The sequence below is a fragment of the Pinus tabuliformis genome, chromosome 3_2 (genome assembly GCF_031772625.1).
Source record: "Pinus tabuliformis cultivar Carrire ecotype Pingquan chromosome 3_2, CPIR1, whole genome shotgun sequence".
Taxonomy (NCBI): domain Eukaryota; kingdom Viridiplantae; phylum Streptophyta; class Pinopsida; order Pinales; family Pinaceae; genus Pinus; species Pinus tabuliformis.
This window is the reverse complement of record NC_142302.1, coordinates 318,769,861-318,914,039: the sequence shown is the minus strand read 5'-3', so window position 1 is coordinate 318,914,039 and position 144,179 is coordinate 318,769,861.

Here is a 144,179-nt window from a genome sequence, read left to right as displayed (position 1 = left end):
CCCTCACATATGACCTCAGTCCATCTGAAAGTGAGGGAGAAGAACAAAAAGGGGAAGATGAGGAGGAAACTAGAGAAGAGGAAGAGAAAACACAAACAGAGAAAGAGGAACCTGAAATAGGGAAGGAAGAAACCCAAACAGAGGAAGAAAAACATGAAACAGAGAAGGATAAGACCACAACAGAGAAGAAGAAAGAACCTAGGACAAGAGGAAAAAGGAGTAAAATAGAAAGGAACAAGTCTAAATCAATGAAGATAGAGACTACAATAGAGAGACCAGAAACTAAACAAGAAGAGGAGGAAATTAAAACAGGAATAGAGGACACAAAACCTGCAAAGGTAGAAAAGACAAAAGAAGAAGAAACAGAAGCACCAAAGGCAGAAGTGTCTCCTGAAGCACTGGAAAGGGAGGCAGTAGCTATTCTTGCTGCACTCAGCACCCCAGTTAAGCCCAAACCAAAGAGAAAAAGGCAACCATCCATGTATTTCAAAGCCCAAAAGAGCACCAAGATAAAAAGAGGGAAGCCACAGCCACCCTCAAAAGAGCCTATCACCATTGAAGATTCTCCTACTGCCAAAAAGGAGGAATCTCCATCCAAAACTCCCATCACCTATGAAAGAGGAAGCCCTAGATATTCCACTTGGAGGGAAAGGATAAAACTACATGACTCCAAAACTATCATAGAGGAGGCGCAGATCGCTCTACAGGAGACCTTGACAAAGCTACAGGAAACTGAGAAACTTGAGAAAAAGGTAGAAGAGCATATCAAAGGTAAGGATGAAACAGTAGGGATACCGGAACCTGACCCACAATGTAGTCTAGCCTCTTATTACAACATTCTGGAAGGAGGGAAAATCATCCCACAGAAGTTTGCAGTCCCTCTTTTCTTTGAGCTCAAAAAAGAAAGAGTAAGGAGCCACAGAAGGATGAAAATTGCAAATTCCAAAGGGGTGGAAGACATTGGCCACATGGAGAGCAAGATTAGAGAGATGGGAAGAAAGCTGACCATTGTAAAATATGCAGAAGTAATCAAAAGATCTCATTTGGAAGAAGAGAATGAAGTGTTAAGAAAATAGCTGCAGGAAAGGGAACCCCATGCAGAAAATGAAATATTAATATTAAGGAGACAGCTACAGGAAAGAGAAGCCCAATTAGCCTGCATGGCCAGCTAGGCTATGGAGGCACTACAGTGCATACAGCTAGCCAAACCATATGCAATATACCTCAAAAATCAGTGGCTCCAGTTCCAGATCAAAACCCTAGCCTTGAGAGGTGCCACACCTTTTCAGGATTATGGACAATTCATGGATCTATGTGACCATAGTTCAGTAGAGGACAAGATGAAGTTTGCAGAGTTTTATTTACATAACATGGCCCTTACTAATATGAACCTATGGGATCCCAATGTTGTGTTAGGAGACTTGCATTTGATGGCCATGGCATCTTAGATGAGCCCTGAGGAGAAAAGGGCAACAGAAATCAAGAAGTTGGTGGAAAAAGAGATAAATGAACCCTTAATGATCCGAGCTGAACCAGTAGACCCGATGGCTCTCATCAGTGCCCACCAACACCTTGTAGATAATCCTTAATGTGTCCCTAAGTATATCAATGAGCAGGCACAAGCTATTGCACATTTTGAGGACATGGAGAGATTGTTTGGAGATGACTACATTCATGCCTGCATGAGAAGGTGGAACACATTGCCACACAACCTACAGATCAGGGAGTATCACTCCCCAAACAGGATGAGAGAAGCCTTGAGGAGAGTGCCACTGTATAAGCACTCTATGCAAAGTTTAAAGGCCAATTGGATTGGCCTCAAATTCAGTCCTCCACTGCTGCTAGGACTACTGTAAGGTGTAAAAGAAGAAGAAGAACAAAACAGTGGGAAGAGGTGGATAGAAAGGCAGGATTCCATGATAAAAAGGAGGATATCACATTAGAAGCATGGGATGTCAAGGAATCCATTAGAGCCATCAAGGATGAGGAGATAGACTAGTTGCTCAAAGGATGCGCAACCCATTCAGTAGGGGGGATGATGAGCCACAGAAATGGGTAATTATATGGGCTCATTTGGCTTCGTAACTCAACTTAATCCACCATTCTCATTAGTTTATTGCATGTTTTTTATTCTATTTGTGCTAATAGAGTGAATTGGGTTAGTCATTATGCCATGAAGTCTAATGTGTGCTTTATGCAGATTTTTGGTCAATTTTGGACAAAGTCAAGGGATTAATGAGCATTTGGTAGCCAATATTCGAGAAAACAAGGGAGAGGATTTGTAGGAGGGTGTTCCCATCATTTATGAATCCCTACCTTGAATCCTCCATCAGAAACTCGGAGCACAAACAACCACATCAATGCATCCAAGGGGCAGCCAAGCAAGTCAAGAAGAACTGCTGTCTATCTCTAGTTCTTGGAAGCCGAGCCCCTTGATTTTAGGAGGGCTATTGGGGGACTCCATTTGTATAAATAGGGTGGCTTAGAAACTTAGTAGTTTAGCCAATTATTATTAGAATTTTCACACTTTTTTGTAGCTCTTGTTCAGCTCATTTTCAAGCTTATTTTCTGTGAACAGTTTATGTAATGAGAATTTTATTTTGATAATGGAGATGACATATTTTTTGAGCCAGCATTGATTTCTTCTAGAGGGCTGAAGCTATTGGGTTAGGACCCAACCCAAGCTACCCAAAACCTCTTTCTTTGTACTTATATGTGTTTTCTTAAGTTCATGAGTTAATTTCTATTACATGGATTCATTTTACCTTGTTTAGAATAGGTTGCTTTTGATGGTTTGCATAGCTTCTTTTTGTTTCAGTTGCTGAAGTAGGTTAATACAATGATAGGCTAAGATTAAAAAGGCCAGAAACAGAGCCTGATCTCCTTTCTCCCTTCCTGGGACCATGATTTGAGGTCAAGGCACCATTGCTGCCACCAAAAACACAGTTTTGCTTCTTCCATGCAATTTCTAGTGTGATGATTTGATTTGAAAAATTAAAAGGTTGCTTCAGATTTATTTTTCCAAGATTGTTTCCCATTTTTGTAATAAATCTCTTTGCAAATATTTTCTATTCATAGGGTACTCTTCAACACTTCATGTTTCTAGGTCAGAAATTAGGTTAACAAGAGATATGGTTCTATTTTCTTGGTGCAGCTAGTCCTTTTCTTCCTCAGTTTCGGTAGTTAGATGTGAAGATACCTTACAACAAACCTCAGCTCTCAATACATCAATAAAATATCCAAAATCATCTCATTTCTCACAGGTTTCACAAGTCATTCACAGTCCTTCACGAATCTGCCCTAATTTTTGCACTTTTTCCATAGGCTTTCCTCTTGCCTCTTGAACAAATCCAACCATCATTTTCTTTCCTGATCCTCCTTGTTAAGCCCCAGACACCTCAACACATCCCTCTAGCCTTCACCTACCCTTTCCCACCATTTTTCCACTCTTAAAACCTCTAAAAATAGCTCACGGCATTCTCCTGTAGATGCTCTTGTAGATCCCCTATAGCCTCCTGTATAATTTCCTGCGAGTGATTTTTCGAAGTCCGATCGTAGGGGAAGTCTTCAGAAGGTTACTAGAGGCTTCTTAGGACCCCTCTGCATCTCCTTCCACCTCTGAAAAAACCAAATCCGCCCTCCATAACCACCAAACCTCTGCCACAGTCACAAATGGACAAAATCACATGCATAACAATTTCACATAAAACACATAAAAATGCAAAAAGATGTTCTTTTCTCATTTTCTTCTAGGAATAGCTTGAATAGATGTAATTTACCTTTTTTAGTAGTCAATGGCACTCATTTCATTAGTTTTCATCTCTTTTTTTGCAAAAGTAGGGTTAGTTGGAAAAATTACGGTTTGCTAGGATTTGCTTCAAACTCCAATATTCTTTCTCTTTCTACAAGTAGAATACTCTTTGTAGAGTTAGCCTTCTTTCATCATAGTTAAAAGCTTCTTCTGGAAAATCATAGAAGTTGGCTTGAGCTCCTAGTGATCTTGCGCCAGATGACCAAGTGACAGCCTGCAGTAAGAGCTAGTACTTGTGCATACAACACCGTCGCTTCCAAGTTTGTTACGAACTACCAGGTTGATAAAAGTAAAGTAGGAAGCCCTAGGAGTTGCAGCATTATTGCTGCAATACTGGTTCTCACCACTAGGACTTCCCGGGAGGTCACCCATTCCAAAACGCCTTTGGCTCAAGCTCACTTAACTGTAGAGTTTTCCCCACAATCAATCCCACTTAGCTTGCTACCCCATTTGCAAAACCTTAACAAGTATTGTGCCTCATGAACAGAAAGTGATGATTGATTCTATGTGATTCATTTCACCAGTTTCAATCCCACTTCTTCACCCCTGTGAGCATCACCCAATGTAATGAGTGCGAAGTGGACTATTCAAAAATCATGAGAAATTAGCTAGTTATGACTACCTCTCATGGAAATGGTCATAGATGAATGACTTACTTAACGTAGTTGAATCCAAAAATGATATCTAATATGTCAAATTTCCTAATTACCTCCACCAAAATTGCTTAAATCTCTAAAGATCCCTGCAAATAGGCAATCATAAAATAGGTCATGCATCTAGGAATATCCAAAAACAATAAGGCCCTATATGAAAACCTACTGCAATTTTCTGTCTGAAATACAAGATTCTCTGGAACACAAGATGGCAAGCACATTTTATTTCTTTTAGGATGAATAATGACACAAATCTTTGATAGAACCCATACATTTTTGAATCCAAATATAGAACACATAAATGCAGAGTGGAATGCCTTTGTTGGGAGAAAAAAAACATGTTAGAATGTTTACTCATAATGAATCACAAAAACTCAAAGCCAAAATATGCATAGAAACAAAGAAAAATGTAGTAAACTATTACGTCCTTCTCAGTTATCACAAACCACTTGGACAGATGACCTATTGAGATACCCACGAGAAAAGAGAAGTAATGAATTAATAGATTAAGCTTAGTGTTCACAATCTAGTGACATGGAAAAATGAAATTGATTTCCCAATGTAAAAAATCAAAATAGATACAAAATTTGCTCATCATCTCTGATGAATATGAAATTAGCAAGCTTCCACGGGACAAAACCCAAAGGAGTAATAATTTATCTCGACTATAGAGTAAATATCAACTAAACATAACACTATAATCTCTCATCAAAACTACAATACTTTGGATGACTATTTGAATTTGAAATCTGCTATACTTCAGATTGTAACAGAGGCTTCTCTTAGAAAACTATATCGTCCACCCCCAATTGGGTGCATCAACAAAAACCATATCGTCCACGCCTAATTGGATGCTTGAAGAGATGTTTGAACACCAAACACCAAATTTTCTTAATATGATTAGACATCATTAGAGATTTTATGCACACCATAACTCTAATTTATTATGGGACTTTCTTAGCCACGTAAACCTTCCGTAAAAAATTATAATTATGTCTGATTGTGATCATTCTAAAAGGGGTTTTTGCTATTTCTGAAAGCCATGTAAAATTAACATTCCGTGAGTTTCGTGTCCATAGGTCGATTCAAGATATATCATGACGACTTATTTCCAGGACTTCCAACAAACTTATTTCATGGTTTTTAAATTTCTCACAGTATACACCATAACCAATTTAACTTTTCCATAAATTTAAATTTATGACAGTATACACCTCAAAATTGTTTATATAAATTTAACTTTTCCAACAACAGTTAACATCCAAACGTCCAATTTAAGAAGGTAAAAACTTTTGTGATGCACGATTCTGAGTTACATATAACGCCGAAGTTTAACCATGTCAGATTTTTTTTTTTTTTAATTTGTTAAATTCGTTTTCGACTTGCAAGGGTGCACTACAAACATCCAAGCCTTTTTAAGTCCCACTCCAAACCTCCTCCAAGCCCCCTATGTCACAGTAACTAGCTAAAATCAAAGTCAAAGCATATCAAAATCAATCTCTTTGTTTATTGTCTGTACAATGGAAAGAAAAAATGGTCTCAAAATCCAAATTTCCACAGCTTTGTCTAGAAAGTCAAAATCATCTGAAAGTAAAAAAGTCTATTTTTATCAAGAGAGACTTTGTACAAAACACATTGAAATTGTTTTAATTGTATAACTTCTCTAATGTGATCAAGAGTAATAATCAAAATCAAAATTATCCATATTTTCCCTGAAGAGATGGTCAAACACCAAACACCAAAATTTCTTAATGTGATTAGACATCTCCAGAATTATGCTCATCTATGGCGATGGTTGCTTTACCAAATTGTTTGGAGGTTTCATCAGATCAGGACGCCTTAAATTTAAGGTCTCGTCTAAGGAAGGAGTTTGTTGCAGAGGTTCCAATTTATTACAGGGCACCAAAGACATATTTTCATTCAAATAGAGGACCGAGTTTCAAAGCTTATGCAAGAATCTCTCATCAAATTTACAATACTTTGGATGACTATTTGAATTTGAAATCTACTATACTTCATATTGTAGCAGAGGCTTCTCATAACAAACTATATCGTCCACGTCCAATTGGATGCATCAACGAAAACCACATTCACTAATGTCCTCATAGATGAAATCAAACACAATACAATACAATAGAAGCAAATAACTAAATAAAATACATAGAAGCAAATTTGCTTTCAATGAACATTGAATATCCAAGATGCAGAAGCAGACCAAACAGATTATAAACACTACATTGAAATTTTAGAAAAACAGTAAGAGTACATGCCATACATTAGAAATAAGAATAACTTTGCCCTCAGTTGGGTGGAAGAATAATTGGAATTCTAGAAAGGGAAAATGACTGGATTTCCAAGGAATACTTTTGAATTTTATCACAGGAAAAATAAAACGAACATGATGACAAAGTGCATATAACGCCGAAGTTTAACCAGGTCACAATAATATTTTTTTAATTTGTTAAATTCGTTTGACTTACAAGGGCTCACTATAGACATTCAAGCCTTTTTAAGTCCCACTCCAAACCTCCTCCAAGCCCCCTGTGTTACAGTAACTAGCTAAAATCAAAGTCAAAGCATATCAAAATAAATCTCTCTGTTTCTTGTTTGTATAGTGGAAAGAAAAAATCGTCTCAAAATCCAAATTTCCACAGCTTTGTCTAGAAAGTCAAAATCATTCCAACCTCCTTAATGGCCTTAATAATATTCAACTGATCCATCTTCCATGGTCCCTTTACAGTCGGGGTAACGGGATAACTATGTCAACTTTCCCGATTACCTCCACCAAACTTGCCTAAATCTCTAAAGATCCATGCAAATAAGCGATCATGAACTAGGTCATGCATCTAGGAATATCCAAAAACAATAAGGCCCTATATGAAAACCTACTGCAATTTTCTATCTGAAATACAAGATTCTATGGAACACAAGATGGAAAGCACATTTCATTTCTTTTAGGATGAAGAATGACAAAAATCTATGATAGAACCTCTACATTGTTGAATCCAAATATAGAACACATAAATGCAAAGTGGAATCCCTCTGTTGGGAGAAAAAAAACAAGTTAGAATGTTTACTGATAATGAATCACAAAAAATAAAAGCCAAAATATGCATAGCAATAGGGAAAAATATAGTAAATTATTACATCCTTCTCAGTTATCACAAACCACTTGGACAGATGACCTATTAGGATACCCACGAGAAAAAATAAGTAATGAATCAATAGATTAATCTTAGTGTTCACAATCTAGTGACATGGAAAAATGAAATTGATTTCCTAATGGAAAAAATCAAAATAGATACAAAATGTGATCATCATCTCTGATGAATATGAAATTAGCAAGCATCCACGGGACAAAACCCAAAGGAGCAAGAATTTATCTCGAATGTAGAGTAAAGATCAACTAAACATAACACTAGAATCTCTCATCAAATTTACAATACTTTGGATGACTATTTGAATTTGAAATCTGCTATACTTCAGATTGTAGCAGAGGCTTCTCATAGCAAACTATATCATCCACGCCCAATTGGATGCATCAATGAAAACTATATCGTCCACGCCCAATTGGATGCTTGAAGAGATGCTCGAACACCAAACACCGAATTTTCTTAATGTGATTAGACATCTCCAGAATTATGCTCATCTATGGCGATGGTTGCTTTACCAAATTGTTTGGAGGTTTCATCAGATCAGGACGCCTTAAATTTAAGGTATCATCTAATGTGAATAGATAAAATGTTTCATTGTACACATATATAATGGAAGCAAATAGATGCATAAATCTCTTCAGATCTTCATTAAGTCTGGAAATGTCAGGGGAACAAGGGAAAATATTCCAAGTTAACCTACAATTTTTTTCAACACCTCTTCCTCTGTAATATAGGTATTCTGCAGATTTTTCCAAATTTGTTCTCCCATAGAGATACAATTTCATTAATGGAGTAGGCATTGGCATAAAGCCTCAAAAACAGGATATCATAAGTCTAAAAATGCAAAGGGAAGAAGGAAAAATATTGCAAATCCTTACCTGCAATTTTTTTCAACACCTCTTTCTCTGGTATATAGTTCTTCTCCAAAGTCTTGCTAATTTTCTTCTCCCACAGATCTATATGCTCATTAGTGGAGTAGGTGTTGCCAAGAAGCCTCAAATTCAGGATCTTGTTTAGAGTTATAGGGTCATCCACTACCTTGATGATATATGTCCCATATCATCCTTCTTTACAAAAATGAATGCATATCTAATTTAGGATAGTACATTAACAATTGATAAAAGAGTACATGATCAAATGCTAGTCATAGAACGCAAACATTTTTTTACCAGAGAGAAGACTTTAAACTCCTTTAGCATTTCCATCTCCAGATATGGCAACTTTATCCTTTGCACTCGCAAGGAGGTCTGAGTACCCCAAATTTGGAAAAAATAGCTGCAAAATATAGTTGCTAGAGACGTGTAAGGGATGACTTCTATCTCAGTGTCTTTGACAATTTGAGAATTTTCGCTTTGGTAGAAAACATGGTCTTTATAGGCTCCACTACATGGGTTTAATCAACATAATCCCTCAACTCAAATGGAAAAAACCTCTGTAAACTTCATCACTAATGATTATGAAAAAAATGGAATTCTCATCTGCTTCTAATATATATACAAAATTCTTAAACCTCATCAACAATGTTATATACCTCGATGATTCCAACCTCCTTAATGGCCTAAAAAATATTCAACTGATCCATCTTCCATGGTCGCTTTACAACTAGGATAACGGGATAACTACGTCAACTTTCTTGATTACCTCCACCAAACTTGCCTAAATCTCTAGATATCCCTGCAAATAAATGATCATAAACTAGGTCATGCATCTGGGCATATCCAAAAACAATAAGGCCTTATATGAAAACCTACTGCAATTTTCTATCTGAAATACAAGATTCTTTGGAACACAAGATGGTCTTAAGAAGCGTTACTAAAGTACCTTACTTTGTTTGACCTGAAATTTTCTTGAGAGTTAGATTTTGGTATCTGGATCATTCTCCCTTTTTCCAGTAAGTTGTTGATCCACATCATCCTTGAACACGCCCGAGAGAGATTGAACCCCAGCGAGAGGGAAATTATGTCGAAGGTGTTCAGGCAAGTTGGTGTTCCAGTAGGTCGGCTTGGGGGAGGAGAAGGCCAAGCCAACACTTCGAGTTGTCTGACATCGACATCATTGTTGGCCTACGGGCGCTTGAAGCCCCGGCGAAACTAAGAAACCTCCATGACCTGCAGAATGGTGATCGTCATTAGATGGTTAGGGTCTAACAGTCGGATAACCAAATGTCGGACCTCAGAGGAAAACCAGGGCTGTCATTTGAAATCCCCTTTAGATCTTATTATACATCACTATCAGATTCGCATCGTTTCGCATCATGGAAAGGCAGGTAGCCTACGAGGAGCAGGAGCATGAACAGTATGACTCCACAGGACCAGATGTCTACCTTGGCTCCATCATATCCCTTCTTGGTAATCACCTCTGGTGAAAAGTATGCTTCCTTCAGTTTCCTCTTTTCAACAACTGCATTGAAGAGCTTGCTGCCAAAGTTTGCAGATAGGTCTTTAACTATGCGATTAGAATACCTACAACGAATTTGTAACTATTTTTTGTGATCCAACGGTTCAGCCTTTCTCAATCGTCTAACATATAATATTAGGGCGCATAAGGATGACAGGTGGGCAAGAAGGGGAGTTGATTTCAAAGGGGAACGCCTTATGATGTAATTATTTAATAACTGATATTATTTTATTCCATAAAAATGAATCAATATAAGGAAGAAAGGGATCAAATAGAAAACATGTAAAGATAACTAAATCAATCAATATTGAATCAACTCAAAGAAATAAACTTAAAAAGAAAATCAATCAATACTAACTTAAATATAATAATAAATTAATGATAGTAATAATTACTAATAAATATATCCCAAACAATGAAAAGAAATAAATAAAAAATAATAAGGACAAGGGAAAAGGAAAAATACCTATAAGTGGGAAAGAAACAATAAGGAATGAAGAGATATTGCTGATTTTCCATTCGTCATCAAAATATAAGATATTAGAAGTTTTTTACACTTTTTTTTATGATTCATTTTTATGGAATAAAAAGACATTGACTATTAAATAATATATAAATACTAATGATATATAAATACCATTATCAATGTGGTATTTTGTTAATTCCTATTTTAGAATTATTTTTATTATTATTTTGGTTTCTAGTTTATTTTATTTTCTATATATATTATTTATTTTTTTATTTTTCATATTTTTTTTATTTTTATAATTTTTATTCATTCTTTAACTCTCCTTGGTATATAAAATATTTATTAAAATATATATTATTAATTTTTAAAGCTTATTTAAAGGTTCTATTTTAATATTGCATTATTTATTTTTTTGGCTATTAGGATTTACCGTTAAATCTCCACTATAATTATTCGTTCTCTTGATCACACTATCCATCTTTGCCCTAATGATAAACCACATATTTGGTTCTAAGCATATGGGCCTTAAAACAATGATGTGATTATCCAGAAAAGTTAGAAAATTCTTATTCCAGTAATTCCTTCATTATCTAATATGGAGTTGATATATATATATATAATTCAACATGTGTATATATATTTGTAGACATATATTATATCATATGGATATATATCTTCTACCTCCGAATATAAGGAGAGATATCTTAACATTTAAATGTTGAGAATGTGAATCATAAATAATATATTTTAATGCAAACTACCTATATATCATATAAAACAAGTCAAAAAAAAATCAAACATTTCTTTAAGTTTGGCACTCAAAAATAAATTGTATGTTGAGAGATTTGATCCCTCTTATAAGATCAAAATTAAATGAATCTATATTGATTTAAAATATATAACAAGAAAATAAAAATTAGAATAAAAAAATATTTTACAAATATATATATTTATATTAAAAATATGTATTTCACATATGTGTCTCATTAAAATTGTTAATATACATAATAATTTATCTATGATTTTTTACCCTTATGTTTTGTATATTATTTTTTGCCATAATATATTTTATTATAATTTTTTTTCAAATATATTAATTTTGATGTCTACGAGGTCTTGAATAGACGGTGATCGAGTGCTCTGTTAAGGCACTCCTTAATGTGTGCTCTGTTAAGGCACTCCTTGATGTGCAGTCACTGGTTCAATTCCCTGCCTAGATTGTGCTGATTTAAGACACTCTTTGATGTGTGCCTTGTTAAGGCACTCAATGTGTAGTCACTGGTTTGATTCCCCGCCCAAATCGCAGTGATATATTGGAAACGATAAAGATATAGTCTTACCAAGCTTACAAATTTATTTATTAATTTTAATATTAATATTGAAGATTATTACTATGATGATTATTTATTGAGATCAATTATTTTAATCTTGATATTGAAAATGATAAATTACATATGTTTTTGTTTTTAGATGTGCGTTGCATATTTATTTGACGTCTATGCACAAACCCTTGAATTTACTTCTAGTTTTTTTATTCAATATCTAGTTTTTCTTTAAACAATTTTGGTAATTACTTGAATCATGCTTTCACAAAGTAACCCTAATTTGATGATGATGAGGGGGATAAAACATGTGTTGCATCTTGTTCTTCGGGCACTTTTAATTTTTTGGTATTTGATGTAATGAGCACCACACTTATGTCTTACACATCTTTAAATGGGTTGATATATGGTTTGGGTTGAGATGCATTAGGTAATTGGTTCATCTTTGCTCATTTTCATTTAATTGCTAGGGCATATTTCTTCTTTAGTGGAGGTATCATAGTTGATTTCTATGTGTCTTATATGAGACCAAAAGTCAGTGTACCCTCGAGATATGGAAACACTATCATTTTTTATGATGTTCTTTTTCTCAATACATTTTGGATCATATATTATTTTTCATATATCTTAATGTTTTTATAGTTGAAAAAATTAGAAGAATTAACTTGAAAAGTCATTTTAATGGTGGGTCCCACTTTCGAGAATTGAGAAAGTCTCCCAGAGCCATTTTGAGACTTCAAGCATAATTTTTTGGGGTCAAAAATTTCCTCCTTTAGCTCAAACCCTAGGACACTAATCTACACTCAAAGAAATTCCAAGCAATGGAAGAAGTACATAAATCAAAGTTCATATGCAAAAACTATTCCTCCTACAAGTTGATCACCATGGTACGAAAAGATGCCACATCAACCCCAATTACTCATACAAATGGGGTTATCTATTTGTGTGTTTTAAAGAAGACTCTAGAAGGTCCAAAAGCATAACTCTAGTTTAGAGCTAAGGGAGTCAAACCTTACTGGGCCATTAGGAGGAGTATAGTTTTCATTCTATTCTATCTTATTTTGTTCCATAATTGAGTTGAGAAACTTGAGGTGGGAAGTTAGAGAGCACAATAGAGAGGGGGGTCTATAGTAGTGTTGCAAGCCACAACTAAAATAATTCCATGGAGATTACCTATTCCTTTGTACTTCCATATTTCCATACGAGGGAAAAAAGAGTAGAGAAAATTCACCTTCTAGCTTGGTTTTCTCCCATAAGAATTTCTTAAGATAAAACTCATGTCTATTGTGGATGGTGTATGTGTTTTTCTTTCTATTCTATATTTCTCACATTTTAATTATTTCATTCAATTAAGCAAAAAATCAGTTATTTAAGAATATAGGATATAAAGGAAAATTAACCTACATAGTATAGATTTTAGTTATTTTATCAAATATGTAGTGACGAATTATTCTAGTAGAATATCCATGGTAGTTTATAAATCATATTGGTATCAAAGCAGGTTTCTTTAGGCTATTTTGTGGGAAGTTGTAGGGATTCGGGAATCACTTTAAAATGAAAGTAATAGGACCCTAACCATGGCCAACTAGTTGGTTCACAATAACCCTCATGATCTAGCGAAAGAGATATTTGTGAGGTTTGAAGCACAATTCATTGACATCAATCACAATGTGAACCTCCTAATGGTGGCTATAGCAAGAAATATTGGATCATTCAGACAGGATGGAACTCAGTTATCAGAGGGAAAATTAGGAGACCAAAAATACCTAGAAAAGGAGTCATAGAAATTGCCTTAGAAGGAGCAATTGAGTTTGAGTTCCATTAAACCTTCACAATCCATATTCAAGGAAGTTAAAGTGGACATCAATCCATATCAAGGTGGGACCAATTCATTAATATTGAATCATTTCTTACAATAACTAGAAGTTTATTTCAACATTCACCATATAGATGAAGAGAAAAATATTTCATTTGCTAAACTAAAGTTAGAGGGACATGCTTTAACCTAGTGGGAAATCCATATGGAAAAACTTAGGGTAGAGGGCGATCCACTAGTAAGTAAGTGGGATAACACAAATTAAACCCTAATTAAGTCCCAATTTTACCTTATCACATGTGTAGAGGACCAGTGGATCTAGTGGCACTACTTCAAGCATAAATAGGGGCAGAGTGGATAGGAGTACACCACTAAGTTTAGAAAGATGGTGATCACGATGGATATATCTCCTAATAAACCATATGTACTTATCAAATATTGTGGGTCTACTTGGGTTCTACATATTCATCCATGAAAGGAAGTGATCCCTGTGAAATTCATGAAAAAATGTCATGTATTTCACATTTTGCGTGTAGTAGGGTCCATCAAAAGTATGAAACATGGGTACTACTTGGATGAAAAATTAAATTATGCATTCAATGAGTGCTCCCACTTGAAATTTGAGTAAAATCATATGAATACAAGTTGAAAATACGAGTTGAAAATGTAATGTTTTCTTTTTTCCCTCCAAAACTTGATGTGGTAATCTAATCTTGTTTTATTATTTCCACTATTGTTTTATAATATTCCTTAGGAGTCCCATTTTAGACCTAAAAATTTCTCTAACGATGGATTGTACGCATGGTGGGTCAAAAATGTATTACATAAAGATAACAATGGTGAGATTTGAACCCCCAACCTACTCAAGACAAGTGTTGCACCTTACCACTAGGTCAAGATATGCACTATGTTGAATTAGGGGAAGGGTTATTATTTAGTTCATCTATTGAAAATCAAATCCCATAAATATTCACCCACAATATTAAAACCATTGACTTCTTGTATACCTTCCAAAAGTCTTACCACTACACCAAATGCTACAAACATGTAAGTTATTCATTGATTTGTTTAATTAAAGATTAATTTTGATATAATATCCCAAAAATCAAGTAATATCCCACAAAATTGTGCAAATGAGTGGAGTTGAACTCACAACCTCCTCTATATAAACCATGTGCCTTACCACTACATCACAACCTAAACTTATGATGTATTTTGTGCAAAATTGATTTTAAAGTGTAGTTTTTAAGAAAATTTTGGAGAATAAAGGCCATATAACATTTTTGTTTGTGGGAAGCGAATGGAAAAAATATTCCAACATTCCTATAGTCTTCCTAGAAGATTCTTAAAGGAATTTTTATTACAAGTTGGAGATCAATGTTGACATAAGGTGTAATTTTAAGTGTTTTGCATCATTTCAATAGATCAATTGTTCATTGGAAAGGACCCACAGATGTGGCTCGAGAAGGGTGAAATTCATTAACAACTTGCTCTTATTGGTATTTCTTATTGTTGTTGTTGTTGGTTTTTTTTTTTTTTTTTTTTTTTTTTTTTTTTTCTGAATCAGAGTAATCTATTATATTACAAAAAAGTTAAAAATTACAGCATCAGTGTTACAACAGAGCCGTAGCCCTGTGATTCCTGTCGAGAGATTGACAGATTGCCCAGGATTAAACATGTCCAAAATTACATGGGTACAAAAATTGGAAGCGATGACAAACTAGCATAACGACACAGGACAATGCATAAGACCGACACTTAAAACATATGGATAGCCGACACTTAGACACATAAGGACTGAGTCCGAACACATACAAGATGACAGTGAGAGCAAACAGAGAAAACTTTCCCTTCTCAGCGACAAAGAGCGAACAGCAGGTCGAGTTATTCATCATCGGTGGTGTGCGGTTCGTCCTCCTCTTTGCCCCTGAAGTGCTTGGGGATGTCCGGGTCGGGAAGATGGATCTGCTGCGCTGGTTCGCTGGGGCCTGCCTGAGAGTCTGGGGAGGAGCTATCCTTAATGGGGCGTAGCAGATCGATAGTAGGTACTTGCATGTCGATTGTGGGAACAAACCCTGGAACCCGAGGAGGGTTTGCCTGCGGAGCTTCCTCTTGACCTCTTGGATTGCCACAGTGCTCCACAGAAACCGAAACGATGAATGTTGAATTTGCCAGAGAGCAGGGGATTCGATACCTGACCATGGGATGCGCAGAGTGGCCACAATCCATGATTTCTCTATGCTCCGTTGCCCTACCGCGGCCAGCTGCTCGTCCCCTGGAGCGACGGTGGTCTGAAGTAACCTCAATTGAGGAAGAGGGAGAAATAGCATGCCTCTGAGCCGAAGCACGACCCCTGGAGCTTCCGCGCCTGCTAATCATCCTTTGGCGCTCACGCTGCATCCCCAAATTGGCCAGAGAGCAGGAGTATCCCTGCGTAATCTTCCTCAGAACCAGAGAATAATCCAACGCAACCACCCAATGTCCAGACCTTATGCAAGACTGCTGGAGAATGACAGAGGTGCTTGGCCTTTGTAGCGCCATTTTTCCACTTCCCAGGAGAGCAGTTAAGACCGAAATGACTTGAATTAATTCCCGCAGAGTGCTTGCCGCCGCCAGTCTTAAATAACCACCGGCTCGATATTGCGTGGCTCGTCTGGGCTGACACATGCCCATGTGACGAGCCACTAACCTGCTACGCGCTGAAGCCACCCGCATCCGGGAGGGAGAGGTCTTTTTGCACCAAAGAGATGCATTCCCTTTTGAGTTGATCATCATCTACCATGTCCAAAGAGCCGGAGAAGTATGGTAATAGCTGAGAAACACCTTGGTTAGCCATTCTATCTGCTACCTGGTTTGCTGTTCTTCGTACATGCTGGAAGGTTATACTTTGGGGATTCTTAAGCTTTGCCTCCAGGGATTCCAATCTACTTAGCAATCTCCAGCTTGTTGCTATCTTGACTGCTGTAGCCCCTGCCTGAATTCTCTTGGCCGCTGCTATAAGGATGAGAGAATCTCCTTCAACCTCAAGAGGGAAGAAGTGCTTTTGTTCTGCTAGACAGATCCCTTGCCAGAGTCCTTCCAGCTCAGCTACATTGTTAGTGTCTTTGCCTATTGATCCATAGTAAATGTGCAGTAGTACTCCTGTATGGCTTCTGAAGATTCCTCCAAATCCAGCAGGTCCAGGATTTCCTTTAGCTGCCCCATCGAAGTTGAGCTTGAATGAATTGGTTGCTGGTGGGGACCAGGAAGATGGGGAGGTGGAGCTGCGTGGGGGACGGGTGATGACCTTGGCAAAGGCAGAAAGATCGAGATTCCATTCTTTCAAAATATCCCTCTCCTGTTGCGTTTCTGGCATGTCTGTATCATACCAGGTTCTTATGGCTAAGGTTTCCTGGATGTTTTTTTTGTAGATGAGCCACAGAGCGTCTATTGACCGGGATGTGTTGTTGAAGATTCTGTAGTTTCGCTCCTTCCAGAGAATCCAGTACAAAAAGCCTGGTATGAGACTCCATAAAGTGTTGAGAAGCTGGCTTTTGAACGGGTTCTTGTTCCAGTTCCTGATATTTTCCGTTACATCCTCCCCCCTGGGTTCTGTTCTCTTGTTGCATTTCTCAACTTTCTCCCAAAGTTGCTTAGCTAGCGGACATGTCTCCATTAAATGGCTGATGGTCTCAGAGTTGAGATTGCAATTTGGGCATCTTGATGGCCCAATGAATCCCCTTTTTATCAAATTGTCCCATGTGAGAATGCGCCTTTTACTTAGCAGCCATAAGAAGGTTGAGATCTTGGGCCATAGCCCTGGTAGCCAAACTCGTCCCCATATTTGATCTTTATCCACTTGGAGGTCTGAATAGCGCAGTTGATGTGCTTCTTTAGTGGTGAATGTGCCTTTGGGCGTGTGACCCCATCTGAGCTTGTCCTGCTGGTTGGAGTAACGAATTCTTCGGTATGTGAGTTCCTGATCAATATCTGAATATGTTTCTCCCTGCCAATCCCTCTGCCATCTGCTCGCTGGTTTCCATGATTGGTATTCATGCTGCCCTGATTGATGCCAGAATTGGTGAACCTGGGTAAGGTTCGCTTGCTGCATATGAGATTGCCAGAGGGGCTTTTGGAATAGATTTGCAAGTTTGGGGAGCTGCTGCCACGAATCCTCCCAAAACTTTGCTGTCGTGCCTGAGTGGATTTCCCAGAAGCTGTGTTCTTGAATGAAGTGGCTGTGAATCTTTGCAGTGTTCCAGATGGGTGATCCTTGGGCTGTGGAGTTGATTCTTATGAGATCGCTCCATTGACTTCCCGGGGCATATTTTGCTTGCCATAATCGAGCCCATGGTGAATGAGGTTTGGAGATCCAATTCCACCACATTCGTGCTCCCATTGTGTTGTTGCTTTGAAGCGGATCCCGTAGTCCTAGTCCTCCTTCTGATTTGATTTTACAGACTTCTTTCCAGTTAACAAGAGCCCATTTTCGATTCCGTCCAGTAGAGCCCCAGAGGAAGTTGCGCTGGAGGTTGCGAATGGCTTTAAGGACCCATTTTGGAGCTGCCATGATGGAAAAGAGGTACAGTGGCATTGCTTGTAGGACCGATTTGATCAGGACAAGTCTGCCTGCCATATTTAGAGCACGGAAGGTCCAAGATGAGAGCTTTGATTCAAGCTTATCAAGGAGAGACCTCCAAGAAGCATGTTTGATGGCTGAATCAGAAAGAGGAGCCCCAAGGTATTTGGACGGCAAATGGGAGATGGTGAATCCCAAAATTCTGGCAATATTTCTTTGTGTAGAGGGGGGGGGGGTGTTAAAGAAGAAGAGTTGAGATTTCGAAGCATTAATGGTAGTGCCAGAGGCATCGAAGAAGAGGGAGAGTAGAGAGTTGAATACAGAGGCTTCTCTCGAGGATGGATGACCGAATAACATGGTGTCATCAACGAACTGCTGATGGGACAGAGGATTGAGGCCATGGATGGAGATACCTTTAAGAGCTTGAGAGGCGACAACAGATTTGAGAAGTCTGCTTAGACCTTCTACCATTAGAACAAAGAGAAAAGGTGAAAGTGGATCCCCCTGCCTAATGCCGTGAGAGGGTCGAAAGGGAGATGAGGGAGAACCATTCAGCAATACAGAGAAGCTAGGAGAGGTAATGAGGTTCATAATCCATCTGGTCCAGGTTGCACTAAAGCCAAAGGCTAAAAGCATTTTGTGAATGAAATTCCAACTGAGCTTATCAAAAGCTTTAGAAAGGTCTAGTTTTAGAAACATACCTGGTTTTTTGAGAATCTTTAATGAGTGAATAACCTCATTTGATAGAATGATTCCATCCATGATCTGCTGACCTTCTACGTATCCCGTCTGTTCTGGAGAAATGAGTAATGGAAGGAGTGGTTTGAGCCTATTCGCGATGACCTTTGAGATTAGCTTGTAGATTACATTGCATAGCGCGATTGGTCTGTATTTTTCCGGCCTGTTGGGCTCTTCTCCCTTGGGTACCAAAGCTATGAAGGTGGTATTGAGGGCCGGGAGGATCCAATGCATGCTTCTGGATTCCTCAACGAGATCCCATACCTCAACTTTGATGAGCTCCCAAAATTCATGAAAGAAATTGGTTGTGAAGCCATCAGGCCCAGGAGCCTTTCCATCTTTGAGCTGAGCCATGGCTTCTTCAACTTCCTGCATGGACGTGGGCTGGAGCAGTTTGTTATTGTGATCCGCAGTTATGATGCTAGGAATGTGCTGCGTGATGGCTCTGATTGCTTCATCCCTGTTGTCTATGGGTTCCGTTAGAATTTCCTTAAAATACCCTGTGAATTCCTTTTCCATATCTTCATGTGCTTCGATTCTTTCACCTTGTTGATTGTTGATGAAGGTAATATTATTGTGCATTCGCCTTTGGATTGTAGTTTTGTGGAAGAATTTTGTATTCTTCTCCCCCTCTTTTAGCCAATTGATTCAGGATTTTTGCCGCCAGAGAATTTCCTCTTGTTTCCGACGCTCTTCAATTTGGTTCCAGAGTATCTGCTCCTGTTGTGCTTGTTCGTCTATTCTGCCTTCTAGAATGAAAGTTTGTTGAAGTACTTGCATTTGCTGTTCCAATTGTTGGCGCTTTGCCTGAATATTACCAAAATTTGTGCGATTCCAAACTTTGAGAACTTGTTTCAAGTTTTTCAACTTTTGTTGGAATTGATACATTTTGGCTCCCTCTGGCGGGATGTAGGATGCCCATGCATCGCTGACTACTTCCTTAAAATTGGTATTTGTGAACCAGAATGCTTCGAATCTAAAAGGTCTGTTGCAGCAGTTACCTGGCCTGGACCATTGTAGCAAAATTGGCCAATGATCAGATCCTCCTTGGGGGATAATGGAGGCATTGAAATCCCCTCCCAGGTGGATTGCATTATCCGAGATGAAGAATCTATCAAGCCTGGAGGCAATATGGTGAATACCTCGACGCTTGTTAGTCCAAGTGAAAATTCCATTGGAGGTTGGAATGTCCATAAGTTGATTGGTCTGAATGAATTGTCTGAGGCCATTGCTGTCACTGTCGAGCCTGATTCTGCCTCCTTGTTTCTCTTCCATGGATGTTATTATGTTGAAGTCGCCGCCGCCGATCCAGAGGGGAAATTGCCTATTTTCATTAAGGATAGAGATCGTTTCCAGCAGATCCAATTTTTGCTGTATTGTCTGTGGAAAATATACATTTGTGAGATGCCCATGGATTCTGGTGCCTATTAGATGGAAGGAGGCTTGAATAAGATGGAGGGTGGCATGAAAGTCATATAATGAGATAATCTGCGGGTTCCACAGTATGGCCAGACCGCCTGAGGCTCCAGAGGCGTCTACAGAAATAGAGCTGCTTCCTGCCCAGACCTTGCTTCGAATTCTTTCAATAGCTTCGGTGCTACTTTTTGTCTCTTGAAGAAAAACTATGGTTGGTTTTTCTTGTTGAATCAAGTTTTTGATCATTCTATGCTTTGAGGGGCTGTTGAGTCCTCTCACGTTCCAGGATATTAACTTCATGTAAACTGAGGTTTAGGTTTATAGAACTTTGTCAACTTAGGGAATCGCCCTGATTCCATAAGTATTTCACCTATTATTATGGTTCTTTGAAGGTCTGTCTTTCTTCCTCTTTTCTTGGTTTCTTTGAGCACCTTTTTTCCGTCCCAGGGGCTGCCTCCTTGTATGCCAAGGCTTTTATTGTGCTGCACCTTGGTTAGGACTCCTTCCAGTTTGTCTATTTTCCAGGGGGGAATTGAGTTGTATTCTCTCTGTTTGCATGCAGTTTCAAGTTTGAAGATGTCGAGACCATCTAAACTGACATCCACCTGATCTTCCTCCATGACAATAGGAGTACTCTGTTCTTCCTCATCTGCTTCCTCATGGAGACTGAGAGCTAGAGTTGCATCTGTCTCCATGTCGATGTCTTGCTGTTTATTGTCCGGCATAGATCCCTCTTGGGAGGTGGAGAAGGGACTAAGACCTGAAACCAATTTTCCTTTCTCCAGAGAAGGGTTAGGAGTGAGGTTTGATAGATCTGGGTCTGAGGTCTGCATGGGGGCTGAGGGGTTGTGGGAAGATGAGGGCGAAGTGGTCTTATTTGGGGGGACAAAACTGGGATGATCTTGCATATCTTGTGAAGCGAGAACAGAGAATCTGTTCTGGGAGTCAGTTTTGAAGGCATTGTCCGAGACTGGCTGACTTTTCTTGGCATGCCTACGGTGGTTGGGAACTTTGATGAAACCTTCCGAGTCTTTGTCAGAGACAGCAGAAGCGGCTTTGGACTGTAAATTTAATGGACAATCTCGGAAGAGGTGGCCATGCTCATGACACTTGCGACAGCGGAAGGGTATATGCTCATAATCTAAAGGTTGTGTCCATTCAAAGTCATCGTGAAAGAGACTTACCGAATCAGCTAAAGCTTTGGTCAGGTGCATCTGAACGCAGATCCTAGCATACGAGGTATATTTGCGGGTTTTTGTTTCAGCCGCAACTTTGATGAAGGTCCCCAGTTTGTTGCCAATATCAGCCAGCGTTTCTTCTTTCCAGTATTCCACTGGGAGGGAATACATCCTTATCCAGACCGGAGCCCAGCTGAAATCTTCTTTATCAGGGTTGAATCTTGGTTTCCATTCCGTGAGATAGAGACCTGAAGAGTTGAAGAAGTATGGTCCGCCTTCGAATATCCGTGCTTTGTCCTCCACACAGTGAAAGATTGCTGTGAAAAAGCCTTTTGGACCCAGTTGCAGGGTAACTTGTCCTTTGGGCTTCCATTTTGATGCTATCCAACCTTGTAAGGCTTTTTCCGTAGGCCAGAAACCCAGAAACTTTCCTATTAGTGCATGATCCTGCATGTATTGGATCTCACCGTTGATACGGTGGCTTGGCAGGTCGACCTTGATTCGCTCTGCAGCCTTCGGGATACAGGTGGCCGAGGTCGCCTTTGGCTGTGACGACGAAGCTTTGTTGTGCATCTCTTTGTCTGTATTTTCCTCTTCTGTCGGGGCTGTGGGTGTCTTTTCTTCATTCGTCCTATGTCCTTCTTGCCCAGCTTCAGGGACTGCGCCAGAGGGGTGCAGAGGCGGTGCATGCTGTTCATTGTCAGAGATTGAAGTGTCCTTTGGAGGGGAGGCGGAGCTCTCCCCTCCTACCACCATTGCCATTGCAGGCTACCAGCAGGAGTCCGACGGCGGCGATAGCGAAAGCGGTCAGGGGCAGCGAATGGCTAGGGTTCTAAAGCGTTTTGCAGTCTGCTGCATCAGAGCGATCGACTCATGCATTAAAAAATTCTTATTGTTGTTTATTATGCAAGTACATTTTTTAAATTTCTCAATTGAACTTTATTAATAAACTTAAGAGAAGCTATAATTAGCATACAAAATAAATTCAAGCCTTAATTTCATATCAAGTTTGGTATCATAGTAGCTTTGATCAAGGATTTCTAAATTATTGAATGCTTAACGGATCTAAGATCAAGCTCGGAGAATGATTTTTTGAATAATTTAATCCTGAGATTGATACAAGACAAATATTTCCATGGTAAGTAATGGAATGTGAAGGGGAAGAGAACTTCACCAACTATGAAAGGAAATTTCTACAGGCCTTTCTTGACATGAAACTCATGGTGGAAGAGTTGTACAAAGAAAAAGAAAAAATAGAGAAGGCCCAAGTCAATTTAAAGATGAAGGAACTAGTGGTGACCCTCCTCAAATTCCTCCTCCTCCTCCTCCTCCTTCTTCTCCACCTCCAACTCCATTTCATAAAGGGAAATCGAAGAAGGTCAATTCTAAATTACTTTTGTTAAAATTGGAAGTGAATTTTGATTTGCCAATGTATAATGTTGAAATTGATGTAGAAAACCTAGATAATTGGATCAAGTACTACATGTTTCAAATAATTGTGGATGAAGAATATAAGGTTCAAGTCATTACTCTCAGACTTGGAGGCATATCACTAATATGGTGGGAGAGTATGGTTCGAGAAGATATTTGTATGAAAGGTAAAATGAGATCTTCTTGGTATGAATTCACATCTACATTAATGAATAAATTCTATCCATTAGGATATATGAAACAATCATTAATGCATTGGAAAAGTCTAAGATAGGGTAGAGGAAAAAGCAAGCAATATTATATTCTAGAGTTATAAAAGAGGGAATTAAAATTTGGCATTCCTCTCTATAAGCAAGAAAATATTTTGAAGTATATTAGTGGGTTAGATAACTATTTATAGCATACTATTCTTATGTTTAACCTAACTAATCTTAATGAATTTTGTGTCCAAGCTACTCATATCAAGTCAAGGGGAAAGAATTTCCATGAGAACTTCTCAAAGAAATTGGTCCAACCATCTACGAGAAAGAACAAAGGAAAGGGTAAAGGGTAAGGTAAAAAGAACAACTACAATGAACAAATAAAGTGACAATATTATGTGTTCATGTTGCAAAAAGGAAGGACATGGTGTTGAAAAATTTAACTACGTTCGGTCTTCAAAATTATCATTGTAATTGTATCATTATGTATTTCATGTAAAAATCAAAAATAAGAAAATAATTTTGTATTATTATTATTATTTCATTAGTTAAGAATGGTATTCATGATTCTAGGGCTTACTGAGTCAATAAGAAAAAAATTCACGAGTCAAAGTACCATTTGGACTATTTTTAAGAAAAAGAAAAATTATTTTGGGTCAAAAGAGTCAATTTTATCACCACAAACCAAGTTGGCCCTCCAGATGGACAAGTCAGTTAGCTAATAAGTTGTGTCTCTTCATATGGTCGAACAACTTTATATTGGTAACTGTGCTCCACATTTGGTAACCAATTCAATTTTTGTGCAAGCAAGAAGAAGAATATCAGCGAAGTCAAAGGAGAGAGAAAGGTATATTTTCCTCCCTAATTTGTCTACACATACGAGGATTCTAAAGTCTTTCAGAGTTGATATAGGGTCAAAATTGTAGGGCCCAAAGTTTCAGGAAGAGGACGAAATTCTAGGAAGAGACTAGAATTCAAATATTTGACCAACATTGAATTTTGTTGACTATGATTTGTTTAAGATAGCTTAAAGGAGGGAAGAATTGGGTCTATGTGGCAGTCTTGGTCTTGGGTCTTTAATATCTCAGTTTGATATGATTCTATAAGAAGAGAAGTTGTTTGTCTTTTCCCCCTTTTATGGTTTTTTCCTGGCTTGGACCCTACATCTTTGTGTTCTTTGTATCTTGTGATATTCATGTTTTATATGTTTTGGTAATTGTTTGATGAAGAGAACAAAATAAAAATATTAAGAAGCCAATAAATATTCACAAGAAATTATCCAGTAAGAGAAATATACCCTGATTTTCATGCTTATTGATTTCTCAACATGTATCAGAGCTAAGGTGAAAGGAAGACAGTTTGAAGATCACATCTTGTTGGGAGGACTCTATTGCAGCAAAAAGAAAACTTGAAGTTCTTAACAGTCATGATTCTCTGAAGGAAAACGTTGGAGACTCTCCTTCTTTGAGAAGTAAGTACTCTCCTATAAAGCATAAGCCTGTGAAGTTTATCTCTTAGCAAAGTCTATGCAAAATTCCCATGGCATACTTTCTCTCTATAATACGAAGATTCTAAGGCAAATAAATGAAGGTCTAAGAGATATATAAAGAGATTTCTCTAACAGAAGATGGAAGTCTCTGTGGAAATTTTCTATAATAATAGAACCTTCCTATGACACCTATGAAGATTTTAGTGGCACTATAATTTTGTGACAATAAATACAATACATATTTTGTGGATCTGAACACTATGGAAACATATTATCGATGAAATTCAAACATACTATGGATTATTGATACAATAACCATTTCACAATTAATCTAAAGTACAAGACAAAATCCTTGTGAAGGACCAAATATCAATATGTAATATCTAAGCATCACTATATGGGAACAATATTGTTATCAATTATTAATGCAAGTATGTTTGTGGTAGATATCCTCTATAGAAAATTGTGAACATTATATTCTAGTCCTACACAATGATTCAAATTTGAAAGAAGCAGTTGAAATATATCTTTGGCTTGTAATAAGGCTTTAAGGAGAATCAACCCTCAGCGTATGAGAATTATCTAAATATACTTCATTGGCTAACAAAATTCACTATCCATGTTCCCTGTGTATGAAGAAGAGATTCGAAGTCTAATACTTGAAATACGATCTCTGGTCCAAACTCTTTTGAAATACTTAGATATTATTTTCTTTATGTGACGAGTCTCTCCACCATTGGAAAAAACACATATACACTAATCTATGCTAAAAGGATTGAAGCTTGTGACATGAAATCTGAGGCATATAAAAGAAAAATTTCTTGAAAGACTACCACGAAATATGAGATTCTTTATGGATTAACCGTAACACTACCATCTAAGTTAGTAATCTGTGATTTGATCTAGTCTGAGTTTGATTCAACTAAAACTCTAATTTTGGATCCAAGATTTCTTTCTGCTAGTCCAAGACCAAGTGAGAAGGTCCTAGTTTGGACTGGTATTTCATTTGAATCAACATCTTCTCTAAAACACTAAAGTTGCAAGCAAACCTTGTTCTCAGAAGACCTTGCATTTGTAAAAGGATCTACACGAAAGATCTATAGAAAAAAAGTGATATGATATATTTATGAAGCTTATCTTTGTGACTCCAGTATATGTAGCAACAAGGACTGTATCTAGATATATGAAGTCTTATGAAGCATTAGTACATGAAGAAACCATGCTACCAAGACTGCTATACATAATAAAAGAATGAATGACATCTTGAAGTCAACCTATCTAAATCCTGAAGGATGAAGAAAGAAGTGAAGCACATGTAGCAGAAGATGAAGGACCTGAAAAGAAACCTAAAGCCAAAGACCCCAATGATATCTACTATCTCATAATATCAGGTACTGCAAATACTAGAAGACCCCAATGATATCTACCTAAAAAGAAATGTAAAGTGTGTACTAGCTTTGCAAGAAAATTTGTTGTAGCAGTTAGAATAACAGTTATTGTTTCATTTGAAGTATAGAAAAAATTTTGATTCGCGAAGTAGTTATGAAGATCTATAAGAAGCATCAGAAGATATACATAGAAGGAACACTCAGTTCATTTGGAAGCATTCATCATCAGTAGCAAGCAAGATCTACTAGAAGAAGTACATAGTAGAATTAAGGTTATTAAGCATCATTGTATAGGTATCTCCAACATGTTATTTTTTTTCAAGCATAAACCTAGCAGAAACTAGCATTTGAAGAATCAAAGGAAAATAGAAAAAGTCTATTGTACAAAATAGCATACAGTCTATCAATATGCATTGAAAAAATATTCAAGGAGCAACATGGAAGAAGTTACTCTTATCACTAAGAAGGAATCTCATATTTTATGACATCATCTTCAAAGAAGAATCAATTTTGATGACATCCTAGAGATACTACTGATGATTAGTGAAAGATGATACAATGAAGGAAAAACCATGTCACAAAGAAAAATTATGTGAAGTATTGTGTGATCAACGTTGAAATAATTTGGCTCTAGAAATTGCTTGACAAACTACTTGATGACATGATAGAGCTATGTGAAGATTGACAAATATCTAGGAAGGTTGAAGCTCGATACAATGCGATGCAAGATAGAAAGCCATGCAACTACAACTAGATCTTCATGGAAGAACAAATAGCTGATGAACGAGACAAGCTGAGCCTTGTGGTTATGTCTCCTAGTTGAGAAGGAGTAAGGATCTCCTCCCTGGTTGAGAGGGAGTAAGGGTCTCCTCCCTAGTTGAGAGGGAGTGATGGTGGAAATTGTATTCTCCATGTGTCATGCACTATGGCCAATATTAATAGTCATAAGCCTAGTGAAGGAAATGGTAGAGATAGTGGAGGATTGGATAAGCATGTGGAATGTATACTCCTTGAGGATTGTGAATCCAATATAGGAGTATTCTCGAGGACCGGTACTCTTTAAGGATAGGGAAGTGTATCCAAGATAAGAGTAGTCTTGAGGAGGACTGATATTCTTTGAGGATTGGGAATAAAAGATAAGAATAGTCATGTAAGGACATACCTAGTGAAAATTTGGATGGGGTATGTGCCTTGACAAGTGGTGGTGGTGTCCAAATATATGTCTCCCATCATTTTCCTCTAATATAGCGGAGAGTTAGAGCTTGCCAGTCAAGGCCTTGCTATTTTATAAATTGAAAATGTTGGTTATGATGATGATGTTTATCAATATGAAATCTTCTCATGATAATATCTCAATTTGAGAATATCCTTGTATCTTGTTGTGTAATTATGAATACCTTCCTAGTTAAGAGGGAGTATTGAAAAATGTAACTAGGTTCAAACCTCATAATTACCATTGTAATTTTATCATTATGTATTTCATGTAAAAATCAAAAAGAAGAAAAAGAAATTTTGGTTATTATTATTATTATTATTTCATTAGTTAATCATGTTCTTCCTACTTCTTGGGTTTATTGAGTCAATAAGAAAATTTTCCATGAGTCAAACTCTTATTTGGACCATTTGTAAGAAAAAGAAAATTTCTATTTTGAGTCAAAAGAGTCAATTTTGTCACCACAAAACCAAGTAAGCCCTCGATATGGACAAGTCATCTATCCCATAAGTTGTGTCTCTTTATTGGTCAAACAACTATATATTGGTAATTGTGCTCCACATTTTGGCAACCAATTCGATTTTTGTGCAAGCAAGAAGAAGAAAAGAAGTGAAGTCAAAGGGGAGAGAGAGAAAAGTCAAAGGATACAGAAATATTTGTTTTCTTCCCTATTTTTTCCACATGTGTGATATTTTCTATGGTATTCCAGAGCTGATATAGGGCCAAAATTTCAGGAAGTGACCAGAATTCAGAGATTTGACCAGTGTTGACTTTTGTTGACTATGATTGTTTGAAGATGGCTCGAAGGAGGGATGACCTGGGTCTATGTGGTATCCTTGGTATTTTTCTTAGGTCTTGAATATATCACTTTGATTTGATTCTATAATAAGAGGACTTTTTGGGTTTCCCCGCTCTAGGGTTTTTCCCTGGTTTAGAGCCTACATATTTGTGTTCTTTGTCTCTTGTGACCTTCATGTTTTATATGTTTTGGTAATTGTTTTATGAAGAGAACATAATAAAACAAATAATAAGACAACAAACATTCACAAGCAATTATCAAGTAAGAGAATTCTACCCTAATCTTCATGCTTATTGATTTCTCAACACATGGTGATGCCAAGTGTTGGAAGATTCATCCAAACTGACACCAAAGAGGTTTGGGAATAAGAAGGATGATAAGAAGACCAATGAATACAGTCCAATATGATCTTGGGTCAGGTTCAAGTGATGAAACGAGGATCATAGGTATATTTTGTTTCTAGTTCTAGCTCTAGCACTTATTCTTCTAAATTTAAAATTGTACATGAAGAAAGGAAATGAAGTGAGCTATTTCATATAAGAGTAATCTCAAAAAATAAAAATATTGATACACTTTTTGGTATTGGTTCACAAGCTAATCTTATTTTTTAATAAATTGTTAAGACATTGGGACTGGAAACTAAGGCTCATCCAAGACCATATCCTTTAGGATGAATATGTGAAAATTCTAAGTTACAAATGTATAAGAAATGCAAATTCATATTTGTAATTACATCTAATTTCACTAATTAGGTAGAGCTAGATGTTGCACCACTTGATATTTGTGTGATTGTTTTGGGAATTCCATATCTTCTATAAGGAGGAGAAAAAGTGTCATCTTATAAAACATGGGACTGAGTATATCATGAGAGCCCATCGAATGAAGACCAATTTGTCTCTTTTTACCATAGGAAAAATGAAAATACTTGTAAATGCTACCAAAGTTTTATACTCATGAATGTAAAAGCTAAAGATGATGATTAATCCAATTCTTTCAAAAGACGTGATCCTAAACATAAAGATGAATTAGTTAAGGTTGTTTCTAACTATGATAAAGTGTTTCAAGAACCTAAAGGGTTACCTCCCAAGAGAGAGATACAATATCAGATTCAATTGTAGCAACACACCCCTCTTCCTAACATTGTTATGTATAGGTTATCAATGATTGAGAATAAAGAAATCAAGATGCATGTCCAACTAGAGTTTCTATAGAAAGGATCCATTTGACTGAGTACTTATCCATGCAAATCACCCATTATGTTGGTAACAAAGAACGATGGTGCATGGACAATGTGAGTGGATTTTAGGAGTTAAACAAAATCATGGTAAAGAATCATTACACTCTTCCTCATATTGATTATTTACTAAATAAATTGAAAAATGAAATATATTTCACTAGGTTCGACTTAAGAAGTTGTTATCATCAGGTAGGTATTTTTGAAGATGATATAAACCCACAAATACTCCTTTTTCTTTGGCTCTTAACCCCTTTTCTTATACAGCATTGAACTACATTGCTCATATGGAACCAATCGAAACTTTGGATGTTGGGCTTCCACCATCAACCTCTTAAAGTTGGGATAGTTGAAGATACTATACTATGTAAACCCCGGGTCCTTACACATTTCTTCGTTGTAACCCAAATAAAACATAGGGTGGCGCTATTCTATCCTTTAAAATGTAAGCTACGCTACCCTCCCACTCACAAACTTTTGGGCCTTGAAAACATTGGAGTCAAAGTGCAGGGGGATTTTCATACCAATAATTTCTTTCCTTCTTGAAGATAGTATTATACAAGATATTTATGAGAAATAATACGTGAGTTACCAACTCTACCCTTGGTCACCTCCTACCTCAATATTCATGTACTATTTAAATTCCCTTGGTCACCTCCTGCGTCATTGTTGAGCCCCATTACACACTCTATCATTAGATACACAATCCTAACATCCCCCTAGGCCAATTATGACAGTTTCTCATCAACTTCATATGGAAGATGACACTAGATTCCATCGGAAGATAAATTAGTCATATTTTCCATATACACAAACATGAGACTAAGGATCACTTTGTATTTAGATGCAGTACTTGATATTATGAGATACATGGATAATTATTTTGTTTGTTCAAAGAGTTGCATAATTTCCTCTCCACTTTCTTCCGGTGTCAGGACCAGATATTCTTAGACTTATATATGGGAGATCCCCTCAAACTTAGATATTGAATATTTTAACCACCCCCCAAGTTATAAATTATTTGTAGGAAGCATCACCTCTTCCTTTATAATTCTCCCAATTATATGGGCATGAAAATCATAGTGCTATAGTAATACAATTCCAACTCCCATATCCATCAAACCCTTAGGGACTATGTGACCCTTTTCAACTAGACCCTTGTGTAGTTTCCAACTTAGATCCAAATCCAACTCACACCAGACTGACATACAATCCACATTCTTTAGATATAAATAGTTTTCCATCTCCTCTAGAGATAGAAAGTCCTTGGACGAATTCCTACTCACCTAAACAATCATCTATGTATAGTTTCTCAAATTTGGTCTCAAATGGTAAGAGAGTTGCTTCAAAGGAGGATATCTGGGCACATCTCCTTCTTCAGGGGACATACAATTGGTGCCCTAAGGATCCTTTATTTTGTACCCTATTCCAAAGAATTGTTTTCCTCTCTATTTTGGATCCATTAAAGTTTAGATATTACATATTAGATTTTCTTTCATTTTCTATTTTCCTTTGAAATACATGAAAGTGAGGTAATACCCCCAAAAAGGTATAGGATATCAATCAATCATATCTCCTATTGACCAATCAAAAAAGGCATGCATGTTTCTCCTACTAGTGGATTATCTGCAGTATGTGGTAAGTAGATCAAGGAACAATATTGGTTCAGGGTTCAGCTCTCGAGAAGCCCAAAATTCCAAAGAGTCAATTACTAATGTAGCATATAAATTCTTTGAAACTCCAAGTGAAAAGGACTTTTGATCCTTTATAAAATTTTGCAGATATGAGAAGGCAGGATCCATGAAGATATTGTATTTGAATATATTGAAAATTAATATTAAGTAGCCTAAGGAGGCCACTACAGAAATTATGACTTGGCATATATTGTGATTTTGCTTCAAACTAATCTTAAGTGGATCCATTTGTGTGTGCATTATGTGAGATTTATTGCTACTAGTCGATGGACTAGTTTGTGAACTAGATAGTTTTTTCTCACATTGTCACTATTTATTTATCATAGCTTTCTTCAATGAATATTGATTAGAACAAAGAATGGATACTCTTTATTTTCTCTAATAAGTTAAAAATTCAATCCAAGAAGTCAATTAATTGTCTTCTTAACTCATTAATTATTTTTTTTATTTTCTCATATCTTCCTATCCTCATCTCTCTTTCATTATATAGTTATTTTATGGTATTTTCATTTGTGCAGGTAGATAGATATTAGTTTATTTCTCAAAAAACAAAAATGATAATACTTCAATATCTCATAGCATACAAAATCAATCATGGTCATTGGGTCATAATCCATATGGGTATCTCATCCCAAATGGTGTGAGGTCTAATTGGGACCTCATATGAGGGATAACCCCTTGTAACTATTGTATGTTCATTTATCCTTGTCAACAACTAATTTGGTGCTAGAAAGAGGGCCTAAATTGCATGGCTCATACAAATCCTCATTGATACCATGCATGCATTCCTAGTGAAGAAAGCTCCACTCAATAGTTGCATACCCCTCTCACCCAAACAAAGTGCACTGAAAGGGAAACAAGTTGCGAAGACATTATTTCTAACCCTAATAACATTGAATATTCTAAAAAAACATTGTATTTCTTCTCTTCAATGGAAGTACATGGCCTTGAGCATATTACTGGTGCTTATGCTAAGCATATTGGAAATTTTTGTGTAGCCCCCTTCCTCCTTAGGAAAAGAGCTACCAAAAGACAAATTACTACATATGTTTATTTTAGTTGACTTTGTCAAAGACCTCATTGAACATGCTTAAGAAGAGATCTCTAAAATATTCAATCAAATATCTCTAACTACATCTAGTTCACCTATGACTACCCATTTAGCTTTAGACTCATATGACAAAGTTATTCAAGTCGACATTGCCTATTTTTCTTCGAAATCTAATGACGAATATTATTAATACAATACAAAAAATATAATGGTTGATAATCCTTAACCTATATATATATGTTACAAGGGGTCTTAAATATTGGAGGAAACCTTCATGATCTTCTTGGATGCCTCAATATTCTTTTACCAAAATTTGACCCCCATAAAGTTGTCACCCTAGAAGACCATTAAAAAAAAATATTTAGCATTGTGCTTTATGAATGTGCAGCATGAGGACATGGTCCTTAGGATTTTTCCTTACACCTTTGAGAACAAATCATCGACCTTATAGTATAAACTTCTTATTGCTTCCATAATAGTTCAAACATGATTGAGGAGGATTTTATTAGTAAATTCAATGACAAAAAATCCCTAGCTACTATTTTCAAAGAAATCATTACTGTCAAGATGGAGAAGAAGAAAAAAGGTTAAGGAGCCTAATCAATATTTCACCACTCTCCTAAATAATTTGTTTGTATACTCTCAACTTGTTAACCCACCAGCTATAGCATACTATACTTCAACCTTGAATTAGTTTGTAGCCATGTTTTTTAAACGAACGGGTAAGAACACTCTAATGAATAACTTTGAAGAAGCCATAAAGGTGGAGAAATAAATGTTATCCATGGAAATAGACACACCCAAGGAAGAGTCCATGTCTAATGGAAAAAACATGTTGTTGATAAAACCATTGAAAAAGGAATTTATTTATTTAGAAAGTGTAATAAAACCCATGAAGAAGCTCTCAAATGAAGTAGTAGATTTGAAAAAAGAGCTCAAGGGAAAGTTTTTTAGGGAATAGAAATTTTTGTCCCTTTCAGAAGGAAACAAAAAATCAACCCAACCCCATTGATAACTCAAGTGTGAACTTGAATGATTTTGGCATGGGTAACTTTTTCTTCTATTACCAGACCAATCATTCAAAGAAAAAACTATAATCAATGGGTAAACTATATGATGTTCGTTATTAATTAGCTCCTAAAGAAACAAGAAACATATAATGAGCTAGCTCAAGAAGATGATGACGAACCCAATAAAAATCAAGAATAAGGCACCAAAGGGTTGGTTATCTTATGTTGGGATTGAGTAGTCAACACAAATACACATACCATCAGGGAATTTTCTTTAGGGTATTCCCATGTTACTCAGGAAATTTAAGAACTTATAACCTTCACAATAAGGGACCTACATTGGATACCCCCTACTATACAAAGAAAAATATCTACTAAGAAAAGTGTTTCCACCCAAAACACCTACGAACATGATAATTATGTACCTACAATATATCCTAGCCCTGCACAAAATATTAAGCTTTCAAAATTTGCATAGAACACCAAATCCTCAATTTCTATGGATAACACCAAGGTCCAACTTCTACATAGGGTAGCCCACTAGAGTATAATGTTTTTGAGGATATGAATAATACTAGGGTGAATTTCTCCCTTTATGACCATTTTATTATTCCCCAACAAAGTGATTTAACCATGAAAATTTTTAAACCTTCTCCTACCTAGCAGAAACCCATTGCTAATCCTCAAAGGCTTCGAGAAATATACTTTATGATGTAGAATAGATCAAATATTGTTAAGTATATAATTAGAGCTACTAGTATCAAAGCTCTTTTTAAATATTAAAACCCACCTTTCCTCCTGACCTTTGAAATTTTTGACCATAATGTCAAAATTTGCAAGTTGATTCTGAAGCCTCTTCCAATGTCATGCCCTACTATATGTGACATAAAATCAATGTTGTTCCATTAGTGAATAAAACAAATTTCATTCAGTTGGACAAGTAATAGGTCAAGGCCAAAGGTGAACATAAATATATCTTGATCAGGTTGTCCTTTGATCTTAGAGTTCAAATGGACATTATAGTTGTTGACACACCCAAAGCATGCAGTTTGCTGCTAAATAGGGATTGGTCATAGAAGTTCACATGGTACTTAGCATTAAATTCATCTCACCTTTGGATACACTATAAATATAAAATAGCTAGATAAGGGTATAAAATGAACCCCATTGAAACATATGGTGACAGAACTAGAAGGACCCAATGATCCCATCATCTTTACTCATGCTGCATTGGAAAAATGATTTTTAGAAACTAATCTTGGTTCTTATGCATCCCAACCATCACCCCTCCCATGTGATGCACATTATGAACTAATTCAATGCTAGCATAGTGGTGATTATGATCATTGTACACTAGATGTAAATAGAAATAGTTCCACTAACTTAGGAGTAGATACCAACCTTTGGACATTGTATTTTTATGGTTTTAAGATGCAAGACAAAGTTGGTTCGGGATTCATTTTGATTGAGCCACATAAACAGAAAACTCACATATACTTGCTATTAGAATTTTATTACATTAATAACAATGCAAAATACAAAGAACCTATCGTCAGGCTGAAAGATATCTTGATCTAAAGGTAGAGTGTTTAAAACTTTCTAGTAATTTGGAGATAATTATTTCTTAGTTACATAATACCATTCATTATTTATCTTCACATATTAGATGTTATCAATAGTAGGTATGTAAATTTATTTCATTTTCTAAATCATTTAACATCATCTCCCCTCCTCGATCTATCAACATTACCACTAACACTTTCGCTAATGTTGTTGTCATGTTTAACCCTTTGTGTCACAGTTTTTCTATTGAACTAATATTAAAACCCATTATCCATGATAATGTCACTAATTAGAGGGTTACTAATGATGATATGCAAGTAATGGAATTCCTAACCAATGTATACATACTCAAAGATGTTTTTATTGAGGAACATGAACATGGTAGGAAAGGATAGTAGGCTAAAAAGAGTCAAGATGCAGATAGGAGTAACCCCATCCCAAAAGGGGTGGTCTCACTTGAATTTTATTTTGATCTGTAATATAATTTTCATGCACTTACCAATTATAAGACTCATATTCCCACCTTTATGCATGAACCCGTGAATCTTGGGACTAGCCAAGACCCAATATTTGTCAATCTAGGCACCTACTACTCACTAGAAGAAAAGTACACATTTTTCCAAAATTTCACAAAGAGTAAAGACATTTTTGCATGGACCTATAATAACATGAAAATGTATTCCACCCACATTGTTCAACATGTCACTCGAATTAAGGAGGGTGTCATGCCATTTCAACATGATCTACATAAGGTACATCCCATACTAGAGCCATTAATCCAAAAAGATCCTAAAAAACTAAAGGATAGAATAATAATTTTTAAAGTTTGACATTCCACATGGGTCTCGAAATTTAGTTCTAGTGATAAAAAGTTAGGAGAAACTAGGCTTTGTGTGGATTTAAGAATATTTACTAAGCCTCAGGCAAAGTCAATTATCCAATGCCTCCTATGGAACGAATCCTTTGGCAAGTCTCAAGCTCAGAAATGCTTTCAATGATTGATGGATTCTCTAGTTATAGCTAGGTGCTAGTTGCACAAGAAAATAGATTGAATACCACATTTTTCACTAGGTGGGGAAACTTGGCATATAGATGGATGCATTTTGGGATGATCAATGCTAAAGCCACCTTTCAGCATGCCATGAACATAGATTTTAGAGGCCTTATAAGACATAATGTGGTAATATATCTAGATAATGTTATTATCTTCTCCAAATGAAGGCCATGCCATTCATACCACCTCAAGTAGACATTTGAAATCTATATAAGATATATGATTTTAGTCAATGCTAAAAAGATAATTTTTATGGTAGCCAAAAGTGTCCTTTTGGGCCACATTATCTCCAAGAAATTTATCTTTGTAAACCTAGGAAGGGTAAAATCAATCACGTTGATTCCTCCTCCTAATAGCAATAATTCCATGCAATCCTTCCTAGGTAAGATAAAATTGATGAGAATATTTATATCTAATTTCACCCTAATCATTAAACCTCTTCAGTGGATGATTAATAAGGACACTTAGTTTAAATGGAATACTAAGGAAAAGGAGGATCTTAGTGTTGGAATTATGCGACAAGTGTTGTCCTTGATGGCAACTCACACAAGATGACAGATTATAATGCAGCAGGTCAGTAGCAAAGAATTGATGATCAGACTACACAAATGAAGAAAGAAGAGTATATACGTAGGTTCACTATATACCAAGTCGTGTACATAGGCAGGTTATATGCAGATTCACTATGTACCAAGTCGCGTATATACGCAGGTTCACTATATACCAAGTAGGGTATACACACAGGTTATCTATATACAAAGATGCGTATACACGCGGGATTGCCGATCAAATGTCACGTATGCGTATGCACGCACTTTCATGCATGGAAAAGCGCGTACATGTGGGAAAGCTTATTTTTGGGTCCGTGGTATTTAGAACTATGGTTTTGGTCCTTGGTATTGCATCCGAAGTGTTGAACCTAGGTATTGGGTCCCTAGTATTGGTTCTCAATGGTTTTGGATCATGGTATTGAGTAAGGCCTAATACTATAAAAGGAGAAGCAAATCATTAGGCAGGAGTATGGAGAAATTCTTGAATATCTGATGAAGTATGAGATCCAGGATGCAGGTTATGGGTTCATGATGCATTGTTTGATCTAAGCTAAGGAGGAATCTCAACGGTTGATGGAGAACATGATCTAAGGATAGATCGATATCTAATGGCTTGGAATGAATCATCTCTATACGGTTTGATCTTGTTTAGTCTAGATCTATATACTGATGCATGTAATGTTCTGTAAATGTTATGATCTGGGTATGACTGATGTCTGGAACAGCTGCAAAGTTCTGAGTTAATATCTACAGATGTGTACGCGGGTTAGCTTTAGTAAAAGTGTGTATGTATGCCAGTTTGGTTCATCATAGTAGCGTATACATTATGAAGCATGATATTTGAAGTTGCAGTTGGGTCTGATTGTTATTGCAGAGTTCTGTGTTCTGGTGACTGTGTTGTTGACAGGGTTTCAGTGTTTCAGTATTGGGTGATTTAGAGATTAATGATGCAAGTGTAGTTGATGGGTGTATTGCAGTGATGGTTAATTTTGTGCTTTAATGATATTGATGGGTCCAGTATGAAAATTGGATGAAACGTGGCCTTCAGATTATGGTGTTGTGCTTTAGGAGTATCCAGTATGAAAATTTATGAAACGTGGTACCCAGAGGAAGAAAGAGAAGGTTGTAGCCTTCTGTAGGTCGGCACCTACATACTAGTACATCAGCTATTATAAGAGCAAAGGGGGTGGTAGCTCCCTTCTAGTAGCATCTGGAGAACGAGTAAAGGTTGGAACATTTCAGTAGGCCGGCACCTACGTACTAGTAAATGGATCGACTAGTACAAGAGCTAAGGGGATTGTATCTCCCTTCCAGGAGAGTCTGGAGAACGAGAGAAGGTTGTAACCTTCTATAGGTAGAAGCCTGTGTACTGGTATAAGACTGCACCAGTACATAAATATTGTAAAATGAAGTTTCTTATTAAAAGAAGATAGAGACGACTTGCAACAGGTGGTTTTCACCCACATTGGGTTTCCACCTTATGTCATGGTGTTCATGTGTGCTTCTTGTGTGTGATGATCTGTTATGTTTTACTTCACTTGCTTACTGTTCATGTGGTTAATGAAGTTCTGATGCACTAACTAAAGATCAACATTTAATGGATTAACTGAATCATAAGTATTATGGATATACGCTAGTTGAATTAGACACAGTTGCGTATACATGCGGGTTCACTTAACTATAGTAGCGTATATGAATCTTAATATGGAAAAGGATAAGTTTTATTGATTTGATAATGCTGATTCACCCCCCCCCCCCCCCCCCAGTATTATTTCTAACAATTGGTATCAGAGTAGGTCTTTTGGTAGAAGCTTGATCGCTTGAAGGAGATCCATAGAACAATGGGAAAGAAGCTTAAGAAGAAAGCACCTAAGAAGAAGAAGACATCTCAGAAGAGCTATGACAGTGGGAGAATCGATTGGGGAATATGTGGAAGAAGCACTTCAGATTCAGAATCACTTCAAGATGAAGAACTATCAAGTATGAATTTGTTATCCTCTAGTGATACATCTATTTATCCATTTGAAGACAATGAAAGCGATAGAGAAACAACTGAATTTGCTCTTATGGGTGAGCAAGAAAGATATCAAATAGAGGCAATATTTAAAAGGCTTACAAACAAAATTAGAGACCAACAAGATCTATTAAAAAAAAGGGAATGTGCCTTCAAAGAAGAAGCTACCAAACTAAAAGCTCAACTAGAGGAAGGTAACAAGGTAAGGAAGCTATTCAAGGAAAAGGAAGATCAATGTCAAAAGTTGCAGGATGAAGTGAATGAAAGGAGCACAATAATCAAGAAACTCAGAGATAGATCCACTTACTATGAAAGGCTTGAAGCTACGATCCTCTCGCTAAAGGAAGATCTTGAAGAATCAAAGAAGCAGAATAAAGAACTTCTCCAAGCTCATGAAAAACAAGAAAATGAAGTTCTTGATCTAAGACATCAGTTGGAAGAAGGAAGAAATGTTGAAGAAAACATGAAGAAGCAGTATCTTGAAAAGGAAGAGTAACATCAGGTTGAGGTAAATATTCTAAAAGATAAATTAGAAGAAAAAGATAAGCTCTTATGATTTAAAGATAGTACTAAGATCTTGGATGATATTCTTAGTAGTCAAAGGTCTCCTGCTATCAAAGTTGGTCTTGGTTTTCATGAATCTGTTGAAGAAGAATCTAGTTCACAAAGCAAGACAAGGGAATCTAATGCAAAATTTGAAATGCTCAACAAGGAGATGAGAGGTCAATCCCATCAATAGCTAAGGAAAGAAATTCTTCAAAGAAAATCTTTTACTCCTCCGATGAATAATGTTGAATGTTATGTATGTCACAATCTTGGACATGTTGCAGCCAGATGCAGAAGAAGAGTGGTTCAAGATCGTCATGCAGAAAGGTCATCCCATTCCAAGTACTTTAATGGATATTGTTTTTCTTGTAATATGTTTGGTCACAAAGATGTTGATTGTTATAGGAGGAATATGAAACATGTAATATGTTATGCATGTAACAAGCTTGGACATACAACAAATGAATGTAGGAACAAAGTATGGGCACCATACCAAAAGGAGAAAACATCATCATCACACTTGAAGATATGGAAGAAGAAGGAAGTACAGTTAGAAAGATGTGGCACAGCACAATGTACAGACATAATCAACTCAGAGGGAGCTGAAAGTGTAAAACTTCAGTATCCTAAATCTCATACACAATTTTCATAAAGGGAAGTTGCGTATATACGTGAGTTAGATAGTGCACAGTCGCGTATATGTCAGTTTGAGAAAAGCAGTGGGACAGGCTCAGGAAAAGGGTTTGATATGATTCAGTCCATTACTTGCTCTGTTTGATAATAATTATAATCTGCTAATGATGTGTGGAAATGTCTTGATACTTGTAAGATGTTTTAAAGTGTTTCATGATGATGATGCCTTGATACTTCTTGCTGATATATGCATGATCAGATCTGACAGTGAACAGATGGCACAGGTTCAGGTGGAGCATATACTTTTAATAATGCATTGTTGGCATTATGGTTAGTAGTCCTTGGTGATGATGATTGTATGGCTAAATTATGTATCTTGCTATGATATGGTTATGAGTTTTCCATCTCATATGATTCTTGGGGTTACATAGTTGGTGTTTAATTCAGATTTGTGGTTGATTCTTTGATGATGCATATATGGTGCTTATATGGTGATCTTCATAAGGATAAGGAGAAGTACAATAACTTGGTGATGAGCCACTCATATGCTACTGTTGTCATATGCATAAAGATCATACAATACAGTTATGATGCAGGATTACTATAGTTCCTGGCACTCACATGGATGAGGATTGTGGCTGTTGATGATATCAAGAAGTCTTGAGCTCTAGATACATAGTGTTGGATACATGGAGTTGCATTGTTGGAGATATGATGATGATGAGTTCTTACCTATATGATGATAGGTTGATACTCACATATGTTGATTGATGATTGTCAGATAAGGGATATTCCCATGTAATGTTACATGGATGGTATATAAGATCATGCAGATCTTGATGATGATGAGATGACTATGGTGTTTTTCACATATGATATAATGTGAATGATTTTATGATGATGTTCAAAAGGATGAGTTGATATCTATATGCAGACATACCTTGTTACAGGACATTTACAGGTTGCTGATCTGGAAGTGGTTGTACGTGAGTTTTATGAAGAACATCCGCGTATATACGCCTGTTTCTATGGATACAGTCACGTATATGTTGGTTTGATTTGATTTCAGGTGGAATAGGTGCAGAAGGAGAACATGGTTACTGATCTGAATGATGATTGACAGATGCTGCTGATGACTTTCATAGAATTGTTTTAAATATTTCATCTCTATGTCATGTATATCTTTTCTTATCAAGGTCATGTAACGGCCTATGTTGGTTTCCCCACTATGCCTGGGATGAATAATGTAATGTACTTATTTTTCATATGTAAACTTCTGGTGTATCCCCACTTGGTTGGGTAGATGAGTCAATTCTGGTATATCCCCACTTGGTTGGGAGATGGATGTATGTATGAGTATTTGGTATAGAGTCATGTTCTTTCTTGTAGAACATATTTTTACAGACCTTGCTTACAGTCAAGGGGAGCATGAATAGCACACTTCAGTAGAACAGAGCATTCAGCATGTACTCAGAAGGAGCATGGACAGATTGGTACACCTTGGCATATACAAAGGGGGAGCTCATTTAGAGATTTCAGTAGGTACTCAAGGGGAGTATGGACAGCAGAATGTTTATCAAGGAAAGAGAATATCTTGGTCCGCCCTTTGCCCTTGATGTCGAGGGGGGAGAGTGATTTGGTGTTGTTGCCATTAAGTCCAAAGGGTGAGATTGCTGGCATTATGATGCATGTGTTGTACTTGATGGCAACCCACCCATAGAAGAACAATATATAACTTGATGGTTCTACAGAAGAGATATTAGATGTGACAGGATAATAGTTCTCAGTATGACAAGTTAGCTTTGCCATCAAGTCCAAATGGGGAGATTGTTGGTATTATGTGAAAAGTTTTGTCCTTGATGGCAACTCACACAAGATGACAGATTATAGTGCATCAGGTCAGTAGCAAAGAATTGATGATCAGACTACACAAATGAAGAAAGAAGAGTATATACGCAGGTTCACTATATACCAAGTAGGGTATACACGCAAGTTATACACGCAGGTTATCTATATACAAAGATGCGTATACACACAGGATTGTCGATCAAATGTCGCATATGCGTATGCACGAACTTTCATGCACGGAAAATCACGTACATGTGGGAAAGCTTATTTTTGGGTCCATGGTATTTAGACCTATGGTTTTGGTCCTTGGTATTGCGTCCGAAGTGTTGAACCCAGGTATTGGGTCCATAGTATTGGTTCTCAATGGTTTTTTATCATGGTATTGAGTAAGGCCTAAGACTATAAAAGGAGAAGAAAATCATTAGGCAGGAGTATGGAGAAAGTCTTGAATATCTGATGAAGTATGAGATCCAGTATGCAGGTTATGGGTTCATGATGCATTGTTTGATCTAAGCTAAGGAGGAATCTCAACGGTTGATGGAGAACAAGATCTAAGGATAGATCGGGATCTAATGGCTTGGAATGAATCAGCTCTATACGTTTTGATCTTGTCTAGTCTAGATCTGTATACTGATGCATGTAATGTTCTGTAAATGTTATGATCTGGGTATGACTGATGTCTGGAACAGCTGCAAAGTTCTGAGTTAATATCTGCAGATGTGTACGCGGGTTAGCTTTAGTAAAAGCGCGTATGTACGCCGGTTTGGTTCATCGTAGTAGCGTATACATTATGAAGCATGATATTTGAAGTTGCAGTTGGGTCTGATTGTTATTGCAGAGTTCTGTGTTCTGGTGACTGTGTTGTTGACAGGGTTTCAGTGTTTCAGTATTGGGTGATTCAGAGATTAATGATGCAAGTGTAGTTGATGGGTGTATTGCAGTGATGGTTAATTTTGTGCTTCAATGATATTGATGGGTCCAGTATGAAAATTGGATGAAACGTGGCCTTCAGATTATGGTGTTGTGCTTCAGGAGTATCTAGTATGAAAATTTATGAAACTTGGTACCTGGAGGAAGAAAGAGAAGGTTGTAGCCTTCTGTAGGTCGGCACCTACATACTAGTACATCAACTAGTACAAGAGAAAAGGGGGTGGTAGCTCCCTTCCAGTAGCAGCTGGAGAACAAGTAAAGGTTGGAACATTTCAATAGGCCGGCACCTATGTACTAGTAAATGGATTGGCTAGTACAAGAGCTAAGGGGATTGTAGCTCCCTCCCAGGAGAGTCTGGAGAACGAGAGAAGGTTGTAACCTTCTGCAGGTATAAGCTTGTGTACTGGTATAAGACTGCACCGGTTCAGAAATATTGTAAAATGAAGTTTCTTATTAAAAGAAGATAGAGACGACTTGCAGCAGGTGGTTTTCACCCACATTGGGTTTCCACCTTATATCATGGTGTTCATGTGTGCGTCTTGTGTGTGATGATCTGTTCTGTTTTACTGCACTTTCTTACTGTTCATGTGGTTAATGAAGTTCTAATGCACTAACTAAAGATCAACATTTAATGGATTAACTGAATCATAAGTATTCTGGATATACGCTAGTTGCATTAGACACAGTTGCATATACATGCGGGTTCACTTAACTAAAGTAGCGTATATGAATCTTAATATGGAAATGAAAAAGTTTTATTGATTTGATAATAATGATTCACCCCCCCCCCCCCCCTCTCAGTATTATTTCCAACACTTAGTAGAATAAAGGATGCCATTGCACAATCCCCTACCATGTATAGTCTTGATTTCATCAAATAATTCTTACAATACACATTCACCTATGATTTCTCCTTGCATTAGTATTCACTCAAAAATATGATTAGGGAGATGAGAAGCCATTCTCTTTAATTAGAGCAAGTTTACAACGTGTCAAATTGAACTATCCTAACATAGTACAATAGGCGTATGCAGTGTATATGGTCATCAAACAATTCCAAACATATATCTTGAAGAGTCACATTGACGTAATAATTGCTCGCCTTACTATAATTTAATCTTTCATACAAAAAGAGGTCGAGGAATGGAGAGGTAACTAGATGACCTCTCTTTAGGAATATGATCTAGAATCTAAACCTATTTATGGCCCTTTGTATTTTAGCAATAATGTTGTAGCCTTAAGGGTCTCATCTTTAACATCTCAATCTGGGGTTCTTACAAACTTAAGAGGTATCATGCATTATATATCTATTTAATAGGTTTTCCTTTCCTTTAATACACTCTAATATATGGAATCTATGTCATTCTTTATTAGGCGAGAAAAAGTGGTAATGTTAATCAATTATCACTTTATCAGGTCTAGCTTGATAGGAGGTGAAGGTTTAAGCATCTAAGTGAAAAAATGAAAGTTACAGTAAATTAAAGAAAATAGAACTACAAAATTAAAAGTGTTAGAAACTAACATTGCAACAATTTAGACTACACTAACGGCATTCAAGAAGATATGCTATGCTGCAAATAAAACAATGCTACACTAATGTTACAAATGAAGTAAATCTATCTAATCAACAAAAATGAGAAAAGATAATATGGGATCCTACGAGAAATCCTATAGATGTAACAACTTGTTTTTCAATTCCTCCTCATTCACTTAATCATACTAAATTAACTAAGTGATATGTTATGTGAATAACCAATATCACATCCTAAAGAATCAAGAAAAATCATTGTTATCAGGTTTGTTCTATAGGAAACCTTTTATTTCTACAGGGTACCCCATAAATGAGATAAGTAAAGGAAAGGTGAAATCGGACATATGAGACTAAAAATATCTTATGAAAACTACATCAATACTCAACGAAAATAAATGTTATCTACAAGCATCTACAGGTACATGATATAATGTCAATATCACTACACAACAAAAAAAGATTGTAAAAGTTTAAATACAGATGTGGAAATAAGGTACAAAAATTACAACAAGGTTCTAGAGTTCCTATGAATGGGCCCTCCCAAAGGTGCTCAAGAAACTCAAGAAAATTAATTTAGGAGCCAAAAAGATTTGCCTTTTCATTAATAGAAAGTTATCATTACAGAAAATGGAAATGTAAAAGTGGAAAATTTACAAGGTAACAATATCCTTTTCTCCAAACCTCGGTCGTCTCTTCTGCTAGCTTGATTTCCCATTTTTATACAAAATGTGAGGGAGTATACTACTCATTAGGAGGATTTTGTTTCCCTCCAAAAATCCCTAGAACTATGGTGATTCCACCGAGCGAATGTTGCACAACTACCTTATTTTTAACTATTAATAGACTTGATTTTATAGTGATTCTGATCCAAGTGGATATTTGTGGCCACCTACCTATTCCACCTAGACCCCCTAGTCAGTTTCATATGTTTCCTTGTTCATTTCATCTTTTACTACTTTTAGAAATTTCTCAGGTCCTGAACTTTTGGAGCAGTGTTGACCCCCTAAATGACATTTTTTTGGGGTCTGTGGCAAATCCATTGCATAGAAACCTGCGATCCTTGGTGATACCTTTCCAACTAGGTATTGTATGCGCAAAATAGAGATAATATAACCAAGTTACGACCACAGGAAGTTGGCTACCCAACTAACCCCAACGAGGCCCACAAACTCTTGGTGTTACATCTCTTGGGGTTAGGGTTTTGGTTTTTTAGGGTTTTCTCATGTTTTCCAATAATAAATAGGCCCTTGAGCCTCATTGTAACACAGTTCAGGCGCATGTAGCCACCACATCTCTTCTCTGAGATAAGATACCATCACCTGAGCTATCTTATTTCCATTATGTTTGTAAGCATAGTTCAATATTTTTATATTAATGAAATCAAGTGTTTTTATATGTAAGTTTTTTTGTTCCTGTTTAATTTCAGATCAGTGGTATCATAGGATCTGCTCTTTCTCTATTTTTCTTTGCATGTCTGCAATGAGGTCAGATTATAAGGAGTTAGAGCTTTAGCTGGTTGAACCATTGCAAGATCAGCCTCGCAAAACCCGATGACCTCCCATGGCGGCAGAAAAGAAATATGAGGGGGTAGGAGATCCTTTCAAAATGTTGCTTGAGGAAGCCCTCGAGCGACAGAGGGATGTGATGATGGATAAATTTTCCCAGATCCTTCAACAACTACCCACAGGCGATGCATCTTCATCCAACAACCACTCTGGAGGCACCACTCCTTTTAAGGTACAAGTTAACATCGATACTCCCATATTCGAAGGCCTGATAGATGAAAATGTCGTAGATAAATGGTTAAATTTGTTGGAAGGATATTTTTCAGTTCATAACTTTTCCAATCGGGAAAATATTACTTTTTCACTTCTCAAATCCACCCCACACATCAAGGACTAGTGGGAAACCTATTGTGAACAAAAAGACGAGAGTGAACCCTAGTTGTTTTTAGCCGCACCCACTTGGAATTCTTTCTGAGACGCCATCAAGAAAAAATATTACCCTATCGGGAGCTATGAAGACAAATACATAAACTGGACCACATTACGGCAAGGAAGGGACTAAGATGTGCTAGAGTTCAAAAATATTTTCCATACCCTTCGCACGAAGCTAGGTATCAAGGATACTAAGCGACATTTGGTGCTCAAGTACTATGATTAGCTACACAAGTACATCCAAGAGGAGATGGAATTCTTGGACATTTCCTCACTCAACATGGCGTATTGGTATGCTGTCAAGATTGACTAGAAGTTTAAAAAGAAGAAGAGGGACTTTGGATCTGCAAATCCAAAGCAAGGAAAAGGTGCCCCCAAACCACATAACAAAGGACCAGGCCAAGGTGGGGCTACCCAGGACATCCCACTAAAGCTGCAAGAAAAGAACAACACCAAGAAGATGAAGAAGGACACGGGAAAATGGTGTGAGTTCCATAAGAGCTCCACTCACAATATAAGTGAGTTTCAGGCCAAGCAGTCACTAGTGGACGAGATGAAGGCTTCTCAATTAGACACAAGTTCTGACTTTGAATCAGAACCCAATAAGGGAACTGACAAATGGAAGCATATCATTAATGTGTATCCCAGTTCTACCGTGGCCACCACCCAGATCCAGAAGCTTGAGCATGAAGATCCAGAGGAGGGGGAATGCCTCTTCCACTCACAAATGTGGGTGAAGGGTTCTCTGTTGTAGTTCATTGTCGGCATCGGAAGCTAAAAGAACCTCATTTCAATAGAGGTCATGAAGCAGCCAGGCTTAAAGACTATAAAACATCCATGTCCATACACCATCAAGTGACTTCACCAAGGACGAGATCTTCACATTAGCCAATAGTTTTGCCTTCCCTACAGCATCAAGCCCTTCACTGATGAGGTATTGTGTGACATTGCTCCTCTTGATGTTTGTGATGTATTATTAGGACAACCATACTTGTGCAAGAAACATGTTATATATGAGTCTATACCTCGCTATATGATTATTACTTTGGCTCATAAGTTGTACAGGATACCATAGGTAGCCCCACCTACCACCATCTCTTGATCACTACAAAGAAATGTAGTAAGATCATTTCCTAGACTAGGAAATTTGTTTTCCTTATGATTTTCCCCAGGGAAAGAAGAAGGTTGTGGCCACAACTTCCAGGCAGGGCCCCTTTGCACAACAACAGATGGACAAGATCATGGAGGAGTATAGGGATATTTGCGCCTCACCCACAGGGGTGCCTCTGCACTATTAGGTCAAGCACTACATCATTCTGACCTCAAGTGCGCCATTACCCAATGGACCAATCTATCGACACTCTGTTGTGGATAACGATGATATCAAGAGGCAGATTCAAGAACTATTTCAAAAAGGGCACATTAGGTCAAGCTCATCACCTTATGGGAGCCCTATTGTATTGATACAGAAGAAGGATGGGACTTGGAGGCTCTATATTGACTATCGGGCATTGAACAATAGCATTGTCCAAAATAGGTACCCAATCCCACAGATTGATGACTTTGTGGACCATCTCAAAGGGGCCAAATATTTTAGCAAGATTGACTTGAAGTAAAGTTATCACCAGGTTCCTATCGAACCCCTTGATGTGTGGAAGACTGCCTTCAAAGCCAAGGAGGGCCTTTTCGAATGGTTGGTTATGCCGTTCGGATTGATGAATGCCCTTGCAACATTCATGAGAGTGATGGAAGACATCTTACGACCCTTCACGAATGGATTCATGGTGGTGTATTTATATGATATCTTGATCTTCAACCAGAGTTGGGAAGAGCACCTCCACCATATTCGGTAGGTCCTTCAAACCCTACAATAACACAAGCTGTGTGCTAACTTGGAGAAATGCACCTTTGGCCTGACCCAGGTTCAATATCTGGGCTACATCATTGATGAGAAGGGTGTACTTGTTGACCCATCCAAGATACAAGTCATTCAGGATTGCCCAGCCCCAACCACTCTAACAGAGCTCCACATCTTTTTGGGTCTTGCCAATTTCTATCATAGGTTCATGTGGGGGTTCTCTCATATCACTTGGCCTTTAAGTCAAGTAACCAAGGGTGGAGCAAAAGAACTTTTTTTGGTCGAAAACCAAACAAAAAGCATTCTTTGAGTTGAAGAATTTCCTCTATTCTACACCAGTGCTCACATTACTAGACCTGCAAGAACCATTTGAGATTGAGACAAATTCCTCCGACTATGCCATTGGTGCGGCTCTTACTCACATGGACATCTAGTGGCTTACCACAGTGAGACACTTTCAGATGCAATCCGAAAGTACCCCACTTATGACAAAGAAATGTATTCCAATGTGTAGGCTTGTTGTCAATGGAACCATTACATTTTGGGGAAGGAAACAATCATCCACACGGGCCACCAACCTCTACAGTTCATACAGATACAAGAGAAGTTGCAGAATGATTTTCATCAGAAATGGTCCACCTATCTACAATAGTTCCATCTGAACATTAATTATAAGAAGGGAAGCACCAATAACGTCGTTGATTTCCTTAGTCGACCATCGGTCATGGAAATGAAAGATTAGATTTCATTTTTACATTTCTCATTGGAATAACAAAGAGTTTTAGTTTGATGCATTTTGCTTGATTGATGCATTATTTAGTTGTCTCTCTTCCTTCATTAGTGTAGGTTTTAACCCTGTATAGAAATTACCTGCATACGAGTTCTAAAACACAGAAAATAAACAATAGCGAGAGCATAACACATAAAACAAATATACACAGAGATTTCCCCTAGATCCCAAAACTGGGACTACCAAATTGATTTTTCATTATATTCCTTTCAATGTTACAATACATATATATACATGTCGAAGCATCCAATACCATGGACCGAAAACCATCGCGCCCAAAACCATGTGCAAAAACCATGCACAAAACCATAGGTAGGTTTACCCCACCTAATATAGGGTCCAGAAAACATTTCCCTGGGTCGCTGCCCCAAACCTCGTAGAGGGGACCTAACCACCCCCTTCAAACCCCCTGTGACCCCCTGCTGCGCAATCAGCGCAACAAAGGGGGACCTCCACCCCCCCTCTAACCCCTCGGTTAACTATGTAGGCTAATTGTGGAAAGAATATAACACAACCCAACATTCTCCCACTTGTTGTTTTCTTTCCATAGTGGGGAACATGAGAGCTTAGCCATTTATCCAGCCCTGCAAATCCCATTGTTTCTCTACACCAAGAGAACTTCTTAGAGCTCACATATTTTTTCAATGCATCTTCATTATTCTTCAAAGTGTCCACCTTTACTAGCAACACCTTTTTGTCTTCTATCATATCCCTCACAAAGTGATAATGAACATCAGTGTGCTTTGTCTTTGAATGGTAAGTAGGGTTCTTTGCAAAGAAAATTTCACTTTGGCTATTACAGTCTATTCTTATAGCTCCACGTACAAACCCCATACTTGAACACAAACTCTGCAACCAAACTGCTTCCTTGCTTGCATGAGTGGCTGCCATGTATTCTGCCTCTGTAGTTGATAGTGCCACTACAGATTGTTTCTTACTCATCCAATTGACTGCACCTCAAATTGGTTAAACACATACCCACTTGTAGATCTTCTGTAATCTATATCTCTAGCCCAGTCTGCATCAACAAAGCCACGAATATCCAAAACTCTATCCAATCCTCGTCTTCCTTAGTAGCACAAACCATAGTCACTACTGCCAGGCAAATACCTGAAAACCCGCTTCACTGTTGTCCAGTGCTTCTTCCCTAGTTTTGACATAAACCTGCTCAATACTCCCACTGCATGTGCAATGTATGGTCTAGTACAGACCATCACATACATCAGGCTACTAACTGCACTTGCATATGGAACATGGGACATGTCCTCTTCCTCTTCTTGTGTCTTGGGACATTGTTTGGCAGATAACTTCACACCTACAGGAATAGCAACCTTCATCGATTACTATCCTGCATATTAAGCCTCTGCAATATTGTCTCGACATACTTTTTTGTTTAACCATAGCTTCCTCTTTGCATGATCTCTTTTAATTTCCATGCCCAAAATATATTTTACAACACCAATATCTTTCATGTCGAATTTGGAGGAAAATTGGGTCTTCAAATCCTACATAATTTCTTTGTCATTTCCAACCAGCAACATATCATCTACATACAAGACCAGATAAATAACACGGTCACCAATTAATTTAAAATACACATAGTGATTTTCTTTTCTTCTGGTGAATCCAAGGCCCCGTACAAATGTATCAAATTTCTAATATCACATCCTTGGTGACTATTTTAACCCATACAAAGACTTTTTTTAACTTGCATACTAGTTCTTCCGTACCCTTCACAACAAAGCCTTTAGGTTGCTTCATGTCGATCTCCTCTTCCAGATCCCCATGAATAAATGTTGTCTTCTCATCCATATGTTCTACCTCAAAATCAAAAGCAACAGTAATAGATAAAAGTAATCTAATAGAAGCTACCTTGGCAACAATAGAAAAAATATCACAAAAATCTATTCGCGGCACCTGGGAATAACCTTTTGCTACCAACCAAGCTTTATATTTCTCCACCTTTCCTTTTGCATTCATCTTCTTCTTGAACACCCATTTCCTGCCAATGGGTTTCCTTCTAGCCGGCAACTCCACCACATCCCAAGCCTCATTTTTGTGCAAAGATGCCATTTCATCAACCATGGCCTCTTTCTAGAGTTTGCCATCCTCTGAATCTACTGCTTCCTTCACAGTTATGTGATCATCATCAATAATAGATAAAGAAAAAATTGAACAGAAAGAAAATGGACTATACCTTTCTAGCTGCCTTCTTTCTCAAACTGATCTTCTCACAACCAGAGTTTGTGGCTCTTCATCTTCTAATTCCTCTTCTGCTATAGAGTCTGATTCTTCCTCCTTTAGCTCAAACTCTATCTTCTCAGGTTCCTTTGGTTGGACTTCATGTTTAATAACATCTTTCACCTCTCTGAACACCACATCTCAGTTATACACAAACTTCCTTGTTACTGGGCTCCAAAGCTTATAGCATTTTAAACCATCCTTATACCAAATAAAGATGCACTTTTCAGATTTACTATCTAACTTTGTTATTTTCTCCTTTGGAACATGTACATATGCATCACATCAAAATACCCTCAGATGTGAAAGAGAGGGTTTCTTATCAGTCCATACCTCTTGTGGATTCTTATCCTCCAACGTTGATGAAGGTGGTCTGTTGACCATGTAAGATGTTGTCTCCACCACCTCTGCCCTCAGAATTACTATCCTAACCCAACACCACTGAGCATGCTTCTTGCCCTTTCCGTCAACATCTTGTTCATTCTTTCTGCAACTCCATTTTTCTTAGGAGTTTATGGAGTAGTTTTCTTCCGTGCTATACCACACTCCTTACAGAATTCTTCAAATTCCTTCTTGCAAAACTCTCCACCATTATCTATCCTCGGCACCTTTATCTTCTTCTCTATCTAGTTTTCCACCAGAGCCTTAAATTCTTTAAACCAGTCAAATACTTCAGATTTATTCTTAAGGAAATATATCCATGTATTCCTTGAGAATTCATCTATAAATGATACATAGTACAAAGACTTACCCGGTGATGGAACCTTCACAGGTCCAAACACATCACTATGCACAAGCTCTAATATCTGTTTCACCCTTTTACCACCAGAGGGGAAAATCACCCGATTCTTCTTCCCATATACACAATTTTCACAGAAATCAAAATCCAGAGAGCTATTAGTCATACCTTCTACCATACCTATACCATGAAGTATTCTAATTCCCTTCTCTCCAATATGTCCAAGCCTTTGATGCCATAGCATGGTCTTTTCTCGAGAGAACACTAGATTTTCTTCTCCACTTTCAGAACCACAGAATTGTTACACCCATCAATAAGAGTGCAAGCTTACAACTTTTACAGAGTTCCAATCCAAAATCCCCACATCAATACCAATGCTCCTCGAACCATCTTGCAGGTATCTTTCTCGAACATTTTTTTTACACCTGCATCATCCAACTTGCTTTTAGAAATCAGATTTCTGGCTAATGCAAGAATATGCAAAACACCCAGAAGTGTTCTAATCCTTCCACCTCGCAAATTCAACTTAACTTTTCCCCGACCAATGATTTTATCCTTCCTGTCATCCCCCAAGAATACATCACCACCATCATATTTCTCATACTGGCATAACCACTGTCTATGGTGCGTGAAGTGAAAGGATGCACCTAAGTTAATCAACCATGCCTCATGATCTACATGTGTACTTGAAGAAACCAAGTACACATCCCCACCTTCATCTGCATGGTTTTCGCCTCTGCAGAAGGAGCATCATTAGACCCCTTTCCTTTGTTAGGATATTTATATTTACAGTCCCTTTTGTAGTGCCATTCCTTTCCGCATTTCTAGCACACCTTTACAAGTTTTCCTGGATATTTATATCTCCATCTAGATTTAGATCTCCCACTCGATGACTTATTTTTGTTTCTTTTCTAGGACCTTCCTTGTATAGACAAGGAATCACCATTCTGGCTCTCAATATTTTTCTATCCCATCTCCTCCATCAATAAGGATGAGACTATTTCATCAAATTTCAAGGCAGTTGCATTGCTACCTATTGCAAATACCAGACTACCCCACGAATTTGGCAGAGAACACAACAAATTGATGCACTTATCTTCATTTGGAATTTTAATATCAATAGATAATAAATAACTTACCATAGTATTAAATGTGTTCAGATGCTCTTTCACCGAGTCTCCATCTTTTATCCTCAGGTTATATAGCTTTTTCTGTAGGAACAGTTTATTCACCAGAGACTTGGATTGGCACAAAGTCCCTAACTTGTGCCACAAATCCTTAGCCATAGCTTCCCCTGATACCTTCATCAATACTAAATCTGAGACACACAATCATATTGTGCTCTTTGCCTTCCAATCCAACTTCTTCCATTCTTCATCGGATACTCCCGTTGGTTTAGTACCTAAATATACCGCAATCCACTGATCTTTATCTACCAACAGATCCTCCATCTTGAGTTTCCATAACTCAAAACTTTGACCATTAAATTTCTCGATCTTTATCTTTCCACTGCTCGTCATCTTCTTTCACCACTAGAATTGATCCCGTAGATCTCCCATTGAACAAGGTCTACCACAAGCCCGAGCAAAACCCCTCAGCAACAAAGGCATCCCCTTGAAGCCAAAACAGGTCTGATACCAAGTGTAGGTTTTAACCCCATACATAAATTACCTGCATACGAAATCTAATACATAGAAAATAAACAATAGCGAGAGCATAACACATAAAACAAATATACATAGAGATTTTCCCCTAGATCCCAAAACTGGGACTACCAAATTGATTTTTCATTATATTCCTTTCAATGTTACAATACGTATATATACATGCCGAAGCATCCATTACCATGGACCGAAAACCATCGTTCCCAAAACCATGTGCGAAAACCATGCACAAAACCATAGGTAGGTTCGCCCCACCTAATATAGGGTCCAAAACGAATTTCCCCGGGGCGTTGTCGCGGACCCTGTAGAGGGGGGCTAACTGCCCCCCTCAAACCCCCTGTGACCCCCCTGCTGCGCAATCGGCGCAATGAAGGGGGGGCTCCGCCCCCCCAGTTAACTACATAGGCTAGTCATGGAAAGAATATAACACAACCCAACAATTAGTTTAGCCTTCATCGAATGAAAAGATTTAATTTTTATCATTTAGTTGCATCATAGGAATTCATGTGACATCGTTGAGCCATCAAATTGAAACTTAATTCAACATAAAATTAAAATTTACCTCAATCAACATAAGGAGCATTTGTAACCTAACGTAAATATATAGAGGTCTAGGCTAGAGACATGTTCCGGTGTCTTTAAACATAGCAGTTGTCGTTAACTTCCTGCATTGTATCCCAGGGGTGAAATCCCATCCCAGTACAGAAGTATATCGAAGGTTCTCTAGTACTTTCGGGTATATAGGAGGCACTTTAGTATGGCAAGTATATAGGGACACACTCATCGAACAATTATGCATTAGATAGTGTTAACATGAACTTGTGCTCCCCATACCGTTGAGTATATATTGGGAGACCCCACTAGGTTTTTATTTTTTAGCTACATGTAACCGAGTCAGCTACCTTGTAAACGTGATACACCGAACACGGCATTCGGAGAGATCGGTTGTCATACATCAAGTCCTTGGTTTCGGCTAATGTGTATATAATGGTTCATGGATACATGGTAAACCCTCTTACCTAGCATTACCCATTTTGATTTATTTATTGTTTTGTGTCATAAAATTAACTACCAACGATAACATGTCGAACCCATATAGTTACTTCTTGGCCTCACATTGAGTAATTCCTTGTAAATTTTATATTTTAATCAGACCTCAACGAATCATCTCTTCTACTTCTACTCTTGAGAAAAAGTCACAGTGGTTGAACCATTGAGTTCACTTAACAATTCCCTTTGTTATTTGATACTTAAGGGTCTTCACAAGGAGTTCATCCTGAAATTTTGCAGTCAATTGAAGCTCAATGCTTTGAACTTGGAATTGTCCCAAACATACAACCCTTTACTTCTCGTCCTCCACCTTGAGACTCATCGTTATCTTTGGAGTCGGATCCAGAAACCCCTGAGAGTCCATAGAGGTTTGTTTTATACCCTCTGAATTCATTATTTGTTCCGTTTGTGATATCTCCTCAACACCCTTATAGTCCGTACAATCAACTGGGTGTTCTTTTGGATTTATCTCCTCGTCCGCCTCGAATTCCTCCTCACCATATATTTCCACCTATGGCTTTAGAAGGTGAGATTCCAACCTCTCCTCAAGGTCCTCTGTAAGTATCCACTACTCACACTCCTAGTGTTGATAATGAGCTTGAATATCAATTTCCTTCGGAAGGCATTCCTTATGTAGGAAGAGTTCCATGTCAACCACTTCATGAAAATAGTGGACCCATGCTTCCACATGGTTATACAACCTTGGCTCAATTAGTTTCAGGAACTCCTAGTGCTTCATCTTTATACCAAAATCCCATTTGGTCTTCAAATTCTATGCCTATGTCTGGTCTGTTTATTCCTAACGTGACCTCTCAGATACCTGTACAAACTATTGTCACTTCAATTTTGATTCAACTGGTGATTTCGTCACAACCGTTATCGTCGTTTCAACATTCCATTTTGGTGCAACTGATAGTTTCAGTTTATACGTCTGTAAGTTCCTTAGTTCCTCCATCAAGTGTACAAAATGTACCACCACCTCATTCACAACCTGGGGGGGAAATCCAAATTTTCCTCTTGTGTTAGGGGGAACCCATGTGAGTGGATCACAACTTCACATGGTTGGAGTGAATCAACCTAATCCTAGTGGTATGCCTAATCTCGTTGATCCATTTGGGGTAGGTAATATCCTTTATCAACAGCCTTACATGGCCCATATACCCTTCCAACATTCTTATGTTCCATATGGTTCACAAGCACTGCAAAATCCACCTTATATTCCACAAGCAGGTCCTCATGTGCAACCTGGTCAAAATCCTATTCTCGGTGCATATGGTCAAATCCCAATTGGAACTTATCAATACCAATAGGGAATCCCTCAAGGAACTTCTCAAAAATCATTACTGGAACAAGGGAAACTGTTATAGCAGGAAGGACAAACTTTGTAGCAGCAGGGGCAACCTTTGTAGCAGTGTCAACAACCTTTTCAACAACAAATGCAGTTTGTCCAACAACCCAACCAACCCTTGCAACAACGAGCTTAACTTGTATATCAACAAGGTAAAACCTTGCAAACAAAAGGTCAACCCCTACAACAACAGGGCCGACAACTTTATTAGTACGGTCAGCAGGTGCAACAACCTTACAATCTATATGCCACACATAATGTTTATCCTCCTTATGGCTATCAATGGCCTATGGTAGGTCAATATCAACCCTACCCTAGACAGAATCCACCTTTTGGTCAAGGTACCCCTAAGTGGGAGCACAATCGAGCCCCTTATGGTCAAAATCCTCCACTTTGGAGGCAAAATCCTTACCAACAAAGTTGGAATCCACAAAATGGACCTTATCAAAGGCCTTATATGCCTTTTAACCCGCAATTTCCATTTTTAGCGATGTTGGAACTGCTCAATATCTTGAGGCTTACTAATGATCCAATTCTTCATTTGCCTTATTAGCCTCCAGTTCCCACTAAAATTCCAAGCGATTGCCGAAATTTGATGGAAAAGCTGAGGACCCTTAGGCCCATGTGATGACATATCACTTATGGTGTTCTTCTAATTCCTATGTTTACAATTCTATTCATCTCTGCCTCAAAGTGGTACATTGAGTTTCCTCGAAGTACCTATGTAGACTTCAACTCTTTGGCCATGGCCTTCCTCACCCACTTCCAGTTACTGGTTTATTATGAAATTGGTACTCACTTGCTTACATCTCTAAAGTAGGATATCACGACTCATATCTCCGATCACATCCATGAATGGAGACATCAGTGTCGCCTCATCAAATTTGAAATCCCTGATGAGTTTTTGACCAAATGGTTTACTAAATCATTCGTAAACAAAAAAGTTGCAGATATAGCAATGGGTGGTTGTGTCACCGAGGACCACGCTATTGCCCATGTCTAGTATTTGGATTTGGTTTATTCCCAATCTAGCACATTGTATGAAATGTTTCCTGATGCTCCAAGGCCATCTTCAGATCCAGCATCTTCGAATTCTCATGATGTGCCACTTGTTGATGGTGTAATTGGATTAGTATCTCAAACTTCCACTAAATCTTCTTCAAAGAAAAAATGTGTTTAGAATACTAGTTCCAGTCATCCTTTGAAAAACCCATCAAATCTTGGTAAAACCTTCGAGGTCAACTCCGTCCAGTCTATTGTGGTAGATAAATCCTTGAAAGGTAAGAAGAAGGGTAAAGGGAAAGCAAAATCCGATACCACGAAATAGCATCTTCCTAAGTCATCTGTTGATGATGTCTCCAAACGGAAGCCGAAATATCCTTTCCTCATTTGTGAGGAAGACCATTATATCAAGGATTGTCCCTGATGTGAAGAAGTTAGTTGTTTATTGAAAGGGAACCCAGCTATATTGAAAGAGCCATTCCCATCTCAGCAGACTCAGTTGGTAGACCAACCACAATCCTCGGTCTCATCTATTCTCAGGTTTACATGATGATGGGTTCATTACCTATCTCTGTAGCCACTCGATCAAAAGATTATCAAACCCCTCAAAAGAAGACAGTGGAAAAAGAATCCACTGATATACCTTCTACTTCCACTCCACCCAGTTCTGGTCCTCTCCATATCAAGAGACCTAATAATGATTCCATTATCCAACCACCTCCCAAAGGTGTGATTTGGAAGTCATGTTATAACCTGAAAGCTAGAGCTACTCAACATTATAGTATTGTCGAATATTTAGCTCAAGCACCTTCGATGATGTCTACTTTGGAAGTTCTCCAAACTTGTCCAACGCAGCGGAAATCCTGATTGCCTGCTATAGGAGGTATCAATCCTTTTGATTTAAACTTGATTACTTTCGATCTTGAAAACCATGTTCCTCGTCTTCCTCATCAAATTGAATTTTTTATTCAAGTCATTATAAAAGGAAGCACGATCCATCGGACTGTCATTGATGAAGGTGCTTCCACCTGTATCATGTTTGTTTCATGTTGGAAAGTTATTCGTTCTCCACCTCTCAACCAGTCCTCGAACACCTTAGAGGCCTTTGATGGCATAGGCTCCCACCCTTATGGTATTCTCACAAGTTTTCCCATCACTTTGGAAGGGAATACTGTCGAGTTAGAAGTGGAAGTTGTAGATGCAAATCTGAATTACAACCTTCTATTTGGGTGAAGTTGGACCCATGCCATTTTTTGTGTAGTTTCCTCTTTATTCTAAGTGCTCCATTTTCCTTATGAAGGAAAAATTGTCACCGTCGATCAATTTTCCTTTTTCTCTTCCGGTGCCTCAAATGACAACGTCCCATATGTGGGAAATACTAATATTCCATATGAAAGAATGGGGGCAAGTATTTTCAAAGATTTTGCGTTAATGGGAACTTTTTCTCTCCCACCTATGCATGTCACCTCGATAAACATCATCTCTATCTCCATTGACCTGTGGATCATTCCCTCTCCTGATCAAGTTGATTCATTTGATGATGCTATGCTGCTAGGTCCCTTAGAAAAAGATTATCATGAAATTGTCTCCGCTTCAGCGGCTGCTTCTGAAAGTCATGTTGTTCTTAGTATGTATCTGAATAACTATTCGTGATCTCCTTGGATTCATTCTTGGGATTCTTTGAATCCCTTGAATGAGATATTCCCCACCGATGCGAGTATTGTTGAGGTTATGTCTCTTGATGAAATTCCTTGGAATGATGCTCATCATCGTTCCTCATTTCTTCCAAGTCTAAGTGAGATTCCTTCGTGTCTTGAAGCTTTTGTTTCTCATAAATTGACGCACCCACTACAAACACATGTTCTAGTGCATGACATTTTGTCCGAAGGTAATATGGCAAATATTACTACAACCATGCCAATCGACATTTCCATTAAACATGGAATTGTTGAGAACATTCACATTGGGGTTTCCTGTTCTCTTGATGAGATCAGGTTTTACACTGACCTTTTCAAATATTTCTACGATGTCTTCGCTTGGTCGTGTGAGGAAATGCCTAGTATTGATCAAGTTATTGTGGTGCATGAAATACCCATGTATCTTGATGTGAAGCCCATTCACCAACAGCTCCATCCCGTGCATCCCAGGGAGATTGATGCTATTAAGGGAGAAGTTGAAAAGCTTCTAAAAGCTAGTTTTATTTACTCTCTCCCATTGACAGATTGGGTCTCTAATATTGTACCTATTACTAAAAAGCAGGGAATAATTTGAGTTTGTGTTGATTACCGCGACATCAGCCGCGCATGTCCTAAAGATAACGATCCCACTCCCTTTATTGATCAAATCATTGATGAGTGCCCTGGGAGTGAGATCTTATCTTTTATGGATGGTTTTTCTCGTTGCCACTAGATTAACATATTACCATGATCAACACAAGATGGATTTCATCTATCCATGGGGGACTTTTGATTATAAAAATCTTCCTTTCGGTCTAAAAAATGTTGGTGCTACCTTTTAGAGAGCAATGTCATATCCCTTTAATGATGTTAAACACATTGTTCAACCTTATCTAGATGACTTAGTGGCTCATTCTGCTAAACATTGTGACCATCCAAACCACCTTCGAGCCATTTTTCTGCGTTGTTGACACTATAATATCCACTTCAATCTGCATAAATGTGTCTTTTGTGTAGAATCGGGTCAGCTATTGGGTTTTGTCATGTCCAAAGAAGGTATCCGAATAGATCCTCTAAAATTTGAGGCTATTGTAAATCTACCCCATCCTTCATCGTTGCACCAATTGCAGAGTTTGCAAGGAAAGGCTAATTTTATTCATTGCTTTGTTCCTAATTATGTTGAACTTGCCAAGGGATTCACGTGCTTGCTCAAAAAGGGGATCCCATTTATTTTTTATGAAATTTCCCAAAAATATTTTGATGCTCTAAAGAAAACACAAATCAGTGCTCCTTTATTGCATCCCCCTGACTATCATCAGAATTATATCCTATACTTGGTCGTGGCTGACAGTACCATTTCTATGGTGTTTGTCCAGGATGATGACAATGGCAATGAACATGTGGTTTATTATTTTAGTCAAAATCTTATTGACACTGAAACTTGATATGCTCATGTCGAGAAACTTGCCTTGGTAGCAGTCCATGTTGTTCAACTATTTTTCCATTACATTCTTCTACGGAAGACCATGGTGATTTCTGACTGTAACCCCATGATTTATATTTTGACTCATCAATTTCTTGGGGGAAAATACTCTAAATGGATTTTTATCCTGCAAGAGTTTGATTTGGAGTTCACTACCGCCAAATCAAAGAAATCACTCATTTTTTCTAAATTGATCTGCGCCCTTCCTTCTGCAAACACCTCCACTGATTTTACTGAGCAGATTCCTAATGAAAATTTGTTTCTCATCAATGCTATTGACCCATGGTACGGAGATATCATTTTTTTCTTCAGACCCAAAATTTCTAATCCGATTTGTCTCGCTCCAACCAAAATCGTCAAGGCATCTCTCAACCTTATTGGATTCTTAGTGATACGTTGTACTGAGTCGGTGTTGATTGTGTTCTTCGCAAATGTCTAAAACATGAAGAGGTTGAACGAGTCTTGAATGACTGCCACTCTGGGGCATGTGGTGGTCACATGTTAGGCTATGCCACTGCTAAGAAGATCCTTCGCGTTGGTTATTTCTGGCCTTCTATCTTCAAAGATTGTATTATGACCATTCAAAAGTGCCATGAATGTCATATTTATAACCGCAAACAGCATGCCCCACCAGCACCCTTACACCCACTCGTTACCATTGGCCCATTTGATAAATGGGGCATAGATTTCATGACATGTAACCCTCGCTTAGCCAAGGGGCATGGCTATATCATCGTCGATGTCAACTATTTTACTAAATGGGTCGAGGCAATGCCCACATATAATGCTAACGATATCACTGTTTCTCAGTTCCTCTTTAAGCATGTCATAGCTCATTTTTGCATCCCTTAAGCCATTGTCACTGATCACGGATCACATTTTTGTGAGTACATGATGGAAGAATTGACTACTTAGTTGGGCCTTCACCATGATCTCTCAACTCCTTACTACCGACATGACAATGGCCAAGTTGAAGAAATTAACAAAGTCTTGATTATTATGCTTCAATGAACAATTGGGAAGTATAAAAAGGAATGGAATATTATGTTATTCTCAGCTCTTTTGGCTTACCAAACTTCGGCTAAGACAACCACTAGTTTCACTCCATTCCAGATGGTTTATGGTTTAGAGGCAACACTCCTGATCGAGTGTGAAATTCCTTCGTTAAAATTAGCTATCAAACTACTCCTCGATACCTCACCTAAAGAGGAATAGTTACTTTATCTCGAGAGGCTTGATTAGACCCGTCATATTATTGTGATGGTGATCAAAGCATAGAAAAAATGAGTTAAAGCTCATTTTGATCAAACTGTTTCTCTACGCATTTTTGCTGAAGGTGACTTGGTCTTGTTGTATGATCAGGCCAATGATAAGTTGGGAGCTGTGAAGTTCGAACCTATGTCACATGGGCCATATATCATTAAATGTATCTTGCAAAAAGGCACCTATGAGCTAGTTGACTATGAAGGTAATACATTATCGCAGGCCCGCAATGGGCTTTATTTGAAAAAGTATTATGCGTGAATTCCATGTAATTAATTTTGTATATTAGTGTGTGAACTCATTGGTGTGTAGTTTTGATTTTTTGGTGTGATATTTTTGCTTTCCAGACATGCTCCTTCTGCTTACTTTGTGTTCCACTCGGTTTGCAGATGTCGTGAAACCATTATGTTGGTTTCTCTGATGGTGCTTGTTGTAGCACACAAAACTTATCTTCCTTAGCTTGGTAACTCTTCGCCCCTAATGGCGAGTTGATATATTTACAAGGCATTTTCCTAAGATGAACAACTAATAATATTTCTAAGTATAGTGCATTTAATGAACTGTTATCAAAAGTAGTTTCTCTTGGCATTAGAAATTTAGTTGTTAAATTAGATTCACAACTCCTTGTGTTACAATTGAATAGTCATTACTCAGTAAGAAATACACAAATTTTGGGTATTTATCTATGTGTTTGATTACTGGAAAGAAATTTTGATTATATCACATATTAGCACATTCCACGGAATTTGAATACATTAACAGATGCATTAGCAAATTATTTTCTTGATAGACATTTGTGTAACTTATAAAACTGATCGCATCATCATGATACATGAACACATAAGTAGAAGAAAAAAACATGCATATGTTTATATATATATATATATATATATATATATATATATAGATATATATATATATATATATATATATATATATATATATATATATATATATATATATATATATATAAGTTTGTTCATCAAAATCTCAAAAAATAAGTGTTCTGAGGCACATGGCTTTCAAAGCCTACAATAGTGCAAAAAACACGGCTAGAAAAGCTATTCTCCCACATGATGCTCGTGATAGCATGACACCACTCTAATCACTTGGCCTAGTAGCCGACATAGTCTTGAAGACACTCCTACTGTAGGCCTCTGGTATCGCATTGGCACGTCATCTATAGTCGCATATTCTGGAATCCCTCGGGTGATTACTTCTAGATTTTGTTTCATTTATATCATAGGATCTATCCTCGTATGGAGCATCTTCTATCTGATGTGCTACCCATCGTGAGATTAGCAACATGCTAGGTGGCCTTTCTGGTCCTACATCTGCACAATTATCACAAGTAATATCTCAAATACACTTTAACAAAAAAACTCATAAAACTTAAAAAAATTCCAAAAAGAAGTTTTACCTGTATGAGTCCATTGTTCGCTTGGTGGTAGAGGTAGATCTAGATCTCCTCTGAAGTACGTACCTGCATAAGCATATTCATCCATAACGATTATTTGTTGGCACAACCAACAAAAGAATAGTGGAGGGAAATGCATCCGATGACCCCCTCCTCCACGAGGCATTTTCTCACTCCATCTGAGCAGCTTCAAATCTTATGGAGCTAGATCCTCCACCTCTACCCAATGGTACCAAAGTAGGGGCACACGTTCCAAAATGAAAGTGACCAAAATCAAACCAAAGCTGAACTGGTTCAAGTTTCCCAACTTTCCTTTTGTGAGTTACCTCTTCATGTTGATTAGTAGTCCATCGCACCGCACCAGGTGAACACTGTTGAAGTAAGGTAGTCCATCGCATACTGGAATTGTGACTTCAAGATCTTGTGTAAATTTTGCGCCCTAGCTATACGGGCCATGGTGTGTAGGATTTTCCTCAAGGGAAGATTGACGATGGTTTCTAGCTTCACCTTCCTTCTCATAGTTGTTTCTACACCCAATAAATGCCTTATGATTAAGGCATTGGTGCTCTCACCTTCGCCACGGGATCCGAAGAGTTGAAATCTTTCCCCTCTTCTTGATAATCTAGTAATGAAGTAGATATCATCTACTTCCAACTCTAGTTCTTGGTCACCAATGATGAATATCTGTCGATCAACATCCCATAGACTAATCAGATAATGTAGCAGCTCATTTTGAGATCGCAGTTCCAGGGTTTGGAAGAATTTTAATAACCCACAGTCCCTCAAAGCATTGACACATTCAACATTTTGGGCAGCCTGATCATTCTCTACCTCATGGACCCTTTCCTTCCATTCGATGACCATGTTGTCAAAATCTCCTACAAAACAACCATTTACATCAATTAAATTCTTTTTCACGAATCAAAAAGTCAAAAAAATTGACCAAGAGAGAATATTTCTCTTCATTTTTTTCCACCCTTCAGCTAGCACATATGTTTTAATTGTTTTCGTGCTAGTAGCGTGAGAGACTTTTGGGCTAAAGGGTGATTAGTGTGGATCTGATGAGCAGACTCATGTTGATCACCCTTGATTTTAAAATTTGAAATCCTCCCTTTTAACAAGAAAAATTCCTAAGAAATGGCATTAAAGTAGAATGAAAAATAAGAGAAAAGGAAGAGCTCTTACCTGCAACTGACGGTTTGTGAAATGGTGCCCTGGATCTCCCACACTGCTTGCTTGAAGAATCAAGGAAAATAGGGTAAAATGCACTCTCCAATTTACTCCAAGTGAAATGGTAAAAAAAATTACTTTTGGTATATTTATAAGTTTTTAAATACATTTTTGTGAATGTTTTATTATTTTACTCGATATCAGTGATGTGTGGTTGTCTTTGTGCAGTTACAGGTTCTTTTCGGTGGTCATAGTGATCATTTTTTACTGATTCAATGAGTTTTTATTTTATCTCTTTTTCAGATTCATTAAAAATAAACGAAAAAGGAACCCCCCTAGAGTCATCTTTAAGCTCTTTTCTAACTCTCGAAATATGAAAAGATTGTCAAGTACTTGTCTTTTCGAACTAGCTAAATTAAATGAATTGACATCATCTCAGTATACGTTTACCCCTTTTGCAAGCCGAGATTAACTATTTACGAGAAAGGTACACCTTGGTAGATATGGTGAAGAGGTTCTCTCGAATATTGTTTTCTACCTTTTCGGGTTCGATAGAAAAATTATGAAAAGGGACATGATGGAGTTTTTTTTTGTCTCTTTTTCAAACTCTCTAAATATGAAAAAGATATTGAGTTATTCTTCCATCGAACACATAAAAAATTAAACAGTGAAAGACTTGTCACCATGACAAGACCGAGTTTCTCCTTCCTAGGACTTGTAAAACTTGCTAGGGTGGATTCATTCAAAGAATGAACTTATACGAAAAGCATATGCTATCCCATTCAAGCTTATGATTAAAAATAATTGGGGTACTCACTAGAAATAATGGGGAAAATGAAAGTGAAACATCTCTTGTATAGGCAGCATGTCGCTCTTGAACATGACACTCATCTGTTTCTCGTGTCAGGTTTCATATATCCTCACTCAGTCACTTATCATTCTAGTTTTTGGTGATCCATTTTTCCTCTCATCTAACTATTCCATTTCTTCATCATGACCTTTGGTCTTATGTTGAGTCAAATGTTGCCACATTCTGGAGTCGTGTCATCGATATGTTCAAGAGAAGTCCTATTTGTAGTTTATTACCTATGCATTGTCTGACCTTTTACTACAATATTGCATCATAGTTATTCATTCCACTTTATTCCTCGTTTTGTGTCGATGATAGGGGAATCATCATGACCCTCCTTCAACAGATCACTTCCTATCAACTTCAGCTCATTATCCAGGAAGATGACTTAGAAACTCACTTTCATTACCTTAGAGCTTGCATTCCTTAATGACAAATTTTTCACATCCAACAACAGGTTTTCAACATTGGCCTTCGATAGGGTGATTCCACGGGTGTTCAACTTCAACTTCATTTTCACATTCATGAGTTTTACTGTCGTACCTTGAGAGCCATTGTCATTAATGGTGGTTCCTCTTGTGCCTATTAATGGTCCACATCATTGGTCAGTAATCAAGTGGTTTTCAAACACGTTTGACTTCGACATATTCATTCTCATGTTAGAATTCATACTTTGATCGAGTTAGAGGTGGAGCGCAAGACCCTGAGTTTTCTATGATATAACTCAAGCTGCATGGAGTTATGTATTGTTCATGATTGTACACATTTTTCTTCTATACAGATGGTTGTGACCATACCATGGGATTTTATATTTATGATGAGGATGATCCTTCTATATTGGGTGGCTACATCCATACCTTGGATCTTAGACTTATAGATGATCCTTTTCATTTGGATGGTTGTGCCTATGCCGTGGATCTTTTCACATAGTATTTTCTATCTGGATGGTTGTGTCCATACCATGGATTCATGTTTTGATATTGTAGAGCTATGAAAAGGGTCTCTTTCACCTCTAATTACCTCGCATTAATATGTCAAATCTGGGAGCGTTTGGTTATTTCAAAGAGTGACTCAATCTGAGGCTATTTGTCAGAGTAATGCTAGTAGTACAGCATTCTACAAAAATACAAGAGTGAACTGATGATTGTCTATGACTAAGTTACTTCAAATGACTAAAGCACACACTCTTAAAGCTAGGCAACTTTATCAGTCAAGGGTTCGACAGCAATAGCCCATCCCTTTGGAAACTGATGGAAAGGAAATTAGAGCATGGACCACAGGTTTGGAAGCGAGGCAATAAATGCCGAGGCTCACTACAGCCACAGATCGTCTCTCACACCAAATGCGAGTAAATGAAATAGCAAATAAAAATGGAACGACAAATAGGAAATTGAACAGCAGATCTAGAATGGAACAACAATGCTTAAAATGGAACAACAATTTTGAAATGGAACAACAATCGTATAACTAAACCTCGCGGCAATAATCAAACCTTATCTTGTCAACTCAAATGCACTCATTGTAATCAAAACTCCAATATTTCATTCTCCAAGCAAATCACGCAACCAACTAATGGAACAACATTAATTACTAATTATGGAACAGCATGTGGAAATCATACACACACAACACTCTGGAAAAGTAATCTGATTTAACACCAATCATCAACAGGAATTACAACTGTGTTTCAAAATGGAACAGCATGAATCCTGAATCATAAAGAACACATCTTTCAGATAATTTCCTTAACACAAATACACAGCATAAAAGCTCCGTAACAAAATGATAACAATGTTCAATTAAGTCTAATAATATTGAATCAACTCTGAAAGTATTAATGATATAATGCAGAGTCAATACAAGAACCTTAATGAACGAATCTTAACAGAGCATATGATGTAACTTATAAAGCATATCAGATTACCAATTAATGACAATAAGCAAACCACGCAGAAATCAGATCGCAGTGATACAGAAGCAAGTGTCCTCCGGGGCCGGGCCCTTAGCCTCAAGGGTACACCGCTTTAAGTTAATCCAGACGTAGAGATAAGATAATCACCAAGTTTATATTAATGCATGAAACAGAAAGTACAATGAGCCAAGTTCAATGAGACTCGATGATCAAAGTTCAATCTTTAACAAAAAGTTACATAATAGCATCGTCCCCCAAAACTAACAGTGTCGTCCCTTTATATAAGGGTAACGGCGGAGATGTCTAAGCAATAATTCGCCAAACTGTTAATCCTTAATCACTTCTTTTCTCCTCCACCGAGCTGGTGCCTTCTCGTCCTTTTCCGGGCCGGTTTGCTTCAACTTGCATAGCCTCGTTTGCACTCGGTCCTTCGTCAAAGGGACAACAGTTACCCTGTTCTTGTCTTTTTCTTTGGAACAGTATCTCCTCGTTTTTACCCTTTCCTGCACAGGAGAATGACAACTATCAGCGGTTAAGTCTTGCATACTAATTCCACATATTTTATCATAATTCTCTATTGTTTTCCACATTCATGATGTAAAAGATTCACAAGTCCCACTGAAAAGCCATTGAAATGATCATTAAAAACATACCTTTTTAGTACTCCACATAGCCCCCTGCTTACCCTGTTTCATGCCCTCATGAAAACATTGTAGTTGACATGCAAAGCAGTGAGAGAATAGGCTGGAGAAGGAATCTCATGCGGAGGCCTACAGCCATGGTGAGTGACTAGGTAGTCAAAGAACTGGCCTGTTTGACCCTCAGGCATCTCATATAGGGCTTGATATCCAGGTGCACGGTGCCAGATAATTGGACTGCAGAATCTATATCCTAACCAGGATGGTCCTGCCCTCAAAATGCTTTCGCCATAGAGGTTCAAACGGTTGGCAGCTAATTGAAAATTCTCATATTTAAATGGCTCCCTGAGTTGGATGTTTGGATTAGAGATTCGGTACCGGAATTTGGCTGCATCAATGGCGAGGTCTTTGATAGAAAGAAAATATTCTAAACTTTGTCGAATGAGTGCCTCGTGCATGGGTCCTAACGTTTCGATGACACCCGGAGTTCTCATAAGGTTTCTATGTGCTTTCCATAACCGTACTGGGTCCCTAGGCTCAACCCTTACCCACAAATCTAGGCCATTTTCCTGCCTCTGGAAAGTGTTATAGGCTTTGAGCCATTTAATCTGATTAACCCCGAATGAGATGAATGCTTGCAATTGAATGTCCCCAACAAAAGGGCCAGGGTTCAACTCAGTCTCCTGATCTAGCATGAGGTTATGCAAATAAAATTCACATAGCAATCTCTGGACCTTCACCCCATAATGCTTACAACAGTCTATAAAGTCATTGATAGTGTTAATTTGTATCGGGGTGCCTGCTTTAATAGCTTTTATTTTTAATTGTAAGTACCGTTCCAATAAAAACAGAGCATAGTTTTTGGCAGGGGCCCTACATGCTAAAACGTCATTGTATAAAGAACACAAGGCATCCATCTGTTTGATAACATTATCTAACCTACGGGTTACCTTTGCAACTTTATCTTGTTCCTTTCGCCACCCTTCAAAGGCCTAGCTTTCGTATTGGTTGACGTTCCTTAGTTGCTATTGGAGTTCTTCATACTTCTCACGAGGGACTGTTTGCTCTCTAAGCCTCTCCATTTCTTGCTGAGCCTGTTTCAATCCCTTGTGCAAGGTCCTTGTCTTTGGATCTCTTTTCCATGCATCAGTGGAGGCCGGGAGTTTTACCTGAACTTTCTTATTGCGTTGTTTCGAGTTTAGAACCCTTATCACCCCTGAGGGTGGTGCCTCTGTTTGAATTTTCTTGTTGTCCCTTTCTTTTTTAACACAAATACCAGCTTGCAGCTGTTACTTTTCAAATGGAACAATAGTATGTCCCTCAGCATCATTTGGAATAGCAGTTGGACCTTCAGCTTCATTTGGAACATCAGCCAGACCTTCAGCTTCATTTGGAACAGTAGCTGGACCTTCAGCTTCATTTGGAACAACAGTTGGATCATCAGCATGGTTTTGATCAGCAGGGCGATTTTTGGTCCTCCGCCTTTTTGTCCTGCAGATTCTTACTGTCGTGGTCATCTTTTTCTTCCCTGCGGTCTTCCTTATCCTCTGCCTCGCTTTCAGGATCCTGATCTACTGGTGGAGTTGGGCTATTATGCTCAATAACCTCCGCTATTCCTTTCGTAATTCTCTAATTTCCAATGTTTTATTAGAAGGAACAACAGGCTTTCTACTGCGTTCTGGGCCGTGACTAGTCCTTGGATCTTTCTCCTGTGGTGCTTCTTCACTGTTTTGTGCTGGCTGTTCTGGGGTAGGAACCCTAACTGGTTCCATGGCTTCGTTTTCTATCCCTACTTCCTCTGGAATTTCCTCTGGTGCCGTGGGAACAGATTGTTCCCATTCAGTGTCTCCTATCTCCATTTCATCATGCACAGGCCGATTTCCTTCTTCTGCCTCTTCTGCATGTGGTTTTTTGGGTGTATCTTCTTCCTGGGTTTTGTCACGGAGGTATGATGGAGTGGAAGGTTGACCATACTCACTCATATTGGCCAAGATTGCGGCCAATTCCTCTTCTCCCACTGGGTCCTGTGGTGGGCTACCTACCTGTTGTCCCATTTCCTCCTCCTGGATAGATTGTCCAGCTTCTACCTAAGAATGCTCAATTGTTTCATCATTTTCCTCTTCGGATTGCTCAGCCTCCTCGGCCTCTCCTTCCTTTTCTCCTTCGACTTGTTCTTCTTCTACTTCTAGCTGTGAGGGTTGCTCGTCCTCAATTACCACTGGCTGGCTGGTGCTCTCCTAGAGTTTTTCCAGCCTTCCTCTTATCCGGGCTAACCAGACTAATTTTCTGTGTTTCTCTGGCTATTCCGGTGTATCAGTGTCATGCTTACGCTTTGCTGATTCCTAGCATGTTTCTGGTCATTCGGATGTGCTCGCAACATGTTTTTGTTTTCTTAATTCTCTGCGTTTTTCCGGACGTTCTGGTGTGCTTGTAGTATGTTTACGTTTTGGAGAAGGTGCTGTCGCCTCCCCTCAATTATTGCAATTAATTCTTCCCAGCTGCTTTGCTGCTGGGTGAGGCTATGAATAAATATTAGTCGGATTAATCCATGGTGGCTGACAACTGACTCTACATGCTATGCCTTTTTTAGGCTTCGTGCAACGTCATGAAGTAAATAATTCAAAAGTGCAGGAAGATTTACAGAGCATTTCTGCTTTAGAACAGCTAAGAGTTTAAGATGTCGTGGCCTTACCACGTCTTTTCTCCCCTCGCAGGTGATGTAGCTTTGCACTGTTCTTGCTAATTTTGCCCAGGGTTCTCCTAGCGTTGCCGACAGAACTCCCTTCCCTTTAATCGTTAAGCTCTGGCCTTCGTCCTGGAAAATTTCCATGATCTTCTGGAGTCTTTCCTTCTTTAATGTCCATACAGGTCCGGTGGCTGGTAGTCCCGAGACTTCTGCGATTATATCGTCAGTGACCGCTATCCGCTTCCCCCTCACTGTGGAGTGATCCTCCTGCAGGTTCTGCAGAAATTCCATCGCCACTGTTTCATTGGACTCCTGCAGGCGACTGAGATAAGTCAGCCATCTTTCTCTTTCCAAGATCTCCTAAGCAGCAGCGGAGACTGTCAACTCCTATGGTTCGCTTCGTATTGCCCTGCCTCCCATGGTTTCACTGTGGATTCTCAATGGAACAGCAACTGCTTGTGCTGTTTGAAACACAGAGAGGGTAGTAATCGTCGGATTTAGAAAAAACACAGAGTATGCAACAAAAATGACTTATGAACAGCAACTTGTGTAGAAAAAATAGAAATATCATGTCGTTAAACCATGCCATTTCCTGGTACAGTATCTTTCCCAAATAGTGAGCTGACACATAACTCGGGGAATAATGAGGTTAACCTCCCCCCCACAATGTGATAGGCTGCCCCAGCCATCAAAGAAAGGAGAGGTACCTGACCTGTAACCATGTCGTAAAGGAACAGCGTATGAAAATATGCCATGTTTAGAAAAACAACGGATTGCCAAAATCGAGGCATAAAGTTGGATCGCGTATTACGTAAGAGGCTGCTATGATATGATGCTAGGCCGGGGGATAGGACGTCTGTCGTACTTGCCAAATCTTAAGTGGTCATTGTCACCTGCTTTGCCATGGTTGGTGTAATAAATGTTCATGCGATATATAAGTCGAGAAATAATGTATGATTAATGCCTAGGATATAAGAAACAAAAGAGTATTAGTATCCTACCTATTGGTGTAATTAATGTGACTTCGATACCATTAACAGTGCTCTGTTGCCGACAGGTGTCCATAACCTTGGTAGAGTTGTTTATTTCACCCCTGGAACCATGATCCTTTATGTGCATATTAAGGAATGTGATGTCAAAGTGTAGGCCATTATGCTGGTGTTGTAGGGAAAAGTATCCGATTCGGATGACCCTATCCCACTCTAAGGGTGATAGTACCTCAGCAACAACTGTAAAGAAAACTACTTAAGGTTTACTTCTTTATGAAAGCAAGAGAGAATGAAGAAATGCACTAACCGTTGTCTTGTGCTTAATGTCGAATCCAAACTCTTCTCTTTGCTTGCTTGCTCCCAGCTCCTTGCTCTTTTGCTGGCCCAGCTACAATGAGATCCTGCAAAATAACAAAGAAGGAAACTACAAGAAGCATGCAATCATAACTGATTCAAGGATTAGCATAAATCAAATATACAATCATCACAATACATCATTGAAACAAGTGCATATAGAAGAACCTCAATAGCTTTTATTAATGGAAGAAGTAAAGTTCTGAGAGTGTTACAACCATTGAAGGCCCCAATCCAGCAACACCTCCCAGCAGAAAGAATTTCTCCTCTTCACCTCCTTCAAGCAATCACCCAATAGCTCTATAGTGAAACCAACAGCATATCATTACTTTGCACAAAATTCCAGCCTCCTGAGCTCATAGGAGAGAGCTCAATATATAGATGAATTGAGAAAGGATGAGTCAGCTTGCAACTGGTGTGTAGCTGCCTTGTGTCCTCTCTCTCTTCAGTTGATCTTCAGTTCTTGAGTCCACTTGGAGAACCTTGCTTCCACTTGGAGAAACAGAGCCTCTGACTCATCACAAGGCGAAATCCCTGATCCAAGTGTCATTTTTGGAAGATTCCAGAGCAATGACTCAGTGTGCCACTTGTCCCATCTCGCTCAGCGCAGGTGGCCTTTGTTCTACCTGCTTTGCAACGCAGGTACACCATGGAGGAGTTGAGTTTCAGCGCAGAAGCCTAGTGGAGCACCTGCTTTGATTTCAGGATTGCTTGTTTTTGAGTGTTTTCAGGTGGAGAACTGATCTGAGAGCTGTTGGTTTGCTGACCTTGTTCCTCTAGGGGTAGGAACATCATGTTTAGGGACTTTGGATCCCTTGGATTATTGACAATTCATGCCTGATGCTGCAAGGCACAAAATTGTCTATAACAGATGCCCCCTAAAGTATGAGGTCGTTTATCGGGTGAAATGCTTTATTAGGAGGATCCGAAGTTCATTCAATCTGCTGAGAAGTGTCCTGTAATAAGATACAATACAATAAATTATTTTTCATACTTTTTCATGATCTAGCTGAGGCGGGCATTCCCATGCTCAGCTTTATAAATTCATTTTGGTACATAGAACAGACGATCGTCTGATGGTAGACTGATAATTCTCTGCTGAAATTATCATCCTTTGAGAAGGATGATCATCTGCTGCAATGATGTACATATCAAATGTCTTTATATCCTGAATATATATCGCAGCCCGGATGGATGAAACTAGATCCGGGGTCTTCAATCTCTTCCGATCTTCACTCGATGTACAAGTCGATCCATGTGAGAATTTCTTGAAGTCGAACATGGAAAGACATCGCTTGATTACCGGTCAATGATGTAAACCGTTAACAAGCGCGAGAGGAATCACCGATAAGGATGATGACCCTCAAGGTACGGCAGTACAATTCACATGGTGGGAATAAAGGACTTGGCATCGACCACCATGCAAAATCTTCTGGTCGAAGGTCATTGATGTATACCTGTCGCCGGAAGTGAGAAACTTGCCATTGAGGCATGCAAGCTTCAAAGTACTGACGGGGGTGTTCCTAGATCAACTCCTTGGATAATGAGCTGATGTCGACAAGGAGAGATCCGTCAAAGGAGGGCCTTAATGAATCCCACATCATTGACACGGAACGGAGCTAGTGATTGTGATGAGGTGAAAACAAACTGTGATGTATGATTCAGGGTGGCGGTCATGAAATGGATGAAGGACAATGTATGGCAGTGGATGGGACACGGTTGACTCTTTGCAGAACAACATCTCTTGAACATATAACGACACTGATGTGATGGATTGGTAGCATTACCCCAAATGTGGATGGTGTGGCGAGGACCATGGTGATGAGACCGGTGAATGAAACAACCCAACCCGATGTGATACGGAGGATAAAGTGTCATGTTCAAGAGCGACTTGCTACCATTAAAGCTGTGAGGTTCTCCCAATTTTTCCCCAGTCATTGCTGACCAGTACCTCTTTATTTTTATCAAGCTTGAGGAGGATAACATATGCTTGTTCTATAACCTGCCCTTCGGGCAAGCCCATCGCTATGTTTTAACGAGCCTAGCGATAGGGAAACTCGTTCTCGTCTAAAGACAAGTTTGTCGCTATTTAATAATTTTAACGAGTCTAAAGACAAGGATAACTCGGTCCTTTTCATTTTTAGAGAGTCTGAAAAGGTACATAAAGTCAACTCCAGAATTCCTTTTTCGTCATCTAATCCCTGAAGTCCGAAAAAATATAAAACAATACAGAAGGGATGAATTTTCGATTGCTTTAACGAGCCGAACAAAACAAGCGCTCGATCTTTTTGTGCAATAATCCCTCAGGTCCAAAAAGATTAAAATCTAGAGGAGGGATGGCTTTCCGGTCGCTTTAACGAGCTGGAAGGCCAAAACTCGGCAAACTTTTCATATTTTACGAGTCAGTGAAAAGAGCTCAAAGAAGACTCGTCTTTTGAGGAACGAGTGATGAACAGGGCAGCAGCAGATTCCAGGTACAGGTTGGAATATTCCAATCACGGTAGTGTCACAAGGATGGCTTAGTGAAATCACTCTTCGCAGCTGTTCCTCAAAATGGGTAAATAAACATATGGAGATGAACGATTGGCCAAATGAACGGATGGAGGTGATGGCATATAAACATGACCAAGGGCTTTAATATGGCTGTCAAAGGTTACATTTACCAAGGTTATTTACCGGTTCATTTTTTCTGGGTGAGCTTGAACTCTAGGGGAAGATTGCTCACAACTTATGTTTATTTTTTAACGAGCATGAACTATGTGCTAAAACTGCTCGGATCTTGCGTTTATTTTTTAACGAGCATGAACATTGCTAAAACTGCTCGAATATACCAGTCATAATACAAGGAACGCCTCAGGTGAGGTATTCTTATTTAAGGAGCTATACCTCACTAGCTACTCCAATTTGGCAAGTTTTGACTTTTGCCCCACATCCTTTCTTTATGCAAGCTGGAAACGGCTAATCCTACGAGTTTAACGGGTTAGACCTACAGGTTTAAAGGGAGGACCTAAAAATTTAAAAAATAAATAGTCGTCCCGTGCTTGCATTCCAAAAGGTTCGCATGCCCCCAGGTATAAAGTATAATTTCTAGGTTCGTCCTCTTACTTATTATCCGAAAAATGGTTTTGTTCGCTGCCGCAAACTAAACTCTTTTTTCCGGCGATGTCTATTACTAGGTTGCTAAGGATGGTGACTACTTGTTGCAGCAACTTCATCTCTTTCTTTGGAGGCTGCCCCTACTTATCCTTTAAAACATATGTTTTAATGGGTGAGGCTTGAACTCTAAAGATGGTGGCTACTTGCCGCCACAAATGGATCTCCTTCCTCAGGAGAGCCTAATTTCTAGACAAAGGGAGCCGATTATTTCGCTCACATAACTTTGACAAAAGAATTTTATCCTAGAATAACCCTCTCTTCCTTCCTTCGGACGGGGTACGGACTAGTCATATTCTTCTGCGGAAATTAACTTTATACCCAAGGTTTCCTCTGCCCAAGGCAGGCCAGGGTGCATGCCCCCTGGGTCCTAGTTACATCTTTCCGAATCACTCGCATTCATCGGGAAGTAGAACCGGGGGTGGAGGCATTCCTTGAGTGAATAAACCGTTAAGGGATGGTATTTGACTATTTGCGATGCGTGATCCTGGAAATGAAAGTTGGTCTACGAGCTTGACCATTCTTCCTTCGTGCGGAAAACACATAACTCTGAAGAGTGAGGACACTATTGCCTCCATGCAATATATATAGTCTCGTCCAAGGAGTAAGTTATACACCAAGGGTCCTTGGACGACCATGACGTTCATATGAACTGTCTTCCCCTTCAATGTAACGGGAACATTGGGGAGAATCCCTAACGGGCGACTGGTTCCTTTATCAAAACCTGATAGATTTCTCATCTCAGGTAAAAGCGCCAGGGAACCCAGTGCTTTCCAAGCAATAGAGGAAAGGATACTCACAGAAGTCCCTTCATCAATGATAGTTCCAGCCATCACCATTCTGTAGATTTGGATGATGATTCTGAACGGGATACTGGCTGGTAACCGGGGTCTGCCTAGTTGATTCCAATCAAAGGACACAACCAGGTTGCTTGGTGGTGGGACCGAATACACGGCCGGATACGACCCTGACGATGTTCCTTCCTGCGATAAAGGAATGGGCGCGTTGCCCTGATGCTCATCAGAGTCTGTGTTGATGAAAAGAATCTGGATGGTGTCATCCTTATTCTCTTCAGTGAGGGTGTCATTCGAAGATGAATCTTCAACGATGGAGTCATTTGAGGATGAAACCTCTGAAGGAAGAACCGGGTCAACTGCCGTTTCGACCTTTAGAATTTCGTCTGGTCTGGATTCAGTAGGTTCATTCTCAATGACGGACACTTCAGCTGACCACTTGAGCGGGCCAGCTGGATTTTCAACTATCGAGGGATTAGGCACGAGTTTTTGGTATCCAGGAGGAAGTCGTAACGGTGATACCGGACGATCTTCCAAAACTCTCTTCGCCTCATCTAAGAATGGACATCGGTGGATGGCGTGATCGCCTTCACACAACATACAGGGTGATCTTGGTTTCCCTTTTCGTCCTTCACTCTCGCTAGTTGATGGACTGCAATCAACATGACTACCAGAGGTTGATGCTACCGGATTGTGCAACCTGGGGGACCAGTCCCTTAGTATCCGGGGAATACAAGGACAATCACGATGGAAGTGGGTCCCTTTGCAAATGACACATGGCGATTTAGGCCCGGTCGGTGCAGTGTGTGGATTTTTGTCAGATGTCTTTTGCTTGCCCCCAGTCGCCTTCGCCATAGGCCCCTTCTGTTTCTTTTCTCTCTTCTTCTTTTCCTTCTTCTCCATGGGAGGCTGACTTCTACCGGCTCTACCCTGCGAAGATGAAGGATCAGAGGAAGAATTGTAAGAGGTGGAAGGCTGGTGGGTAGCTCGAGACTGGTCTGACTGTTGATTCGACTGCTCAGGATTAGTGGCGATTTGAACTACATTAGTTGAAAAGAGCCATACAGGTAGGCCAATTGTCAATCCTGGAAGTGACAATGTGGCCATATGAGGCGCACCAACATCTCCCCAAGAGGAGAAGGGATTGGGACTTCCACCAAGGTGACTTCCTTGGTTGGTGGGCTCCATACTTTTCAACTGAAAGATCAACGTGGGAATAACAGGTGATTATGTTCCGATTAAAATAAATTTTATTAACGACGCTTTAGACACAACTTTGCTTTTTCATGTTTTAAGAGTCGAGAAAAAGCTAAAGATGACTCTAGTCTCCTTCGATGTATTAACGAGCCCGAAGAGACAAATGCTCGGATGGACTTTTTCAGTTATAGAGTTTGAAAAAGGCCAAAAGAAACTGCTCTGGAGTTCTAGGCAGAGGGTGTGCCAAACTTTTCGCGAAACCACAGAATACGTTTTACGGTACGGGTGGTCGATCTTCGTGAATGCTGTGTTCACTGCATCGCGATCAGTAGGGCAGCCGACACGGCTTCCTATGGATAAAGGCTTTGTTCCTATAGGGGTCTCCCAATATATACGCGACGGTACGTGGGAGCACAAGTCCGTATTAGTGCCACCGACTCTCAGGAGGAATCACCCACCTTCGTAGAGATCGACAGTCACTATGTTTAACGACGCCGGAACACGTCTCTACCTAGACCTCTATATGTTTGCGTTATGTTACAATGCGTTGTTAGGTTCATTCAGTATATTTTAAGTTGATCTTTTTAAAGTTTGTCTTTCAAGGTTCACCGCGAGATGTATATGACAAATTCCTAAATGCAGCCTAAGATGAGAAGCAAGCTTTTTCAAATCTTTTTGACTGATGAAAATCTTAACTATTGAGGGAGAAGAAAGGCAAATCTTTTCACACAGTTCATATAGCACAAACTAATGCACTTTCTCCTAAATCATCATGCAAACTTTTTCAAATGCAAAATGCACAATGCATGTATTTTCTTTTCCCTTTCTTAATGTTGATGTATTACAAAAAGAAAGTTGTTATATAACTTTGATTTCGATTCAAAGCGAAAACAAACAAGTTTGTCCAAAATCAAAAGACACCTTTAAGATTTACTTGTTTAATCACTGGAAATACATGAAATCAAACCATAATGACGAAAGTAAAAAATACTAATCAGCTATGGACAGCAAACAAGCTAACTCTTTAGACCAGCAAAATGCCTAACACAGGTTCAAATCTAAGAGGCCAAAGCAAGACTAGTTTACTTTCGTTATGGGAAATTGTAAATGATGTAAGAAATACAAAAGAACAAGTACAATTTCGTTATATAACAGAGGCGGAATGATGGCAAGTAAGGTTGGTTTCAGAATAGGTGCAAGACTGGTAACTGGCTGCAAAATCTATAGTGAAAACAGGCAAGAAAAAGGGAGGAAACCCCAAATGCACAAGGCAAAATTGGGCCAACGCAGGTGCTGCACAGCCAGTCTGGCTCTCAGCGCAGGTAGCCCCTTCGGGACCTGCGTTGCAAAGCAGGTAGCCTGTGTACTACCTGCTTTGGAAAATGAAAGTTGCGTTTTCTCAGTTTTCGGGTCACAGTTTTCTCAAAAATTCACGGTTTTTGCTCAAATCAGAAGCAATCAGTCAAGCACACACAAAGGGATGACAAGGAAGATGAAAAGCTATCACTAAGAGCTTACAAGGATCCTTGTAGATCAGCTCTTCAAATCATGAACATGCTCAGAAATGAGCTAGAGTAGCTGCCCTCTACTTCACTTTTGATATAGTCAAAAGCTTTTCGATTTGGTACTCTTTTGTTCAGGAAATGAATAGCAAAATACTACAAACAATCAAACAGATACGATCCCCAGCGGAGTCGCCAGTTTGTTGTAGGGAAAAGTATCCAATTCGGCTGATCCTATCCCACTCTAAGGGTGATAGTACCTCAGCAACAACTGTAAAGAAAACTACTTAAGGTTTACTTCTTTATGAAAGCAAGAGAGAATGAAGAAATGCACTAACCGTTGTCTTGCGCTTAATGTCGAATCCAAACTCTTCTCTTTGCTTGCTTGCTCCCAGCTCTTTGCTCTTTTGCTGGCCCAGCTACAATGAGATCCTGCAAAATAACAAAGAAGGAAACTACAAGAAGCATGCAATCATAACTGATTCAAGGATTAACATAAATCAAATATACAATCATCACAATACATCATTGAAACAAGTGCATATAGAAGAACCTCAATAGCTTTTATTAATGGAAGAAGTAAAGTTCTGAGAGTGTTACAACCATTGAAGGCCCCAATCCAGCAACACCTCCCAGCAGAAAGAATTTCTCCTCTTCACCTCCTTCAAGCAATCACCCAATAGCTCTATAGTGAAACCAACAGCATATCATTACTTTGCACAAAATTCCAGCCTCCTGAGCTCATAGGAGAGAGCTCAATATATAGATGAATTGAGAAAGGATGAGTCAGCTTGCAACTGGTGTGTAGCTGCCTTGTGTCCTCTCTCTCTTCAGTTGATCTTCAGTTCTTGAGTCCACTTGGAGAACCTTGCTTCCACTTGGAGAAACAGAGCCTCTAACTCATCATAAGGCGAAATCCCTGATCCAAGTGTCATTTTTGGAAGATTCCAGAGCAATGACTCAGTGTGCCACTTGTCCCATCTCGCTCAGCGCAGGTGGCCTTTGTTCTACCTGCTTTGCAACGCAAGTACACCATGGAGGAGTTGAGTTTCAGCGCAGAAGCCTAGTGGAGCACCTGCTTTGATTTCAGGATTGCTTGTTTTTGAGTGTTTTCAGGTGGAGAACTGATCTGAGAGTTGTTGGTTTGCTGACCTTGTTCCTCTAGGGGTAGGAACATCATGTTTAGGGACTTTGGATCCCTTGGATTATTGACAATTCATGCCTGATGCTGCAAGGCACAAAATTGTCTATAACAGCTGGCTTGGTAACCAGTTAGCCATAATGCCATTCATGAGGAGGGGGCGAAGAGTGGGCAGGCCGGCTCGTGATGAGACCTTCTGTTCCAAGGTTTGTTTATTTGATATACCTTTTGGACCATATCCCTAGTGTGGTGACCATAGTGGGAATGCCACTTCACTTCCATCCTCATGATCATGGTAGGCTGGCTCTTGATGAGACCCCCTATCCTGCATTTGACAATTTATAATTCATTTGCTTTTTTTATTTCTTTTTTTCATAAGCACTTTTCCTTATATATCCACAAAGGGTGGTTCAACACTCCTTAAGAGTAGGAATGGTGGAAGAAGTCTTATCATCTCAATAGGAGGATATAAACCCTTTGCTCTTATTCCTAAACAAAAATCAAAGGGAATTAAAAAGAATGGCATGATAAAGATAACTAATCAGGGCAAAATTAGTAAGATAATGACAACAAAAGATAAGTATGTCCTTCCTTCTGTCCTCTTACCAATACATAGCCTTATAAAGATAGCGATTTATAATTTCCTGATTTCAGTATGTTGTGATTTTGTATTCATTGCATAAGTGCATAGCTGTCTCTAAAAGACTTTGAAAGAACAGGGGCAAGAAGCATCCTCAAACTTGGACCAGCAAAAGGGATAAGCTGTTTCACAAAGAGAAAAAAGGTATGCTAGAACAATAAAGGAGCATAGGTCTCAAAAGTGCAAATGTCGTTCCTTTTGAAAAAGGAACAGCAGAACACAGCAAATGTTGTTCCTTTTGAAAAAGGAACAACAGAAAATAAAAAATGATATCTCTTGAAAAAAAGTACAGCAACACACTCAAAATGACGTTTCTTTTGAGAAAGGAACAACAAAAATCAAAATGTTGTTCCTTTTAGAAAAGGAACAGCAAGACAAGCGAACGTCGTTCCTTTGAAAAAGGAACAACAAAAATCAAGAGTGTTGTTCCTTTTGAAAAGGAACAACAGAAAAATCAAAAGTGTTGTTCCTTTTGAAAAGGAACAGCAGAAAAATCAAAAGTGTTGTTCCTTTTGAAAAGGAACAGCAGAAAAATCAAAAGTGTTGTTCCTTTTGAAAAGGAACAACAGAAAAATCGAAAGTGTTGTTCCTTTTGAAAAGGAATAGCAGAAAAATCGAAAGTGTTGTTCCTTTTGAAAATGAACAACAGAAAAATCGAAAGTGTTGTTCCTTTTGAAAAGGAACAGTAGAAAAATCGAAAGTGTTGTTCCTTTTGAAAAGGAACAACAAAAAAATCGAGAAATAAAAAATGTTGTTCCTTTTGAAAAGGAACAGCAGAAACACGCAAATGCCATTCGTTTCAGGAACGGCAAAAATTGAAATCTTTGAGCAAAATAACAAATTTAGTTCAAACATATGTACACAAACGAGTTTGAAGAAAAGAAATTATGTACAAATTCTGAAAAGAAATGAATTACTTAATGAATTACAGGTGAGGAAGACTTCTCTTCCTCTCCTAAAATCTCCATATCAGTGTCTCTGCATAGCTGTTGGCAGAAGGATTCCCGAGTGAGTGGTTTACGATAGAGACGAACTCGGTGGCCATTTACTTTGAAGGTATATCCAGAACCATCAATGGGGATTAAAGTGATGGTCCCATTGTCATGTACCTTCTGGATTTCGTATGGTCCCAACCAACGAGTCTGGAGTTTCCCAGGGAAGTCCTGAAACCGAGAGTCATATAACAGAGCCCAATCTCCCTCGTGGAAGACTTTGTTTTTGATGAGGGCATCATGCCATTTAGCTCGCTGTTTTTGAATCAATGCTATATTTTGTAGTGCAAAGAGCCTAATTTCATCCAATTCATTGATCTGTTGTAGTCGATTAATCTGTGCCTCGGTTAGATCTAAGCCAACTTCCTATGTTGTTCGTAATGTTTGGATTTCAAATTCTATAGGAAAAATGGGTTGTTTTCCAAACACTAATTGATAAGGTGAGTAACCAGTGATGCTTCTCCATGTTGTTCTATAGGCCCATAGTGCTTCAGGTAGTTAGGCAGCCCAATCACGCCTATGTGACGTAATGGTTTTCGTTAGGATTGATTCTATTACCTTATTGCTGCTTTCTACTTGTCCATTCGCCTGTGGGTGATATGGAGTAGTGATTTTGTGCTGGACATGATAATTATTAAGGTTGCAGCTAATCTATTACCAGCAAATTGTGGTCCTCTGTCTATAATTATTTCCCTTGGAAGGCCATAACGTACAAATAGATGGAACAGGAACTGTATGACAGAGTCCTCTGTGGCTCTTGGCAATGCTTCTGCTTCAACCCACTTGGTGACATATTCTATTGCCACCAAGATATATGTTCTCTGATTTGATGAGGGGTTGATGGGTCCAACGAAATCAAGAGCCCATCGCTTGAATGGTTCGATGACTAACTGTGGTTTGAGAGGCATCTCGTAAGCTTGACCAGGACGTCTTGCTCGCTGGCAGCTATCACAGGGTTGGACAAATTTCTTTGCATCTTTGAAAATCGTGGGCCAATAATATCCTGTCTGTAATAATTTGTGTGCAGTTCTATGCTCAGCAAAGTGTCCCCCACATGGTCCGTTGTGACAGGCTTTTAGGATGTCAAATATTTCATCTTCTCGAACACATCTCCTGATATGCATGTCTACCCCTGTGTGAAACAAATAGCCCCCAATCCAGGAGAATCGAGTACTCTTCTGAACAATCTGTTTTCGCTCATTAGGGGTTAAGTGTTTTGGTAGTTTACCTACTGCAAGGTAATTGGCAACATCAGCATACCAGGGTGTTCGAACGGCAACAACAAATAGATGTTCGTCCAGAAATTGATCTTCAACTGCTACTGCATCAATTGGCTTTGGCATTCTCGAGAGAAAATCGGCTACAGGATTCTCTTTGCCAGGCCGGTCCTTGATTGTGATATCGAATTCCTGCAATAAAATCAACCATCTAGTTATTCTGGCATTTGTGACAGGCTTATTTGCTAAATATTTTATGGCGGAATGATCCGTATACAAAATAACAGGATAGCCTGTAATATAATGTCTAAATTTATTGACAGCATGTATTACAGCTAGGAATTCTTTTTCAGTAACAGTGTAATTTAATTCAGCAGGGGATAAATTTTTGCTGATGTAATAGATAGCATATGGTTTTTTATCCTCTTCCTGCCCAAGGACTGTGCCAATGGCTGTATCTGAGGCATCAGCTGATATCTGAAATGGCAGATCCCAGTTTGGTCCTCGCAGGACTGGGGCTGTGGATACAAGCTTCTTTAAATCCTTGAAAGCACGTTCACATTTTTCTGTCCAAAGAAAATCAATGTTACCAGTTAGTGCATATAAAGGTGCAGCAATGTGTGAATAATGTTCTATAAATTTTCTATAATATCCAGAAAATCCAAGAAAGCTGTGTACCTCTGTTTGAGTAGTAGGAGTGGGAATAAGCAAAAGTATTTGGATTTTGGCCGGGTCTACCTGAATGCCGGCTGCTGAAACATAGTGTCCTAGAGTAAGTCCTTCAGTCATCATCATGTAACATTTTTCGTGGCTTAAGCAAAGCCTGGTAGCTATGCAACGTTGTAGGACTTTTTCTAGGGTATTCAGTGTTGGATCAAAATCATCTCCATAGGGTGTAAAGTCATCCATATATACTTCAAGTCCATTTATTAAATCTGCAAAAATGCTAAGGATAGCCCTTTGGAATGTGGCAGGAGCATTACATAGGCCAAAAGGTAGAACTCGGTAGGCAAATGTTCCCCAAGGACAAGTGAAAGTTGTTTTGTCCTGGTCTTCAGTGGCAATCTGAATCTGATTGTATCCACTGAAGCTATCCAGGAAGGAAAAGAATTTTTTTCCTGCCAAAGTATCTAGCATTTGGTCTATGAATGGGAGAGGAAAGTGGTATTTTTGTGTTGCTTTATGGAGTTCCCTGTAATCCACACAAATTCTCCATTTCCCATTCTTTTTTGGTACCACCACGAGCGGAGAGACCCATTTACTGTCAGAAATAGGATAAATAAAATTTACATCTAAAACTTTCTGAAGTTCTGCTTTCACCACATCCTTTAGATGAGGATTAAGTCTTCTTTGCGGTTGACAGACAGGTCTAGCATCTTTTTCTATATAAATGTGGTGTGTACACAATTGTGGGTCGATTCCTTTCATATCAGGGTAATCCCATGCAAATTCCTGTTGATATTTTCTTAACAGATGGATGAGCTTAGTTTCTTGTTCAGATGTGAGGTTGGTATTTATATTTAAAGTTTTTCTCGGTTCAATTTCCACAATTTTACTATTTGCGACAGAAGTAACAGGTATTGTTTGATCATGTGTGTCTTTCAGAGGATATTCTTCTAATTCATTATCAAATGCTACTTCTATCATGTGACATTGTGTGCAGGATCCGACTTCAGTTTGACTAATGAAATTGTTAATGGAATCATCTTCTGTTTGATCTTTAAAATCAAGTGCCTCTTGTATAGTCAATGGAGATCTAATGTTATCAGTAAGGTATGATACAGGATACTTGTTAGTTTTAATTATTGTGAGACTTGGCTGCGTTGTAGGGTATAGAACCAAATTCTTGATATCAGGTCCTTTGGTTATGGTCATATTTCCTTGCCGGCAACCAATGTAAGCATCGGCGGTGGCAAGCCAAGGCCTACCTAGGATTAGCGGGTGTCCATCAAGTCAGGTTTTTGGATTAATTATCAGGAAATCGGTCGGATATTCCCAGGAATCTACAGAGACCATGACATCGTGTAGAGTACCTTCTGGTCTAACCACAGATCTGTCGGCCAATTCTAACAAAGTAGAGGTAGGTTCTACAGATTTAATGCCGAGTTTTTGATAGGTGGTGGTTGTTAAAATGTTGATTGCAGCTCCTAGATCAACTAAGGCATTAGACAAGGTCTGACCATAAATTTGAACAGTTACAATTGGATTTCCTGGGTCTTCATATTTAATGGGTGTTTCTTTCCCAGATAATAGATCAGATAAAGTACCGACTACTTGGACTCTTGGATTAGTTGTTATATTCCTCGGTTTCTTTATGCACAATTCTTTAATAGTTTTTGTGTATATAGGAATATCTTGAATGGCTTGGAGGAACAGGATTTTTATATACAAATTTTGTAATTCCCCTAGAATGTCAAAGTCAGGATACTGTAAAGGTCGAGGTATGACTAATCGTTCTGGGAATGGGGGAGAGGATATGGTTGCTTGATTATGAGACTGCTGCTTATTTACATCCTCTTGTTGCAACTGATGTTCTCTTACTAACTGATCTTCAATATGAACTGTTTTATCTCCCTCATTTTCAATGATACATCTAGATCATAATTGAAGATCGTTACACTCTCGCAGGTCGGGTCCTATTTCTGGTGATTCTATGATTTGAAGATATTGGACCGGTCTATTATTTGGATTGGGGTTGGGTTGGGCTGGGAGTTGCAGTCTCAGATTAGACTGGGGATTTTTTTGTAGAGTTGGCAGAGTAGGTTGAGGGAGTGGAATAGTTCCTACTGGCTGTTGCATTAGTCTTTTCTAGTTTGTCTGCCAGGGTGAACCTTGTGAAGTAGGGGGAGTGCATTGTGGAGGATATGGGCTATTTTGCCAATATGGTGGAGTATAAGGGAAATTCGGCCAACCAGATTGGTTTGGCTGATTCAGCCACGGGTTTGAAGAAGGAAACGATGGTGGTGACCAGTTTGAAAATGGGGGTGGGGGCTGATTTTGCCACATATTATATTGTTGAGCATTATATTGTGGAGGCTAAAAAGAAGAGGTTGGGTCTGAAAACATACCAGATTGTCTTGGCTGCCACTGGCGGCGTTGGTTGATCAAGTACATTGATCCTGGTTCTTCCTCTGCTTCCTTGTATACTGATTTTAATCCAGGAAGTGAGGGGCAGCTTTCCGTAAGATGATCATTTGTACAGATGGCACATGTTTGGACTGTATCTAGTGGACACTCCTTGTGACTATGTTTTTTTCTGCATCGGGGGCAGAAGATTGCCAAATTTTGTTCTACCTCCATCTGCTTCTGTTTGGCCTGCATAATATCAAGTTGTGTAGTTAGTGTTCCTAGAATATCAGTTTTAAAATTTTCTAATAAATTTCCAATCTCCACACGCGTTACTCCTTCTGTTGATATTTTATTGTCTCTTGAAAACCGATCATATTCTGTCGGTTTTATTCTTGTGCTGCCTCTCGAACTCCTGATGCATAAATCAATAATGTCAGCAAAATTCTCTTTATAAATATCCCCCTTTTCCCATGATGTTTAATGTTTCAATCCACTATTCCTTCATGCCCCTTATCAATGCAATTTTTAACACATTATCAGGTAAAGGTAGTGATACATAAGGAAATATTTGTAAATTGTATTGAAAACATTCCACATATTCTTCTAATGTTTCATTCGGTTTGGTTGTCATTTGGAATATTTCGTCTTTCAATTCTCCAGACCTACAATAATCCTGATATTTTTTTAAGAATGATTCTTTCATTTGATCCCAATTGTTGATGACCCCACCACCTAGTCCCATAAACCATCTCAAAGTAGCCCCCTTTAATGTAGAGGGGAATAATTTCAATTTCTGGGGATCGGTGGTGTAATCATATCCCCTACACAACACATCAAATTCGAATAAAAATGCATCCGAATCTTCTGATGTGAGACCGTGAAATGTAGGGATATGTTGAAGAGGGATAGCTTTCATGGGCGCATTTGCTGCAGAATCCACTATAGGATATTGTAATGTAGAGGTTTGAGTATTTGGCTGGTTCTGAGCCATAGGGTCGAATATATGCCAATAACCTTCTAGGATATCTAGGAGGGTATTCCTAGGTTGAGAGGGAACGATTTTAGCAGGGATAGTTTTAATGGAACTTCCTTTATCTGGGATAAGAGGAATACCTGATGTCTGAGGAGATTGGATTCCTTCAACAATGATTTTCGTAGCGCTCCCCTTATCTGGGTTGTTTAATGGCTGATTTGTTCCAATGGGAGATTTTGGTTCCTCGGTTTCCCCTGTTTCTCCTTCTCCTTCACAAAAGTTGCTGAAATTCCCTTCTCGCAATAGTTCTGGAGTAGAATTTTCAATTTCCTGAAAGTCCTGCTCTTCAGTTTGACTATGCACCTCAGCAAAGGCTACAGATGGTGATCCTGTGGCCTGAAGGGAACTAGTAGGTTGTTTAGAAATGATTTTCCTGGGACCTACTGATGGCTGAGATTCTGTTTTCTTATAGATTTCGTCTATGAAAGTTGTTCGGCCAAGGGTCACCAGCCCCTTAGCTTTTTCGGGTTTGGATGGAAGCTTAATATTCTTTTCTGGTTTTTTCTGCTTAGTCATGCACTCAAATGAACTACTAAATTCTATTCAAACAAAGCAAGAGAAAATCTGTTAGGAAAGCGGATAGTGGAGCAGGGTTTTTACATGCTCCGCACGCAGGTTCTTACCTTTCATTTTTAAGATCTAACTCTTCCCTAGCAGGTTCATACACTACTCTGAAAAGGACAAATGGCTACACTCTTTCCCCGGCAACGGCGCCAAAATGTAGAGCTATAAAAAGGGTCTCTTTCACCTCTAATTACCTCACATTAATATGTCAATCCAGGAGCGTTTGGTTATTTCAAAGAGTGACTCAATCTGAGGCTATCTGTCAGAGTAATGTTAGTAGTACAGGGTTCTACAAAAATACAAGAGTAAACTGATGCTTGTCTATGACTAAGTTACTTCAAATGACTAAAGCACACACTCTTAAATCTAGGCAACTTTATCAGTCAAGGGTTCGACAACAATAGCCCATCCCTTTGGAAACTGATGGAAAGGAAATTAGAGCATGGACCACAGGTCTGGGAGCGAGGCAGTAAATGCCGAGGCTCACTACAGCCACAGATCGTCTCTCACACCAAATGCGAGTAAATGAAACAACAGATAAAAATGGAACGACAAATAGGAAATTGAACAACAGATCTAGAATGGAACAACAATGCTTAAAATGGAACAACAATTCTGAAATGGAACAACAATCGTATAACTAAACCTCGCGAGCAATAATCAAACCTTATCTTATCAACTCAAATGCACTCATTGTAATCAAAACTCCAATCTTTCATTCTCCAAGCAAATCACGCAACCAACTAATGGAACAACATTAATTACTAATTATGGAACAACATGTGGAAATCATACACACACAACTCTCTGGAAAAGTAATCTGATTTAACACCAATCATCAATAGGAATTACAACTGTGTTTCGAAATGGAACAGCATGAATCCTGAATCATAAAGAACACATCTTTCAGATAATTTCCTTAACACAAATACACAGCATAAAAGCTCCGTAACAAAATGATAACAATGTTCAATTAAGTCTAATAATATTGAATCAACTTTGAAAGTATTAATGATATAATGCAGAGTCAATATAAATAACCTTAATGAACGAATCTTAACAGAGCATATGATGTAACTTATAAAGCATATCAGATTACCAACTAATGACGATAAGCAAACCACGCAGAAATCAGATCATAGTGATACAGAAGCAAGTGTCCTCCAGGGCCGGGCCCTTAGCCTCAAGGGTACACCGCTTTAAGTTAATCCAGACACATAGATAAGATAATCACCAAGTTTATATTAATTCATGAAACAGAAAGTACAATGAGCCAAGTTCAACGAGACTCGATGATCAAAGTTTAATCTTTAACAAAAAGTTACATAAAAGCATCGTCCCCCAAAACTAACAGTGCCGTCCCTTTATATAAGGGTAATGACGGAGATGTCTAAGCAATAAGATAAATAAAGCAGTGATCCCTCAGGATCTTCAGATTCACCAAACTGTTAATCCTTAATCACTTCTTTTCTCCTTCGCCGAGCTGGTGCCTTCTCCTCCTTTTCGGGACCAGTTTGCTTCAACCTGCTTAGCCTCGTTTGCACTCGGTCCTTCGTCAAAGGGACAGCAGTTACCCTGTTCTTGTCTCTTTCTTTGGAGCAACAACTCCTCGTTTTTACCCTTTCCTGCACAGGAGAATGACAACTATCAGTGGTTAAGTCTTGCATACTAATTCCACATATTTTATCATAATTCTCTATTGTTTTCCACATTCATGATGTAAAAGATTCACAAGTCCCACTGAAAATCCATTGAAATGATCATTAAAAACATACCTTTTTAGTACTCCACAGATATCAGATATGTATATGAATATGCGTCCTTGATTTGCAGGTCTCCTAATAGTGTTTGTTCTCGTCCTTTCAAAATCTCATAAAGCATCTCAGTCATCATTCCCTGTTCTGCCTTCATGCTTTAGGGGGCATCTGTTACACAATATTTTTTCATGCCTCCTGCACTTCCCTATGTCATACCCCAAAGTGCCCGAAAATTGGAAATCATGCAGTGTACCCATCCTGGTATCCTCCTTGAAACACTGATGGAAACATGTCTTGAGCCTTCCCTGAATAAGTAATCTCTAAAACCCTAATTTCAGGATGAGTGCGACCCTGACACTGGAAACTAGTGCTGATGGTGAGTTGCACTATATTGGCCTCACGCTGCCAGTGAATTTTTACTTGGATACTCACATTGATCCCTAAAAGGAAAGTTTTCCCAAAGAGAACAAGAAGCTTTGTGATCTAGAGGCTTCCAGAATGATTTATTTCTCCCAATATTACCATTTGATATTATCCCTATGAGCTACCTCCTTGAGATGAGGGCCTTCTCCTATCTTTGGAGAGATCCTAACTCCCTCTCCCTGCCCATGTATTCATCTCTCCCATTCCCAAATGGTTGGTCTCTGATTATTTGCACCCTTATGCTGCGATAGTGCCTACATGCTACTCATTTGGCTTGGACAAGGAGTGATTGGAGAGCTTGAGGTTGGACTTGGACATTCACTCAAGGAGAGATTATTGATATCAGGGCTTGGTTGTATGCTTCCTCCTTTATTTCATTAATATATACAACTGCTTGTTCACTTTCCATAATTTTTTGTGTTAATGCATCATTTATCTTAATGCTCCTTGACCTATTAAGTGGAGTATTTTCAATTATGATTGTTGTACGTTTATGCTTTGTTGTGTCTTTGATCTCTTATGCAGGTATTCAAACACTGTGAGCAGTAGAGCTAAGCTTGAGGCACACGTGATTCGAGATATTCAACAAAGGAGTGCATTATAACATCAGAATGAGTTAGGCCATATCTCTCTTCTCTCGTTTCAATTGTAATTTAGGAAAGTGTCTTGCAGATTGTCACGTAGGTTGCTAGTCCCACTCATTGGGCTAGAGGGATCATCTCTATCCGCAAAGAGGATTTTCATAGACAAAAAAAAGTTCCAAATTTTCACCTTTAGGATGCACTGTTATGCCACATGGGACACACCTGTGTTCCTTCAAGTGAGCATGCCAATATCCATTTGGAGGTGCACTACAGTCGGGTCGTTGGACATTTTGGAGTAGAGAAAATAGTGGTAGTATTGCAGAAGTATTTTTATTGGCTGGAACTTCGTCACGATGTTGGGAAGTACATTAGATCCTACACTGCCTATTCCATTTCCAAACCAACCATTAAGAATCAAGGCATGTATACTCCTCTACCTACTCCTAGATGGCCTTGGGAATTTGTTTCCATGGATTACATGTTGGGACTTCCTTCTACTAAGCAAGGCAACGATTGTGTTTTTGTGGTCATCGACAGATTCTTTAAGATGGCCATCGGGGAGTCCTGCAAGAAGATTATTACAATAGCTGACACTGCTAAGCTCTTCTTTAAGAGAGTGTGGGTACACTTTGGGATCCCACAACCCATTTTCTTAGATCGGGACAGTAGATTCCTGAGTGCATTTTGGTCAAGTCTCTAATTGATGCTAGATACAAACCTTACTAAGTCCACAACTTTCCACCCCCAAACTGATGGCCAAACAGAGGTTGTCAATAGGATGATCAAACACATTTTGTGCATGTACAACTCGAAGAATCCATGTACGTGGGATGAAAGTCTCCCCTATGTCCAACATAGCTACAACATAGCTCTTTATTGTCACTCACTGCTAAATGTGTTTTCAGTTGCTTGAAGTGAAAAAGAGAAGTGAAGTTTGAAGCCATCTTCAAAGCCATGAAATCTTTCAAATCAAAATTGGACCCTCTCCATTGGAAAATTCTCAGAATAAGATTTCCAACGGTATGTGGAAGTCCAAAAATGCACTTTTGGATTAGAAGTTAGAGTAGATTGAAGTTTCCCTTTAAAAGCCAGAAAACAAAGAGAAAACGACCAAGGGTAAGGCCCCGACATATCGGAGGTCCCGGCTCATCACAAATCACAGATCGGGGGTTCCAACAATCCTACATATTTGGCAATCGCAAATGACAGAAGTCCAAGGTATGGGAGAATATCGCAAATCAAAAATCGAAGGATTAGGCAACATGGCATATCGGAGGTTCCAACGACATCGCATATCAGAGGTTCCAACGACATCGCATATCGACACATCGAGAATTAAGGCTCTAATATATCGCAGGTCCAGCAGCAGAGAAAAGTGAAATCAGTGATCAGCAATCGACAATGTTGCAAATCGGTGATTGGGGGTTTCAAACTACAGTGCAATCGGTAGTCAGTGACCAGGCCATATCGCATATTAACGATTGATGTTTTCAAAAGTGTCAACTCTAAAATGTTGCGATATCGTGAGTTGCGGTATGTTAGTGTTGAAGGACCGGGAAGGCAGAAAGCGATTTACAAAGGAAATCAATGCAAAAACAGGGGCAAGTAGCCCTTTTTCTCTCTCCTCCAAGGGGTGGTAGAATATTATTGGATCCGGTAAAGACATGATGGTGCTGACGTTAGTATGACGTGGCAGTACGGAGGACACGTGGCACCTAGATATGGCATTTTCAAGTGTCCAAAGAGGGCATATCTAGGTGACACATGTCACCACTCAGGAAGTGCCACATGGTAGTGATGGCGTCACATCAGTAATAACAAATTGGAGGTTGAGGGTTATCATCACTTTGTGATGCAGTGCACAAACGCGGAAGTGTGATAAAGGGGCTTTGATATAGGGTCTGGCCCATAGTCACATAAAAAGCTAAAAGAACCAGGGGCTAAGCACGAAGTGTGATCGATGATCAGCAATAAGCAGTTGTGGTGTGCATAAAAAAGGAATCATCAACTGTGAACCTCCAATTGGGGGGCTCCAATAAGGGGGCTGGCTCGCAGTCATATAAATAGTTGAGGAACCAAGGTCTAAGCATTGAAGGGATATCGTAATCGAAGATCGCAAACATGTTGCGACTCCAGTATAAAAACCCCGACTGGAAACCTCCAATCCAAAGGAGCTCCGATATTTGACTAAGCGCGTAGTCCCTAGAGGAACTAAAAGGAAAGGGGCTAAACCAAAGGGGAACTAAGGAGATCAAGGCTCATTGTTCTGTAATGCCTTTTAGAGTAAAAATCCTGATGCAATAATGTTATGATAGCATGGTACAGAGATTTTAATGTTAATAGGTAGTAGTTAAGGAATTGAATGAAGGCATGGAGGAGTGGCAAATTGATATGGTCTAATCTTGTACAGGCCCCTGCAAAAAGAAACCAAGGACTACACGAGCCACATAAATGAATTTGAATGCTTCACTGCACATCTTCGGACAGTAAATGGAGGCATCGGACTCAGGAAGACTTAATAGCTCGGCATGGGGCTCCACTTAGATACACACCAAAGGACTTCCAGGCCATTCTCCACTTCTACTCTGTAACAGACAAGCATGGTCAATCTCTATCAGCTCCAAAGAGTGGTGAAGTTAGATAGTTAAGATGAAAGCAGCAGGAACTAGCCGAGCTACAAGGAGAGGTACATCAGCATAGATACATGGCTTAATCAGGGGCCTTCATAGGAATTGTTGAGCGATATTTTCCCCCATCATAATTTAGTTTCAATGTTTCTACTTTCCTGTAATTTCTATTCTTCTGTAATTTCTATATTTCCAAGAATGGAATCAAGTCCAAATAAAATCATTGTGGACAGTAGGGCTATCGAACGCTGAGACGACTAGTGGATAAGACAACTAGTCCTTGGTTGAGATATTTTGTAACTATTGATTCAAACACCCCCCTCCCCCCCCTTATTTGTATAAATAAGGGGGGGAAACACTTGATAGAGGTTCTGAAATTTTGCACCCACAGTGGTCCTAATTTTGTGATTCCACTTTGGTTCTAATTGCCTATTCATGAGGGACTAGAGTGATACACTGTTGAATTTAATGGACTGGTTATTTTGACCCTTCAATTATTAATGAAATTATTCTGGTGATTCTAGGTAGATCAATGGGCAATATGTTTCCTCTTAGTAAATATCATTTCATACATGTTTTTCTTTCTTTGAAATAGTGTAATGAAGCGGTTGGTTTCTCGCTGATTCATGGATTTATCTAGGCTTGTAAATAAGCGAACAGTCTCTTTGTTTAAGACAGAGTTACTTTTGTTAGTCTATAACTTGCAGTACTTGTGTACAAGACAAATTTACTTATATTATTCGATTAACCTGTAGTACCTGTGTGAGCCCAGATTTACTCATGTTGTTTGGCAATAAAGCTACCCATTATCTATCTGGAATGAAACCTTCATTAACACTCCATTGTTTCTATCATTCCATCTCCTCCCTCTTCCATATTTATGTTAGAACATTGTTGCTTAGGATTCAGTTTGTTTACAACCCTATGCATCGAATTCCCTCCTTTATTTTCTCCTCTTCACTTTACTACAATGCCAATATTAAGTTGTGTGTTGTTGTGTGTCAACCACCAAAAAAAGGAATTTCTCTTTGAGGTTGGCCTGATTTACCCCCCGAACATTCAGATCCATGTCTTGGCTTGAGATTACCTTCATGAAGGTCGATTAGACCAAGCCCCCCTTTTATTATCTTTTTAAAACTTCATGACAGTTGGAGTGCAACCAAAAGCCCCCATTGATAATCTTCCATGCACTCCTCTATTTAAGATTTCCTAGGCATTGGTCTACAATCAACCCAGAGGCTGTCTCCAGGAAGCTTTCTATGTCTCCTAAAGAACTTGTGCTACGGGTGCTATTAAAAGTGAAAACATCTTTCTGGCGCCATTGTCAGGGAAAGAATTAGAATATTTTTCCCTGGGTATGACAAATATTTACATTCCATCTATTAGGTGAGCAAGGGAAGTGTGGGTTGAATATCTCTCACCTTGGCGACTCCACTGTCTGAATTGCGTTATAAACACCCTAGTGACTCGACTGTCTGAATATTAATTGTAAACACTCTGGAGACTACATTGTCAATACATGGAAGAGATGATAGAAGTGATGGACGACTCAATAAGGAACTCCCTATATATACTAATAAAACTAGAGTTAGAAAGTATAAACATTCGATGACAGTATTCCTATTTCTCTAATGAAGAACAAGAAGTCAGAACACATGAAGAAGAGGAGGATGATCTTTATGCAACACTAAATGATGATGAGATGGATGATTGTTGCAAGCAATTCTTTAATTTCATCATGGCTCAGTTGCACAAGATAAATGTTCTTCAGTAATCTAGAATGAGATCAAGGGGACATGACCAAAACAAAGGCATTTCCTCCGAAGAGCTTCCCAGGCTAGCTGACAAGGGGAAGGGGCCCTTAGATCCAAATTTATTTAAACCCGAAGTCCTCAAAGAATAGAAGTCACCCTCCCCCTCCTAGCCCCTCTGTGAAAAAGGAAAAGAGCCAAGTAGTGTTTATGACTACCCTAACCAAGAGGATACTGGTCAATGGACTTTTCAAGAAAATGAGGCAGCTGCAATTTTATCTCGTCAGTTCTACAACCCAATGGCTAAATAGATGACAACATTCCTTGGTCAACAATATATGTCATCCCTAGGGTTCATGGATGAGATCAAAATAAATTAGCCTCAAATATCTATTTAGGGGCAGTGGTGTATTCTTGTTTTAGTTGTTGAATCCCAACAACACAATGGCATAAGGTCCAGTACTGTGATTCTGGGTTGGTGTCATTGGAGGGTTGAAATCACTTAGGTGAATTGATGCCTAGTATACAAGTAGGATTTGTACATAAATAAGTTCACTAGCTAAGAATTTACTTTCCAGTTGATAGATTTTATTTTTCTGCATTTTAGTTTGATGAGGAATGGACTCTCCACGAATAAAGTTTCATGGAGATTTTATGGTTGTATAATTTCATTATATTTTTAACTCCATGCCCAATGGTGAAGCCTACTAGTCTATGGGTTCTTAGCACCTTGCCAACAAGGCACCGTCCCCAGTTGGAGCAAATGTTGTCACTCACTGCTAAATGTGTTTTCAGTTGCCCAAAGTGCAAAAGAGCAGTTAAGTTTGAAGCCATCTTCCAAGCGACAGAAGCTTTGAATGCTAAATCATACCCTTTCCATTGGAGAGTTCTTGGAATAATCTTAACAATGGTATGTGGAAGTCCAAAAATGGACTTCTATATCAGAAGTTAGAAAAGATTGAAGTTTCCCTTTAAAAGCCAAAAAACATAGCAAAAAAGATGAAGGGTAAGGTCTCGGCATATTAAAGGTCTCGTCTCATCGCAAATCGCATATTGGGGGTTCTAGTGATCCCACATATCGACGATCGCAAATGAAAGAAGTCCTCGGTATGGGAGCATATCACAGATCGCAAACTGGAGGATTAGGCAACATGGCATATCAGAAGTTCTAGTGACATCGCATTTCGCCACATCGCACATTAAGGCTCTGATATATCGCAGATCTAGAAGTAGAGAAAAGTGAAATCAATGATCAACAATTGTTGATGTTGCAAATTGGAGGTCGTCGGTTTCAAATTACAGTGCAATCGACAGTCGATGACCAGGCCATATCGCATATCGGAAATTGATGTTTTCAAAAGTGTCAGCTCTAAAATGTTGCGATATCACGCGTTGCGATATGTTAGTGTTGAAGCATCGGGAAGGTCGAAGGCAATTTACAAAGGAAATCAATGCAAAATCAAGGGCAAGCAAGCCTTTTTCTCTCTCCTCCAAGGGGCCATGTGGCAGAATATTATTGGATCTGGTAAAGACATGGTGGCACTGACATCATCATGACGTGGAAGTACGGAGGACAAGTGGCACATAGATCTAGCATTTTCATGGGTCCAAAGAGGGCATATCCAAGTGACACATGTCACCACTCAGGAAGTGCCACGTGGTAGTGATGACGTCACATCGGTAATCACAAATTGAAGGTTCAGGCTTATCGGCACTTTGTGACGCAGTGCACACACTGGAAAGTGCGATAAAGGGGCTCTGATACAGGGTCTGGCCCATAGTCACATAAAACACTAAAAGAACTAGGGGCTAAGCATGAAGGATGATTGACAATTGGTGATCTGCAGTTGTGGTGTGCATCAAAAAGGAATTGTCAACTTCGAACCTCCAATTGGGGGCTCTCATAAGGGGGCTGACCTGCAGTCACATAAAGAGCCAAGGAACCAAGGGCTAAGCACTGACAGGATATCGTAATTGGAGATTGCAAACATGTTGTGGCTCCAATCTAAAAACCTTGACTGGAAACCTCTGATGCAGAGGAGCTTCGATATTTTACTAAGCACACAGTCCTTATAGGAACTAAAAGGAAAGGGGATAAACCAAAGGGGGTCTAAGGAGATCAGGGCTCGCTGTTTTGTAACGCCTTTTAGAGTAAAATTCTCTATGCAATAATGTTTCGATAGCATGGTACAGATCTTTGAAGGTGGATGGGTCAGTAGTTGAGGCATTGAATGAAGGCATGTAGGAGTGGAAAAATGATATGGGCTAATCCTGTAGAGGCCTCTGCAACAAGAAACCAAGGACTACACGATTCGTAGAAATGAATTTGACTACTTCATTGCACATCTTCAGATAGTAAATGGAGGCATGGGACTTAGGAAGACTTAATGGCTCAGCATTGGGCTCCACTCAAATACACAACAAAGGACTACCAGGACATTATCTACTTCTACTCTGTAACAGACAACCACAGTCGATCACTATCAGCTCCAGAAAGTGGTGAAGTCAGGCAGTTGAGATGAAAGTGATGGGAACCAACCAAGCTGGAAGGAGAGGCACATCAACACAAAGATGTGGCTTGATCAGGGGCCTTCACAAGAACCGCAAAGCGATATTTTCCTCCATCTTCATTTAGTTTCTTTGTTTCTATTTTCCTTTAATTTCTATTATTCTGTAATTTCTTTATTTCCAAGAATGGAATTAAGTCCGAATGAAATCATTGTGGGAAGTAGGGCTATCACATGCTAAGATGACTAGTCGATAAGACAATTGGTCCCTGTCTAAGATATTATGAAACTGTTGATTCAAAGCCCACCCTCCTTTGTATAAATAAGGTGGAGAAACACTTAATAGAGGTTCTGGAATTCTATAGCTATAGTGGTCCTAATTCTGTGATTCCACTTTTGTTCTAATTGCCTATTCGTGAGGAACTAGAGCGATACAATGCTGAATGTAATGGACTGGTTATTTGGACCCTTCAAGTAGTAATGAAACTATTCTGGTGATTCCAAGCAGATCAATGCATAGTATGTTTCCTCTTTGTAAATCTCATTTCATATGTGTTTTTATTTCTCTGAATAAGAAAATAGTCCCTGTGTTTAAGACAAAGTTACTTCTATTAGTCAATAACCTGTACTACCTGTGTATAATACATATTTACTTATGTTATTCGTTTAACCTACAGTACTTGTGTGAGCATAGATTTACTCATGTTTTTTGGTTATAAAGGTACCCATGATCTATCTGGCATGAAACCTTCATTAGCACTCCACTGTTTCAAACATTCCACCTCCTCCCTCTTCCATATTTCTACTGGAACATTGTTGCTTAGGATTCAATTTGTTTACATCCATATGCATCGAATTCCCTCCTTTCTTTCTTCCTCTTCACTTTACTACAACGCCAATATTAAGTTGCAGGTCGTTGTGTGTCGGCCACCAAAACAAGGCATTTCTCTTTGAGGTTGGCCTAATTTACCCCACGAACATTTGGATCCATGTCTTGGATTGAGTTTACCTTCATTAAGGTTGATTAAAACAAGCCCCCCTTTTATTATCTTTTTTCAACTTCATGACAATTGAAGTGAAACCAAAATCCCCCATTGATAATCTTCTATGCACTCCTCTATTTAAGATGTCCTAGGCACTGGTCTACAATCAACCCAGAGGTTGTCTCTGGGAAGCTTTCTATGTCTCTTGAAGCACTTGTGCTACGGGTTCCTTTAAAAGTGACAACATTCTCCACAGCTCAACGGGCCATGACCCTTTTCAGGTAGGGTTGGGATTTCATCCATTATGCCCCATTAATGTGGCCATACCATTTGCAGCCACTCAGGTAGATTTGTCTCACGTCCAGTCTGAAGCTAAAATGGCTAACAGCTTCATTGAGTGCATTCAACACATATGCCAATAGGTCCATGATATATTGGACATATCTAATGCTAAGTACAAGCAACACTATGATTAGCATCAAGTTCCGCACAAGTTCCAAGTGGGCGACAAAGTTTGGCTACATTTACAGAAGGAGCACCTTGCTGGACCCCACTGCAAGCTTCTCTCGCTCCGATATGGGCCATACACTATCACCGAGGCTATCGGTGATAATGCCTTCAAGCTCAACATCACACCATTCCTTGGTCTACACCTAATGTTCAATGTAGATTTCCTTCAGCCATACTTTCCACCATTGTTGGACACATATGACATTACAGAACAACTCACACCAACAAGGCTCAACCGGGACTGCATGAAATGGGCCACAATTGATCAGATCATGGACACATAGATCAAGAACACTCACCAACAAAGGATATAGTTATATCAATTTGTCAAAGTAGGCCAACACCTTCACCATGGCAAGTGGTTCACCAGGGACTAGGTTCAACAAAAATTTCCTCACCTCATGGAGGCTCTACACGCAATGGGGACCATTGCCTCCTAAGGGGGGAGGAATGATCCAGGTGGATATTGGTGGCCACCCACCTATTCCACCTAGACCCCCCCATTAGTTTCATGTGTTTCCTTGTTCATTTCAACATTTACTATTTTTAGCAGTTTTTCAAGTCCTAAACTTCCATATAAGTTTTGACCCCCTAAACAGCGTTTTTTTGGGGTTAGTGGGAGGCATCTTGCTTAAAGGTCCTATGGTGAAACCTATATTCCTCTGTGAGACCTTTCCAATAAGGTATTGTATGCACCAAACGAAGATAATATGACCAATTTACAACCCCAGGAAGTTGGCTGCCAACTAACCCGAGCGGGGCCCACAAACTCTTAGTGTTACATATCCTGGGGTTAGGGTTTTGGTTGTTTATGGTTTTCTCATATTTTCCAATAATAAATAGGCCCTTCAACCTCATTGTAACATAGTTTAGAGGCATGTAGCCACCACATCTCTTCTCAGTGATAAGCTACCATCACCCTAGCTATCTTATTTCCATTCTGTTTGTAAGCATAGTTCAGTATTTTTCTATTAATGAAATGAAGTGTTTTTCTTATGGATCTCTGTGTTTATGATTATATATGTAAGTTTTTTTCCTTCCTATTTAAGTTTGAATTAGTGGTATCAAAGGGTATTCTTTTTCTTTGTTTTTCTTTGCATGTCCCCAACGAGGTCAGAGTATAAGGAGTTAGGGCTTGATCTGGTCGAAGCATTACAATATCAGCCTCACAAAATCCAATGACCTCCCATGGTGGAAGAAAAGAAAGATGAGGGGTCAGTAGATCCTTTCAAAATGTTGCTTGAGGAAGCCCTTGAGTGATAGAGGGACATGATGATGGATAACTTTACCCATATCCTTCGATGGCTACCCACAAGTGATGCATCTTCATCCAACAGCCACTCTGGAGGCACCACTCCTTTTAAGGTACAAGTTAACTTTGATATTCCCATATTCGAAGGCGTGATAGATGTAGATGCCATAGATAAATTGTTAAATCAATTGGAAGGATATTTTTCAGTTCATGACTTTTCCAATTGGGAAAAATTAATTTTTCACTTCTCAAAGCCGCCCCACACATCAAGGACTGGTGGGAAACCTACTGTGAAGAAAATAACGAGATTGAACCCTTGTTGTTTTTGGTGACACCCACTTGGAATTATGTACAAGACTTCATAAAGGAAGAATATTACCCTATCGGGAGCTATGAAGACAAATACATAAATTGGACCATGCTATGGTAGGGAAGGCACCAAGATGTGCCAGAGTTCACAAATATTTTCCATACCCTTCGCATGAAGTTGGGTATTAAGGATACTGAGTGGAATTTGGTGCTAAAGTACCACAAATGTCTATACAAGTACATCCAAGATGAGATGGAGTTCTTGGACATTTCCTCACTTAGCATGGAATATCGGTACGCTTTCAAGATTGAGCAGAAGTTTAAACAGAAGAAGCAAGACTTTGTATCTACAAATCCAAAGCAATAAAAAGGCATCGTCAAACCACAAAACAAAGGACCAAGCCAAGGCAGGGCTGCCCAGGATAGCCCTTTGAAGCTAGAAGAAAATAACAACACCACAAAGACAAAGAAGGACACGGGGAAATGGTGTGAGTTCCATAAGATCTTCACTCACAATAGAAGTGAGTGTGAGGCCAAGTAGTCACTAGTAGTCAAGTTGAAGGCCTCTAAATCAGATGCAGGTTTCAACTCTAAATCAAAACCCGATAAGGGAACTGACAAAGGGAAGCAGATCATTGATGTGGAGTCCAGTGCCATGGCCCATCATGACCATCACCAAGATCCAAAAGATTGAACCTAAAGATTCAGAGGAGGGGGAACGCCTCTTCCACTCACATATGTGGGTGAAGGGTTCTCCATTGCAGTTAATTGTCAAAAGCGGGAGCCAAAGGAACCTCATTTCAACAAATGTTGTGAAACAGCTAGGCCTAACGACTACAAAACATCCATGTTCGTACACCATCGGGTGGCTTCACCAAGGACGACATCTTCATGTCAGCCAGTAGTGTTTCCTTCCCTAGAGCATCAAGCCCTTCATAGATGAGGTATTGTGTGACGTTTCTCCTTTTGAAGTTTGTGATGTATTGTTAGGACAATCAAACTTGTGGAAGTGACATGTTGTACATGAGTCTAGACCTTGCTCTGTGATTATTAGTTTGGCTAATAAGTTATACAGGATACCAGAGGTAGCCCCACCTTCCACCATCTCTTTGATCACTGCAAAGCAATGCAGTAAGATCATTTCCCATAATAGTAAAACAAATTTCATTATGATTCGCTCCTAGGGAAGGAAGAAGGTTGTGGCCACAGCTTCTAGGCAGGGCTCCTCTGCACAGCAATAATAGATGGACAAGGTCATTGAGGAGTATAGAGATATTTTTGCCTCACCCACAAGGGTACCTCTGCACTGTCAGGTCAAGCACTCCATCGATCTGACCCCAAGCACGCCGCTATCAAATGGATAGATCTATCGATGCTCTGTTTTGGAGAACGATGAGATCAAGAGGCAGATTCAGTAACTATTGTAGAAATGGCACATCAGGCCAATCTCATCAACTTGTGGGAGCCTGATTGTATTGGTACAGAAGAAGGATGGGGCTTGGAGGCTCTGTATTAACTATTGGGCATTGAACAAGATCACTATCTTGAATAGGTACCCAATCCCAAGGATTGATGACCTTTAGACCAACTCAAAGGGGCTAAATATTTTAGCAGGATTGACTTGAAGTCAATTTATCACCAGGTGTCTATCGAACCCTTTGATGTGTGGAAGACTTCCTTCAAATCTGAGGGAATTTTTGAACGGTTTGTCATGCTATTCGAATTGACGAAGGCCCCTACAACCTTCATGAGACTAATGGAAGACATCTTGTGACCCTTCACAAATCCATTTATGGTAGTGTATTTAGATGAAATCTTGATCTTCAGCCAGACTTGGGAAGAGCACCTCCATCATATTCGACAGGTCCTTCAAACCTTGCGATAACACAAGCTGTGTGCTAACTTGGAGAAATGAACCTTTGGCTTGACTTGGGTTCAATATCTGGGCTACATCATTGATGAGCAGAGTGTACATGTGGACCCATCCAAGATAGAATTCATTTGGGATTGGCCAACCCCAACCACTCTAACAGACCTCCACAACTTTTTGGGTCTTGCTAATTCCTACCGTAGGTTCCAGTTGGGTTTATGTCCTATCACTTGGACTTTAAGTCAAGTCACCAAGGGCAGAGTGAAAGAAAAATTTTTTTGGTTAGAAACCCAACAAAAAATGTTCTTTGAGTTGAATAATTTCCTCTGTTCTACACCAGTGCTCACATTACCAGACCTGCAACAACCATTTGAGATTGAGATAGATGCCTCTGACTATGCTATTGGTGCGATTCTTACTCAACATGGGCAGCCAGTGGCTTACCATTGTGAGACACTTTCATACAAAATCTAAAAGTACCCCACTTGCGATAAATAAATGTATTCCATTGTGCAATCCTACTGTCAATGGAAGCATTGCATTCAAGGGAATGAAACATTCATCCAAATAGACCATCAAATTATACAGTTCATACAGACACAAGGGAAGTTGTAGAATGATCGCCATCATAAATGGTCCAGCTATCTGCAATAGTTCCCTTTGAACATTAAATATAAGAAGGGTAGCACTAATAACGTCGTTGATTGCCTCATCTGACCACTGGTCATGGCGCTGATAACTGTGCTCGGCTCCTACGGGCATGAGACATCAAGGTGGCTGCATCTTTACAAGAGAGATCTAGAATTTGGAAACATATACTAAACACTCCTAAAAGGGAAGCAAGTTCCAAATTTTCACCTTTAGGATGAACTGTTATGCAACCTACAGCACATCTATGTTCCTTCAAGTGAGCGTGTGAAGATAATTTCGGAGGCACACTACAGTCGGGACGTTGGACATTTCAGAGTGGAGAAAAGAGTGGTGGTATTGCAGAAGTATTTGTATTAGCTAAAACTTCATTAGGATGTTGGGAAGTACATTAGATCTTGCACTGCTTGCGCCATTGCACTTTCATGGTTGTTGATAGGTTCTCTAAGATGGCCATCATGTCAGCCTACAAGAAGAGTATAACAATAAAGGCCACTATTAAGCTCTTCTTTGAGAGAATGTGGGTACATTTTGGGATCCCACAACCCATTGTCTCAGATCGTAACAACAAAATCCTGAGTGCGTTTTGGTCAAGTCATTGGTCGATGATGGATATAAAACTTACTAAGTCCACAGTTTTCCATCCCCAAACTAATAGCCAAATAGAGGTTGTCAACAGGATGATCGAACACATTCTACGCATGTACAACTCAAAGAATCCACATACGTGGAATGAAAGTTTTCCCTATGTCCAACAAAGCTACAACATTTCTCTCCACATCTCAAGAGGCCACAACCCCTTTTAGGTAGGATTGGGATTTCAGCCATTATGCCCCATTGATGTGGACATACCATTTGCAGCCACTCAAGTAGATTCACCTCACATTCAGTTTGAAGATGAAAGCACTAAAAGCTTCATTGACCGTATTCAAAACATCCAAAAATAGGTCCATGATGTATTGGATAGATCCAATGCTAAGTACAAGCAGTGTCATGATCAACATCGAGTGTCGCAAAAGTTCCAGGTGGGCAACAAAGTTTGAATACATTTGTAGAAGGAGCGCCTTGCTGGACCCCACCACAAGCTCCACCCACTCTGATATGGGTCATACACCATCACCAAGGCCATTGGTGAAAATTCCTTAGAGTTCAGCATCCCACCGTTGCTTGGTCTGCACCTAGTGTTCAATGTAGATCACCTTTGACCATACTTTTCACCATTGTTGGACACATTTGACATTGCAGAACAACTCACACCAATAGAGCTCAACTCGGACTGCATGGAACATGCCACAAATAATCATATCATGGACACAAATATCAAGAAAACTCACTAATAGAGGATATAGTTATATCAATTTGTCAAAGCAGGCCAACTCCTTCACCAGGGCAAGTGGTTCACCAGGGATCAGGTTCAACATAACTTTGCTCACCTCATGGAGGCTATGCACACAATGGGGACTATTGCTTCTTAAGGGGAGAGGAATGATTCATGTGAATATTGGTGGCCACCCACCTATTCCACCTAGACCCCCCAGTTAGTTTCATCTGTTTCCTTGTTCATTTCAAAATTTAGTATCTTTAGTAGTTTTTCGGGTCCTCAACTACTCGAGGTGTTTTTCACCCCTAAATAGTGTTTTCTAGGGTCTATGGCTGGCCCATATTCATGTGCATGGGATTGTAGTGAAACTTGTAGTCCATGGTGAGACCTTTCCAACAAGGTATCATACGCGCCAAACAGAGATAATATGACCAAGTTAGGACCCCATGAAGTTGGATGCCCAACTAACCCCAATGAGGCCCACAAACTCTTTATGTTACATCTCCTGGGGTTAGCGTTTTGGTTTTCTATGGTTTTCTCTTGATTTCCAATAATAAATAGGCCCTTGAGCTTCATTGTAACACATTTCAGAGGAATGTAGCCACCACATCGCTTCTCAGAGATAAGCTACCATCGCCTGAGGTATCTTATTTCCATTATGTTTGTAAGCATAGTTTAGTATTTTTCTATTAATGAAATGAAGTGTTTTCCTGTTGCATCTATGTGTTTATGACTAAATCTATGCTTTATTGTGTTCTTATTTAATTTCATATTAGTGGTGATGAGCCTCATCATTGGGTAATGATATGGGCCTTAATTCATCTCCTAGCTTAGTTAAACCAACCCTTCTCACAACTTATTACATGCTTTGATTATATTTTGTTTAATGAGATGAGTTAAAGTGAGATATTATGCCTAGTGGACTAATATGCATTGAATGCAGGTTTGGAAGAGAAAATCAAGGAATTTTGGCAAGACTAAGGTTTGAAACTCAAATGGGACAAGGGAGAGAGATTGTAGGAGATAAATTCTCCTCATTTACTCCTCCCCCATTCGAATTATCCTCCATTAATCCCACCAGCTCGGAGTGCAAGCAGCCAAGTCATGAAGATTAGAAGGCAACCAAGCAAGTGATAGACAAAGAGTTAGTTCATCTCAATTTTGGGAGCTGAGCCTCCCTAAGTTTAAGGAAGTCATAAGAGACTTCAGTTGTATAAGTAGAGAGGCCTAGAGCCTCATTAGGATTCGAATTTTTATTGCAAAAACTCTAGCTATTTTCGAGCTCCAGACTTGTAAGAGACTTTGATGTAATTTTCTACTTTGGTAATAAGAATGAGCTTTCCAGTATTGAGTTAACTCAAAGGGTTGAAGCTCTTGGGTTAGGGCCCAACCCTAGCACCAAAGGCTCCTCTTCTCGTATCTTTATTCTTAGCTTAGCTTCATAGATTCATGGTGAAACTATTTTTAGAAGTATTTCATTACAAGTAGTGTAGATTTGGTTAATTGTTTATTAGTTTGCTTCCATTTGTGCCTTACTTCAGTAGCAGGTTAGAAGGGATAAAAGAGGCACCATAAAGCTATCAGTAGGTGTCTTGGCCTCACTTCTTCCTTCTGGGATCATGATTTGAGGAAAATACCCTTATGCAGCCCAAAAAGATAGATTTCCATTTCTTTCATGATGTTTAGAGTTTGTTGTACTTAAAATAGCATTTAATCAGTTTTGAAAATTTGGATTTCATTTCCATCTCTTCGATATTCATTCTTGTAGTAAACCTCATCCAGGATTCCATTTTATTCAGCAATTTCCGCATACACAAGGTAGACAGTTAGTTCATTAACTTCTTCTTTTCTAGCTCATGAGAATTCTTCTTGTTTACATGACCCTTTGGAAATTACACATGTTTGATGTAGAGTAGGTGCTTCAGAAGCAGACAGAGATCTCATAGCATGAAACCACCTTCCAAATTCATCCACCCATAGGCATTCCTTGTTTTCATCAAAACATTCACCAATTTCATCATTTTACATAGAAATTTCCTCAACCATTTTGAGTGAATCCAAACAACTCCTAAACTTGGTTTTGGGTTCTGAGTGATCCTACGCCTTTTCTCACTTCATTCCACCCATAAACCACTTTCCCTAAGCCTTCCATCACCTACAACACCCATTTTTTTTCTCACAGTTGCATCCTGTAGAAATACAGGGAATCCTGTAGGTTTCTAGTACAACCTATAGGTTTTCTTGTAGTGGCCTGTTTTGAGGCTGAATTGAGGAAAAACCTCTAGGAATCCTCCCAAGGTCACCCAAGGGTCCCCCAAACCTTGCAACCATCTCCTAAACCTTCCAAACATCCACTAGCATCCCTAAACCACCTACCACATCACCAAAAGAGATTAGTTTGTACACTTGCTTTTTCATGAAAAGCATAAGAAGACAAAACAGATTTATTACAGTTCTTTACATGCATAACAATTTTGTTTGATGTTTTTAACTTCCATGCTTAGGATAGTATAATTATGTTCATGGTAATTTAGCATCATTGCAAATCATAGCTCTTATCATTGAATTAGGAAATGGTGTGCCTTAGCATTGAATTTCAGTCTTTTTCATTATTGCAGTAGATCAGCTGTCTTTTAGAGTAGATTTCTATTTCGTTCATCAAGGAACCAAGCTTCTTCTGAATCCATATAATTCTAGCTTGAAAACCGTAGTGGTCTCTCACAAGCTGAATAGTGACAAAGGGAAAAACCATCACTTTTACTTGTGTATACAGCACTGTCACCTCCAAGTTTGTACGAACCCCAGGTTGATAAAGTAAAGTTGGTAGCCCAAGAGTTGTAGCATTCTTGTTGCACAGTTTTTGGGGAGGTTTCTGAGTAATATGTGATTACTGCTTTCTTTCTTCTATTTCTTGTTTCTACTATTCCGCCATTAGTTTCATTTCTACAAAAGTAATTTAGTTTTCTTCTTTTTCATTCTACATTCTTTTCTTTCCTTTCCATTCTACAAGTTAGATTTCAATCAAGTAGTTAATATTTTCATTCAGTCAGTAGTTTTCATTCATTCTACAATTTCAATTCTGCAAGTTAGATTTCAATTCAGCAATTAGTTTTTCATTTAGTCAGTAGTTTTCATTCAATCTGCAATTTCAGTTCTGCAAAGTACTTCCCAAATTTTGAAAAAAACATAAAACCAAACCAAAAAAATTTCCTTTTGTGCCTCGTAGGAATATGGATAACTTAGGGAAATTTTTTCCAAATACCCCCACTACATCAAACAGCCAAACTTCCCTCTTCTTCGGTGGCTGTGAACTAGAGGAACCCTTAGGTGAGCAACCAGACATATTTGAAGAACCTACAGGGGAAGAAGAAGAACCCATTCCTACCAAGCCAATGGCTGAAAACAAAAATGATAGAGGGAATGGAGAGAGAGTTGAGGGTGCCTTCCCCATCAGGGAAACCAACGGGGACACTATGATGAAAAATATAACCCCTCTACCCTTCCTAATTTCCATGGCCTAACCACAGAAGATCCCAACACTTTCCTATTTTATTTTGTTCTTATATGCTGAACCTATGACTATACAGATGATGAGGAGAAATTGAAACTATTTCCATCTACCCTCAAGGATGTAGCTTTGAGCTGGTTCATGGGTTTACCTAGGGATAACATCACAACTTGGGATCAAATGCAGCAAGACTTTAACAACAAGTATCAAGACTACTGTAGGTCTAAGGATACTAAAGAAGAAATTTTTAGGATGACCTTAGGTAATGATGAATCCCAAGAGGATTATGAAGAAAGATTCTAGCTTAGTTACAAAAGGGCCAGGTGCACACTTGACCCTGATTCACTGAAGTTGGTCCTGCTTAGAGGAGTAAGGAAATACCTTTTGGATACCCTACGCTTGTTAGCAGGAGGAGATATATACCAGTTACCCTATGAGGATATAAAGACTATCTTTAGAAACCATTCTAGGGAAGCTAGGAAAACGGGTAGGGAAGTCAACCTATGGTCAGTACATACTCTTCCAATTCATCCATCAAGAGTAAAATTGGAAACATGTTGGAAGATTTCAGAGTGAGATGTTGCAAACCCTTGCCTTACAGATGGACACTATGCACATTAGGAGAAAGCACGAGGAAGCAGAGAGAGCCTTGGCCATATTCTGTCCTAGATGCACCAGGAGGCACCCTAAGAATGAATTTCCATTGAATTCTATTGAAATTTGCTCAGTTTGTGAAGAAACCCACTCCACAGACAAGTGTCCTTCTTTGCCTAGACTCAAAGTTGTATATCAAGGAGCTAAAGGGGTCACTGAGCCAAATAAAAAACCAAACAATAGATAGGCACAACAAGTATACAGTGGAGAGACATCATATCCAACTTATGTTGTGGAGATCCAGGAAATTAACCTGAGATCTAGGAGAGTTCTCCCGGATAACCAGCCTCCATCTCCACCTAGGGAGGTTGAAGAAGAAAGAGAGGAAAGCATTCTTAAAGTAAATCCACCCTTTCCTGAGAGATTAACTCAACCACTCCAGCCTACCCTAGAAGAAACTGAACTTCTGGGAGAATTGAAAAACCTATGTGTCAATATTCCACTTCTCCAAGCCATCAAGGATGTACCTATTTACAACAAGTTTATTAAGGAGAACTGTTTCAAGCATCCAAGGAGGAGAAAAAGAGATTCCCCTACCATTAATGTCATTGGACAACTGTCCGACTTAAGGCTGGGGCAGGTAATCTGTCCAAAGTATTTGAACCCTGGAAGCCCTGTAGTAGATGTGCACATCAATGGCACCATTGTCCCACACACTTTGATCGATCTTGGGGCTGTCATTGATGTGATGACCAAGGACACCATGCTCAAGCTCAACCTCCAAGGTTCATTAAGAAAGACCACAAAAGTCTTGCAACTTGTAGACCGCTCCATAGTGACCCCTGAAGGGATTGTGGAGGATGTTATGGTCTCCATTGACTCTTAGGAGTACCTTGCCGATTTCCTACTTCTCTAGCCTAAGGCTAAGCTTACTGGTTACCCTCTCTTCCTTGGGAGGCCCTAGTTGGCCACTGTCGATGCTTACATCAGCTGCAGAGTTGGGAATATGACCATCAAGAATGGGCATATTTCCAAGCAGTTAGTCTTATACCCTGCTACGCCAGCTCTAGAGCATGATTTACCTTTATGGTTGGAAGAGGAGGAAGAAGATGAAGTTTATTCTGCCCAACTATATACCTTAGAAACAATCATGGGAGGAGGACAACAAAATGAAGATGAGTTGATTGAACACCTACTCCAAAGTCCAACTCGCAATACATTGTCCCTAGAATAAGCAGTAAAGGAAACCCAAAACAACCATCCAATTGATCTGTACTTGGGCGATTCCAACCCTCTTCATGTCAAAACCATAGAATTCAGTCCTAAGAGAACTTTGAAAATCAATCCATCTCTTTATGTTCTCCAAGAGGATAAGTTGTGCAACATGCTAAAGAAACATTTGGATGCCTTCGCTTTGAGTTACAAAGAAATGAAGGGAGTACACCCCTCAGTGTGTACTCACCACATTTACATCAAAGAAGGTTACAAGCCAGTCCAGCAACCCCAAATGAGGATGAATCCATCTCTCAAAGATATAGTAAAAGAAGAACTGTAAAAATTGCTAGATGCAGGATTCATTTATCCTATCTTCGACAGTGAGTGGGTCTCTCCTTTGGTGTTAGTTCCCAAGAAAAATAGTAAGTGGAGTATTTGTGTCGATTACAGGGAGTTTAAAAAAGACACAAAGAAGGACCATTTCCCTCTACCTTTCATGGACCAAGTGCTGGATGGCTTGGCAAGGAAATTTTTTTTCTCTTTCCTAGATGGATTCAGTGGGTACAATCAAATCCAAATTAGCCCAAAAGACTAGGATAAAACCACCTTCACTTGTCCTTGGGGTACTTTTACCTGTACAGTCCTTCCTTTTGGCCTATGCAATGCTCCTGCCACTTTCCAGAGTGCAATCCTAAGTATCCTTGTTGAGTTAGTCCATGATGCGTAGAAATCTATATGGGTGATTTAACACCTTATGGGGGTGACTTCGAGGAGGCTTTGTCCAACTTAGGTAAGGTACTGCACAAATGCATTGCACTGAACCTGTCTCTCAGTCCCAAAAAAAGTGAATTCTTGATGACTACAGGGACCGTGCTGGGTCATTCAATATCTGAGCAAGGAATGAAGGTGGACCCCAACAAAATAGTTATCATCCAAAGGGTCCCACCTCCTCAGAAGTAGAGAGATGTCAAAAGTTTCCTAGGATTAGCTGGATACTATCAAAGGTTCATAAAGGACTTTAGCATGTTGGCCTCTCCTTTATTTGGGTTGTTGGCCAAAGACTCTGAGTTTATATGTTCAAAAAGTTGTCAAGAGGCCTTGGACATCCTAAAGAACAAGTAAACCACTGCTACGATCCTCTGAGGCCCAAATTGGACCCTTCCTTTTCACATTCATGCTGATGCCTCACACAAAGCCATAGGAGCAGCCCTAGGTCAGATAGATGAAAAAATGCCTTATTCCATTTACTTTATCAGTAAGAATGTGTCAAAGGTCGAACTGAACTACATAGTGACCAAAAAGGAGCTCCTGGCTGTTGTGCATTCATTGAACAAATTTAGGCATTATATTATAGGCTATCAAAAAATTCTCCATATTGACCATGATGCAATCAAATATTTAATGAATAAACCTCATGTGAATGCTCGTATTATAAGATGGTTGCTTTTATTACAGTAGTTTGATCTAACTATTGTTGATAAGCTTGGTAAGGAAAATTTTGTTGCAGAGTTTTTGTCCAAATTAACTTTTCCTGCAGGTGAAGTGGGAATGGCTGATGATCAGTTACCGAATGATCACTTGTTCACCATTTCAGTTCTCTCTCCATGATTTGTTGACATAGAAAACTATTTAGTATCTGCACAGTTCCCACTAAACTTGTCCTCCAAAGAGAAAGGCAAGATTATAAGGAAGAGAGATCCCATCACTTGGATTGGGGACAATATCTTCAAACTTGGCCCAGATAAAATCTTGAGAAGGTGTGTCAGGGAGGAGGAAGTCTTTGACATCCTTCTGACCTGTCATGATGGGCCTTGTGGAGGTCACTTTGCAACAAAGAGGAAAACATTCAAATTGTTACAAGCATGCTATTATTGGCCCACTCTTCATTAGGATGTGAAAATATATACTAGTCAGTGTGATCGGTGCCAAAGGATGGGAAAGCCTACTCCAAGGGATGAAATGCCTCTGCAACCTCAAGTGACTTTCAAGCCATTTGAAAAGTGGGGCATGGACTTCATTGGACCTATTGACCCTCCTTCCAAGCAAAAAAAGTACGTCATTGTGTGCACTGACTATCTGAGTAAGTGAGCTGAAACCAAGGCAATTAAGACAACAATAGAGGAGAAGGTGGTTGAGTTCTTAAGGAAGAATGTATTTTACAAATTTGGGTACCCTAGAGAGCTAGTCATTGATCAAGGTAGCTAGTTTACCTCCAAAATGATTGAAGACTTGATCAGCCAACACAAGATCAAGCATAGGACCTCCACCCCCTATCACCCACAAGCTAATGGGAAAGTGGAGGTGACCAACAGAGCGTTGGAGGGCATCTTGACCAAAGTGGTTAACAACAGTAGGAAAGATTGGGCAGATAGACTAGTTGAGGCCACCTGGGCCTATAATACCACCTGGAAGACCACCACTAGATTCACACCCTATGATTTGGTCTATGCGAAAAAGGCCCCATTGTCCATTGAGTTTGAGTATAACACATTAAGGATGGCATCCCAACTAGATCTAGATCTTAGCAGTGCATAAAAAGAGCGATTGCTTTAGTTAAATGGTTTAGATGAGTTCAGAATGCAGGCCCTTCTACACACAGAGGTAACTCAACTTCAGAGGAAGATCTGGCATGATAAGAACATCAAGGATAAGAAATTTCAAGAAGGTGATTGGGCCTTGTTATATGATTCCAGATATAAATACTTTAAGGGAAAGTTAAGGACAAGATGGCTAGGACCTTATGTTATAGAAAGATGCCATGATAATGGTTCAGTGCAGATCAGAACCATAGATGAAGAGGTCATTCCTTTACTTGTTAATGGACATCGATTGAAAGATTACAAAATACCATTGTAAAAGCAAGAGTTCATTGATGGTATCAATAAAACAATGATGGTGGTGGAGCAAGTTTCAGCTCCTTCCTCATCAAATCACTGGAAAAAAAAAGGACTGAGGTGAAAACCTCCATGAGGCACCCGAGGTCCCACTATTGGGTTGAAAACCTCTTGGGGCAGCCCAATGGTGTCAAAAAAATAAATAAAGGAAATAAAAAGATCCCTAGGTGAAAACCTCTCTTGAGGTGCCTAGGGCAAACAGCTAAGATGAAAACCTCTCAGAGGCAGCCTAGTTTTTTACAAAAAAAAAAAGAGAGAGAGAAAATCATGAAAATTTTATGTTTGCAGGTTAGCAAGAGGACAATCAGAGAACAAAGGAGGACCAAAAAGGGACATATTTCACTCACATTTTTACTTTTCCAACCCTTGTCATTCATCACTCCATTTATTTCATTTTTTTCTATCATTTGCTTCAGTTTACAAGGGGACTGTGTTTTCTACAAGATCCCTTGTAAACCTACAGGATGATCCTGTAGGAATTATAGTGGCTCGGGAATCCTATAGGAAGTGACCCTAGGGCAATAAAATGACCTGCCATGTCAAAATAATGACATCCCTACATCACAACTTCATTACCATACATGTCTTCACTTTCATGACCCTTGCATTCACCATAGAAAAAAAATATATATTTTTCACAGTATTCGAGAGAAAAAACAGAGAGAAAAAAAATGAAACAGAGAGTAGAAAGGAGTAGCACTTGAGTATTTCTCATTTCTCCACACTCATAATCTTCCTCTCAATCCATGTCACCATCCTCAAAATCCTAGCAGAGTGTATGATTAAAAGTTCTGAGGGAGAAGCAGCTATAGGACATCCTGTAGGAAATCCTGTAATAGGCTATCCCATAGAATAAAAATCATGAGTAGCAGAAAGCTTCTAGCATGAAGATCCAAGGGCAGAAGGAGCTCCAAAGTAGAAGCACCACCATCATCTTCAACACCAGGTATCTACACATCAAAGGAATCATCAGAGATCAATTAAACAAGGGAGGAAAAATAGCATGCAGCCAACACACAGCAAGCACCTTCAATATTCAACAACTGCAACAAGGTATTAGCACCACGGGTAAGTATCTCGCTTCACTCTCTCATTTGCATAATGTAATAAAAATATGTAAAGGTTAAGAGTAAGTTGTTTTATAAGCGAAAGGTGGCTAGTTAACTTGGCCACCTTCGTTCAGTCAATGAAGACAAAACAGTTGGTCCTCCCACACGTGGCAGTAGTCAATTCAAAGAAAGAGAGGAGATGGACAAAAACAGTTAAGTCTACGGAGGCATGAACTGGGAGTTGATTATGACGAGAGGGGAATGATGAGGTGGTAGTGTGGAAAAACGGTCCAAAAATAGAAAATGTACCTCTGATGCCAGCACACCACCTCACATAACTCGGCCATAAGAGGAAATACTCATTGATCCCCATGCACTCATGCATTCATTTCCTTGAGGCTCACTCTAGCAAAGTCACTCTCATACCCAGGAAACCTACAGAAGAGGAAAATTCCATCTATCTCCTGCGTAGGACTTCCTACAAGATTACACAGGAAATCATATAGGATCGCACAGGAATCCTACAGGATACAGACAAACAATCTACAAGATTGGCCGAGAGGAGTTTCAGAGGGGAAAACATGGGGGTTGGCTACAACAAATACTATGAAGAGGTAGGCTCTATAATTAATTCCCCTAGTATTGAGTGAATTTGGAAGCTGTGTAAAGGAATTGTCTCCACATTTCTTTCAGTTATTTACTTATGCATTCAAAAAATTGTGTTAACCATCTCTGCTCCTCCAAATTCACCAACAAAATTACCGGGGGGTTTAATAGAAGGGAACCCACTAATACTATGAGAATCCACCAACACCCTCAGGTGTTATAAATCTTCACAAGGCATAATTGGATGGGGTATTTTGAAACATTAAGAGGGTATGATGATGAAGTGGCCCGAGATTTTTCTCTCTCCCTCATTCCACTGACTAGAATTCATGCCACTATTGTGGTGAGAGGCCTCTCCATAGAGCTCACCCCTAAACTCATAAGCAGAATTACCACACTTCCCCTAGGAGTGCCTTGGAGAAAGGAAGATAAGGGAGATAGCCAGATTGCCAAGAAGAAGTTCGTTTTAGAGGGAGAAGAGCACATTGAGGAAAAAAATGGAGTAAGGAGAGCAAGCCTACCATACCACTGGAATGAGGTGAGCTACCACCTTATCAAATACATATCATGCGAGGGTAGGTATAGTGTGGTTTATGGTTATCACTTTATGCTTCTTGAAGAAGTGAGGTTTGGAGCAGAAACACCTCCTCACCACAGGGTCAACATACCATACTTCCTTCTACAATCACTAATATACATAAGGATAAAGGTGCAGGAGGGAAACCACCAACAATTAGCCCACCATGAGTTAATTAGAATCATCTTATAAGATGCCCTCCACAACCTCAGAATTCCTATCCAATGGGAAATTTTTAGAGACATGCAAACAGGGGAGGATATCAAAGCCCTCACATATGATATTAGTCCTACTGTCAGTGAAAAGGATGAGGAAGAAACTGAAATAGATGGAGAAGAATCAAAGAGGGATGAAGATGAGATAGATAAGGGGGAAGAAGAGGAGAAAGAGAAAGAATATGATGAGGAAACAAAGGAGGATGTTAAGGAGAAGATTGATAAACAAGATGAGGATCTAGAAGGAGGAGAATAGGGTAAAAACATAGAGGAAAAGGGCAATGGAAAAGAGGAGGAAGAAGACAAGGAGGAGTCACCTAGGGTGTCTCTAGAAGCCACTGAGAGAGAAGTAGCAGTTTCCCTCATTGCTCTTAGCACCCCTATCAAGCAGAAAGGCAAAAGACAAAGGCAGACCCCCTTATATTTCAGGACAAGGAAAAGCACAAGGATAAGGCAGGGGAAACCCCAAAATCCAACCAAATTTCATATTGTAATTGAGGCCTCACCTAAATAGCAGGAGAAAATGCCTCCTCCTAAGTATCCTATCACCTATTTGATAAGGCCTATAACTAGATCCACCTCATCCAAAGGAAAATAAATCCTACATGATACATCGCAGGACCTACAGGAAGCAAAAGCAGTCCTACAAGAGACTCCACTAAATCTACAGGAGACTAAAAAATGGGATAAGGAGGGAATCCTACAACAAGAAACTAAAGAAGAGGAACCAAATCTAAGGGAACCTAGCCCCCAACCTAACCTTGACTCCTACTGCAGATTTATTGAAGGGGGTAGGGTCATTCCACAAAAATTTCCTATTCCATTATTCTTTGAGCTTGAGAAGGAGAGATCTAGAACTCATAGATGGATGCAGATTGCCAAGTCCAACGGGGTGGAGGACATTGGTCACATGGAGGAGAAGCTCAAGGAGATTGGTAGAGAACTAAGTGGCTTGAGGGACAGAGAGGCCTTAATGAGAAATTAGTTAGAGACATAAAATGCATGGTTGAAAGGACAACTATAAGAAAGAGAGAGAACCAATTGGCATGTATGGCCAATCTCTCTTTGAAAGCAATCCAGTGAAGGATGACAACTAAAACCTATGCCCTATACCTTAAGGAACAATGGTTGTAGTTTCAAATCAAGACCCTAGCACAAAGAGGCAATATGCCATTTCGAGATTATTGACAGTTCATTGATCTTTGCGATCAAAGTACATTGGAAGACATGGCCAAGATGTCTGAGTTTTATTTGCATAAAATGGCCTTAACAGACATGAATGTATGGGACCCTAATTCCAAGCTAGGAGATTTACAGTTGATGGCTTTGGCATCATGGATGAACCATGAGGAAGCAAGGGCTGCAGAAATGAAGAAGATATTGGCAAGAGAACAAGCATAGCCTCTTATGATTAGAGTTGAGCAGTCCAATCCAATAGCCCTCATCAGTACACACAATTTAATTGCAAATGATCCTCAGCTTTCACCCAGGTATCTTGCTGCCCAAGAGCATGCAATTTCACATTTTGAGGACATGTTTATGTTGTTATGGGATGAAAACATGCAAGCTTACCTGAGGAGATGGAACACATTTCCATACAATTTAAAGATAATAGAGTTCCACTCTTCTCAAAGAATGAGAGAAGCACTGAACATGACACCCATGTACAAGTAATCTATGCAAAGGCTCAAAGTCAATTGGATTGGCTTGAGACTCGGTCCACCAATGCTCTTAGGAATGCTAGAAGGAAGGAAGGAAGAAGAAGAAAGGAGGTAATGGGAGGAGGTAGAAAATAAAGCAGGTTTATATGAACAAGAAGAGGAAACCACAACAGAGGCATGGGATGTCAGGGAGGCCACTAGAGATATGAAATACATGGATATTGATTGAGTTGCTCAGAGGATGAGCAATGCTTTCAGTAGGGGGTGATGATGAGCCTCATCATTGGGTAATTATATGGGCCTTAATTCACCTCCTAGCTTAGTCAAACCAACCCTTCTCACAACTTATTACTTGTTTTGATTATACTTTGTTTAATGAAACGAGTTAAAGTGAGATATTATGCCTAGTGGACTAATATGCATTGAATGTAGGTTTGGAAGAGAAAATCAAGGAATTTTGGCAAGACTAAGGTTTGAAACGTGAATGGACAAGGGAGGGAGGTTGTAGGTGGTAAATCCTCCTCATTTAATCCTCCCCCATTCGAATACTCCTCCATTAATCCCACCAGCTTGGAGTGCAAGCAGCCAAGTCATGAAGATTAGAAGGAAGTCGGTCAAGTGATAGAAAAAGAGTTAGTGCATCTCGAGTTTGGGAGCCCAGTCTCCCTAAATTTAAGAAAGTCATTGGAGACTTCAGTTGTGTAAGTAGAGAGGCCTACAGCCTCATTAGGATTCGAATTTTTATTACAAAAACTCTAGTTATTTTCGAACTCTAGACTTGTGGAAGACTTTGATGTAATTTTCTATTTTCGTAATAAGAATGAGCTTTTTCTTGATTTATTACTGACTTACCTCAGAGGGCTGAAGCTCTTGGGTTAGGGCCCAACCCTAGTATCAAAGGCTCCTCTTCTGTATCTTTATGCTTAGCTTAGTTTCATAGATTCATGGTTAAACTATTTTTAGAAGTATTTCATTGCAAGTAGTGTAGAATTGATTAATTGTTTATCAGTTTGCTTCCATTTGTGCCTTACTTCAGTAATAGGTTAGAAGGGATAAAAGAGGCACCACAAAGCTGTCAGTAGGTGTCTTGGCCTCAATTCTTCCTTCTAGGATCATGATTTGAGGAAAAGACCCTTATGCAGCCCAAAAAGACAGATTTCCATTTCTTTCATGATGTTTAGAGTTTGTCGTACTTAAACTAGCATTTGATCAGCTTTGGAAATTTGGATTTCATTTCTATCTCTTCTCTCTTCATTCTTGCAGTAGATCTCATCCAGAATTCCATTTTATTCAGTAATTTCCGCATGCATAAGGTAGACAGTTAGTTCATTAACTTCTTCATTTCTAGCTCATGAGAATTCTTCTTGTTTACATGATTTTTTGGAAATTACACATATTTGATGTAGAGCAGGGGCTTCAGAAGTAGACAGAGATCTCATAGCAAGAAACAACCTTCCAAATTCATCCACCCATAGGCATTCCTTATTTTCATCAAAACCTTCACCAGTTTCATCATTTTACATAGAAATTTCCTCAAGGATTTTGAGCAACTCCAACCATCATTTTGCTCACGGCTGTATCCTATAGAAATATAGGGAATCCTATAGGTTTCTAGTACATCCTGTAGGTTTTCCTGTAGTTGCCTGTTTTGAGGCCAAATTGAGGGAAAACCTCTAGGAAGCCTCCCAAGGTCACCCTAGGGTCCCCCAAACCTTCCAACCATCCACTAGAATCCCTAAACCACCTGACACATCACTAAAAGAGATTAGTTTGCACACTTGTTTTTTCATGAAAAGCATAAAAAGACAAAACAGATTTATTACAGTCCTTTACATGCATAACAGTTGTGTTTTATGTTTTTAACTTCCATGCTTATGATATTAGCATTTTTTTCATGGTAATTTAGCATCATTGCAAATCATAGCTCTTAGCAGTTAATTAGAAATGGTATGCCTTAGCATTGAATTTCAGTGTTTTTCATTATTGCAGTAGATCAGATCTCTTTAGAGTAGATTTATATTTCTTTCGTTAAGGAACCAAGCTTCTTCTGAATCCATAGAAGTCTTGCTTGATAACCATAGTGGTCTCTCGCTAATTGAACAGTGACAAAAGGCAGAACCATCACTTTTAATTGTGTATACAGCACTGTCACCTCCAAGTTTGTACAAACCTCGAGTTGATAAAGTAAAGCTGGTAGCCCAAGAGTTGCAACATTCTTGCAGCAATATTGGTGCTCATCAAGTGGTATTTGCACTTTCCATGTTTTTCTTTGCATGTCCCCAGTGAGGTCAGGGTATAAGGATTTAGGACTTGATCTGGTTGAACCATTACGAGATCAACCTTGAAAAATCCGATGACATCCCATGGCGGAAGAAAAGAAAGAGAAGGGTGCAGGAGATCCTTTCAAAATGTTGCTCGAGGAATCCCTCGAGTGAAAGAGGGACGCGATGATGGATAAATTTTCCCAAATCCTTTGATGGTTACTCATAGGCAATGCATCTTCATCCACCAGCCACTATGGAGGTGCCACTCCTTTTAAGGTATAAGTGAACTTCGATATTCCCATATTCGAAGGCCTGATAGATGTAGATGTCGTAGATAAATGGTTAAATCTTTTGGAAATATATTTTTTAGTTCATGACTTTTCCAATAGGGAAAATATTATTTTTTCACTTCTCAAAGTCACCGCACACGTCAAGGAGTGGTGGGAAACGTACTGTGAACAAAAGGACGAGAGTGAACCCTTTCTATTTTCAACCGCACCCACTTGGAATTCTTTCTGAGATGTCATCAAGGAACAATATTACCATGTCAGGATCTATGAAGACAAATACATAAAGTGGACCATTCTACGGCATGGAAGGAACCAAGATGTGCCAGAGTTAACAAATATTTTCCATACCCTTCGCACAAAGCTGGGTATCAAGGTTACTAAGCAGCATTTGGTGCTCAAGTATCGCGGTTTTCTACATAATTACATCCAGGACAGGATGGAGTTCCTAGACATTTCCTTGCTTGGCACGACATATTAGTACGCTGTAAAAATTCAGAAGAATTTGAAATAGAAGAAGCGATACTTTGGATTTGCAAATCCAAAGCAAGGAAAAGGCACCCCCAAACCACAGAACAAAGGACCAAACCAAGGTGGCGCTACCCAGGATAGCTTGCTGAAGTTGCAAGAAAAGAACAACACCATGAAGACGAAGAAGGACATGAGAAAATGGTTTAAGTTCCATAAGATCTCCACTCACAATACAAGTGAGTGTCGGGTCAAGCAGTCATTGGTGGCCAAGCTTAAGGCTTCCGAATCAGATGTAGGTTTCAACTCTAAGTCAAAACCCGATAAGCGAACTGACAAAGGGAAGAAAATTGTTAATGCAGAATCTAGTGCCACTGTGGCCACCACCAAGATCCTAAAGATCTAGAGTAGGGGGAATTCCTCTTCAAACCCGCCTACCACCATCTCTTTGATCACTACAAAGAAATGCAGTAAGATCATTTCCTAGACCAGGAAATTTGTTTTCCTTATGATTCACCCCCAGCACAAGAAGAAGGTTGTGGCCATTACTTCCAAGCAAGGATCATCTGCACAAAAATAAAATACAGGATGGGTCCTGGAGGCTCTGTATTGACTATTAGGTGCTGAACAAGATTATTGTCCAAAATGGGTACCCAATCCTGTGGATTAATGACCTTCTGGACCAGCTCAAAGGGGCCAAATACTTCAGCAAGATTGACTTGAAGTCAGATTATCACTAGGTGGCTATTGAGCCATCCAATCTGTGGAAGACTACCTTCAAATCCAAGGAGGGCCTTTTCGAATGGTTGGTCATGCCATTCAGATTGACGAATGACTCCTATGGGCACGGAACATCGGGGTGGATGCATCTTTACAAGAGCAATCTAGAATTCAACAGCATATACCAGACACTCCTGGAAGGGAAGCAAGTTTCAAATTTTCACCTTTAGGATGCACGGTTATGCCACCTGGGACACATATGTGTTCCTTCAAGTGAGCATGCCAAGATGATTTGGGAGGCACACTATAGTCGGGTCACTGGAAATTTTGAAGTAGATAAAATAGTGACGGTATTGCAGAAGTGTTTTTATTGGCCAAAACTTTGTCAGGATGTTGGGAAGTACATTAGTTCCTGCACTGGCTATGTCATTGCCAAACCATCCATTAAGAAGCAAGGCATGTATACTCCTCTACCTACTCCTAAATGGCCTTGGGAATCTGTATTTGTGGATTACATGTCGAGCCTTCCTTCTACTAAGCATGACAACGATTGTGTTTTCGTGGTCGTCGATAGATTCTCTAAGATGACCATCATGGGGGCTTGCAATAAGAGTATCACAATAGAGGCCATTGCTAAGATCTTCTTTGAGCAAGTGTGGATACACTTTTGGATCCCACAATCCATTGTCTCAGATCAGGATAACAGATTCCTGAGTGCATATTGGTCAAGTATTTGGTCGATGTTGGATACAAAACTTACTAAGTCCATGATTTTAGATCCCCAAAATGATGGCCAGATAGAGGTTGTCAACAGGATGATCAAACACATTCTACACATGTACAACTTGAAGCATCCATGCACATGGGATGAAAGTCTCCCCTATGTCCAACACAGCTACAACAGAGCTCTCCACAGCTCAACAAGCCATAACCCCTTTCAAGGTTGGCTGGGATTTCATCCATTGTGCCCCATAGATGTGGCCATACCATTTACAGTAACTCAGGTATATTTGGCTCACATTCATTCCAAAGATGAAAAATCTAACAACTTCGTTGAGTGCATTCAACACATCCGCCAACATGTCTATGATATATTGGACATATCCAATGCTAAGTATAAGCAACACCATGATCAGCATCAAGCGTCGCACAATTTCGAGGTGGGTGACAAAGCTTGGCTACATTTGCAGAAGGAATGCCTTGATAGACCCCACCGCAAGCTTCACCCACTCCAATATGGGCCATACACCATCACTAAGGCCATTGATGACAATGGCTTCGAGCTCAGCATCCCACCGTTCCTTGGTCTGCACCCAGTGTTCAATGTAGATCGCCTTCAACCATACTTTCCACCATTGTTGGACACATTTGACATTGCAGAATAGCTCACACCAACAGAGCTCAACCCGAACTGCATGGAATAGGTCACAACTGATCAGATCATGGACACACAAATCAATAACACTCGCCAACAAAGGATATAGTTATATCGAGTTGTCAAAGTAGGCCAACTCCTTCACCAGGGCAAGTGGTTCACCAAGGACCAGGTTCAACAAAAATTTCCTCACCTCATGAAGGCTTTGCACGCAATGGGGACCATTACTTCCTAAGGGGGGAGGAATGATCCAGGTTGATATTGGTGGCCACCTACCTATTCCACCTAGATCCCCTGGTTAGTTTCATCTGTTTGCTTGTTCATTTCAGCATTTACTATTTTTACCAGTTTTTCGGGCCTTGAAATTCCAGAGTAGTTTTCATCCCCTGTTAAGGTCCTATAATTTATAGGATCTCAAGGTGATTAAGCATTTCACAGCTTTCAAGTTTCAAATTGTCCATAGATTTCAATTTTCAATTGACTTCATAAAAAAAGAGGAAAAAGAAATGAAAAGAGGGTATATAAAAATAAAGAGAAAAATAAGAAGAAAAAGAAAGCCCCAAAGACTATTCAAATCATACAATTTAAGCATGATTGAACAAATTTCAATTTATGTTGATAGGTTAGCAAATAAAGAGTTGCCAAACAATTAAATCATGGCAAATCAGTAGCTAGGTAGAAATGGAATTTGGTCCAACTGTTTAATCTGGACCAAAGAGGACAAATAAGTGATAGAGTAGGTTAGATCTTAAAAGAAAAGAGATGAAAAAGGAAAAAACAATTAAAGAACAAAAAATTCTAGGATAGAGAATTAGGGTAGGTAGAATCAGAGAATAAAGAAGGGGTATCAAAGGACCTTCTTAAAAATTGGAAGAAATTTCCTAAGGTTCAAATAAAATTCGATCTTTCTAAGGTCGGATAGCAAAATTTGTAAGGAAAAGGGGCTTATGACACATTAATAATTATTCCCCCCTTTAAACCTTATTTATTTGCCCTTTCATATTCCTATAGTTTGCCCCCATTCATAACCTGACCCCACCACACACTCACCTGTCACGTCATCGTTAACCAACCCACCATATTTCCCCTCATCTCTGCTCACTCTGCCTGATTGAATGGCCCACGTCTTCCTCCCCACCCCCCACCCCCCCACCATCCGAAAGTTAATCCGTGGGGGGATGTTGAAGCCAGCGATTTCCACTCCCATACGTGTCGTGCTCTTATCAGTTTGCACCCCCCCTCTCATACTGCCTACCACTCCGCAAGCCCCCCGAAAAGTTGTATTTGGTATCGTCCAAACCACTCACCCAATCAACCGTTGAACACTTGTCACCTCACCACACCAAATTGTCCTATCCATCCAATCATTCCCATTCCTGCCATTGAGCCATAAATGAGGTTGGGCCATTAGCCAACAGACCCGCACCAAATTAAGCCAATCCAACAACCTGATTTCAAATCATAAAACCACCAAATTTGCTCTGAGTTCAAACTTTAAATGTTATTGTTCACTTGCAAGTGCTTCCTCCCACTCCATTCATCTATTACAGAGAACAAAAATCAGAGCAAGAGAACAACAACACAGTCCAGGATTACTAATTTTCAAGCAGTAATCATCAATTCCTATTCTTGAATCCCATTTCTGTTCAAATCCCTTTCTTTCTCCCTCACTAAATATTCCACTTCTTTCATCATTTTCTGTTACAGAGTAGACAACAATGGAACCTAAGCAAAAAGAACCAAAAATATTAAACCCAATGGTGCACTCACCACTGGATTTAGATCATTTATCATTGGCTGACAAGGATTTCAACATCCATGAAACCCTCTCAGAATTTGATTTGTTTAATGTATATTGTTGGTGGGAGGACAAATTCATGGAGGAAATGGATGACATAGGCCTATGGGACACCAACCTACCTTTCTATATCCTCCCTAAAACATAGAGTTTTCGAGAACTGATAAACAAGTGCCATTCATGTTACAAACCACAACAAAGAGCAGTGATGGCCCAACAAGGACATATTTTATTCACAATTGATGCTCAATCAATCATGTGGATGATGCAGGCACCATTTATTGAAGGAGTTGTTCCTTTTTCACATGAATTTTTGATTGAAATGTACCAAAAACTTGATTTCTCCAAAAGAGCTAAAAAATTAGAGCTTTTCATGGCCGAGAACACACCTATGCCAACCCTCCTTATTCCTCCTCTGTTTTCCCTAATAGAACCAGACATATTGCCTCAATTCTTTCCTACCTACTTGGCTATTATTCTGATCAATGGCTGGATGAAGCTATTATAGCTTTATTATCTATCCTCTCCACAAAATCCAGGCCCTCAATCATTTTCCACTTCAGCCAGTTTCTAGCGGATGTAATTCATGAAAAAATTGTCAATTTTTCACAGAAGAAGTTTTTCATTATGCCTCAGTGTTGGTTTACATGTTTTTGTATCTTCAGGCAGACAGGTTTTAGTTTCCATTGAGCAAAATGAATGATGAAGGTGAGCCTCAATCAATGATATTTTGGACAACCTTGGTTATGAAAGATCAAAAGGATTTTAGTTACAAGACATTTGTGGAAATGCTTGTACACCCAGCAATGAGCCTCCTCAGTGGAACTGCAGAACCAAGGATAAGTGAAGACATTAAAAGAATTATACAACTATTTGATCAAGCAAGAACTGGTGATTGGTACTTGTACCAAAACTACACCGAAATAAGAGTGTATGGCTGTGAATTGGCTCCCTACAAGCTGCCATAGTTTCCCCCCATGAGGATCTTTGCATTAGAGTATATTAGATAGATGATCAGTGCATATGAGATGCATTTTTTAGCAGCCAAGAAGAAATCCGAATTCAGGATCAAGTCCCAAATTGGTCCCTTCATTTGCAATAGTAGAGATGCAAGAGAGGAGGTAGATAGAAGACTAAGAGAGATGAATTTCACCCATAGATTCACTTGGTCTTATGACCCTTGGTGTATTATTTCTAAGAAGAGGGTGGAAAATAAATCCATGACCTACATCCACACTCAAAGACCTAAAATCGAAAAATACATGAATCAAACAGAGTGGATGCCAGATACATTACAGGAGGCCGAGGAGCAGGTAATCTCCTCATCCAGTGCACAAACCCCAAGGCCACAGGAGAAACAAACTACTGAAGAAAGGTCTAAAAAGGGAAAAGAGCTAGAGCAAGGTATAACAGGGAAGAGATCCGGAGACGAGAAGTCACCAGGAACTGATATTTCCATAAAAGAGTTTAGATTGAAGTACAAAAATAAAGCAAAAAAACAACACATGGATATAGATAAAGGATCACCACCACAGATAGTGATCAAAATAATTGATATTCTAGATTCTTCACCAGCTGGAGAACAATCATTTCCTTCTACTCCAACTTCAAAAAGACAACAAACTCTCCAAGTGTCCTCATCTACAAAGGTGACTAAAGAGAAAGAAGAAATTGTATTTGATACCTTCAGGGAAATCAAAATTAGGAATGAAATTCTCAAAAAGAGCACTTATGCTCAGTTTTGGAAGCAGAGTGCAACTGCACAAGGCAGACTTCTCTCTGCTTTTGACTTAGAGAAAGGAAAGATGCATATGGAATTTTTGGAGGCACAAACATCAGAGCCTAAAACTCCAGCAGACTACAAGCAGACTTCATTTGAGTTTGATGTAAAAAATGTGCATCCAATTGATCAGCTGGAGATGCACAAGCAAACAAGTGAAATGATTTCATCTACTTTGACCAACACTTCCATGAATTTGTTCAAGATGCAGGTAGCTCTTTAAAATGCTCAGTATTAGTTGAAGATGGAGATAATTTCATCATTATCAAAGGATGCCAAGATTAAGTCTTTGGAAGACATAATAATAAAAACTGGGTATGACCCCTCAGATACCAAGGCAGCCGAAGAAGTGATAAAGAAGAAAGAGCTAGACATCGCAGCTTTGAAGAAGCAGCTCAAGCTACCTGCTACACATGAACCACTTACCAAGGAAATAGAGGAAACAGAGAGCAAAAAAGTTGACATGATGAAAATTATAGTATAACAGTCCATCCAAATCAAATAGATGGACACAGAGATGGAAAAAATGGTGCAAGAAAAAGAAAAAGTAGCACAGATGGCTATCACCATAATGGAGACCCTTCCTCTAACGTCCCTCCCCATAATTACTCCATCAGGTAGAGCAACAGGAGTAGGAAATAGTACAGAACAATTGGAAAGATCTATGGAGGGTATGAATCTGCAAAATGAAGAACTGAAAAGGCTAGAATCCCAAGTTAGTGTGCTACAAGATCAGATTAAAAGGGTTGAAGACAACCACTTGGTAGAGGTACAGAGAGTAAAGGCATTGATTGAGAAGCTTCAAAACTCAGAAAAAGAATCCTTCATTGGGAATATTCTAGGGGGTTAAGGAAATCATTTGGCATAATATCATAGATTGGATTAATGAAATTTGGCCTAGCATCCAAATTATTTTTGAGTAGAAAGAGTTTCTAGAAAAAATCCAAAGAAGCTATTTCAGCCACCAACATAGAGTTGGGAGATATGCCAGATACAACAAACAGAATTATCAAGTTCTTGAATGCAAGAAGCAAATATGAGTTGGAAAACTCGGGAGTGGTAGACAAGACACAGACCATACTACAAGTCAAGAAGGTTCTGAGAAAGAAGAGTTTAAATGTGCAGCTGAAGGAAAAGTGCTAAGTTTTAGAGTTGACAATTAACAGGTTTTTTAACAGAATGCAACCTTTGCACAAAAAGGGTCTTCCCTCTCTCTTTGTTCTAAATGACAAACTCATGGACAGAGGGGATTATGTCCAGAAGCTTCAAGGCATGGCCACAGATGCTACAAATCTGTCAAACATCAAAGGTAGCATAACAGGAAAAGATTTACTAGAAGTAATCAACAATTAGATTTACATCCAACATGAGTTGAAGTGTGTATTTTTGGTCAAGCCATCATTTTCCAAATACACTAATGTTGATGAGGTGTACCGAAGGTTAATAAAAATTAAGATCCCTGAAGGGGAAGCGTGGAGTTACTTTCGCTCCCATACGTGTCATGCTCTCGTGAGTTCACACCCCCCACTCTCATACTTCCTATCGCTCCACAAGCCCCCCGAAAAGTTGTATTTGGTATTGTCCAAACCACTCACCCAAGTGACCATTGAACATTGACCACCTCACCACACCAAATCGTCCCATCCATCCAATCATTCCCATTCCGCCATTGAGCCATAAATGAGGTTGGGTCATTAACCAATGGACCTGTGCCAAATTAAGCCAATCCAACTGCCTGATTTCAAATCATAAAACCACCAAATTTTCTTTGAGTTCAAACTTTAAACGTTATTTTTCACTTGTAGGCGCTTCCTCCCACTCCATTCATCTATTGTAGAGAATGTAAAGCAGAGCAAGATAACATCAACAAAGTCTAGGATTACTAATTTTCAAGCAGTAATCATCAATTCCTATTCTTGAATCCCATTTCTGTTCAAATCCCTTTCTTTCTCCCTCACTAAAAATCCCACTTCTTTCATCCTTTTCTGTTACAAAGTAGACAACAATGGAACCTAAGCAGAAAGAACCAAAAATATTCAACCCAATGGTGCACCCACCACTGGATTTAGATCATTTACCATTGGCTGACAGGGATTTCAAGATCCATGAAACCCTCTCAAAATTTTATCTATTTAATGTATATTACTGGTGGGAGGAAAAATTCATGGAGGAAATGGATGACATAGGCCTGTGGGACACCAACTTGCCTTTCTATATCTTCCCTAAAACACAGAGTTATCTAGAACTGATCAGGAAGTTCCATTCATGTTACAACCCACAACAAAGAGCAGTGATGGCCCCAATAGGACATATTTTATTCACAATTGATGCTCAGTCAATCACGCAAATGATGTAGGCCCCAGTTATTGAAGGAGTTGTTCCTTTTTCACATGAATTTTTTATTGAAATGTACCAAAAACTTGATTTCTCCAAAATAGCTAAAACATTAGAGCTTTTCATGGCCGAAAACACACCTTTTCCAGGTAAAATCCCTCCTTATTCCTCCTCTGTTTTCCCTAACAAAACCAGACATATTGCCTCAGTTCTTTCCTACCTACTTGGATATTATTCTGATCAATGGCTGGATGAAGCTATTATAGCTTTCTTATCTATCCTCTCCACTGAATGCAAGCCCTAAATCATTTTCAACTTTAGCTAGTTTCTAGAACATGTAATCCATGAACAGCTTGTCAACTTTTTCACAGAAGAAGTTTTTCATTATTCCTCAGTATTGGTTTACATGTTTTTGTATTTTCAAGCAAACAGGTTTCAGTTTCCATTGAGAAAAATGAATGATGAAGGTTAGCCTCAATCAATGATATTTTAGACAACCTTAGTTATGAAAGATCAAAATGATTTCAGTTACAAGACATTTTTGGAAATTCTTGTACACCTAAAAATGAGCCTCCTCAGTGGAACTGCAGAACCAAGGATAAGTGAAGACATAAAAAGAATTATACAGCTATCTGATCAAGCCAGAACTGGCGATTTGTACTTGTACCAAAACTACACTGAAATAAGAGTGTATGGCTGTGAATTGGCTCCCTACAAGTTTCCAAAGTTCCTCCCCATGAGGATCTTTGCATTAGAGTATTTTAGATAGATGATCAGTGCAAATAAGATGCATTTTATAGCAGCCAAGAAGAAATCCAAATTTAAGATCAAGTCCCAAATTGTTCCCTTAATTTTCAATAGTAGAGCTATAGGAGAGGAGGTAGATAGAAGACTAAGAGAGATGAATTTCACCCATAGATTCACTTGGTCTTGTGACCCTTGGGGTATTATTTCCAACAAGAGGGTGGAAAATAAATCTATGGCTTGCATCCACACACAAAGACCTGAAATCGAAAAATACATGAATCAAACAAAGTAGATGCGAGATACATTACAGGAGGCCGAGGAGCAGGTAATCTCCTCATCTAGTGCACAAACCCCAAGGCCACAGGAGAAACAAACTACTGAAGAAAGGTCTGAAAAGGGAAAAGAGCCAGAGAAAGGAATAACAAGGAAGAGATCCAGAGAAGAGCAGTCACCAAGAACTGATATTTCCATAAAAGAGTTTAGATTGAAGTACAGAAAGAAAGCCAGAAAACAACACATGGATATAGATAAAGGATCACCACCATAGACAGTGATCAAAATAATTGATATTCTAGATTCTTCACTAGTTGGAGAACAATCATTTCCTTCTACTCCAACTTTAGAAAGACAACAAACTCTCCAAGTGTCCTCATCTACAAAGGTGACTAAAGAGAAAGAAGAAACTGTATTTGATTCCTTCAGGGAAATCAAAATTAGGAATGAAATGCTCAACAAGAGCACTTATGCTCAATTTTGGAAGCAAAGTGCAACTGTGAAAGGCAGACTTCTCTCTGATTTTGACTTAGAGAAGGGCAAGATGCATATGGAATTTTTGGAGGCACAAACATCAGAGCCTAAAACTCTAGCAGACTACAAGTAGAATTCATTTGAGTTTGATGTCAAAATTGTACATCGAATTGATCAGCTATAGATACACAAGCAAACAAGTGAAATGATTTCATCTACTTTGACTAGCACTTCCATGAATTTGTTCAAAATGTAGGTAGCTCTTTCAAATGCTCAGTCTCAATTGAAGTTGGAGAGAATTTCATCATTATCAAAGGACACCAAGATTAAGTCTTTGGAAGACTTAATAATAAAAATTGGGTATGAACCCTCAAATACCAATGTAGTCGAAGAAGTGTTAAAGAAGAAAGAGCTAGACATTGTAGCTCTCAAGAAGAAGCTCAGGCTGCCTGCTACACATGATCCACTTACCAAGGAAATAGGGGAAATAGAGAGCATAAAAGCTGGCATGATGAAACTTATAGTAGAACATTCCATCGAAATCAAATATATGGAGACAAAGATGGAAAATATGGTGCAAGAAGAAGAAAAATCAACACAGATGGCTATCACCACAATGGAGACCTTTCCTCTAATGTCCCTCCCCATAACTACTCCAGCAGGTATAGCAATAGGAGCAGGAAGCAGTACAAAATAGTTGGTAAGATCTATGGAGAGTATCGATCTGCAAAATGAAGAAATTAAAAGGATGGAATCCCAAGTTAGTGTGCTACAAGATCAGATTAAAAGGGTTGAAGATAACTGCTTGGTAGAGATGCAGAGAGAAAAGGCAATGATTGAGAAGCTTCAGAAGTCAGAAAAAGAATCCTTCATTGGGAATACTCTATGGAGGGTTAAGGAAATCATTTATCACAATATCATAGTTCTGATGAATGAAATTTGGCCTAGCATCCAAATTATTTTTTAGCAGAAAGAGTTGCTAGAAAAAGAGAAAGAAGCCATTTTAGCCACCAACACAGAGTTGGGAGATATGCCAGAGACAACAAACAGAATTATCAAGTTCCTAAATGCAAGAAAAAAATATGAGCTGGAAAACTTAGGAGTGGCAGAGAGGACAGAGACCATACCACAAGTCAAGAAGGTTTCGACAAAGAAAAGTTTAAACGTGCAGCTGAGCAAAAAGTGCCAAGTTTTAGAGTTGATAGTTAACAAGTTTTTCAATAGAATGCAGCCTCTGCACCAAAAGCGTCTTCCCTCTATATTTGTTACAAATGACAAATGCATGGACAGAGGGGATTATGTCCAAAAGCTTCAAGGCATAGACATAGATGTTGCAAATATATCAAACATCAAAGGCAACATAACAAGAAAAGCTTTACTATAAGCAATCAACAATCAGATTTACATCCAACATGAGCTGAAGCATGTATTTTTGGTCAAGCCATCATTTGCCAAATAAACTGATGCTAATGAGGTGTACCGAAGATTAATCAAAATTAAGATCCTTGAAGGGGAAGCGTGAAGTGACTTCCACTTCCCTACGTGTTGTGCTCTCGTGATTTCTCACCCCTCCCCCCTCTCATACTGCCTATCGCTCCGCAGGCCCCCTAAAAAGTTGTATCTGGTATCGTCCAAACCACACACCCAAGCGACCATTGAACACTCGCTACCTCACTACACCAAACCGTTCCATCCATCCAATCATTCCCGTTCTCACCATTGAGCCATAAATGAGGTCGAGCCATTGGCCAACGAAACCGCGCCAAATTAATCCAATCCAATGGCCTGATTTCAAATCATAAAACCACCAAATTTTCTCTGAGTTCAAACTTTAAACATTATTGTTCACTTGCAGGCATTTCCTCCCACTCCATTCATCTATTGCAGAGAACACAAAGCAGAGCAAGAGAACAACAACACAGTCCAGGATTACTAAATTTCAAGCAGTAATCGTCAATTCCTATTCTTGAATCCCATTTTTGTTCAAATCCCTTTCTTTCTCCCTCACTAAAAATCCCACTTCTTTCATCCTTTTCTGTTACAGAGTAGACATCAATAGCAGCTAAGTAGAAAGAACCAAAAATCTTCAACCCAATGGTGCACCCACCACTAGATTTAGATCATTTACCATTGGCTGATACGGATTTCAAGATCCATGAAACCCTCTTAGAATTTGATCTGTTTAATGTATATTGCTGGTGGGAGGAAAAAACCATGGAGGAAATGGATGACATAGGACTGTGGGACACCAACCTACCTTTCTATATCTTCCCTAAAACACAGAGTTGTCCAAAACTGATCAAGAAGTACCATTCATGTTACAACCTACAACAAAGAGTAATGATGGCCCCAACAGGACATATTTTATTCACAATTGATGCTCAATCAATCATGCAGATGATGCAGGCCCTAGTTATTGAAGGATTTGTTCCTTTTTCACATGAAGTTTTGATTGAAATGTACCAAAAACTTCATTTCTCTAAAAGAGTTAACACATTAGATATTTTCATGGTCGAGAACACACCTCTGCTAGGCAAAAACCCTCCTTATTCCTCCTTTATTTTCCCTAACCGAACCATACATATTGCCTCAGTTATTTCCTACCTACTTTGTTATTATTCTGATCAATGGCTGGATGAACCTATTACAGTTTTCTTATCTATCCTCCCCATTGAATACAAGCCCTCAATCATTTTCAACTTTAGCCAGTTTCTAGTAGATGTAGTTCATGAACAACTTGTCAAATTTTTCACAGAAGAAGTTTTTCATTATTCCTCAGTGTTGGTTTACATGTTTTTGTATTTTCAAGAAGACAGGTTTTAGTTTCCATTGAGAAAAATGAATGATGAAGGTGAGCCTCAATCAGTAATATTTTGGACAACCTTCATTATGAAAGATCAAAAGGATTTCAGTTACAAGACATTTGTGGAAATGCTTGTACACCCAACAATGAGCCTCCTCAATGGAACTGTAGAACCAAGGATAAGTGAAGACATAAAAAGAGTTATATTGCTGCCTGATCAATCCAGAATTGGTGATTGGTACTTGTACCAAAACTACACTGAAATAAGAGTGTATGGCTGTGAATTGGCTCCCTACAAGCTGCCAAAGTTCCTCCCCATGAGGATATTTGCATTAGAGTATATTAGATAGATGATTAGTGCAAATGAGATGCATTTCGTAGCAGCTAAGAAGAAATCCAAATTCAGGATGAAGTCATAAATTGGTCCCTTCATTTGTAATAGTAGAGCTGCAGGAGAGGAGGCGGATAGAAGACTAAGAGAGATGAATTTCACCGGTAGCTTCACTTGGTCGTATGACCCTTGGGGTATTATTTCTAATAAGAGGGAGGAAAATAAATCCACGGCATACATCCACACTCAAAGACCTGAAATCAAAAAATACATGAATCAAATAGAGTGGATGCTAGATACATTACAAGAGGTCGAGGAGCAGGTAATCTCCTCATCCAGTGCACAAACCCCAAGGCCACAGGAGAAACAAACTAATGAAGAAAGGTCTAAAAAGGGAAAAGAGCCAGAGTAAGGAATAAGAGGGAAGAGATCTAGAGAAGAGCAATCACCAGGAACTAATATTTCCATAAAAAGGTTTAGATTGAAGTACAGAAAGAAAGCCAAAAAAAAACACATGTATATAGATAAAGGATCACCACCATAGACAGTGATCAAAATAATTGATATTCTAGATTAGTCACCAGCTGGAGAACAATCATTTCCTTCTACTCCAATTTCAGAAAAACAACAAAATCTCCAAGTGTCCTCATTTACAAAGGTGACTAAAGAGAAATAAGAAATTGTATTTAATACCTTCAGGGAAATAAAAATTAGGAATGAAATGCTCAAGAAGAGTACTTATTCTTAGTTTTGGAAGTAGAGTGCAACTGTGCAAGGCATACTTCTCTCTGATTTTGACTCAGAGAAGGGCAAGATGCACATGGCATTTTTGGAGGCACAAACATCAGAGCCTAAAACTCCAGCAGACTACAAGTAGACTTCATTTGACATTGATGTCAAAAATGTGCATCCAATTGATCAGCTGGAGATACACAAGCAAACAAGGAAAATGATTTCATCTACTTTGACCATCACTTCCATGAATTTGTTCAAAATGCAAGTAGATCTTTCAAATGCTCAGTCTCAGTTGAAGATGGAGAGAATTCCATCATTATCAAATGACACCAAGATTAAGTCTTTGAAAGATTTAATAATAAAAATTGTGTATGACCCCTTAGATACCAAGGCAGCCGAAGAAGTGATAAAGAAGAAATATCTGACGTCGTAGCTCTGAAGAAGCAACTCACGCTGCCTGCTACATATGACCCAATTACTAAGGAAATAAAGGAAACAGAGAGCATAAAAGCTAGCATGATGAAAATTATAGTAGAACAGTCCATCCAAATCAAATAGATGGAGACAAAGATGGAAAAGAAGGTGCAGGAAAAATAAAAATCAGCACAGATGGTTATCACCGAATTGGTACGATTCTAGCCATGCGAATAAATGAGTTGATGTCGAACATGGTAGAAACCACTTGATTACCAGTTGATGATGTAAACTGTTAACAAGTGTGAGAGAGACCACCAGTAATGTCAATGGTTCTCAAAGTACCCAGTACAATCCATGAGATGTGAATGAATGAGTTGATGTCGAACATTTCACGGAATCCTTTGATCAAAAGTCAATGATGTAAACTGACGTCAAAGGCGAGAAACCTGCCATTGATGCATGCAGACTTCAAGGTACTGACGATTTCTAAGTCATCTCTCTAGATAATGCGTTGATGTCGATAGAAAGTGACCCGTTGCAGGCAAGCCCACAACACGAAATCATTGTTCAAGTTGAAGAAATGTTGCTGTAAGGACTGACTCAGGGATGGTCAAATGGATGACAAGTATTTTGCAGATGAAAGTTTTGCTTGCAGACCTCTTGAACACATAACGACACAACAGATGGCTTGGTGATAAACGACTCAAAGTTAATCCTCGGAACCCGGCTGAAGACTTTCAATGTGGTTTGATCAACTGTGAGGTAAAGGATTTCCCAACCCAGGTGAATAAAAAGTGTCGTGTTCAAGAGTGGTAATAAGGTTTCTTCTGAGACAAAAGATAACAAATAGGCTCATTCTTCTCTCTTTTCCCCCACCATTTCTGGCAAGTACCTCTTTATTTTTAACAAGCTTGAGGAGGATAACATATGCTTGATTATAAGCTCATCCTTCGGATGAGTCCAACCTAGTTTTGATTCGAACCCTAGGAAGGAGTGGTTCGTTCCTGTTTGTAATTGAACAGGTCCTTTACTATGAAATTTTAACGAGCCCAGTATAGGAGAAACTCGGCGTTTTTCAATTTTAGAGAGTCTGAAAAACTTAAGAAGACTCCAGGTTGAACTTTTTCGTAAATTTGTGTCCCCCAAGCCCGAAAAAGTATAAAATAATACCTGGGGGAACTGCTTGGTCTTGCGACCAAGGAGTACTTTCATAATTAGTGCCACTGACCTGAAAAGTAAAAAGCGATCAAGGACACGTTGTTTTATTTCCAGTATCGAGTTTGAAACGACAAAAACCCGGCAACCTTTTCCTGTTTTTACGGTCAGAAAAGGGCTATAAGGGGACCGTCTTTTAATTCCATTTTAACGAGTGTAAAAGAAACGCTCGGCAATCTTTTCATATTTTAGGAGTCAGAAAAGGGCTTAAAAGATGACTCTGATATTTTGGTTCGTGAAAAATGACAATTTTCCCTCTAAATCCCTTTGTCCTGCACAAAAACGACACATTACTCATACCTGTTTAAGATAGGCAAAAATACATTGAAAAATATCCTTCCATGGTGAAAAATAAACAAACCTAGCATTCATTCATCCAAAAAACCTATAAAAAGACTTTTTACCATGTCATTTTACCATTTTACTGTTGAGGTTGAGAAAAGGGCTTTTGGCAAGAAACTTCCCGTGGTCATTGCGGAGAATCTGACCGTCAGAATCGAACGCCGTCTCTTCGAGGTATTTCACAACATCCTCCTCTTCAATTTCATCCGATTAAAATTTTGTTTTAGGTTTTAGTTTTGGTTTTTGGGGGGTTTTAGGTTTTAAAAACCGCTCTGCGGGGTACGCAGGTGCCCTAAGGGTGACCTGCATCCCCCGACCTTTTCCTACACAGGAAAAAGGTCAGGGTACGCATCCCACCTTCCGGCCAGCTGCGTACCGGCGCTCTGTGTCCTAAACGCGGGGTGCGTACCCCGCGAAGGGCAGACTTTGAAACCCCAAACCCCAAAAATAACCATTTAAATTTTCCCAAATTAATTCTAACCTTTATTTCTTGGTGTGTAGGGAACTCACCATGTTGGATTGGAGAGAAAGAGAGCACGAGGACGTTGATTTAGCCGCAATTGGTCACCAACCTTCCATTGATGCCCTAAAAGCATGCGGACTATATAAATACTGGGCCATACCTGGCATGAGGGCTCAGGTGAGATTCTTGGAGTGGCTGGTTGAGAGATGGAACATTCATGAGCAATGCTTTTACATCGGAGGGCACCAGCTCGAGATAGAGCCCTCTGACATATACTTTCTCACTGGCTTGCCAAATAGGGGCAAGCGACTCAATCTAGCCGGGACTAGGCCGGGTGGCCAATCCCTTGCTAGTCTCCGGGCAGATTGGTGCATACCCAATCAAAACCATGCGAAAGGCATAGAAATCAAATACATCTCTCGGCGTGAACTCATGGTTATAGCTTTTACGGTTACCAGAATTTGCGGCGCAGCCGCTCTACATATTGCCACCGGGTCCCAAATGCGGATGGCGATTGACTGTTTTCGAGGCACCATCTTCAACTGGTGCGATGCTGTGTCAGCCAACATGAAGGGCCAACTGACTAGGGCAAAGAACGGACAACTGAAGACCTTTGGATATGGGCCTCTAGTTGTGAGCTTTGCCTTAGAGAGAGTTCCGATGCTGATCCCTCAACATCTCACTGTTGATATCTTGGGTCCTCGGGAGCCAAAGCTGATACGATGGGTTACGGTGATGGCCCGGCATCCTGACGAGGGCGCGGCAGTTGTTCGATTCCCTGCTGGTTATTTTCACTGGTTAGAGGACCAGGTTTTTGCGATCCAGGACTTTCCGTATGCCGGAGTAGATTTTCGAGGTGATCCGGACATGGTTCTTCCACAGGGAGAAGAATGGGACGACAGAGGTACTTTATTTTTCACAAGTTTTAAATTTATCTATTTTTTTTTTGTTTTTTATATATATCGCCTCAAAACTGACAACACAAATTTTCAAAATGCAGATGTAGGTCCACGGCGTCCAGCCAACCTCCGGGCTTTTGAGAGGAGAGTACCAGCTGTACCAGTGCCAGCCCCACAGGATGCGGCCGCAGAGACCTTGGCCGAGCTGGAACAGGATCTAGAGCGTCTGACGGCGGATATACCAGAGACCACCATAGATGACATTCCCATTCGACTTCAGCGCTATGTGGTCGCAGTCCCAGGACCTTTTAGGAGGTTCTTGTGTAGGGTAGCGCGGGCAGTGGTTTCGTATAGAGAGCACCACCAGTGATTGGCTAATCACTTTTGTAGACACATGTTTCATTTTTGGTTTTTCGTACTTATCATTTTTGCCGATCATAAGGTGTTTTTCAACCTATGATCGAAGACGATGTATATTTTTTGACACACTCCTATCTATATATATATATCATTATTACCGGCTTATTTTGTTTAACATATGTGATGAAATGTTTTTAAATTTACTTGCATGATTATCGTAAATGTCTATCCAACATTCGAGAAGCAATTGCATCTGCTAATGTATTTAAAGACCTTGGAATATGTTGATATTCAATGTAATCAAATTCACGTTCCAAGAGACGCACTCTCAAAAACAACCTTAATAACATAGGATTTCTAATGGCATATACTCTATTAAGCTATAATACAACAAGTTCAAAATCTAACCTCACTATCAAACGTCGAATTCCAAATGAAATAGATTCAGATAATAATTCAACCACTGCACTGTATTCTGCAATGTTGTTCGTCGTTTGACCGAGGCTTACCCCATGCATAGAAACTAACTCGTCAGAGGGCGAATAGATAACCCAAGCTGCGGAAGAGATATTCCATGTACTACGACAAGCACCATCAGCAAATCCAATGTATGTTTGGAGAGGCGTCGACATCTGCAATATCAAGAGTAAAACCAAGATAAGCCAGAATAACAACTAAAAACACACTCTCTAAACTAGGCACACTATCTAAACTAACAAATATACTAGCTAGAAAGAAAACCTAACCTAACTAAAAATTCTCCATACCCACCATTTAAGCATAATACCTCTTTAGGTAAAGTCCATTTCTGGGTTTACCCAAAGAGTCCCCATCAAAATCTACCAGCTCATAGGCCCCTTTTGCTAGCTTTCGCTTTACAATGTAGGGTCCATGCCACATAGGAACGAATTTTCCAGCACCTAGCTTATCGTTAGCTTGATCATATAATAGCACTAGGTCTCCCTCCGAAAAACTTCGAGGGGTCACATTTCTATCATACTGAGCTTTCATTCGCTTTGCGTGAGTCTCGATTGCCAATGCAGCGTCACGTCGAGTCTCATCTAATGAGCTAAGTATAATAAACGTTTCTCCTCTTCGGAAGTAGCTGGGAGTAATTCGACAGCCATTTGAAGTGATGGGATTTCGCATTCAATGGGTAACACAGCTTCCAAGCCATAAACTAGCTGGAAAGGAGTGAACCCTGTTGAAGTTTTCACTGAGGTTCGGTATGCCCATAGCGCTGAAAATAACATGTTGTGCCAATTCGACCGATGAATACCAATGGTTCGTCGGATCATGATAACCAGAACTTTGTTGATAGACTCAACCAAACCGTTGGCTTGCGGATAATAAGGAGTAGAGCTATCGTGGCGCAAACCAAGCTGGCTTGTAAGCTCAGTCATCATGATGTTTCGAAAATGGCTCCCATGGTCAGTGATGATTGCTTGTGGGACACCAAACCTAGTTATAATATGATTGAATACGAAAACTGCAGCTGTTTTGCCGCTTGCGTCGAATGTAGGCATCGCCTCGGCCCATTTAGTAAAATAATCAACCGCGAGGATGATATACGCATGCCCCTCGGCCGAGTGAGGGTTACAAGTAATAAAATCGATACCCCATTTGGCGAATGGACCAACGGCAATTATAGGGTGGAGGGGAGCAGGTGGTGTGCGCATCTTGCGATCAAACACTTGACAGTTGTGGCACTTCCGGACCGCAATGATACAATCTTTAAACATGGACGGCCAGAAATAGCCAGCGCGCAACACCTTCTGAGCTGTGGCATACCCAGACATATGACCGCCACATGCTCCAGAGTGACAATCATTCAAAACCCTCTCAGCCTCTTCGTGAGTTAAGCAACGTCGAAAAACTAAGTCTGCCCCCCGGCGATAAAGTGTATCTCCAATAATCTTGTATTGCTGGGATTGAAACCGAATTTTTCGACGTTCCGACTTTGAAGCTTCAGGCCGAAAGGTTTGGGTTTGGAGATAGATGATTATATCCCCGTACCACGGATCTAAAGTACTGATAAGAAACAAAGATTCGTCCGCAATGGACTCCTCTGCCACAGTTTCTGTGTCAGCATGCGGGAAATCACACATCAATTCCGCAAACACTAAGGATTTCTTAGACTTGGACTTCTCAAACTCCAAGTCGAACTCTTGCAGGATAACGATCCATTTAGAGTACTTGCCCCCTAGCAGTTGTTTTGTCAAAATATAAATCATAGGGTTGCAATCCGAAATAACTGTAGTTTTACGGAGAAGAATGTAGTGACGAAAACGCTGGACAGCTTGAACGGCTGCCAGGGCCAATTTCTCCACATGCGAATATTTTAGCTCAGTGGGGTTTAATGTCCTACTAAGATAATATATCACATGTTCCGCTCCGAATTCATCTTCTTGAACTAACACCATTCCAATAGTGGAATGCGAAGCTGCGAGGTATAAGAAGTAGTCCTGGTTGTAGTTGGGAGGATGCAACAACGGTGCATGGGTCAACGCGTGTTTAAGTGCATCAAAAGATTGTTGGGCAATCTCATCCCAAAAGAATTGAGCGTTCTGTTTCAACAACCGTGTAAAACCTTTAGTGACCTCGGCGTAGTTTGGAATGAATCGGCGTAAAAAGTTCGCTTTCCCTTGCAAACTTTGGAGTTGGCGCAAACTCGAAGGAGGAGGCAATTTGATGATAGCTTCGACCTTCGAGGGATCGACGCGAATGCCGGCTTTTGAAACAACAAATCCCAGCAATCGACCCGTCTCTATACAGAAAACACACTTGTGGGGATTCAACCGAATTCGATAATGCCTACACCTCATAAAGATTGCTCGTAAGTGGACAAGGTGATCAGCTCGATGTAAAGAATGAGCAGGCAAATCATCGAGGTACGGTTGCACAATGTGCTTGATGTCATGAAATGCGTAAGACATCGCCCGTTGAAAAGTGGCCCCGACATTCTTAAGCCCAAAAGGTAATTTGCAATAAGCAAATGTCCCCCATGGACAAATGAATGCCATTTTTGGTTGGTCGGCAGGTAGAATATTGATTTGATTATAGCCCGAAAAACCATCCATGAAGGAAAACATTTCACTTCCGGCACAATCATCAATAATTTGATCGATATAAGGCGTAGGATAGTTGTCTTTTGGACAAGCTCGATTTATATCCCTATAGTCGATACAGATTCTTATTGTTCCTTGTTTCTTGTTGACCGGAACAATATTCGATACCCAATCCGTTAACGGGATTGGATAAATGAAACCTGCTTTCAACAGCTTTTCGACTTCTGCTTTAATCGCAGCCGCTTTCCGAGGGTGAATCTGACGCAACCGTTGCCGGACGGGTTTAGCGTCCGGGTAGGTCTTTATTTCATGAACAACAATGGCAGGATCGATTCCCGGCATTTCCTCGTAAGACCAGGCAAACACATCGCGGAATTCTTGGAATAGGGCCTTGTAAGTTTGGATTTCATCTTTTGTACATGAGGCACCTATATGAATGTTTTCCTCAATTCCGGGCTTCACTGAAATATCAATGGGAATAGTGCGAGAAATATTCCCTAAATTCAACTCTGAATCAGAATGTTTCGTTGGATTCTGAGCGTCTTTGACATATTCAGCGGTAAAGATAGATGAAAAATCATTTTCAAAAGCATCATCCTTAGGTAAAAACGAAGATCTGTGATGGAGATCTTCCCATGGTAGATCGTCTACACTTAGGATTTCGCGAAGTTGTTCGTCAGATGACACGACTTCGGGAAACGCTATCCATTCTAAGGTTGATGTGAAAAGTGATTCTTCACTGACCACATTCATTTGGTCGATTTGGGTTGAACGCGAGTCGGTAAAAGACATGACGGCTTCATAAGCAATCTCATATGGACTCAAAGGCATAGCATCACCGAATGAGTCTATCTCAGATTCAGATGGGACAATCCAAGGATCATCATAAATAATGTTGTCTGATGTAATCATATGAATTGATGCAAATGAAGGGTCTGCGTTGATTGGAGGGAAAGGAAAAGTTCCCAGTAAACCAGAATCTTTAACTAAACCTACGCCAACGTCCCTATAAGGGATTGTCGTCTTACCGACATGCTGGATACTCTCTGAAGAGGCTGGGTCGGATGAAAAGTATGTCAGCTGATCAATCGTCACGATCTTACCGTTATATGGAAACTTAATTACTCTGAAGACCGATGAAACGACCGCTGTCATAGCATATGACCAACTTCGACCCAAAAGAAGGTTGTAGTCTAGAGGGGCATCAACCACCTCCACATCCAGACTAACGGTTTTACCTTCTACCCCTATAGGCAATTCCTGTAGAATACCAAACGGACGGAACCCACGGCCATCAAAGGCCTTAAGGATGGTCGGGGATTGGTTCAACGAAGGAGAACCAAGAGATCTCCAACATTGAATCGACATAATACACGTAGAAGCTCCCTCATCAATCACAGTCCGATGAATAGGCCTGTTTTTTACTATCACTGGAATTTGGAAAGCCATTTGATGGGGTAGACGCGGTGTACTATTTTCTAGATCGAAGATTATCAGATTCGGGTCCTGAACATCAACAGCTCCGATAGCCGACAAAAGTAATTTTCGTTGTGCTGGGCATGATTGCAGCACTTCTAAAGCCGACATTGCTGAGGGTGAAACAGCTAAGTCCTCAACAATGTTGTAATTCTGGGCTGCTCTCGCATGTGGATTGAAAGCAGACCTTCGAAGTACACCCTTGGCGGGTGGTTTGATTACTAAGTCCGGGTTAGGTTTTCTGATCTGTAGTGGATCGGAACCAGGAGCTGAGGTTGATGGGTTAGAATGAGAAGATTCTGCTTCCTTACCATCAACAGGATTCTTACTACCATAATCTTGCGATCGAGTCGCAATCCTCACATGAGACATCATCAAAATGGGTTCTTCACTGGCAGTCGAGGAAGAACCTATCATCTTACTCTCCTGCTTTGGAAATGGATCTTTTAACACAGCAGGAGTGGGAGAACCTTTGACTATTTTCACAACCTCGGCCCGATGAGGGAAATCTCTCGTGAAATGATCCTCTTCACAAATAAGACAAGGATATCGAGGTTTGCGCTTTTCGTCATTGGTTTCCGACTTTTCCGTTTTCTCCTTCGGAGCCTTGTCTGCTTTAGCCTTCTTCTTTCCTTTCTTCTTTCCACCGTTTTTTGATTTGGCCGTAGATGACTCTACAGCGTGAATATCGGCGGAAAGTTTAGGAGAAGACTCTCCTGTCGGGGAATCAGGCAAAGTGATTATAGGAGTAGTAGAAGTCTTGGAAGATTTCTTCTTGCTCTTTGTATTCACGATACCAATCATACCATCAGCGGCATGAGATCCCGAAGGAGCAGCAGCGATTTGATTCGATTTTGGAAGATCTGGAATCTTCTCGTGTAACGTACCCGACTGAGTATAAACTAAGTCAAGGTATTGCGCCTGAGCAATGACTTGCTCCTCAGTAACTACTCCGGCCTTAGCTACATCTTCAGTAATCTTCGGTAATAATGATTTAACAAACCATTCAGCTAAGATTTGGTCTGGGATAAAAACTTTCACTAACCTTCTTCGACGTCTCCACTCATGAATGTGATCAGAAATATACGTGGACGTTGATTGTTTTAGTGAAGTTAATAGCTCCGTGCCGTTATCGTATCTGACCGGCAACTGAAAATGAGTTAAGAACGAGGTAGCTAACTGGCTGAAATTGTAAAAAGAGGCCCGTGGTAACTCAATGTACCACTTGTCTGCGAGACCAATGAGTGTACGCTGGAAAAGATGTAAGCAGATCGAATCATCCGAGATAGAATTTGAAGCACACCAGAGGTGGTAAGTCATCACATGATTGGACGGATCCTCTCCAGACTTACCTTCGAACTTGGGTATATCACTGGGCAACTTATTCGGCATTGGCGGCCAGAACTGAAGATATTGAATTGGATCGTTCGTTAGGCGCGTCAAGTCTGGTAAATCCAAAGTTGCGATAAACGGTAACTGCTGGTTAGGATCTCTAAAACTCTGGGTCACAAGACCAGTCCCAGGAGGAGGATATCCAGGATAACTAGGAACAGGAGTCGCATTAGGGATATTATATCCTCCTGGAAAACCAGGATTAACTGGACCGTACTGGGGTTGTTGAGGTTGTTGATAAGTGTACCCAGGATACGGTTGATACTGGTAAACCGGCTGTTGGACAGCTTGCCCATGTTGGTACTGTCCCTGGTATGGTTGTTGAACAAATTGAGGTTGAGTAGTGACAACCGTACTTATACCAGGATGACCTGTAGGCATCTGGACCGTGGTTTGAATCGTAGATCCAGACAACGGTAAAGATGTCTGAGGAGTGGTTACAGAGACAGTAGAAACTGGAGCTGTCGATACTCCAGAAGTAAGTGCGGCAGATGTAGCGGTAGTTGCAGCAGCCGTTTGAGATGGAGTACTAGGTGCAATTGGCGGCTGAGTAACTACCGAAGTTACAGAGGTTTGAACATTTGACTGGACAGGTTGCGGTTGCTGGGGTGGACCAGAAACTACGGGTTGTCCAGCTTGAGGTACCAACTGTATACTTGGCTGCAACACCTGTTGACCCTGTGATGGATCCCACACTATCATTCTGGGGTATTGACCCGTAACAGGTTGAGGATACTGAGATCCATAACCGGATTGAGGATAGGATTGATAATTTAAAGGTGCAGTTCCCATACCTTGAACATATGACTGACCTTGAGGTGGTTGATAACCTTGACTTGAGTATTGACCTTGAGGTTGATAACCTTGAGGTAAATACGGATACTGGGGTTGACCTTGACCTTGAGGTTGATACCCTTGAGGTTGATACCCTTGGGGTTGATACCCTTGGGGTTGATACCCTTGAGGTAAATATTGATACTGAGGTTGACCCTGGGGTACATATTGAGGCTGGGGTTGACCTTGAGGCATGTATTGCACCATAAGTACATACTGACCTTGAGGTTTCCCCCCAGACACAATTTGTGTACCTTGAGGTTGCCCCCCAGGCGTTAACTGAGGCTGCCCCCCAGGCGGTAATTGGCCACCTTGAGGTTGGGAAACGGGAACTGAACCTGACATCATGTAAATGTCTCCTACACCCAATGGTATATTACCATTGTTTCCAGCTAATAACCCATGATCAACGGGTTGAGGAGATGCCCCCGCAAAGGTACCAGAAAGTGATTGATACCCTGTGGGAACAGAAGGACCGCCGTGTAAGAAAGATTCAGGAGTTTGAGTAAACACGGACGACTGACCAGACATATTTACAGGAGTATAAATACCTCCAGGTGGAAAAGGAGTACGAGGTGTAGAAAAACCTACCCCTGAGTTGTCTAAATAATTGGTTAACGAAAGGTACCAAGTAGTACTTCTAGGAGGACTGTAAAAGATAGATTCACGCTCCCTGAGCTCAATAGTAAGTTGATCTTCAAGGTTAGAGACGCCTATTTCTTCCTCTGGAGCAAGTTCTTCGATAGCAATCAGACCAATAGGAAGATTTTCGGTGATAACTCGTTCTACTCTTGGTGAATCTGGAACACTAGAAGTCGGAGTAACAGGTTCAGATATTTCAGGTTCTTCGCCTGTATCACTAGCAGACGAAAAACTACCAACAAGCTCAGAAACTGTAACAGCTTCGGGATTATAACCTGTCTCTAGACCTTGGTAATCTGAATGGACTACCAAGGAAGATTCTCCTTCTTCAGGTGAACCTACTCTACTGCCACTAGGAGGAGTTACAAGGACCTTCAAACCTTCTAGATTACTGGGGTCGTCTCGAGGAGGTTCACCCCTAAGTCTACGGGATCTTCTCAACAATTCGGCCACAGAAACAACTTCAGGAGACTGGCCCTGAAGTCTACGGGACTGTCTTGGTAATTCCGCCACAGCTAAAAACTTTTAACTACTACACACGAAAACAAAGTAAAATCTCAAATCAAAACCACCTAAAGTCTCTAAAGAACCAAACAAATTTGAATCACACGCCTAAATAATCTAGGGCGTCAAACCAAGCACAAACAGTAACCTTCCAGACCGAAAACGCTAGTTGGAGATGAAACCCAACATCGCCGGATTCAGTACAGAAGTGGCGGGTGGAACAGTTACCTCGGCAACCTGCTTAATGAATAGACCGGCACAAGTTCCTCCACTTTAACCGTCTCGAGTGAAGTGAACCCCCCGGAAAAGCCAAGTGAGTCTAGCCGACGTCTGCTCCAGGTACAGTGGGATCTTCCCTCCACCGTCACCTCGGTAGAATCCTAAAGATAATGGTCACTAAGGTTACCAACCGCAACAAATGCACCTGGGGGAACAGTCTACACTCCGACAACACGCAAGGGCAGAGTATCAAGCTCAATCCCCTTGCCGGTTCCTTGACAATAATCCAAGGTTTACCGACAAGTGACCCCTGGCTCCTCGACAATGGTTAATCTGAGGTTTACCGTTTGTAATACATGCGTGTCTGGCGTTGTTCCCAACGAGGGAGGATTGATCCCCTCACTGGTTCAGACACGAGCTCGTGCTTCTCCTTTAAGAGGAGCTTTCCCAGAGTACAAATGAGACAATTGGATTTATTCTATCACAAGATAAGCTACTTGTTTGGTTTTGTTGTCTTGGAGAGTTAATTACTCTTCTACTCCAAGACACTAGCCTGATCTAAATTGGTGTTTCAGAGCCCTAGTAAATAAAAGTTACTACGTTGATTTTACTTTAAGCGTTAATTTTATGGTTTTTCTTAAAGACAAAAGGTAGCGGAAGTGAAACCAATGGTGTGTAGACTCGACTCAAACCACTACAAAAATGCACCTAGGATGATTTACGCTACTTTTCTCTTTCAATGAAATTCCTAACTAAGAGAGTTGAGAAATGCAAATTTTATAGAAAACAACTTTCTTAGTAAAGACAATCAAAGAAACAATTCTCTTTATCTTTCCAAGCATACAAACATGACCACTCCTTACGTGCACGAAAAACTCTTTTTCTTTCAAAACTCTTCAAAGCTATTTGAAACAAAACTTTTCAAAGGAGATGTTTTTGTATTTTCTCTTATTTAATAAAGCATATAAATCTATTTTAACAAAAATCAATCTCAAAAGTTATAAAATCTATGAAAACTTGACTCACAAGCAAATCAA